General features: G+C 35.7%; 2 protein-coding genes and 1 pseudogene across 4 annotated transcripts; 1 reads left to right on the top strand and 2 right to left on the bottom strand.

Annotated features, from left to right (window-relative positions):
* Positions 1 to 13,802: 13,802 nt before the first annotated feature.
* On the top strand, positions 13,803 to 53,022 carry LOC138307464 (asparagine-rich protein-like). 3 transcript variants are annotated; one of them, XM_069248227.1, is made up of 8 exons: positions 13,803 to 13,942; positions 19,721 to 19,846; positions 46,078 to 46,761; positions 47,180 to 47,583; positions 49,791 to 49,881; positions 50,581 to 50,660; positions 51,389 to 51,792; positions 51,828 to 53,022. In XM_069248227.1, exons 1-7 carry the CDS (start codon positions 13,879 to 13,881, stop codon positions 51,449 to 51,451), a joined length of 1,512 nt encoding a protein of 503 aa, XP_069104328.1. In that variant the 5' UTR covers positions 13,803 to 13,878; the 3' UTR covers positions 51,452 to 51,792; positions 51,828 to 53,022. The 3 variants fall into 3 exon arrangements, with proteins under 3 accessions (XP_069104328.1, XP_069104332.1, XP_069104331.1); XM_069248231.1 differs by lacking the exon at positions 13,803 to 13,942 and adding an exon at positions 18,104 to 18,612; XM_069248230.1 differs by lacking the exons at positions 13,803 to 13,942; positions 19,721 to 19,846 and adding an exon at positions 38,125 to 38,277.
* LOC138308017 (uncharacterized) lies at positions 43,271 to 45,642 on the bottom strand (annotated as a pseudogene).
* Positions 53,023 to 56,203: 3,181 nt separating the features above from the next.
* LOC138307551 (uncharacterized) lies at positions 56,204 to 94,314 on the bottom strand. The gene is made up of 3 exons (XM_069248352.1): positions 94,192 to 94,314; positions 59,818 to 59,913; positions 56,204 to 58,044 (listed from the first exon to the last, which is right to left on the bottom strand). The coding sequence occupies exons 2-3, from the start codon at positions 59,907 to 59,909 to the stop codon at positions 57,222 to 57,224; spliced, it is 915 nt and encodes a 304-aa protein (XP_069104453.1). The 5' UTR covers positions 59,910 to 59,913; positions 94,192 to 94,314; the 3' UTR covers positions 56,204 to 57,221.
* Between the last annotated feature and the right edge of the window lie 28,648 nt (positions 94,315 to 122,962).

Raw genomic sequence — 122,962 nt, 5'->3', positions numbered from 1 at the left:
GAGCGACCCCATCAGATGTCTCGCATATGAGAATGACGTAGATATGCTGTAATAAATATGCCTGTGTGGCTCGACACTGTCTTTAAAAAGCGACATATTTAGTGATGATTTTTCATAACAAAAGTAAAATTATAAATCCACAGCATGGTTCGCATATGACAAAGGTGTACTGATAACTGGCGATAGATATTGTTTTTATTAATATTTTAGCGGTATTTCAGTTGTCATATCGAGTATATATCTAGCTGCTTGGTTATCATTATTATGAAACCTAAAACCAATACTGCCTCTCCTACATCGTGAGTAGAGCGCATGATCTGTCTCTATATAGTCTGTCTGGATGTTTTGATCGCTGACATTTCAGTTTCAGACTAGCATAGTTTTTTTTCTAATAAAACCATGCTATTGCTGACACATCAGTGTTATATGTTGAATGTCTCTTATAAATATGATATCATACTTTTTAGCAATGTATTCTTATTGTCCATTGATCGTGTTGTTTACTTGTTTATTTTTGTATGTTTTCCCAAAGTAAACCCATTAGTATGTAATCAAATTTAATCAATTTCAAAATACGTATACTATGATACATTATCTAGGAGTTCAATAATTTATGACCAATCTCAATTTTGTATCTTAGTCTCGTACGGATATTGTCCCTTACCCAATGTTTACTAAATTAACACGAGTTGTTTCTCTTTAAACTAGGGACACCTACATTAGTAACATTCGTTCCGTTACTATTTCTACATTGTTTAGCCCTGCAGGTAGGACATAAGAATTGTACCAACTGCCCCTATTGCATGAACCTAAAAGGCGACTTAATTTAGAATATTGTCTTTTCTCTTCTTCCCGAGTTTATCTTTCCTAATGCCCCCCTTGGTACCGCCTCCCTTGAGATGAACGTTCGCCCCAGCGAGAAAGACTCTGTTCCCTGGCCGAGACACACCTAAGTCTATAAAAGTGGTAGTTTCTGCTCCTGCTTAGCTTTCAGCCTACAGGGAGAGTGGACGACTGGTTCGCCCGTTGTCAGTACAATGTGACCGGGTGGGGTGTGTTGCTTGGTGTCTTCGGCGGCATGTTTCAGTGATATAGCACTATAAACGGCAACAGATCCACTACACAAGACACAACATGAATATACCTTAGTCTCCCAAAACACGTACCTCGCACAAAATACACGCAACACACCGCATACATGGGAGGTCGTCCTTACATGACCCTAGCTCTTAATAGGACGTTAATTAAATCCAACAAACAAAACAAACATTGTTTGTGACAATGACTTTTGCGTGGTTTCTAAGAAAACCACAATCATGACCTAAATCAGGAGACGAATGTTTAATTAATTAACGTCCTGTTAACAGCTATGGTCATGTAAGGACGAAAATTCCCTTTGCTATAGAGGTATAATCAATGTTGTTAAAATTAGGTTGTGATCAAACCTACATCAGGAATACAACTAAACAAGTAAAGAATAAATGTACAATCTATTGGCAGTATTTTCACGAACTTAATATTAATATTTGCAAAGAGGTAAAATTTTGAATACATAATCCAATGGTGAAATGGTTGTTATGTATTGAACATTCTTATGTAACATGACACTGAAATTTCATACCCTTAATATCTCTTCCAGTAATATATAATATACCAATATTATTTGATCAAGGAGAACAATTTTGTTTTTATTATATTCTTAAAGCATCTTCAAAAATGTTATACAACATTGTAAACGTGTTATTAAACATCAATTTGTATGGTGTACGAAATGTTATATAAACATTTACCAGTAATCCATTACCAAAACACACCGTCTTCATGTGTGTTTGATTATTTTAACGTCCTATTAACAGCCAGGGTCATGTAAGGACGGCCTCCTATGTAGCATGTGTGAAGTGTGAGGTGCATGTTTTTGGAGACTGCGGTATGTCTTCTTGTATAGTGGAGCTGTTGCCCTTTTTAAAGTGGTATATCGCCGAAGACACTAAGCAACACACCCCACACGGTCACATTATACTTACAACGGGCGAACCAGTCGTCCCACTCCCTGTATGCTGAGCGCCAAGCAGGATCAGAAAATACCACTTTTATAGACTTTGGTACAGAACCTAATCATAACACGGTAATGCACGTTATTCAATTAAACATTAAACTATCTTCCTATGGCATTAATGTTATATATAGATGCCAGACAATCTTCATAATGCGCACTAGCAAATAACATAGAACAATTGGGGTATTTCATTCGATTAGCGTGCAAGTATGCAAAAAAAATATATAGACCATATATTCCATAGAAAGACAGTACAATGCTTCCATAAATCATTTTAATTTAATTTTTAAAATTAAATAGAGATAAACATCGATGAAAATGATAATGTTTACTTTTAAATAAAAAAGGCTGACAAAACAGATCCATCAGGTAAATGGGAGTTGAAGTCTGCTGAAAAGACAAAGAGGATATTGCAACATCTGGAAATAGGAATCAACAAAAACCTGCAAAAAGAAACTGGAGTAAAGACGCATAGAAACCCTTTCTGGCAATACATTGACCCTCATAAGTGAGGTAGAATACACTTTCAATCACGCAATCTGCTTGTGACTTCACCCGTAATATTTTTGTATGTGTCAATATAGATGTTACTTTTCCTGCAACTGCCCCACATACTGACGGATATGAATGTTATAATGGTTGCATGATATAGAGAATACATGTACATGATTAGTATCTTACATAACAAGGTTTATTTTGTCAGCTTTCCTATTATTCATTGTGATGTCAGTATTTGAGTACATTGTAACAAAATTGAGTTGGGATCATGTAATTATTTTATGCTGAAATTCTTGAACATTTAGGTTGTTATAGTTATCTGATAAAATTATCTCATCTCAAAAGTTTTAATTTGATTTGTTTTTTCTTTGAATTTTGTAGTGCCAAAATTAAACATGTTACCATTCTGATAATTGATAATTGAAATTTCTTTGCTTACAGACATGCACCAATTGAAATACTGCATTCCTTCTTTCTTGGACTAGCAAAACATTTAATAACGGTAAAAGGATTAAAATAGAGCGAAATATGAGGTTGAAACCATCTTTGGTTGGGAACCCAAATAGGTAGTATACAGTTACTATAGTTGAATCAGGGATGTAATAAAATATTTTGAATACACCAATTTAATCACTAAATAACAGTTTTGAAAATTTGATGGATTTGGGGTCAAGAAAGGGCCCAAACCATACATAGACTTTTGGTTTTCTTGTAGATATTCAGGATAAAGTTTCTACATATACTGCATACATTTTAATGTTATGTCAGTTTTGAAACGTCTCGCTAAGTGACCAGAAGAAGGACAAACTAGAAGTCTACTTAGACAGCATGAACTAGGATGAGTTTTCGTATAGGATAAAATCAACGTCCAAGTTGGAGTACATGGAGAGCAGACAAGGAAAAGATTTCAAACATTATGTAAGAACAAAGTTGTTAAGAAAATAAAAATGTATCAATGGAGGGCAAGTTTGAGCCTTAATATATTGTCCAATGGAACACAATTTCCATACAATAAAACAAATTCAGTTGTGGCACAGCGATATCTTATCCAATAATTCAGTTTTGCTAGCGCATTATGAAATGGTTGTCTGCAAAGCTCTGATATCTTTTTAAACAGGATACCACAGGAAGATAGTTTAATGCTTATATTTACATTATCAACTCATTTTAGGGTGGGAGTGGGACGACTGGTTCGCCCGTTGTCAGTATAATGTGACCGGGTTTGTTATGTCGCTTGGTGTCTTCGGCGGCATGCTCCAGTGATATAGCACTATAAAAAGGGCAACAGTTCCACTATACAAGAAGACACAACACGAATATACCAGTCTCCCAAAACGCGCACCTCGCACACATACACGCAATACACCGCATACATGTGATGCCGTCCTTACATGACCCTGGCTGTTAATAGGACGTTAATTAATCAAACAAACAAAAATCTATGCATTAACATTGTTAAAGCTAGACCAGGAAAACCGTTTATCAACGACGATTTCATCCACAAGATAGAACAGCCATTTTGACGGTGATCAGTTGACGTCATCACATCAACATTAGTGACATCATAATTGTTACGTTTTGGGTGTCAGTTATACTTCATACACTAAACTTTGCCTCAGTTAAGGAGTGTCAAGTAAATGTAAATATTGGAAAACAACACACGTTGGGCTTAGTAGCAACATATAGGTACTGTGCAGTGGTAATGTAAATACAAAAAAATATATCACCAATGTACCAACAAGGAAACCATTATTTGAAACTTAAATTTATACATAATATATCAATACCTTATAGCTGCAACTTTTTACAATAAATGTTTAATTTATTGCATTTTATCAACTCATATGTATTTTCTAGCTTCTGATTAGCGCTCAGCATACGGTGAGTGGGACGACTGGATCTCCCGGGTGGGGTGTGTTTCTTGGTGTCTTCGGTGGCATGCTTCAGTGATATAGCACTTTGAAAAGGGCAACAGTTCATATACAAGAGGAAAACATGAATAACCGCAGTATCCTCGCACAAAATTTGCATTTTACATACCCTCAACTCATAAGTGTAACTTGAGTCTGCATTTAACATCTCTATATAATTAAAACAGAGCAAGCTCTGTTTACTCATATTGGCAGAGAATGGAGCTCATCCTCATCTTTGGAATGGCCCGAATATTTGTTCAAAATTATTTCAAAGATTATTTTAACACTTAACTTTCTGTTGACTTTAATATGTTCTGCATGACGAAGGAACATTGTTTCATATTTGTTGGTGTGCCAGTTATCAATCAACAAACAATACCAACGGAAAGCAGTAAATAATTGTCTAACGTGACCCTTCCCCATTTGGTACACGACCCCTTTTGGTACAAAACTCGGGTTTTCCCCTCTAAAATCCTAGTTACTGTGATTTGTTATTTATACTTTTGTGATGTGAAAATACAAGTACAAAATGACAATTTAAGCTCAGATTTGACTTCGATCGTCGATTTATATTCGTATACGCCAACATTTTAATGGACGAAAGGGCCGTAAATGTTAGCAGTGGGTGTCGTAGAACCATGCAGATACGCCACTTTTCTATGTATAAGACCGCAATTCAAACATCCTGCTTCTCCATTTTTGTTTTTACTGTACGAATGCGCATGCCTCAACGCTGCTGACTAAAACGATCTGCCAGGCCAGGTGCCCGGTTGTGGTTTAATGATCCGGATTTATAGCAAGGATATATATATCTATATAATTTATGTGTGTCAATATTACTTTTTCGTTAATTAATCACTAAGATTGTAAGATTATATGACTCTTTCTCGGCAAGCCTCGGTTCTGACCCAAAATTCTGTACCCTCGTGTGGAATAGTTCTATCCTACATAATTTACATATGAAAGAGTTATTTTCTCACATTGCTTGTCGAGTTACTTGCACGAAAGGTGAGGCAGCCATTTTGTGACAAAATTATAACTTTCTGAATAATTGATCTATTTTGAAAATAAGAACGCCATTCGAAAGAGCTCATCAAAGTTTGGTTTATATTAAAAATATAAACAAGAAATCTTAGGTAAAATGGTTTGAAATGCAAATTAAACAAATGAAATGGTAAATAAATCCGACAAATCAATCGAAATAGAAGAAAAATGACGCCAACTTTGGCTGATAAGGCGTCGTCTCATTGTTTTGCAATTGTGACGTCACAGCTATGTAAGATAGATTTATCTTACATAGGTGTCTTTCATGGGACAACTCTATCTTACATGGCTAGCTATGTGAGAAAACCTTGTCCTTTTGTCTTTAATAAAATGAGAAAATCAAACAACAAACCAGTGGCATTTCCCCCAGACAATGACATATCTAAGCCTAGGAATTACAGGTAATAAGTTAAAGATGCTCCATCGCCGACAGAGCATAAATGATATTAATCACTTGAACAACAATTGGTGTTTAATCGTGTATATATATGTCTAATTAACACAAAAAATGTTATAAAATATTTTATTATGCCTTTGGTGCATGCGCAATCAGTACCTAATTCAATATAGGATATAGTGCCACGGAATTTTTTCGGGAACTCAGTACAGATACATGTAAGCAGCAACTCAGTAATATTTTTAAAGTGGTTCCTCAAAATTATATAATGACTAAGATATCCAGATTTGTAGGCAAATACTATTTCATAGTTAATTGAGTCCATGACCCAAAAACAGCAATAAACTGGATCAGTGTTGAGAATCACCATGGGGAAAAATAGTTAATGCCACATGCAGTCATGGAAACAAGAGGCCCAGAGGGCCTGTATCGCTCACCTGGTTTGTAATGCCAAGTAATGTTCTGAATACAGGTTCATTGTTTCTTTTCTGAAGGAATTTTAATATTAACCTCTAAATCCCCTATTGGGCCCCACCCCTCCTGCCCCCGGGGGGTCAGAGCCAAAATTAATACAAGTTCTGTTCCCCTTCCACCAAGGATGTTTGTGGCCAAATTTGGTTAAATTCCATTCAGAACTCTATGACAAGTAGCGATTTAAAGGATTTACCTCTATTTCACCTATTGGGCCCCGCCCCTTCTGCCCCTGGGGGATCAGAGCCAAAATTTATACAAGTTCGGTCCCCCTTCCCATAAGGATGTTTGTGGCCAAATTTGGTTACAATCCATGCAGAACTCTAGGACAAGTAGTGGTTTATAGGATTTACCTCTATTTCCCCTATTGGGCCCCGCCCCTCCTGCCCCCGGGGGGTCAGAGCCAAAATTTATACAAGTTCTGTTCCCCTTCCCCAAAGGAAGTTTCTGGCCAAATTTGGTTACAATCCATGCAGAACTCTATGACTAGTAGCAATTTATAGGATTTACCTCTATTTCCCCTATTGGGCCCCGCCCCTCCTGCCCCCAGGGAACCAGAGCCAAAATTCATACAAACTCAGTTCTTATTCTCCCAAGGATATTTCTGGCCAAATTTGGTTACATTCCATGCAGAACTCTAGCTATATAGGACAAATAGTGATTTAAAGGATTTACCTCTATTTCCCCTTTTGGGCCCCACCCCTCCTGCCCCCAGGGAACCAGAGCCAAAATTCATACAAATTCAGTTCTTATTCTCCATGATATTTCTGTCCAAATTTTGTTACAATCCATGCAGAACTCTATGACTAGTAGCTATTTAAAGGATTTACCTCTATTTCCCCTATTGGGCCCCATCCCTCCAGCCCCCGGGGGCCAGAGCCAAAATTTATACAAGTTCTGTTCCCCTTCCCCCAAGGATGTTTGTGGCCAAATTTGGTTACAATCCATGTAGAACTCTATGACTAGTAGCGATTTAAAGGATTTACCTCTATTTCCCCTATTGGGCCCAGCCCCTCCTGCCCCCGGGGTGTCAGAGCCAAAATTTATACAAGTCCTGTTCCCCTTCTCCCAAGGATGTTTGTGGCCAAATTTGGTTACAATCCATGCAGAACTCTATGACTAGTAGCTATTTAAAGGATTTACCTCTATTTCCCCTATTGGGCCCCATCCCTCCAGCCCCCGGGGGCCAGAGCCAAAATTTATACAAGTTCTGTTCCCCTTCCCCCAAGGATGTTTGTGGCCAAATTTGGTTACAATCCATGTAGAACTCTATGACTAGTAGCGATTTAAAGGATTTACCTCTATTTCCCCTATTGGGCCCCGCCCCTCCTGCCCCCGGGGTGTCAGAGCCAAAATTTATACAAGTCCTGTTCCCCTTCTCCATAAGGATGTTTGTGGCCAAATTTGGTTACAATCCATGTAGAACTCTATGACTAGTAGCGATTTAAAGGATTTACCTCTATTTCCCCTATTGGGCCCCGCCCCTCCTGCCTCCGGGGTGTCAGAGCCAAAATTTATACAAGTTCTGTCCCCCTTCCCCCCATGGATGTTTCTGGCCAAATTTTGTTACAATCCATGCAGAACTCTAGGACAAGTAGTGATTTAAAGGATTTACATCTATTTCCCCTATTGGGCCCCACCCCTCCTGCCCCTAGGGGACCAGAGCCAAAATTCATACAAATTCAGTTCTTATTCTTCCAAGGATATTTCTGGCCAAATTTGGTTACATTCCATGCAGAACTCTATGACTAGTAGCTATTTAAAGGATTTACCTCTATTTCCCCTATTGGGCCCCATCCCTCCAGCCCCCGAGGGCCAGAGCCAAAATTTATACAAGTTCTGTTCCCCTTCCCCCAAGGATGTTTGTGGCCAAATTTGGTTACAATCCATGTAGAACTCCATGACTAGTAGCGATGTTGACGGACGGACGGACGGACGACGGACGACGGACGCCGCGCCATGACATAAGCTCACCGGCCCTTCGGGCCAGGTGAGCTAAAAATATATATACTTCAATGTACATCCTAGATTTTTCATTTCATTGCTCACAAATATTTCATTTATTCTCTCTCTCCATCTTTTCTAATGGCAATTCAAATTATAAACTTAAGTTTTTTTTCATCAAAACTATACTAAATGTTACAATAAAACCATTTTCTGAGACATTCACGTCTTCATATAGGTTTGTATATGACAAATGTTCCAAAATTATTGTACTAAATGCTGAATGCTGCAATTTTCAAATGAACAAAAGAAATTTTGTAGCAGATGATGAACTCAGGAAATAGATAGAGATATTATGATTTTCATGCATTTACTGTCTTGGTTTTTACATACAGAAAAATATGTGTAACCTAAAGAAATTCTTCCTATATTCTTGGGTTTCCCACGCCTGCAACATAAGCAAAATAGAAAATTAGACATGAAAAATTATACCAGGTACAGAGCTAATGATCTGAACAATATCCAATCATGGCTGAATTATAGGGTTTCTTTGTTGTATAGGGAACAAAAATCACTATGTACAGGTAAAAATACAATATTATTGCATTGACATGGCCAATATGAAGACTTTTCTTAACCTCTTAATTGTGGTCATTCAGTAAACATGGTCAGGATATATCATTCTCAATTTTACCATTTTACAGACAAACTTCTAGGTAAAAATGATTTACATGTAGCTAAGGAATTACATGTAATAAGTTAAAGATTCTCCATCGCCGACAGAGCATAAATGATATTAATAACTTGAACAACAATTGGTGTTTAATCGTGTATATATATGTCTAATTAACACAAAAAATGTTATAAAATATTTTATTTTGCCTTTGGTGCATGCGCAATCAGTACCTAATTCAATATAGGATATAGTGCCACGGAATTTTTTCGGGATGCAATTAATTGTTTTTTGTAACTTTGACTTGAAGTGAAATTAGAAGCTCAAACTTTCAATGTTGTTAATGGTGTAAAGTAAGTAACTTTTGTAACTGAAGAAATATAGTAAATCGTCTGCTCGTGTTTTTGATAGTGAAAAAATGTCATTTGTCAGCGGTGGAGCATCTTTAACAGAAGGAAGGATATTTAGTCATTGGTGATTTATATACCAAACCCAGTAATTGAATAAAGTGGTATTTGTTTTATTATGCAAATATCTATAAGGTATGCTTTAAAATGATTGTACACGAATCACATGTGTTTGAATCCTCTTAATAAATGGATATGGGAAAATTTAAATATTTAATGTTTTGTAATGCAAACCTTTTAAAATCAATATTGGAATATTATAACAAACATTGACAGAGTTGTACAATATTAAAACAGAAAAGGATATAAATACATGTTGTAATGTAATTTATAAAATTATCATTAAATATGATGCATACATAATACATAAAACACACATTTTTAATAACCCAATAAACCAAGATCTATGATTTTGTTTAATTTTTCATATAAATACCATTTATAAACAAGACCTCAACCTCAAAATACAGTTGCATTTCAATATTTCAGCAGGTATGTACAATCATACATTAACTGTGTATTGAGGGCTAAATGAAATCTTATCAAATTATATACATGCACATTATAGGGTTATATACCTTGTAACATACAAGCGGAAACAAGCTCCTTTTCACAATATGAAATGTACACTTCATAGAACACTCAATAGAATGATCTATAAATCAAGATACTATATCTTATAATTATGTCCTATTTGCATAATTTCTAATGCTTCATTTGGAAAAAAGATACTGGATAGATCAATAATATAGACCCAGGGGTCGAAATAATCGCAAGCCCGAGCTAGTCCGTCGATCTTGTTGATATTTGAACCCAAACACTGCCCTAACAAATTAAAAAATAAACCTTAACTAACTTAACCTATCGTTAAGAGATGTTTCATTCGTTTGTTTGGTCTCCGCGTATGACTAAACATTGGGTATTACGGGCAGTATATTGATATTTTACTGCAAAAATATTTTTACGGCATCATAATCTTCTTATCAAAAACTATACATGTAAATATAATGTATGTTTTCAATTGAAAGGTTTGTGATACCTATTTTTACTGAATGCTCCGGCTCGATATATGTAAATGGAATTTCGTTAAATTCCTTAGTCGCTGCCATCGGTTATATTTCGTTTTAATTTTTATTAAAAAAAAACAAGAGGCCCATGGGCCTTAACGGTCACCTGATATCAGATACAGAATGAAACAAAGACATGCATATAAACACTATATATTTGCCCATCAGGCCCTTGAAGTCAGTCAGTAATTTTATAAATTTGATTTTTTAATCTATGAAGATTATTTGGTTACATCAAATCTGTGAATTCAGAGGTAAGATTTTTGAAATGTTATCCATTTTGACCCTTTTTGGCCCCAACCCTCTGGCCCCTGGGGGTCGGCCTGGACCAATTTGGATATGATGTTAAAATGCTATCTCAGGCTAATAATCCTAACCCAGATTGACTAATTTCCTATGAAAACTATGCAAATAATGTTCCTAAATGTGATTTTCCTATATAAACTATAGTAAATTTGACCCCCTCCCCAGTGGAAAATCTGAGATCCCAGGGCCATGATATTCACAAATTTTTGTAAAGGGCCTTAAGACATTCCAATCTATCAAGAGTATCTGGTTCCATCAAATCTGTGAATTCAAAAAGAAGATTTTTGAAATTACTATTTTGACCCCGTTTGGCTCCGCCCCTCTGGCCCCTGGGGGTCGGCCATGACCAATATGGATATGATGTTAAAATGCTATTTCAGACTAATAATTCTCACCCAGTTTGACTAATTTCCTTTGAAAAATAGGCAAATAATATTCATAAATGTGTTTTTCCTATGTAAATAAAGTAAACTTGACCCCCTCCCCAGAAGGGAAACATGAGATCCCAGGGTAATATTATTCACAATTTTTGTAAAGGACTTTAAGACCTTTCCATCTATGCAGAGTATTTGATTCTACCAGTTCCAGAATTTCATAAGAAGATTTTTGAAGTTTTAGCCTATTTGACCCGTTTTGGCCCCGCCCCTAAGGCCCCTGGGGATCAGTCATGGAAAATTTGGTAATAAGATTCAATGGCCTTCACATAGGGATAATTCTGACTACAATTGACTAATTTCCTATTATAATGACTAATAATGCTCAAAAATGTGTTTTCCCAATATCAACTACAGTAAACTTAACCCCCTCTCCAGGGGGAAACCTGAGACCCAAGGGTCATATAATTCACAATTTTCATAAAACACCTTAAGACCTGTCCATCTATGAAGAGTATTTGATACCACCATTTCCAGTATTTAAGAAGAAGATTTTTAAAGTTTTAGCCTATTTGTCCCTTTTGGCCCCGCCCCTCTGCCCCGAGGGGGTTGACCAGGACCAATATAGATATAATATTAAAATGTTATCTCAGGCCAATCATTCTAAACAAGTTTGACTCATTTCCTATGAAAATTGAGCAAAAAATGCTCATAAATGTGTTTTCTCTATATAAGCTATATATAGTAAACTTGACCCCTTCCCAAAGGGGAGACTTGAGACCCAAGGGTCATATAATTCACAATTTTCATAAAACACCTTAAGACCTGTCCATCTATGAAGAGTATTTGATTCTACCATTTCCAGTATTTAAGAAGAAGATTTTTAAAGTTTTAGCCTATTTGCCCCCGCCCCTCTGCCCTGAGGGTGTTGACCAGGACCAATATAGATATAATATTAAAATGTTATCTCAGGCTAATAATTCTAAACAAGTTTGACTCATTTCCTATGAAAATTGAGCAAAAAATGCTCATAAATGTGTTTTCCCTATATAAACTATAAGTAAACTGGACCCCCTCCCCAAGTGGAAACGTGAGATCCCAGGGTCATATAATTCACAATTTTAATAAAACACCTCAAGACCTTTCCATCTATGAAGAGTATGTGATTCTATCATTTCCAGAATTTCAGAAGATGTTTGAAGTTATAGCCTATTTGACCCCTTTTGAGCCGCCCCTAAGGCCCCTGGGGGTCAGTCATGGAAAATTGGTTAATAGGATTCAATGACCATCTCATACTGATAATTCTGACTCATTTTCTATTACAAATGATCAAATAATACTCAAAAATGTGTTTTCCTATATAAACTATAGTAAACATAACCCCCTCCCCAGGGGGAAACCTGAGACCCCAGGGTCATATAATTCACATTTTTTGTAAAGGACCTTAGGACCTTTCTATCTATGAAGAGTATTTAATTCCATCACATCTGTGAGTGGAGAAGAAGATTTTTGAAATTTTAGTCAATTTTACCCCTTTTGGCCCCTCCCATAGCTCCCTGGGGGGGTGGGGACCATATAATTCACAATTTTTATTGGCCTTATGCCTTAGAAGGTTTGTGCAAAATTTCATTGAAATTGCTTCAGCGGTTTTGGAGAAGAAGTCGAAAATGTAAATTGTTTACGCACATACTACGCAGGACGACGACGGACAAAATGCGATTAGAATAGGTCACTTGAGACTTCGTCTCAGGTGACCTAAAAAACAAGTTAAGTTCTCCTGACGAAGGTAATTTGCTGTCCATGTTATCAGAAAATAGACATTTTATAAAAATCTGTATATTTTGCCATGGGTTGTATCAATTATGACCTTTTTATGTGCCTTTTTTGACCAACATAATACGTCATTTTGTTTAAATTTGTTATTAAGGTTGAAATTCAAATATCGAGTGCAAATCCCTTGATGCAATTAATACAACGGTTGTATAGCATTTTGGCTGTAGTTTTGGTAACCATTTTAAATATGCATGAATTATATAAAATCAGAAACTGGTTTTGTCAATTATAAATGTAGGCATCTAAAATAAATGTAGCCGTTCCGGGATATCGCCATTCTACCGCCCTACCTGCAGGGCAAAATTTCATGTGACAATTCACGTGAGAGGGCCTTCACGTGAAGAAATATTGCCTGTGTATCTGTCTGTGTGAGAGTTAATACGTATTTCACTCTTACTTCTGCTAAACTATATACAGTAAAGTAAAATTACCTAGATATATACAGGTTTTAGATACTATAATAATATTAATAAATATGCCGGGACCACAAAGTTCTATCGATATATTTTATGTACATTTTTATCGATGTTGCATAAAAACAAGAAACGCAATAAAATAGTTATAAATATAATACAGGAAACCTATGTTCATAACTTCAACAACCTAGTGACATGTAACGTATTAAACCTGCTTGTTATGATGTTAGCTCGGTGGAGACACATGGTACGCTACAGCGTCTTGTGCTGATGTCGTTGTGTCCAAACAGAAACTTTCAAATGATTAAGTGCTTTTATTTCGTCTCTCGTTTTCCCTAAAACTGTTATAGCCATGTATTCTAGTCACGTTCCGTGTCCATTTCACACAGGTATATATAACAGATATACGAGACTAAATTTTGCTATTAACTGTAATGTATATTTAGTAAAACTGGTGGAGAATTTTAAAATAACTGACCATGTTCGGAATAGTGGTGATTGTGATTTTCTCGAAATGCGTTTTATCTCAAAGAGTACCCACAGGTAAGTATGTTCACTATGGATATGTAAAGTTTATATACGAAAGTCAATTTACAGTTTAATATTTCGAATCAAGCGGCAATCATGGTTCACAAGATTTAGTAATATAAACCACTGTTGCATACTAGTCATTTCCAATAATATCACAGGGTTGAAATAGTGCTATTATCTCCTAGCAGACTTCTCACTTTTGTTTACGGTAATTATGCATGTATCAATTGTGTCGTCAATCAATACTTATTTGGTTTTATTATTTCAACGTCCTATTAATAGCCATGGTCATGTAAGGACGTGTCAGGTTTGTTGATGGAAAAAAAACCCGGAGTACCCAGAGAAAAACCACCGGTCAGTACCTGGCGACTGCCCAACATGGGATTCAAACCCACATCCCCGAGGTGGAGGGCTTGTGGTAGTATGTCGGAACATCTTAACCACTCGGCAACCGCGGCCCCAGTTTGATTTGTTGTTTTCTTTTTATTCCCAATGAACAGCTTAGGACTTAGCAGCCTGGCACACAATGTGTGGATATCTGTATACTGTATTTTGGAAAGTTACTCTATGTTAGTGTTGTGTCTCTGTATTTCAATAGTGGAAACTCTTGCTAATTGTATAGTGCTATCTCTCTGAAGCAATCGACAAAAACACCGGGTCTCGGCACCATAAAACTTTCTCAGACATATGTTTTACTAAAGTCTATGTAAAATCATATACTTTGGTAAAAGAAAAATAGTCTGAGAATAGTTTTATGGTGCCGGACCCGGACAGCATACCAGACCGATTTCATTAAACTGACAACGGACTAACCAGTAGGATCTAGCACATTTTAAATGGTTGGATTTAGAACATCTTTGAATAATCAATCCTGTACTTCACAACACAATATTCCGAACAATAACCTTTCAGGTTGGGCGTAGGAACTATTGTATTTAGATTCCCTGGCCCTGCAGGTAGGGCGTTAGAATTGTACCTGCTGCCCCTATTGCAGGATCGTATAAGGCGACTAAATAAAGGATCTTATCTTTTCTCTTCTTCCTAGCTGACTTTATCTTTCCTAATGCCTCCCTTGGCACCGCCTCACTTTTGGCCTTGAGTTGAGCGTTCGCCCCTGTGAGGAAGGCTCTGAGTTCTGTCCCCTGGCCGAGACACACCAAAGTCTATAAAAGTGGTAGTTTCTGCTCCTGCTTATCGTTCAGTATACAGGGAGTGGGACGACTGGTTCGCCCGTTGTCAGTATAATGTGACCGGGTGGTGTGTGTTGCTTGGTGTCTTCGGCGGCATGCTTCAGTGATATAGCACTATAAACAGGGCAACAGTTCCACTATACAAGAAGACACAACACGAACATACCGCAGTCTCCCAGTACACTCACCTCGCTCAACATACACGCAACACTCCGCATACATGAGAGGCCGTCCTTACATGACCATAGCTGTTATTAGGACGTTAATTAAATCAAACAAACAAACAAACAAAAAAGTATTTAGATTCCCATCATTCAACGATAAAGGCGACTAAATTGGAGCATTATTTTTTCTTAATTGACCACAGGTTTACGACGCGCGAAAAAAAAAATACTGAAATGTTGTTTACATAGCCCTGTATCCCATTTCCTAAAAAAAATGGGGTAATTATCTTTAAAATGCTATGAACACCACACAAAACATCCGATCTTGATATGTTTTAACTTACATTAAAGACAATTCATTACTGGTCACTATGGTATATGATATGATGTTATAGGCGAATTTTATTTCTTATCGAAAGTTGAATTACCAGGATTCGTGTAAAAATCGTAATTCGGAAAAGTACACGCTATATGCCCGAGTCACGAGTACCCAATAGACATGATCGTAGACGTACTACATACACGTACGCGTATACGACAGTTGTCAGGGGGCGTCTCAAAAATTAAGCACAACATTATGTTATAGTGACCATGTGAAGTTTATATATGTATTTGACCATGTTTAGGGGTCTAGAAATCGGGAACATCTCACTCTTGATATATAGGTTTATAACTGTTTTATTCATATACATTCTGTATATGTTATAAATTGTAACAAGTTGATTTTTCATTCATGTAAAGCAATTTCCTGACGTATTAACAAAAAGAAAAATTTCACCTGCTCAAATCATTTAACACCAATCATCATTCTTTATTCCTCAAAAGTTGAGAGTGCGAGAATTTGGGGAAAAAATAAAAAAAATATATATACGTTGTATATATATTAGAGCAGACTTATTTACATTGAAAATTCAGATCAAATTGCAGTTAGCGATAACATCGTGCGACTACATACACATCACTCTACATGCCAGTCAATAAAGCCCATGTCATAGCATCATGAAAGTAGATTTCTGCTGACTTTTTGAGGAGATACGCGCGATTCTTGGTAAATCCATCCTTAATATGCAAATCTATTATAATGATATATAAGGGCGTTATATATTTACTCTGACAGATATTGTGATACGTGACTGCTTTATCAAATGAAAAATGCATGTTGCATTTCCAATTAATAGTATCAGCTTATTTTATCATTAGAAAAACGACTACATTTCGTTATGTACTTGTATTTTAACTTTTGATACGACCCCGAATACGCGTCCGTCTACGTGTACGAGTACGTCTACGCTCAGAACTGGAGATGTCTAATAAGCACAGACCGAGTAAAATCGCCATCCATTCACCGGATGCATCCCTGAAGGGCAGATCTTCCTGGGAGGAGGCTCTGAGTTCTGTCCCATGGCCAAGACACATAACATACACGGGAAGCTTAAATGACACCGACTGGTCATAGAACGTACCATTAATAAACATAATAAACGTAATAAACCAGATTGTTTTCTGTCTTTAACAGTATCAATGAGATCAACTAAATGCGATATTTCAGACGTAGAAGCTTCATTTTAAATGTTGTTTCCCAAGTTAAGATATTTAAGTAGTACTGATACATGATATATGAAGTGTTATGATTTTTATTTTTTTATGTCTAGTTTATCTGATGTTACCAAATGAAGTGTTTTATTTAAGTACTCCTACATGTCGATTGACAAGGAAGCAAATCAATGTATTTCCATTTTCGAGAAATTCTTTAAAAAAAACTTTTTTTGTGTGTAAATATTACTTTTGTGATTTATTTATAAGATCTAGGGTAATGATTGTTCTGCGGATGTTCTGACCTCACAGAGTGACTGCTGGTGTAAATGAGATTACTATAATATGATATTTCTTAAGTGTGATACCAAATGTTTTACACACCTTTATACAACAGCTGTTTCCAAAAACATAGGTTATATCCGAGATAAAGATGATGTAGAGTACGATTGCCAACAGCTAATGCTGATGGGTTTAAAACCAGAGAATAGTCATTAACACGATAGAAAGGAAATTTGTGGTCACATAGATCTGATGTCAGGTGTTCGTTATTGTCAGTGTCTATGGGAACATGTGGTATTTGTGGTCAGGACGTGTGATTAGAGCGTCTCCTTACCTCCGATCTGGATGGGGAAGATTACAGATAAATTTACTTAGGATGTTTCTGTTCCTGGCCCTTTCAAGATTGGTGGACGAACACAACCTCTATAAACCACAATTGTCGCCTGTTTTTATCCTATGTAATTCTTCAAAAGTTCTCACAAGAATTTTATCTGATCGAAATCAAAAGAGAAACAGATGTCTTTGTCCTTTAAACTTGCTGCTACACCTGTCATCGTCTTCCGACGACAATCCATGGTCTGCTTACATCATTCATGGTCTACTGATTACGAGTCATGCAATAGAAAGAATAATATTTTGTAATGGTGTAATGAAATAAAAACATTAATGTCCACACACACATGTGTATATTTACCAGTTACTTTCCTGTATAGTTGAGTAATTTAAGTTTTATCTATTGTACATCAGAAACGAAGAGTTTATTTTTATACTTGATAAGGTTTAACACCCTGTTAACAGATTTTAATGTTCACACACACATGTGTGTATTTACCAGTTACGTCCCTGTATAGTTGAGTAATTTTAAGTTTTATCTATTGTACATCAGAAACGACGAGTTTATTTTTATACTAGATAAGGTTTAACATCCTATTAACAATCATCCTAGGCATATAAGGACGGTGTATGCTATGTGTGTAATGATGTTGTAGCGTAAGGAGGGTGCGGTATATTTGTGTTGTTTCTCCGTGTAATTATGCCCTATGTACCATCTCACTAAAGCCCGACAATATAGAATTTAGAGATGTTGGTTTGCTTTGTTTATAATGATATTAAGACGTAGCGTTCTGTTAAGGCTTGTCTCCTCTGAATGCGTTGTGTATGTTTGTGCTGTAACTCATTGATTTAAGATTTGTGAATGCATGGCTATAAAAGATCGGGATGTTATACAGGAACAGGGATGTTATACAGGAACATGGATGTTATACAGGAACAGGGATGTTATACAGGAACAGGGATGTTATACAGGAACAGGGATGTTATACAGGAACAGGGATGTTATACAGGAACAGGGATGTTATACAGGAACAGGGATGTTATACAGGAACAGGGATGTTATACAGGAACAGGATGTTATACAGGAACAGGGATGTTATACAGAAACAGGGATGTTATACAGGAACATGGATGTTATACAGGAACAGGGATGTTATACAGGAACAGGGATGTCATTGATGTAATAACACACACATGACAGTTATTTAATACAGCATCGAATGTATTACAGGAGATTTTTTTAATCAAATAAACGTCCTATTAACCCATGTCTGCGGTATGAAGTGCTAGGGAGAACAACCAACTAAATAATTTTATATAGACCACAGTGTTAAACGTTGTTAAAGTTTTGTTATGTAGTATTAAAAACAAAGGAATATTAGTTAACTGTTTAATATAATTTTATATAACTTTATAATTAAAGTCTAGGTTCTCATATAACATTAGATAGAAAAAAGTTTGGGTCCTTCTGCTCAAACTTCAACTAGGGTAGCTATATTGAAATCTAGCGCATTTTGCACTAAAAAATCCTGAAATTCTAATGTTTTTACCTATTCATTATCAAAATAGATATTTTGAACCTAAATCTCAATATGAATTTCCAAATTCATATCATGGTTATCTAGGAATAATTACCTGTCAGAAAACATTTCTACTTTTGAAATTCATAATTAGCCAGCCAATCAGCGGCCGAGTTAAAATTTAATCCTTGGCTCAATATTATATACACAGAAGCCATTTCGAAGGTCTTTTTTCATTTAGTTGGTTGTTCCCTAGGTGAGGGTTTTGGGAGACTGCGGTATATTGGTGTAGTCTTCTTTTTTAGTGGAATTGTTCCCGTTTTTATATTGCTATATCACTGAAGCATGTTGTCGAATACACCAAACAACACACATTATACTCGCAACGGTCGAACAAGTCGCCATTCTCCCTGTATGCCGAGAACTAAACAGTAGCAGAAACTTTGGTGTGTCTTTGGAAGAACAAAAGATAAAATCCCAAATTTAGTCGCCTTTGACGACCATGCAATAGGGACAGCAGGTGATTCTCACTCCATACACAAAGGGCCTTATTATGAAGGTATTTCCTTAAGGACCTTACAAAGCCCGTGTATGTAATGATTCCGTGGATATGCTTCTCGGTATGTTCTAGGAGACAGGTATGTTCGCATTGTGTCTCCGTGTGATATTGAAGCTTATCAATACGCCTTATACCAATAATTGTAATTGTATTGCAGATATCAAAATCAATGTAACATATATTGAAATTCATACATACCTGGGTTTCAGATTTGGATTTTCTGTGTTCTCTGTCATCTCCGTGTAAAAATGGCGCTACCTGTAGGGTTAAGTACGGTCAGATCTCCTGCCATTGTCCTCCAAAGTTCACTGGAACAGTGTGTGAGCACAAAGAAGGTAGGTAGTCTTCTTCCGATATAAAGATTGTTGATAGAGAATATTTTGCTAAATAGTCTTCTATTACTTCTGCATTCGATGTAGTTGGCCTATTTTAGCCAGTTTTATTATGAAATTATACAGGGTATATGATTAAAGTTGTATGGTCTATAACTTTGGCTCTTTTTGTCATAGTGAAAACTGTTTAAGTGTAATACATATTTTTCTCCGTCTGTTTTAAACTTTCTAATTATATAAAGTTGCAACATTGGAAGTATCTTTGATTATAAAAGTAAAAGATCTTTTGAACGTGTACGCGTGAAAAATAGGCTCGATAGATTAATTCGGAACTCTTCCGAATATCGTCGCGACAATCTCGAAGTAACACGAGAGATGTGAAACCAAGAGAATATGTCAACAATTTTCATAAACAAAACATGTGATCGACCTCAGCAGACTGGATCTACAAAGAAAATAGTACTCACACATATCATAATTTGATACAAGCAATAGTTTTACGGCAATGTGTGAATTGCAATGTAACATATATTGAAATTCATACATACCTGGGTTTCAGATTTGGATTTTCTGTGTTCTCTGTCATCTCCGTGTAAAAATGGCGCTACCTGTAGGGTTAAGTACGGTCAGATCTCCTGCCATTGTCCTCCAAAGTTCACTGGAACAGTGTGTGAGCATAAAGAAGGTAGGTAGTCTTCTTCCGATATAAAGATTGTTGATAGAGAATATTTTGCTAAATAGTCTTCTTTTACTTCTGCATTCGATGTAGTTGGCCTATTTTAGCCAGTTTTATTATGAAATTATACAGGGTATATGATTAAAGTTGTATGGTCTATAACTTTGGCTCTTTTTGTCATAGTGAAAACTGTTTAAGTGTAATACATATTTTTCTCCGTCTGTTTTAAACTTTCTAATTATATAAAGTTGCAACATTGGAAGTATCTTTGATTATAAAAGTAAAAGATCTTTTGAACGTGTACGCGTGAAAAATAGGCTCGATAGATTAATTCGGAACTCTTCCGAATATCGTCGCGACAATCTCGAAGTAACACGAGAGATGTGAAACCAAGAGAATATGTCAACAATTTTCATAAACAAAACATGTGATCGACCTCAGCAGACTGGATCTACAAAGAAAATAGTACTCACACATATCATAATTTGATACAAGCAATAGTTTACGGCAATGTGTGAATTGGATGTTTCAAATACTCATTCTGTGGACATATACCAGCATGATTTGCTCATATAAGCCAGAAGGAAAACGTAAACAAACACGTGTGCGCTTACGCTAGTCACCTGGCTCACCACGTGCAGGTAATGTCGAACGTCAGCCACGTGATACGATTAGGAATCCGACAAAACCCGAAGTCACTGAACATGTCAGGTTGTCTATTCATTGTTGACACAGGCATACATTTTTGTGTCATCAGCAAGTAATTTGACAGCGCTTCCTACTACTTCAGGGAGATCGTTGATATAAATAAGGAATAGAGTTGGCCAAATTACACTTCCTTGCAGTATTCCACTAGTTACCTCAGACCAATCGTTGCATACTATTTGATAATAAATCTTTAATACAATGTTTGACATTTCCAGTTATACCGTATCCCTCTAACTTAACAAGTAGTCTTTGTGGCACAGTATCGAAAGCTTTTTGAAAAGCTAGGTGTGTATGTTATTTCCTTTGTCCAATTCCATTTTACACTGATTTATTAAATCGATTAATTGTGTCACACAGGAACGGCCCTTCCTAAAACCATGTTGATGTTTTGTAAACAGATGGTTGGATTCCATACGCTTTATTATGTAGTCTCTAAAAATCTCAAACATTTTGCATGTTATTGATGTTAAGCTTATTGGTCGATAGTTCTGGGCTTGTTGTTTTGATCCTTTCTTATGTATTGCAGTAATATATGCTTCTTTCCATGTCGATGGTACCCGATTTGATGTTGAGAGATAGTTGGAATATTTGAATTAGGGGCCTGGACTGAGTTTCACTAAAGGTCGTAAGTCTACACGTAGACGTAAACGTAAACGTAGACGTAAACGTAGACGTAGACGTAAGTTACGTCTAAAACGTGTTTCACTAAAGGTCATAACTTTACGTGCAGCGAAGTAACGATTAATTTTACACGTAAATCTACGTCTACTTAGAAGTACACGTATAATAAAACGTAACCCACTTCACAACAACATTACGCTAGTTTTCTGACTGAGAGAACATCGAATATGTTTCCGGTTGAGTAGAAATCGATATTTTAGATACTTAAGCCGGTCATTTACAACACTGACCGTTCAAACATGTTTAAAATCAACAGCAGCCGTCTTTGTTGATTACGGATGCAAGCACATAAAACTAAAGGAAAAACCAAGTGACGGATCTTTGATCCGGATGCATATTCATCTAACACTTAGAAAATGCGAATTAAAAAAAAAATATTAGAAATACCATGTCCTATGCAGCTGTAATAAATATTGGATTTTTCAAAAAAATAATATTGTATTGGGACCAAAAAAGGTTTAATATAAAACTATTTAGGAACAAATTCGCCTGTTATGAGTATTGTACATGTGCATATATATGTACATGTAGATGTATCGTTACCCTACCGAAGAATACATGCGGATGAACGGTTTAACAAATATAAATAAATCAAACTCTCTCGTTGAATGTTAGCCGAAAATGTGTAGTTTATCATTGCATTGCATGATGTTATAGCAATTACACATTGTACATTTTCTGAATTGAATACATTTTCTGAATTGAATATGAAACTGTTTGAAACTAAGTTAGTCTTCTCTAATAATGAGTAACGTACATGACCCAAGAATCTGTTACTTTTATCATTCCAGCATTGATAGAAGTTTATATTATAGTAATCTGTCTTAAAATTATAGTTTACATTACGTAGACACGCAGCACCTTCCGCGGCTTAATTCTTACTATAAATATCAATCACAGATTGCTTCGAAATTACATTTATTGGTGGTCAGTTGAAAAAACCTGTAAACAGCAAGATTTAATTACCATGATTTTTAATCACATAAGAGCGTATATCGATTTTATTTTTGAATGTATATCGATTTTATTTTTGAATGTATCAATTGGTATACAGGTATTATTATCTTGTTGATTTCGATTATTTGGCAACGATTTGCCGATTTGTCATAATTTAGTGTTCTAAAAGTAAAACATTAATTTCGTTATTTCATGAAATCCATAATATGCAGAAGACGCTCAAAGCAAAGATCAACAGATGACTCTAATCTCTATTAGGCCATGGGCTAGGAGGGTCCCACATGCATCCCCCAAACCTCCGAACCAATATTTTTCTTAACCCTTATGACCCACTGATCACAAATCAAAATGTTAACATTGCATACGTTTGGATGAACTTCCGGTTATGACGTCATCAAGATGGCCGCCATCTCGAATTTTACTAAAAAATGAAAAATAGTCATAACATTGCCATTTTTCAACAGAAGTAGACAAATGAGGTATCAAAATGACCACAATAGAACAACAAAATACATATCAGGACCAAATAATCCAATTTATGTAGTGATTTTTTTACGCAGGAAATGAAAAAGTTTGATTTTAAGCTCAAAAATGGTGATTTTTCAGCAAATTTTTCATATTTTGCTTGACGCAGCAAAAATGTTTTCCAACAGCAAACTATTATTGCTAAACAGTTTTTTTTCCAGTTATAAATCAGTTTAAACAACAACAGCAAAAAAACCCCAATGTTAACATTGTATAAGTTCCGGTTATGACGTCATCAAAATGGCCGCCATATCGAATTTAACTAAAAAATGAAAAATAGTCATAACATTGCCATTTTTCAACTGAAGTAGACAAATGAGGTATCAAAATGATCACCATAGAACAAAAATACATATCAGGACCAAATAGTCCAAATACATTTAGCGATTTGTCTATATCTTGACGACAATATTAACAAAAGTTTAATAATATAACTTTTTCTGTAAAGGGTTAAATTTGGCAAAAATGGCTGAAATTTGTAGCTCAAAATTAAGAGGTATTGATAGCATATGTTGTTATTCTGAGAAAAAATAGTCTTATGAATCAAAACTGGTATATTTTTAAAGAAGAATACTGGAAAATGAATACCACAAACAACCATACATATCACACACCTCATTAGGAAATTATGACTTTAATCTCTTGTGTATATGATCAAAAACGGCAAAATTCCCATAAAATCCAATATATTTTGTCAACTAGGTATCTTTGAGTGACAATAGCTTCAAAACCGAGCACATGGATATATGTTTTTTTCTCCATTTTTCTTTTATGGGATGAACTCCTATTTCCAAAAATCTATATGAGAAAAAAAGTTTAATACAATAGAATTGTCGAAATATTGGAATATTCCGATAAATTGTCGATACGTAATTATATGTCCTGTTAAATATGGTGATAAAATGGTCAGAATTATATATCCGTTATGTGTGGGGATATTCCGATAAATCTCTATCTTGACGGCAATACGAATAAAGTATACATAATGTACATGTAATTTCATAAGTTTCCTCTTTTTTTAATAATAATAAACGATTTTTAATACATGTTAACACACATATGTAAATTCAGTCCTGCAAAAATAATTTTCAAATTCACTCCTGACAATTTGTAATATGGGGAACGCATCGATTTTTATACAAATATGTTTTCATGTCAAATCTATGGCATGTTTTGTTTTTATACGCGACAAAATATAAGAATATTTATCAAATAGACAACAAGCCGGAATATATAAACACCCGCCAAAATCGTGTACCAAGTCGCATCAGCCAATCAGACGTGATGTTACAAATAGATTTTCAGACGTAAGTTACGCAAAATCCTACGTCTACGTTTACACGTACGTGCAGAGTTACGCCCTTTAGTGAAACACATCTTACGCACACGTAAGTTCGGACGTAAGGTCTACGTCTACGTCTACGTGTAGACTTACGACCTTTAGTGAAACTCAATTGTACCTGCTGCCCCTATTGCATGATCTTCCCAAATGCCTCCCTTGGCACCGCCTCACTTTTGGCCTTTAGTTGAGCGTTCGCCCCTGTGAGGTAGGCTCTGGGTTCTGTCCCCTGGCCGAGACACACCAAAGTCTATAAAAGATGTAGTAGTTTCTGCTCCTGCTTAGCGCTCAGCAAAAAGGGAGTGGGACGACTGGTTCGCCCGTTGTCAGTATAATGTGACCGGGTGGGGTGTGTTGCTTGGTGTCTTCGGCGGCATGCTCCAGTGATATAGCACTATAAAAAGGGCAACAGTTCCACTATACAAGAAGACACAACACGAACATACCGCAGTCTCCCAGTACATTCACCTCGCACAACATACACGCAACACACGGCATACATGGGAGGCCGTCCTTACATGACCATAGCTTTTAATAGGTCGTTAATAAATCAAACAAACAAACAAAACAAAAGCAATAACTGTAACAAATGTAAACCGATTTTCTTCAAACTTAGCGACAAGATTAAATGTCTTAAGGGCTCGGCTAAGTTCGATCGCGACTGTTTATGAAGCTTATTTAACGGAGTTATGGCCCTTTGAATTACTTAAAATCGATCAAGACTTTCAACGGACCTTATTTAGCGGAGAAATGGCCCTTTGATTAAAATTAAGAAAATAAAGTCATTTTCTGCAGTTTCTGTGTAATAACTAACAGATGTTAAAACTGATATTGTTAAAACTTGGTAACAAAGTTAAATGGCTTAAGGGCTTTGTTCGAAACTTTTGGTAGATCTAAATTAGCAGAGTCATGACCCTTTGAATTAGTAAAAAAAGTCATTTTCTGCCATTTCCCAGCAATAACTCTAATAAATATGAACCGATTTTCTTCAAAAGTTGGTAACAAGGTCAAATGCCTTAAGGGCTTGACCACGTTTGATCGCCACTTTTGGCCGACATTATGTAGTGGAGTAATGGCCCTTTGATGTACTAAAAACTTTGTAACAAAATGTAACAAATGTAAACGTCTTAAGAGCTCAGTCAAGTTTAAAAGTCACTTTCACCGGAAATTATTTCACACATCTTACTTCCGAATTAGACCTCAGTTTATGTTTTCATGTTTCAATCAAGGTTAAACCTAACCTCAATAATGTTTACCTACAATATGTCCTGAAAGCGGGGGATAGAAATTCCACGAATTTGCTTGTCATGTCCTCAGATTTCTTTTTCTCGCCGCTTTTCCTTGATGATTCTGATTGATTAAATACTATAACTTTTTGTGCTCTATTTTTTGGTCATCAATTTCGCTCACTTCAGCACTTACGTCCAGAAACAGGGACTTATTTATATCTGTTGTAATATCCTCTTTGAAAGATGCTTTGAGGTCATGGACTTCCGTTTTAACTTTGCTGACTATTGTATTTGTCGATATTGTCTATCTTTTCCTCCAAAGATTTCAGCCTTGTTTCGCTTTTTGTGTCCATTATTGTAAGCGTTGCCTTCAGGTTGTTCATAGATGGAAAATTTATTTTGCATTCTGTTCATGTCCACATAAAATTTGAGGCACTTTCCTTTGTCATGACTTTGTATATTTCTGGAGATATTTTTGCACATTGTAGACAGAATTGCAGCTCACAGATAGAGCATTGTATAGAGCTCGAGTCTTCTTCAAATATATCTTCACATATTGGACACCGGTTACTTACAAGACGAGATCTCCTGTTTGCATTTGATCTTGTAATAGGTGTTGATGTAGCTATGGGATCCATAATTGTTGTATAGAGTGATAGTTATAATGTACACTTAAATTACAGGACAATCCCTATAGTATTTAAGTTACTGTTCATGTATTCTACTAACTGATTGCTTGATCCTTAGAGTCCAAAGTCGGGCAAATTTTGTTTCCGGATGTACTCAATTGAAATATAGGTTAAAGTTCTTTTCATATCGAGTGTTGGTGGGCTTTGCGTTTTTCTACTCTGTATTACGTCATGAGAAAGTTTCGGGCTTGGCAAGTCGCTGTTAGCGTCTTTTAGTCCTTTATTTATATCGTCTATTGTTAGATGTAGTAGCGTGTCTACCTCACTAAATGTATCGGGCTTAGATGATCCTTTATTCTATTCCATTCTTTGATGGTGAAGTATGGTATATCCAGGAATACAACAGTTGCTGCACTTTTTACAGAGTGAATTTTAGACTTGAGTTCACGGTACTCCTCTAGTAACTTTAAACTAAATGTGTTCAAATTTTGTTTTGGTAGTATATATTTTCTCCTTTCCTAAGTAATAAATTCACATGTTCCAAACCATATTAGGATTATAGGGTCGGGACCGGATGCGATGACTTTTTTGAGAAATTGTTCCATGAGATGATCATCAACATGAGCCTCCTTTAAAGACAAAGTTTATTGACGCAAAATCAGTTATCAGTAGTTGATCGCTGATATATCTACATTTGACGAGATTGCCACTAAAACACATATCTGTAGATTAATTAGTATTGCATATGATTTACACATTCATAGTCGACATGTCCCGTATGTACAAGTCAATGAAAGCACGATACTCCATTGTAATTCATAATGTATTATTCTTGTATAATAGTACAGTCTTCATTAAGACGTTTGTATATATTTGGATATTTATTTGAGCTTGTAACACTCACGATTGTTCCATGATGACAGATCTAAAGAGCACGGGAGTTTTTTTTCGTGAATTCAGTGACATGACGCCATCTTTGTTTTCTTTTTTTATGATGAAAACGTGTGTTTCTGTATCTTCATATTGATGGTTACAATCCCGTTTGGCTTTTCACAACGAAGTATCTCTATGTATTGGAATTGAAGGATAACCAATATCCCGAAATAGTTCGCGATTTTACTGTATTTTCATAGGGAGAATGAGGCTCACTCTTTTGCCACTGTTTTCTTTCCTGTTTTTAGACGAAAATTTTATTTACGAAAAAGTTATTTCATTATTTAACACTGATGTTTCCAGATATACTTTGATTCCACATGAGCTCTTCGAAAAAGCGTCCATTTTGGTCAAGCGGAACCGGAACTCTTTAAAATACTTTATAGTAGCATTGTCATTAAGTCTTATGTTTTGAATTAAACTTTTTATACATAGAAGATATACGGACAGTGTCTTGAAATATAAGTAGTATTCGACGAGGTTTAAAGTTGCACCGTCGCCGACAGAGCATAAACAATATTATCTTATGGAAAAACATGATGTTCAATCTTATATGTGTGTAATTAACACAAATATACATATATACTTTGTTTTGGTTTTGTTGTCTGCGAATCAGTACCTCATTCAATGTTATAAGGCATAGTGCCTGTGCTTTTTAAAGTCAAATAAATACAATTTGTTGGGATACAAATACTTAATAATTAGTCTGCTCCTGTAAATAAAATTACCATTCGTCGGCGCCGTAGCAACTTTGAAAAAGGCAAAAGTGGCGAGCCTATTTGATGTTATATTGCTGTGCATAGTAAAATCTAATTAAATTCGAATTAAATACCTTAATAAATATAAAACATTACTTTCGAATAAAAGTTTTTGAAATAAGATTTCACTGTAGTTCTTGGTATTGATCGTCCCATACCCGAGTTGCTGCCCTTTATACACCATACGCGGCGATAGAAATAGTGTATAACATAGACAGACTGCTGATACAATTTTGCTTATTATTGCAACAATGCCGATAGGAGAACCGATTCTACTGAATGTGGCTAGTTACTTGTGTTAAGTACATGTATGTTTGGAAGACTACGGTAGGTCCAAACCCTACTCTAACTTTGACAATAGTACATCTCGACCAGGGATAGATCACATAACCAGCTTGAAAGTGTTTCAATATAAAAAATTTAAAAATTCCACCATTAATCATAAATTTTATTTATTGAGAACACATTTATGTTATTCCATAGGCTTATCTACCACATGGTCCTCCTGTTAGTAAATGTTAGTGTTAGTTAGGTTTAAGACCCTGTCCTAATTTTTTAAACCACTGTTGATTCGTAGATTGTTGTGTTAATTGTACTTTTTAGTAAAATATGTAAAAAAATTGTAATTACAATTTTTTTTACATATTTTACTAAATATTAGCCAGAAGGAAATCGTAAACAAACACATGTGCGCTTACGCTAGTTACCTTGCTCACACCACGTACAGGTCGTGTCGAACGTCAGTCACGTGATACGATTCGGAATCAGACAAAACCCGAAGTCACTGAACATGGCGGTGATTGAAGGCACTTTATTCAAAATAAGGAATATATGATCCCTATATTTTGGCTCTCTTATAGGCCGACATATGCTTTTGGGGAAATAAATCATCAAGTTACACGTCAATGTTTAAATATCAAATGTTTAAGTTACATATCGCTACAGTGAAATTAGCAGCAATGTAACTTTAACCTCAAATATGTTTGTCAACTTATAGATATTGATAAGGAAGCCATGGCATGGCCATCTATTTAAATCGTATTTGATAAAACATAGTTGTCATTTACTAGCCAACTGTCTTTTGTTCATGACATAGTAACATACAGTGCAGATCTAATAGGTCTACATACAAAGTTTTATTGAGGCTGCATAATCATGTTCACAAGGTTCAATAGTTAGTATCGCAAAGATGAATTAACTGCGTAATGTGTTGCGTGTGTAAAGTACGTGTGTTAGTGTGTTGCGTGTGTGATATACATGTATTGGTGTGTTGCGTGTGTGAAGTACGTGTATTGGTGTGTTGCGTGTGTGATGCATGTGTATTGGTGTGTTGCGTGTTTGAAGTACGTGTTTTGGTGTGTGATGTACGTGTATTGGTGAGTTGCGTGTGTGATGTACGTGTATTGGTGAGTTGCGTGTGTGAAGTACGTGTATTGTTGTGTTGCGTGTTTGTAGTACGTGTATTGGTGTGTTGCGTGTTTGAAGTACGTGTATTGGTGTGTTGCGGGTTTGAAGTATGTGTATTGATGTTTCGTTTGTGATGTATGCATAATGTTGTGTTAAGTACGTATATAGTTGTGTTGCGTGTTTGAAATACGTGTATTAGTGTGTTGCGTGCTAAGTACGTGTATTGGTGTGTTGCGTGTGTGATGTACGTGTAAAAGTGTGTTTTGTGTGTGAAATACGTGTGTAGGTGTATTGCGTGTGTGATATACGTGTATTTGTGTGTTGCGTGTGTGATGTACGTGAATTGGTGTGTTGCGTGTGAAGTACGCGAATTGATGTGTTGCGTCTGTTAAATACCTTGTATTGGTGTGTTGCATGTTTTAAATACGTGTATTGTTTTGTTGCGTGTTTGAAGTACTTGTATTGGTGTGTAGCAAGTTTGAAGTACGTATAATGACGTGTTTGAAGTACGTGTATTGGTGTGTTAAGTGTAAAGTACGTGTATTGGTGTGTTGTGTCGATGAAGTACCCGTATTGGTGTGTTGCGTGTTTTAGGTACGCGTATTTGTGTGTTGCGTGGTTTAGGTACGTGTATTGGTGTGTTGCCTATTTGAGGTACGTGTATTGTTGTGTTGCGTGTTTGAGGTACGTGTATTGGAATGTTGCGTGTGGGAAGTACGTGTATTGGTGTGTTGCGTGTGTGATATACGTGTCTTGGAATGTTTTGTGTGTTAAGTACGTGTATTGGTGTGGTACGTGTTTGAAGTAAGTGTATTGGTGTGTTGCGTGTTTGAAATACGTGTATTGGTGTGTTGAGTGTGTGATGTACGTGAATTTGTGTGCATGTGAAGTACATGTATTGGTGTGTTGTGTGGATGAAGTACCCGTATTGGTGTGTTAAATGTTTTAGGTACGTGTATTTGTGTGTTGCGTGGTTTACGTACGTGTATTGGTGTGTTGCGTGTTTGAAGTACGTGTATTTGTGTGTGATGTAAGTGTATTGGTGTGTTACGTGTGAAGTACGAGTATTGTTTTGCATGTGTAATACGTGTATAGGTTTGTTGAGTGTGTGATGTACGTGAATTGTTGTGTTGCGTGTGAAATACGAGTATTGGTGTGTTGCGTCTATTAAGTACCTTGTATTGGTGTGTTGCATGTTTAAAATACGTGTATTGGTTTGTTGCGTGTTTGAAGTACTTGTATTGGGGTGTTGCAAGTTTGAAGTAAGTATAATGGCGTGTTTGAAGTACGTGTATTGGTGTGTTATGTGTAAAGTACGTGTATTGATGTGCCTGTGGATAACGTGTATTGGTGTGTTGTGTGGATGAAGTACCCGTATTGGTGTGTTGCGTGTTTTAGTTACGTGTATTTGTGTGTTGCGCGGTTTAGGTACGTGTAATGGTGTGTTGCGAGTTTGAGGTACGTGTATTGGTGTGTTGCGTGTTTGAGGTACGTGTATTTGTGTGTGATGTAAGTGTATTGGTGTGTTACGTGTGAAGTACGAGTATTGTTTTGCATGTGTAATACGTGTATAGGTTTGTTGAGTGTGTGATGTACGTGAATTGTTGTGTTGCGTGTGAAATACGAGTATTGGTGTGTTGCGTCTATTAAGTACCTTGTATTGGTGTGTTGCATGTTTAAAATACGTGTATTGGTTTGTTGCGTGTTTGAAGTACTTGTATTGGTGTGTTGCAAGTTTGAAGTAAGTATAATGGCGTGTTTGAAGTACGTGTATTGGTGTGTTATGTGTAAAGTACGTGTATTGGTGTGCCTGTGGATAACGTGTATTGGTGTGTTGTGTGGATGAAGTACCCGTATTGGTGTGTTGCGTGTTTTAGTTACGTGTATTTGTGTGTTGCGCGGTTTAGGTACGTGTAATGGTGTGTTGCGAGTTTGAGGTACGTGTATTGGTGTGTTGCGTGTTTGAGGTACGTGTATTTGTGTGTGATGTAAGTGTATTGGTGTGTTACGTGTGAAGTACGAGTATTGTTTTGCATGTGTAATACGTGTATAGGTTTTTTGAGTGTGTGATGTACGTGAATTGTTGTGTTGCGTGTGAAATACGAGTATTGGTGTGTTGCGTCTATTAAGTACCTTGTATTGGTGTGTTGCATGTTTAAAATACGTGTATTGGTTTGTTGCGTGTTTGAAGTACTTGTATCGGTGTGTTGCAAGTTTGAAGTAAGTGTAATGGCGTGTTTGAAGTACGTGTATTGGTGTGTTATGTGTAAAGTACGTGTATTGGTGTGCCTGTGGATAACGTGTATTGGTGTGTTGTGTGGATGAAGTACCCGTATTGGTGTGTTGCGTGTTTTAGTTACGTGTATTTGTGTGTTGCGCGGTTTAGGTACGTGTAATGGTGTGTTGCGAGTTTGAGGTACGTGTATTGGTGTGTTGCGTGTTTGAGGTACGTGTATTGGTGTGTTTGAAGTATGTGTATTGTTGTGTTGTGTGTGAAGTACGTGTATTGTAGGGTTGCGTGTGAAGTACGTGTATTGTAGGGTTGCGTGTGAAGTACGTGTATTGGTGTGTTGCTTGTTTGAAATATATGTATAGTTGTGTTGCATGTTTGAAGTACGTGTATTGGTGTGTGTTAAGTACGTGTATTGGCGGGTTGCGTTTGAAGTACGTGTATTGGTGTGATGTACGTGTATTTGTGTGTCTCGTGTGTGATATACGTGTATTGGTGAGTGGTGTACGTGTATTAGTGTGTAATGTTTTTTGTGTGATGTACGTGTATTGGTTTGTTTCGTGTGTAATATACGTGTATTGGTGTGTTGCTTCTGTGATATACGTGTATTGGTGTGTTGCGTGTGTGATATACGTATATTGGATTGTTGTGTGTGCGAAGTACGTGTATTGGTATGTTGCGTGTGTGATATACGTGTATTGGAATGTTGCGTGTGTGAAGTACGTGTATTGGTGTGTTATATGTTTGAAGTATGTTTATGTTTGAAATACGTGTATTGGTGTGTTGAGTGTGTGATGTACGTGAATTGGTGTGTTGCGTGTTTGAAGTACGTGTATTGGTGTGTGATGTACATGTATTGGTGTGTTGCGTGTGAAGTACGTGTATGATGTGTTGCGTGTGTTAAGTACATGTATTGATGTGTTGCGTGTTTGAGCTACGTGTATTGGTGTGTTGCGTGTTTGAGCTACGTGTATTGGTGTGTTATGTGTTAAGTACGTGTATTGGTGTGCGTGTGAAGTATGTGTTTTGGTCTGTTGTGTGGATGAAGTACCTGTGTTGCGTGTGAAGTACGAGTATTGGTGTGTTGCATGTGTTTAGTTCGTGTATTTATGTGTTGCGTGTTTGAACTACGTTTTTTGGTGTGTTGCGTGTTTCAGGTACGTGTATTGATGTGTTTGAAGTATCTGTATTGGTGTGTTTCGTGTCTAGTACGTGTATTGGTGGGTTGCGTGTGTAATACGTGTATTGGTTTGTTGAGTGTGTGATGTACGTGAATTGGTGTGTTGCGTGTGAAGCACGTGTATTTGTGTGTTGCGACTGTTAAGTACCTTGTATTGGTGTGTTGCATGTTTGCAATACGTGTATTGGTTTGGTGCGTGTTTGAAGTACGTGTATTGGTGTGTTGCAAGTTTGAAGTACGTATAATGGCGTGTTTGAAGAACGTGTATTGGTGTGTTATGTGTAAACTACGTGTATTGGTGTGCGTGTGAAGTGCGTTTATTGGTGTGTTGTGTGGATGAAGTATCCGTATTGGTGTGTTGCGTGATTTGGGTACGTGTATTTGTGTTGCGTGGTTAAGGTACGTGTATTGGTGTGTTGCGTGTTTGAGGTACGTACATTGGTCTGTTGCGTGTTTGAGGTACGTGTATTGGTGTGTTTGAAGTATGTGTATTATTGTGTTGCGTGTGAAGTACGTGTATTGGTGTGTTGCGTGTTTGAAATATGTGTATTGGTGTGTTGCGTGTTTGAAGTACTTGTATTGGTGTGTTGCGTATGTGATGTACGTCTATTGGTGTGTTGCGTATGTGATGTACGTGTATTGGTGTGTTGCGAGTGTGATGTACGTGTATTGGTGTGTTGCATGTTTGAGGTACGTGTATTGATGTGTTTGAATTATCTGTATTGGTGTGTTTCGTGTCTAGTACGTGTATTGGTGGGTTGCGTGTGTAATACGTGTATAGGTTTATTGAGTGTGTGATGTACGTGAATTGGTGTGTTGCGTGTTTGAACTACGTGTATTGATGTGTTTGAAGTATGTGTGTTATTGTGTTGCGTGTGATGTACGTGAATTGGTGTGTTGCGTGTGAAGCACATGTATTGGTGTGTTGCGACTGTTAAGTACCTTGTATTGGTGTGTTGCATGTTTGCAATACGTGTATTGGTTTGTTGCGTGTTTGAAGTACGTGTATTGGTGTGCGTGTGAAGTACGTTTATTTGTGTGTTATGTGGATGAAGTACCCTTATGGGTGTGTTGCGTGTTTTAGGTACGTGTATTTGTGTGTTGTGTGGTTTAGGTATGTGTATTGGTGTGTTGCGTGTTTGAGGTACGTGTATTGGTGTGTTTGAAGTATTGTATTATTGTGTTGCGTGTGAAGTACATGTATTGGTGTGTTGCGTGTTTGAAATATGTGCATTGGTGTGTTGCGTGTTTGAAGTACTTGTATTGGTGTGTTGCATGTTTGAAGTACGTGTATTGGTGTGTTTGAAGTACGTGTATTCGTGTGGTTGAAGTACGTGTATTGCGTTTGAAGTACGTGTATTGGTGTGATGTACGTGTATTGGTGTGTTTCATGTGTGATGTACGTGTATTAGTGTGATTAGTATGTGTAATGTTTTTTGAGTGATGTTCGTGTATTGGTGTGTTTCGTGTGTGATATACGTGTATTGGTGTGTTGCGTATGTGATGTACGTGTATTGGTGTGTTGCGTATGTGATGTACGTGTATTGATGTGTTGCGTGTGTGATATACGTGCGTATACTTGGGGTTCCAGTATGCCAGTGTATTGTCTATATTTGACATTGGTATCTCACAAAAACTTGATGCCAGAGATACACAACAAACACGTCCTACCAGTTTACATTGTGTTGACAAAAGGCAAACCAGTCGTTTCACTCCGTATATGCTGACCGCTAAGCAGGAGCAGGGGTATCTCGGCCAGAGGGCATAACCCAGAGCCTTCCTCACAGAGCCGAACGCTCAACTCATGGCTTGAATTTAGATGGTGCCAAAGGGGGACGTTAGCATTAAGAGCAATATATGATCCTAAATTTAGTACCCTTGTACGATGACGCAATACGGCAACAGATACCATTCTGACGCCCTACACGAAAGGCATGATTTTATTTTCACAACCAAATAGAAATATATATACAGGTCGTGTTTGTTTTCGTAGACAACCCAAGTAGTCACAATTCCATGATGTTGTAATTAACACTTCGTGTCTGTATAACCGTTCAATCACCTTCTTGAATCTAAAATGACATTTCTCACATCATCATCATGATAAAATTACAAAACAACTTGACCTTTCTGTTATTGCGACGTATTGATTCAGATTGGCATTAAGTTGTATTAGTATTGGTATCTTATGTAATCAACTGCCAGCCTTATCATAGGTCATAACAATAACACCGTATTATGTCGTAAATTCAACATAGTAACGTATTAAAAGCTACCCCTTCGTTGGAATACCTCCATAAACAAAGACATTTTGTATACTGTTATGGTGTCTATGTATCAAATTATGTACATCATAGCATCACCTTATCTTGGTCAAAGCGGTCCTGCATGCCATCATGTAATAAAAACACGTCTGTGTACTCGTCGACATTAACACATGTCCCGTCATCATAGACACTTATCTGTTCATTGTCCACTGGGTTATAATTAACAGTTAGAAATTCCATTCACGTATCTATGGATGTTTACTATGACGTTTAAGTCTATATGTCTCGCTTCATTAAAGCATTGATTGTCATATTTTGATATGCATTGGTGTGTAACATACGCTGAGTGTTCTAGCATATTCAGTGGTGCGCGTTAGCATCTTCATAGAGAAAACAATCAGTCGATGGAACAGCCTATGATTTGGCGAGAAATACTGGGTGACACTGGCTTCCGGTCTGTTGTCATGGATAACAGACTAAACAATAGCCGTAGATGAAATAGTCCAGATATACATATCCATTTCTAATATTTTAGTTAGCATATATTTTCAGATTGGTCAATTTTAACAGTTTTTCATGGAAACCTCACACTGACTTAAACCCAATGTTTAACTCTGATTTTGGTATTAGTGCGCCAGAGCTTTATTAACTGCGAAAAAAAAATAGAAAATTGCATCGGTGTGAATCGAAGATGTAAGATGTACCATTTTGCTTAACTTTTACGTGCGTTTGTTTGATTAATTAAACCGGTGTCGGGTAGGGCAATATATCACAAAACATCAAACAGACTGAAACAATGAAAGTGACCACAGCAATTATGGTACAGTGTACATACTCTAGAATAATAAATATCATAAATCATATATCATATACGGCGAGTGACCTATATTCCGTAAGTACATCACGTGACAGAATACTGGATTCTGATTGGCTTCACACATGGGTACTATTTGCAATAGTGCCCGGGCAAACGGGCACTATTGAAGTGGTGCGAAATTGAAGGTGAATGTATTGTGACGTCACCATTACATGACGTAATTATAACGTTGCGCTTCGACCAAGACGTCAAGATGGCGGACCGACTGTTGTGTGCGGGGATGGAAACAAAAAATTGATGCTTTTCTACAAAGACAGATCACTCGTTGATCTACTTTTAATCTTCATGAAGCTGAATCCCGGTTTATAGAAACAGGTTTATACGATAATTCATATGTTATATACCTTTAATGTAACATTGTGGCGTTGAAATGAAGATAACGTTGCGAAGTGTCGCTTGAAGTGCTTTTGATACAATGACATTAGAACGGGTCTCATGTGAGGGTGATGTACTAAACCAATTATGGCCTGGTTAAGAGGGCACTATTGCCTCATGGTATTGTCTCGTGATGGGATAGTGACCTCGCCTTCGGCTCGGGCATTATTCCATCCCTCAACAACACTATGATGCAATAGTGCCCTCGCAAACAGGCCATAATAGATAAATATTACCAACAACAGGCTCTGTATCATTACACTAGCTATGACATCTCCTGCTTGAAAGGGTATTTCGAAATCTATTTTAGTTTGGTGCTGGAATTATCCTAGTAATAATAATTTTCTATACTGGAAGCATGTAATCTACAACAGGTAGGCCTTTAGAATTGTATATGTTGTCTTCATTTCATATTCGTTACAATCGGTAAAATTTGCTATCCTGTCTTTCCTATTGCACCTTCGTGCCATTCTTCTTTTTCCTGATCACCGCAACATTTTAATACAAACATCAGGCTTCCTCTAATGTGATTCTGCCCTTTGCCTTGTCCAAAAACTGCCAGTTGTAGTTACTGGCCCTGATTATTCAGTAAACGGTGCGAGGGGTAAATGTTTGTGGGGTGTGTTGCTTGGTGTCTTCAGCGGCATGCCTCAGTGATATAGCACTATAAAAACGTCAACTGTTCCACTATACAAGAAGACAACACGAATATACCGCAGTCTCTCAAAACACGCACCTCGCACACATACACACAACACACCGCATACATGGGAGGCCGTCCTTACATAAATATGGCTGTTGATATGACGTGAATTAATCAAACAAACAAATTGCGTGTTAAATAAACAATAAATAGTGAAGATCAGTAGATGACAGTTATGTTGACACAATAATGTGTAGTAAATAGCCCAACGTAAAGTTAAAGATATGGTTTACAAACAGCAATACCGGACATCGATAAAGGTACTTACATTTTTTGTAATTTACCTGTTAGAAAAGGCAATAATAATTAACGAATGGGCGTTAACACATTGTAATTAACATTTGCGTAAGGGCGAACGTGTCTTTTTCATAATCACAAAAAGGTTTTATATTGAATATCACAGTATCATTAAGCAATTTACTTGTGTTTTTTTGTTTTATTTTCGATAGATGACACGTTGGATTGTACATATCCAAAACATCATTTGATATAATTTCAAATCAGTTATTTGATATACCAGGAATACTAGCGCATTGACATCAGACGCAATCCTGAATGAGGTAAATAATTATCATATGAAAAATATGACGCCTGTCAAGTGACGTCGTGAATTGCAATGTTGGTTATGCAAATTAATTCTTGTGAAATGAACCGCGTGACATCGGCACAGAAAAGCCTTACATAGACACGTACTTGTTAGCATATTATTTCTTAAAACGTGGTTAGTAATTGAAGTGTTTCTCTTTGATTGATGTAAATACGTTTCTAATTAAAATTACGTCAAATTATGAATCAAAGGAGCTACTTTCTGAGCGGATGTATACATTATCATAGCCTTTGTAATCAGGCACATCAGTGTGTAAAATAGTGTTCGTATTCTATTCCTGTACCGTCATTTCGACAAGATGGGGACATACTCAGTGATCACTTGCCTATTAATATGTGCAATTGTTCAACCGGGTAAGTTTTCATATCAGTGTTTTTTGCATATAATATTTCTTATTCTTATGTTATTTTCATCCTATGACAATTCATCGTTTTATTTCATTATAATATTCCTTTTTTCATGAGCAAAAAAAAAGTGGGAAAAAACCTTTCTGTTTAATATTGTATCTTTCTTTACGGTGTTTTAGTTTGTGCTATTAAGATCAGCTGCATTCGTATTTGTATTTGGTTGTTTCTGTGTGTTATATCGGAAATCATTTGATAAACCTACTTGTGAACGGACATTCCCGGGTATATTAATTTCAATCTGGTTGTCTGGTGTTATATCGGGTATAAATAGGAAAGTGTAGTTACGTAATGTGAGGAATAATGGAAAATATGTCTTGATTGTACCTACTGATGTCAGTCACCCAGATATACACAACTTTTCTTTTAGAGCATAATCCCAGGTAATAGTTCGTTTAAAGCCTAGAAATTACGAACACGGGAGGAGTTAAATAATGATATACGAATTAATAATAAAATGAAATTATAATTCTCGACAAGCATATTCGCAACATCTTCCTGTAAAACGCTTAATTTTCAGGTATATGTTCGTTATTTTCGATATATTTGGAAATACTTAAATTCGCGTGATCAAGGGCTTTTTCTGATATTAGCGCTTTAATTTAGAATTTTTTGTGTAACATTCGAAATATCGTTCAAGTTTCTCGCGAAAATTTATATCTCACAGAAGGAGTGGTATGTTTATTACAATATGTTAGTGAGGACTTAAGATGTAAATTGAAAGAGTTGTTGCATATTTTGTTCTTAAAAAATTGTAATTGTAAAATAAACATGTTTAACAAGAACATGTGATGAATACATTCTAAGTCAAGAGAGGTATTCCTTGAGAAATATTTAACTCAAGTGATGATTATTATATGTACATACATAACAAGTCAATCTATTGAACATTTAAAAAATATAATATAGTGTGGACTGTTTAAATGATAGGGTATTATATGAAAAAATTAAAACATATTCACAGTTTTGAATATAAAAAATAATAGAAGATCTTATTTAATTTCCACTGCAGCATGTTAGCTGAGTGTTCACTGTTACGTGTCTGAAGTGACAGGTCTGGTCACGATTCCGACATGGGCCAATGACCTATGTCCAAACCCTTTATCGTGCCACACTCGTGATGTCACATGTAAGGAACCTTTTGTTATAAAACGCCTGGTACTAATTCATTTGTCTTAACTTATTGTATCTCATCATGCTCCCTAATTGGGCTTTGTAACTTATTAAAAACACAATTTGGATGAAATGGTAATGAAATAAAATGCAAATATCCTATACACAATATAGTTGCTATTCAGAATAAAAAACGCCGCGAGTTTTTTTTATAATGAATTATCTATGTTTACTTTTTTCCAAAGCTTAGAAATATTCATTTTAACTGATAAACATTAATTCAATAATTGAAATATATTGTTTTCTAATATTTGCTGAGATACGTATTTAATATTGGAAATACATTATGTATTAAAATAAAATTTGTGGTGTGAGGTCTAAGGGGTTGACAAGGATTTGACAACTATATTATGTATGTATTTATATTAATGGTTTCCCTAAAGCATTACTTACTCGGATAACCCAATTTCGTTTGCGATATGACACCTGTGCGCCCCTGAAGATTTTGTTTCATATTGTTGGGAGTAATTAAGAACTCGTTATGGTAAAATACAAAATAAGACAAAAAGGAAGGATGGAGTCTTTAGGCCGGAGTTATTTCTAAATTAATTGACGTAATATGGCGTCAGAAATGTAATAACAAGCAAATTCGTGGAATTTCTATCCTCCGCTTTCAGGACATATTGTAGGTAAACATTATTGAGGTTAGGTTTAACCTTGGTTGAAACATGAAAAAATAAACTTAAGTCTTATTCGGAAGTAAGACATTTAACTTTGTTACGAATTTTGAAGAAAATCGGTTAATATTTATTAGTTTTTTTATTAAATTAAAAGACCATATTTCTGCTAAATAAAATCTGCCAAAAGTGGCGATCGAACTTTGCTAAGCCCTTAAGGCATTTAAGTTTGTTACCAAGTTTTAACAATATTAGTTTTAACATTTGTTAGTTATCATACAGAAACTGCAGAAAAATGACATTTGTAGTAAATTAAAGGGCCATTACTCTGATGAATAACATCCGCTGAATTGTTGATTGAACTTGGCCAGGCACTTTTTACCAGGTTTGAAGAAATTGGTTAATATTTATTACAGTTATTGTACGGAAGTGGCAGGAACTGACTTTTTTATTTAAGCAATGGGCAATAACTCCGCTATATAAGGTCGTTGAAAATCGCGATCGAACTTGGCCGAGCTCTTAAGGCATTTAAACTTGTCACTAAGTTTGAAGAAAATCGGTTTGCATTTGTTACAGTTATTGCATGGAAACGAAGCGTTACAGACAAACGGACAAACCTAAATGAATACCCCCGTTTCGGAGAAAGCGGGGGATAAAAATGAAAACGCATAGTTATTCAATATAACATAACATGTCTTTCAACTACCAAGGGGATTCAATATTAATCATTCGCGAGTACATTAATCATTATAACTTATATATACTTATACCCATGTACGTTCAAATCCTAAACGTTGCTTTAATAGTCCATTAGGCAGCTAATTTCAGGACGGCCTCCCCTGTATGCAATGTGTTGCCTGTATAATTAACTGTAGGTTTTTGGAAGCTGTAACCTAATCGATTTGTGTCTCTTGGAAATAAAGGAATGCCGTAATATAAGCCAAACAACACACCCACCTAGTCACATCATACATCTTCATAGTTTTATTCATATAATCATCAAAACATCAATAAGTATACATTTTCCATACAGAAAATAAAGCAAATACGAAAATGCTTAAGTTGCATACCCACCTGTATCTGTCTATCGGCTATTAAACTTGTTTTTAATTATTTCTTGTTTGAACACAATCTCTTGATGGTTTAGATGATTTATCTGTATGTCAGATATTTGATTTATAGCATTTCGCTTCTATAAAAGGATCAGGTATACTGACTCAAACACACCTTTTATCAATTTATTAATATTTTATTTGACATTGAAGACATATGGGCGTCAAAAGTCTCTCGACATGAAATTTGAAATTTAATTTTAAAATTTATTGACAAAGCTATCAATCTTTAACATAAAAATGTATGAAGTGTTACAGTGCAATTAATATTTCAACATTAGAAAGGTGACGCATTTATGTTAATACGACACATGTGTACACTGTAAAGCATTAAATGGAATTATTTTAATAGTCGTGACATTGTAAATGAAAAAAATCAATGGCTTGATGACATTGTCGGCTATATTCGACTGTACGGGACATGACGGTCATTGATAACGCTCCATCGATTTGTGAATAAAAGTTTTTATGGCTATCACCCAAACATGACCTCTTTTCATAAGGTATTAGTTCCAAACATTTGAATAGTGATACTTATGTTATTCTGAAATAATAGATTTGCATTTGGTTCGTTATCATCTTTTGTTTTATTTGAACAACTTGATCCGAAATCAACACCTTTTTAATATCAGTCACTGTATTGATTTCTTCGCTTTAACTATAATGAAACTAAACGTAGTTTTATTAATCTGTTAAAATTAATTAAGAACTAATAAGTTCAATTCACCCATTAATATTCAATTCAAGTTAGACAATATATACAATTCAAAAAAATATTAAATGGTACACACATTGTATTCACATATCTTGTCACAATAGATAATTTATCGTAATTCGACAGAAAAAGCAGTGTGTGGAAATAAGTGATGTCGTCTGTGCAGACTGTGATAAAATCATTTGGGTGCTAATATTGTATAGACAAGTTGGTTAGTAGGATAGGATGTGGCTGACTTGGACTGACCGGGTCAAGCGGCACAAACTTTTATTCTTCTTCCTTACTGACTTTATCTTTCCTAATGCCTCCCTTGGCACCGCCTCAATTTTGGCCTTGAGTTGAGCGTTCGCCCCTGTGCGGAAGGCTTTGGATTCTGTTCCTTGGCCGAGACACACAATAGTCTATAAAACAGGTGGTTTCTGCTCCTCCTTGGCGCTCAGAATACAGGGAGTGGGACGACTGGTTCGCCCGTTGTCAGTATAATGTGACCGGATGAGGTGTGTTGCTTGGTGTCTTCGGCGGCCTGCTTCATGATATAGCACTATAAAAAGGGCAACAGTTACGCTATACAAGAAGACACAACACGAACATTCTACAGTCTCCCAAAACACGCACCTCGCACTTCACACAAGCTAAACACTGCATGCATGAGAGGCCGCCCTTACATGACTGTTAATAGGACGTTAAAATAATCAACCAAACAAACAAACAATCAAGGCATAAACCTCACTATCATGTCCTCTAATATTCATGTCGATTGTGTCAGTGTAGTAATTATTTTATCTTCTTGTATCATACACGTCACCGTTGCATGGAATGGGATACCAGAGACTTAGTTTGAAACAAATAGAATGCGACATTTAAAAGTAAGATGACAGAGATAAATTGAATAATCGGTGTTTGTTGCCACACTTCATCTTTATGTATGTATTCACCGACAATAAACAAAGTTTTCTTTGTTTTCGTGTCCACTGATTAATTAACAAAGGCTGTATATGACACGCTCTGCAACTTCACTCATTGATATGACAAGACATTCACTGATTAATTGTTTGCCGCGATGACCCTCTTATGTCGATTTCATTTAAATTCCGCTGGAATGCATGATTTATTTTTATTAGTATAGGAACAGTGAATGTGAATTTAGTGTACTTACTAGGCATGAAGCTGACGTTGAAAATCTGATCAATTGAATTATCATCGTCTAGCGGTGTACAGAGTTCATATATCAAATATTGTTTTATCGTTTCCTTTATGATTCAGCGTTTAAGACTTAATATTTAAAAAAAATATGTTTATCTAAAATAAGCATCGTGCGCAGCCTATTGTGTATTTTGACATGCGTTGGTGTGTGCCATACATTTGATGACCTACATATATAATGGTTTATAAAAAGTTTGTTGACTTGCTCTAAACCCACTTGATTTTTCGTTTCACTTTGCTGACATAAGTTATTTTTTCACTTGTCTGTCCAGTTTAAGTTTTCAGTGATTTTTCAGACTTGTGTCCTGATACAGACATGATATCCCTGCTTGGAAGCCTTCGAAATTTTCTTCATCATGTTCCCTAAAAGGTTGTGACCCATCACTACATTGTCGAAATAATGATATGCCTGCTAAGAAACTGTGCAACATCTAGAACATGAACAGTTGTAGCCCTTTGTGAATGGTTAGTGGACTCCCTCGAAAAGCCTGCAGCTTACGAAAATTTCTTCATCATGTTCCCTAAAAGGTTGTGACCCATCATTACATTGTCGTAATAAATTCCATTTTTCTCTGCGATTCCGGGGTTCTGGAATAAGGCCCAGCACTTCGGGTTGAGACATTTTAAATAACTAACAAAACTTCTCACTGAATATCTGTCACTTTCTGTAAAAAAATAAAAGAGAAAGGAGAGGAAAATAAAAACACATTATCTTCAAATCTTATTTTGCATTGCTACTGATTTAGACTCAGTATAAAGACTATTCTCAGGTCAAAATCATATGGAAATATTGTGTCTTTTAAGTAACCAGAGAATATGAAATCATTTGTGATTGGATTGGATTCACTTAATCTCCACTTTCTTAATAGTGACGAATCAATAAATACCCTTTATTTCATACATACGGCCATCAGTCTTGGTATCATCATCAGCCTAATGGTTTTGTTTTTTTGTGTTAATTCATCACGGGTTTTGTTAACATAAAGAGCCTTCTCGGTCCCGTATCACCGCAGTCATCTCTACGCAAGTTTCTCAAATTCTCTCTCCCTCGACGACCAAAGTCAATCATTATATCTACAAATACCTTCAAAGTTAAATATAAATAATATAATTTTTGGCAAAGCCTATGTGAGAGCGCAGCAGTTAATCCATGCTTTCTTTGTTGTTTTATACTGTGATACTTAATACACAAGGTAGGTAATGGATTTCCAACGACGAAAGAGTAATCTCCCCTGACCTATCAGTCTTATCAATGACATGTGTTATGTTTTTATTGCTTATTGTGTGCGCTTACTAACTGTTCTGATAGAAACCTTTTATAGAATTATTAAATATTATAATCATAGCTTTGCTGAATTACTGACATTGTGTAAATAATAAGAAAAACGATATTGAACACTACTTTATTTTTCTACAAAAATACGTGACTGCGGCTACAAAGTATATCTCAACGTCATTCTCCGTTGCAAAGCGGAAATGCCGAAGCAACTGCAAACGTACAACGGCTTTTAAGTTTGAGATTCAGGTTCAGGTAAGAATAAATTGGGAGGTTTTTCTTTCACTGATGCTTTCATTTTGAAATTTCCGAAGTATGAATTGTTTGTAATCACGCGAGAGTGTGACTTTGGATACTGTCTTGCGCAATATGCTGGAACTTGTTTTGACTTCCGGTTTCTGGTTTACGAGAAAGTTTTCCAATTCTACATATATTGGATGATTTACATAGAATAACGTTACCGAGACAACTCTGTCACAAGAGTTCGCTGCGCTCTCTATTACATACATACTGTATGTAAGTCTAGTATGTTTTTGTTTTGTTTTCTTAAAACTGATTTTGTAATCCTTGTAACATATCACACAATCAAATCAAATTTCAGTTGAAATATTAACAGCTAACATTTACATGTATGTTATACTATACATTGTCACATAATAACTTACTGTAAGGTACTAGTTCACATTTTACGCATAAGTACTAGCTAGTGATATGTGTAAAAATGAATGTACACTCTGGCAAACTCGGTGATGTTCTTACCTTTTGTAGTGAAATTACAGCAGAGTCTGAAGTACGCCATTTATCTCAATATTTGTACAACACATCCAAGTCCGCATCAGAAATGGGGGATGGTGTTCTACAGCCCCGAGTCCGTGTTTCTTCATTTTTCTAACGATTCCCTTACATACTCTAGCGGACGTATTGAAACCATCTTCTTTCACAATGTTGATCGTATCATCTCTAACAGACGAGAGATGCCGTTGGAGCCCTTGTCGATACGCACATAATATAGACTTCTTTTACTAGTGCTTAGTCCAACTGTTCCTGTTCAAATTCTTCGAAATCTGTATCTATTTCCTTAGTCAGCAAATAATCTCTGAACATTGTCACTGGCAGCTGAGTTAGTTTTTTAGTATTAACACTGATTGAATTCTCTGCTAACTCTTTCATTTCCGCTTCAGACATCTCCACAATCTGTCGCTTCGAATTCGCCGCCATTGTTGTTGACAGACGACAGCCGGGTCGATTCTAAACAGTAAACCAAAGGACGATAGACACGGTCCGGATTTATTTTTAGAAACACCGAGTCAATATTCCCGCATGCACGATAAAAAGAGAAACACCGAGTCAATATTCCAGCATGCACGATAAAAAGAGAAATACCGAGTCAATATGCTTTTTATTACTGAACACGTGATGTTTGAACCAATCGGAATTTAGAAAATCATTCCATATGTGATATATATTGGTAGCATTGATTGTTAACTCCAAACTGTTGTTTTTGTATATCATATTATGTTATTTTCCAAAACGGACTGTCTATCAGCTCTTTCAGAATGGGGAAAATCCGATTGACTAATTTAACATATAACACATGGGGTATGTACGTAATTCTACCTGGTGAAATGACTGTTTAACTTCTTCATTTTTCAGGTATACAGCAGCTTAACCAAGGTAATCCTGGAAATACGTTCGGAGATTCAACAAACCGAAGAGGTCTCAGTAACAATCCAGTTGTTGATGGCTCGACCAACCATGGAATGGGTATAGGGGGGTCAGTTTTCCGGCTTACAGCTACCGAGCTTAATCCCAATCCAGAAGCAAGTTTTTCAGGGGTTGCGCCTAGCAACGTTATTCAGAAGGATCTCAAAGACGCTCACATTGTTCACACTTTCTTGGATGGAGGTCTTCAGCGAATGTTAATGGGTTCCCAAAGTCAAACGCGGCCAGTTGTGAATCAGGTAGACCAGATCACAAAAATGATCAACTCACCAAAAACAATCAATGATGCCTTTCCGGATCAGGAACTTGTGGACGGCAATGCCGTAGCGGTTGGTTCGGAAGGAACAGCTGTTGGTGCCTCCTTTAAGGATCCTTCATCACAAGTTAATAATCTACCTTCCGCCTTTACTCCGCCTAAGAACAGGCCTAACATTAGATCCCCACGAATGGACTTTTCTAACCATTTGTGTAAGGGCACAAACAAAGAGAACATCCTGAACAGCAAGCTTTATTGGGTTGTCATCGGGGAACAAATTAACCGGATGCAATGTCCACTGGGTACTCGATTCAGCACTTCCACGTGTGGGTGCGAGCATGATATATTTAAAGAAAAAGGTGAATGAATAGTTTCATATAAACCTATTGTCTACATGATTTATAGTTAAAATATCCTTTTCGTCTGTCTACGTTTTAGAAATGTTCAAAGGATGTCTGAAGTATGTATACAAATTAGTGATATACACTGCGCATCAGGCAACACATAATAAAGGGAAAAACAAATATGGGATTAAAACTTATAATAAAAATCAGTAATTTCCAGTAGCTTTCTTGATAAAACATCAGATATCAAAGTGAAAGATTTCATGATATCATTAGTCATTTAAGCAAAAAACTATTTTATGGAATATAGCGCGCTAGTGCAAACCTTTTATTGAATGTATTAAAGAATAACCTGCAAAGCGTTTACCAATTCCACAATCTCTGATCAGTATATTAAATTTAACCGCCCTTTTCATTTTTTTTTTCATTTTAGCTACAATTTGCCAACCTGATTTAATCAACACTTTTGATTATGGTATGGAGGAAACATCTGGAAAAATGTTGGCACATTTTGCCAGCCCAGACCTCAAGCCGAATATGACCTCGGGAGTGTTGTGTTTTAACGGATCACAGAAATTAGGCTACCCAAGGTACAATGGCTATGACTTCCGGTCTACAGTATACATAGTGTTGCGGTTCAAAACCTCCGTAGAATATAGGGATGATGTGTATCCTTTGTTAACCAACAGTGAAATTGATCATATGAAAAGAGAGGTGAAAGGACCTTCACTCGGAATAATATTAAACACAACAAATGAACTGGAAGTAGTCATGGAAACGAAAGCGGGATTAAATAAAGATGAAGTTAAGTCTCGTATTTCCTTCCCAGTTACAAAGGTGAGTCTTCATTTTACTTCAGCCTCTTATTTTAGAAATAGTAAGCTATATTTCCTTCCGCATTGCCCCTATTGCATGATCGTACAAGGCGACTAAATTTAGGATCTTATCTTTTCTCTTCTTCCTAACTGACTTTATCTTTCCTAATGCCTCCCTTGGCACCGCCTCACTTTTGGCCTTGAGTTGAGCGTTCGCCCCTGTGAGGAAGGCTCTGGGTTCTGTCCCCTGGCCGAGACACACCAAAGTCTATAAAAGTGGTAGTTTCTGCTCCTGCTTAGCGCTCAGCATACAGGGAGTGGGACGGCTGGTTCGCCCGTTGTCAGTATAATGTGACCGGGTGGGGTGTGTTGCTTGGTGTCTTCGGCGGCATGCTTCAGTGATATAGCACTATAAAAAGGGCAACAGTTCCACTATACAAGAAGACACAACACGAACATACCGCAGTCTCCCAGTACACTCACCTCGCACAACATACACGCAACACACCGCATACATGGGAGGCCGTCCTTACATGACTATAGCTGTTAATAGGACGTTAATAAATCAAACAAACAAAAGCATTACATATTAAAGTCTTAATTTGACTCAAATCCCGTATGATATTTATATAAATATCAAGGTTGAATATTTAATAAATTTGCATTTTTCTTTTGCATTTAATATATTCTATTGTTATTTGTTTTTATTTATGTTTTTTTAATGTTCTATACGGCTTTTGCGGTCAATAGTCAAACTATACAAGAAGACACAACACGAACATACAGCAGTCTCCCAAAACACGAACCTCCCACTACATACACGCTTCACAGTGCATACACTGGAGACCGTCCTTACTTGACCCTGGCTATTAATAGGACCTTAATTAATCAAGCAAACAAATGACACGATTGATACGTTAGTTGAAGGGATTCACATGTGTATCACCTGGAATAAGTTAGGAAATATGTCACCTAATACTGGTATGACTCCATAAGGGTGAAGCCCGTACATAGTTAAAGAGGTTACCTTATCTGCGGTTTCGCATGCATTTTACACTACAAGTAGTAATATATTTTGTAAATATACAAAAGACACGATATACAACGGATGTATTTTCTAACTAAATGAGTGTCACATAAAGACCATGTCCAACAAGCATGTGCCGTGTGACCCCTTTCGTCAATGTTTTATTAGCTGTAAGTTACGGTAACAGTTCTCTGACATTTTACGTCCATTACGACACTTACACTTTTTGAAGTCTTTCTTAAGATATTCAAACAAACTATTTTCATAATGTTTGTGGTATGGTAACATCCACAATAAATATAAAGATTGTATGGCTCCCCTTAACACATAATATTATTATTAACATACTTTTGGTACTATTGTGAGCTGGTGTTATTAAAGAGTAGACAATAAGTACCCCTAGCGTTGCTAGTTAATGTATGACATTTTAAAGGGTACATTGCAAAGTAGTCTAGATAAGAATTTTTAGCAATCACATGTTCGGCAGGTAATTCGTCCCCAGTGGTAAACCAATCCATGTAACCAACACTCAACATGTTCCAATATAGTGTATCATCGCAGTGTCTGCCCAGTTATCCATCCCCAGTTCAAATGAAATAAGTTTTTTTGATAACATTACAAAAAAAAATAATAATAATTTTAACGAAATTGCTATAGTCACATTAGAGTGACTTGGATTCCTTTGCAGCCAAGACCATGGTGTATACAAATAGGGTCATATAAACCTATTGGTGCTGCAGATCAAATCAAGTCATTTAGTTCTTATAGAGCAAGATTTGTTACAGAAGAATGAAAGGAATGTACTTGGTATGAAGCACCTTTGGGTAGATTAGGAAGCAATTCTGTATTTTCTGCGCGTTTGTCCTTCTATTGTACGACAAAACAAATCAGGAGAAATATGAAATAATATTTCCTTTCCCTGTTGATCACCACTGAATGGTTGTTAATGTTAGGCTGGCTAGTGGTATTGTCCCACCTCGATAACGTTTTTCTCCGGATAATATCAAAGACAGAGAAATTTGCAGCCACTATAGAATGTTATATACTATCCCATACACATATAGTATCGTTAAGTCTAAAGGGATAAACAAGAGATATATACCAATTGTTCCTGATTTTATCAGACCAGTTAAGTTATAACGCACTCTGAACCTGTGATTTCTATCTTTGTAAAAGTATAAATATGAATTTCATGTTTGCAGCCGAACATATGGAATACAGTGACACTTTACTATGATGACAAATTTTTCATTGCATCGCTCAATGGCATATCAAAGACATTACCCGTAACAGGTAAAGCCAGTACAATATATATATAAATATGTGGTAATAGTTTAATTTCGATGAGATTCTGTTGTAATCTAGATGTATATGTATATACCTTTATCAATTTTGGACATTTAATGAGGTCAATTATGGTGATTATTGTGTATACCTTCCTTGCAGAATAAATAATGACTGTGGGCGTAGCCAGATGTCATTATTTGATATTCTACTATGACAGTTTAAAACCATATAGACCGATTCAAATGGCCTTATGTTTTATATCAGATATGTAGTTTGTTTGGCAAAGACATCTCATGTGTATGTTAATTACAAGAAGAACGATGGTCATTGGAAGCCACCATGAAGATCTGAAAATCGCAAGCGCAATATCAACTCAATTGTGACTTCACAAAAGGAGTATTGACTTGGTGGTTTTTTAAACGGAAGGATTCGGTGTTCGTAAAACATCGAGTCTACATGCTATATATCGCACCCAATGTGACCATGCATTAGCCAATGAGAATAGTGGAAAAGTAGAGAACATCTAATATGAAAATATAATCAATATATAGATTAGTATTAAAAGTCTAATATACATATATTATAGATATGATATGGATTATGTTTATTTACTTACAAATTATCATATAAACCAGTTATTACAAGGATAGTTTTATTATTATTATTTTTTTATTATTTATTTGATGTGCGTCTGATTGCTTTCAGGAAAGATCGTGATCAGAAATGCTCCGCTGATGATAGGTTTCTCAGAACAATATGGATACTTCGATGGCTGTATCGACGATGTAAGACTTGTTGGCATAATATTTTAATTGTTTCTTTCATGTCCATTTCTGTCTCTTCACGGATTTAACTTGAATAGATGTTTTGATGTTATGGAGCTATAACACAAAAATATGAGAGTACTTTAAAAAATCGTGAAGCGGTTTATGATGAAAGTACACTGAAGAGTTTTGTGTTATAGCTCCATAACATAAAACAATATTCAAATGATACTTATAACTCAGTTTACTAATGATAATATCTTTATTCTTCAAAAGTCCTTTTGGGACCCTTTTGTCTTTGAAATCATTACGCCGTTATCTAGACTGATAAAATAAAATTTCAAGCCAATGAAAATGATCGTAACAAGTAAATTTGAATTATTTATATATATATGATTAAAAAGTGTTGAAGCTAAGGAGAAGCCCACGACAATAAAAGCACGTCTTTATAAAATATGATGTGAAGTAAACACTCATTGACGTTCCTATATATATATATATATATATGTTTTTTATTTTGAGTTAGATATAACGCTATTGTTCTGTCTGTAGGTACTGGTCTCTATTGGGCCCCGTCGAGTCTGTAAAAGTTTTTATGAGTAATATAGCTAGCACCAGCATATATGTCCCTTTGTAATTGTCACACCGATTTCGAATTTAAAGGGCTTGGTGGTACTGTTTAGGTAATTGTCTTTATATTCAAATTTGTATATAATAAACCATTAATAACGTTTTTAATTTCTTTTCAGATTTTCATATTTCACTGTATTCCTAATGAACGATTCATGCAAGAAGTAAAACACATCGTCTGAAATGTCAGCAGTGACAGGCGGAGTGACATCTTATACTAAATTATATCTGACCTGTGACGTATAAATGTCAAAGGGAAGGGATGAGGCATTTGGTGAGGAAAGGTTATCAAGCTGGTGTCCGGCGAAGTTTTGGAATGACTTATAGTGAGAATGTGGATATTATACATATGTACATAGACATTGTCTTCAAATAATAAGTACTGTACGTATTATCTAAGCAGGGTGATATATTTAAATGCACAATGCAATGTCGCGTACCATTTGGTTGCTAAGTAATGTAATTGTGTGATTTTTATGATACATTTTATTAAACAATGTTCAAAATAATACATCCATATAAGGTTAAACAATGTTCAAAATAATACATCCATATAAGGTTATATAGTGATGCATCTGCTTTGGCTAACACGAGTACCAGCATATGGTTTGGCTATTGTTTTCTAATGTTAACGTTGATGAATACATTAGTATTCTGTTTTGCTAAATACCTCATCATATACTCATGAATGTCGCATATTCGCAGTCAGAGTTTCTACAACATATCTTAATCATTTAAAACACACTTGGTATTTAATGTAGCCAACCGCAGCAGTCTCCCTTACAAATACTGACATGAGCACAAAAACAGCATTTAATCAAAACAGTGAAATGGGCATGTGTCCAATTTCGATGTGTCCGAATTCTCCAATGTCTACCTGCCCTTCCGTCACCTGTTCGTTTCAGCTCTCTAAAACCGTGCATGATGACCGATTTCAACGAAATTCGGTGAGAAGATGATACTTGAGGCCAGGTATATCTTTGCTTAATTATACATAATACTTAAGGATCTTCAGATTTTTTTGTCCAATTTATTTATGCAATGTGGTGGGTAGAAGTGTAATCGAATACTTGAGTTCACTTACTAGCACACTTGACCTACAGTACCCAATGGCACATTCATCCCACATTCTAACATATACACAATAAAAAATCAATAGAATTGTTATTCAAACATTTAAGATCAACAATGGAATAGTGCCTGCAAATTGTAATAGAAAAAAATGTATACGTGTTGTGATATTGTTATCTATGCCTTTTTAATATTCGCAAGTAGGTTTTAATGATTGTTAAACATTTGCATGAGGAGACGATTTTCCCTCAATCCATATTGAACATTAACTTCTGTTATTGTTACACTTATAATACTTAAAATACAAGATACCAAATGAATATAAATAAAATTATTTATATGTAATATGTTAGTGGAAGAGAATACTGACACGATATACAAGTACTTCTTGGTTATGACGTGTGTCGAGATTAACTCTTTCGTCTTAAAAAGAAGTAATATAGATTATTTTCCCTGTTTGATTGTTTCTGCTAATGGGATGTGCGTAGATTGACACAGGCATACAAGAAGACGGGGAGTTGATTCTGCAAATGTTTGTTACATGTAACAGGTTCTAAAAATCAAAGGATATTGTCAGTTTTTACATGACTTTTTATCCCAGTTTGAATGCCATGGCGTCAAAATTAGTACATATTTTTCACTAATTTCTTGTATGTAATGAATAAAATGGCGTTTCCTCTTACCTTCAACTTTTACTTTTTCTGTCATAGTTCACATCCAAATTTAATGTTCCTATGCAAATTCCGTCTTATGATGTGTATTGTGCTCTGACATATGCTTTCCAATTGACATTAACATTTGCATACACTTTTCCATAATGCGATGATAGATCACGATATGTATAGTACATGTACAATGAAATAATCAAGGCGTCATATATAGAATATGTATGACTTATCTTTTTTGCGTTGAAGGTGCAAGCCCGCGGGCATTGTCAATAGCTAGCGTTTGATCAACATGGTGGTCATATTTAGTTCTTTTGTGACATAAAAAACCGCATGTCTTGTTGATTTGTCGGACACGGTTTTTCCTTTCAAATTTTGACTTAATTAGCAGTCGACACAGGTTTTGGGTTGCAGTTAAATATGATATAGTATGCGGAACAGTTACAGTAGTGTGACAGAACTTCCCTCTGGAAACGTCATTTCGTATAATTCTAAATTGTATTTGCTGTTATAAGTCGTTTTCGATATGTAAATGTTAACATAATGAGAATTAACAATTGGTCTTCATCATGCATACTATTTCATTTAGTTGTCTGAAATGAGTAAATAAATAATTGAACAATAGTCTATCAACATCATTTTGCATTGTTGTACTATTTTGGGTTTCAGGATGCACATGTATGATAATTGTGTCATGCTTTATATAGAATATAGATAATCAGGTACCAGCTTGTTTAAACTAGTTTTGATCATGTTTGGGGTGTTGTGGCGGTATTTGGCGGGCGGGATGTGTTAGTGATATAAGAATATTTTAGGACTATAAAAAAGGTAATTTAAGGACGGCATCTTCTGTATGGAATGTGTTGCATGCGAGAAGATCTGTTTTGGACAAACGCGGTGTATTCGAGCTGTGCCGGTTTATAATAGTTGATACTTGCCATGTTCTAGTGGTATCACATAAAACATGCTGACGAAACGATGATTGGTCCCCAAATCCGTCATATTGTCAAACCTAAGGCTGCCAAATTTTAAAACTTTAAAACTTTAATTTCAATTGAAAGTAATAAAGGATGTTATGAATATTAGAAATACAATTTCTTTATTCCTTAACACTTATTTTACAAAATGGATGAATGTGGGGCCAAAAAGGACACAGACCATACACTTTCACACAGGAGACTACACTAGGTCATTGTTCGTGATTTCACGTTATTGGAATGCTTGTATTTACATCAAAACACTCTGTGTCAACTTTTAGCGTATACTTCCATTTTGATTCACGAAGATGGCAAATTTATTTTACGGTTCGTACAAGCATACCATTTCACAATTCTATTCAATCAAGATCGTTCAGAGCGCTCTAGAACTTAACATAACTTGATAGAAGAATGTAGAATATGCAAATGAGGACCTGATGCATATGGTAGTGGTTATGCTAAAGACATATTTCAGTTTTCTAGGCAATGATTAGGTACTGCAATGGGGAGCCAAGTGTCAACACTTGTGACAAATTGTACGTGAAACACCTAGAATATGAAGCAACATTTACAACACTCCTTAAATGTGAGCTGAGATTATGAAAACAAGTTAGTGCAATACCGGAGATTACTGATAATCAAGAAAAGATCACAGAAGCAGGAAACGACCCACGTTCATAACACCATCAATGCTAGTAACATCAGATTCACCGATGTAGAAGAAAGTAATGGTACTAAAGATTTCCTCGACTCAATTAGTAATGAAAACTAGCTCTACTGTCAATGTATAGGAATATAGTCAATGAAGGTCAATATCATCAGAAACAAGACGTAGTACGCATATTGATCAATTGAACGAAGACCATAGTCACAAAACTGCAGGACAAGAGCAGAGCTACGCCATCAAAACCAAAACATTCGGTATATCAAAGGTATACTATGCCATGAAACCCCGCAAGACAATCAGCGACGTAATACATCGACAAGAAGTCATAACATGAATATACCGCAGTCTCCGAAAACACATACCACACACTTCATACACGCATTACACCGCATACATGAGAGGCCGTCCTTACATGACCCTGACTGTAAGTAGGACATTCATTAAACAACCAATCAAACAAACAAACAAAAACAAGTAATGACGCAATGTGTCTACAAAAGCGAATATGAAAACTGGGAGTCCATTATAAACTGTTGACTAACGTAAAAGTACATCTTTTATGAAATATGAACCTTATGAAATATCAAATACATATGTTATACATATGAACTATATAACTTAAATCCGCTGAGGTGAATAGGCCTAATGTCACTAAAGAGACATAGAATCAAGTCATTATTAATATGGGAAGCATGGAATTTTTAGGAGTTACAATAAATAATATAATGAAAATATCTTTCTTCACTAGGGAGTTACCTCCCCGTACCTTCATAAACCGCACCATGTATATTTGTGTCACAATAAGATAGAATATGCCTAATGTCCAATTCAAATGACATGTTAACATCCGTATGTGAATAAAATGTTTTTAAATTGAAGTAAAATGTCCCAAAAAATGCAATAATTATCACATTGAAGCAATTTGAAAATGAAAATATTATTTTGCTTAAAAATCTTATTAATCTGTGACCATATACTGGGAATATGTTTAAATGAAAGCTGTTTAATGAAAAAAAGTTGACATGACAAATATCAAATAAACATTCAGTTAAGGCATATTTACTTGCAAAAATTGTTTATAATTTGATATCCCCTCCTTGCATTGAAGTCATGGCCCTGCAGGTAGGGCGAAAGAATTGTACCTGCTGTACCTGTATTGCATGATCGTAAGAGGCGACTAAATTTAGGATATTATCTTTTCTCCTTCTTCCTAACTGACTTTATCTTTCCTAATGCCATCCTTGGTACCGCCTCACTTTTGGCTTTGAGTTGAGCGTTTGCCCCTGTGAGGAAGGCTCTGGGTTCTGTCCCCTGGCCGAGACACACCAAAGTCTATAAAAGTGGTAGGTTCTGCTCCTGCCTAGCGCTCAGCATACAGGGAGTGGGACGACTGGTTCGCCTGTTGCCAGTATAATGTGACCGGGTGGAGTGTGTTGCTTGGTGTCTTCGGCGGCATGCTTCAGTGTTATATGTACTACAAAAAGGGCAACAGTTCCACTATACAAGAAGACACAACATGAATAGACCACATAACCATCAAATAAACAAATCAAATCCAGCGTTTCATCGTATTTTAATCAGTAGGTAAGAAGTTTACAATCGCTTATCGTTGTTAATGCCACATTTTATGTATGCAATTATTGAAATCGCACCTTACATATAAAACAACATGTGTTGGGATAAAGTTTAGTCCTGAAATCAAATATGCATTTATAAATGAGCATACGCACGTATAACATTACTTCGAATATCATTCTTATAATGTTTCACGTCAACGTCTTTTGTCAACCAAAATCGTCGTTATAAACATTCTGTTTATTTAAAACTCGAATTTACAATGATTACTGCGTTTTTCGATATAGATATTCTTTTTATTTTTTATATCTATTTGGAAAACAAACTTATATTGTCTTTTTTTCCAAATCATTTACTAATTATATTCGTATGGGAAACATTTATTTATATATTTTTATTACAATATATTTTCTCTATATCCATTTCATATCATACAATTAACGTTGTACAAAGCAGATGTATTTCTTTTTTTCTCGTTCACAAATACAAAATATATAATATATGATAATTTGAAATTTACTTTCATGAAAATATGATATCTGACAATAGAAATTACATTAAAAAACTATAACAATTTTTACTCACTCATCTTGGCTGATGGCATCATTATTTTTTTAAAGTTTTTGTCAATCAAGTTAGAGAAGAGCACAACTCCTTCCATTCGAGTGAACATTGCACTCGTGTCATAATATATGATGATTTCGATAATTCCGCGCGAAGGAATTTCCAAAGTTAACTTTGTATATAAGTTTAGCTTTGGCATGTACATTAACTCCCTTTTACTAGTTTTGAATGTTGTCCTGTGTTCCATATTTTTATTTGCCGTTGGCGTTGAATGTAACCTATCAATCTTATGATTGTGGAATGTAAGATTTCACATGAAATATTTCATAAACAGTTCCTAAAACAGAGTCTGCATTAGCCAAGACATTGAATACTTATGATACGTTACGTAACACTTAAGATGACATTTGTGAGAACACAGTGTGTCTATGATTTATTTTTCGGGACCTCGTTTTCCAATCAAGCCGTTTGCGATTGGTCCAAATGGCCGTTTAGCTAACAAAGCTTGCAGATTTCTACGCCGGTATGCTCGTTTTCCAAAGAGATTGCTTGTGAAATCATTGATGTATCGCTTCTCAACAGTAGGCCCGTCATCGTCATAGCTATCTTCTGAGTCAGATCTTTTACCGATAATGCCACTTGCCAAAGTATCGATGTATCTCTTTTCCACATGCGATTCTCCATCTTCTTCGCGTTTTCCGATCAAATCACTGGCAATATCGTCGACATAGCGTTTTCCGATTAAACCATTTGCAATTCCACTTAGGTAACGCTTTCCTATCAAGCCATTAGCTATACCACCTATGTAACGTTTCCCTATCAAGCCATTCGCTATACCACCGATGTAACGTTTACCGATCAAGCCGTTTGCAATACCACCGATGTAACGTTTTCCTATCAGGCCATTTGCAATTCCACCAATGTATCGTTTCCCTATCAAGCCATTCGCTATACCACCGATGTAACGTTTTCCGATCAAGCCGTTCGCAATACTACCAAAATACCTTTTCCCGATCAGTCCGTTGGCAATATCACCAATGTACCTCTTGTCGATCGGACTATCTGCTAAGTCATCAACTAAGCGTTTCCCAAGGAGGCCACTTGCAACAGAATCCATGTAACGTTTCCCGACAAGTCCGTCGGCTAAAGGATCCATCATTCGTTTGGATTGCAATCTTTCATTTTCTAGAGAATCAAGAGGCGCCTTCTCCATAAGACTGTTCGCTATTTTTTCAAGGTTTTGCTGATCCGAGCCACTGCAATAAATAGAGAAATGTCGGCATTACAACAATGCATTAAATGCTATGTTATATCTTGAATTCAAAATCAGTTTTAAGTATAGATTATTTTAAACCAAACTTTAAGGAATCTGCATCACAACATGCTGCTATCAAGAACAATGTTTCATTAAATCAAACTCTGGGTTTGATTTCCATTAGAAGAGTTTGATTTCCATTAGTGTCCAAGTGCAATACGCTGTCTTAAATTTACCACTGGACATTAGTGTGTCTCGTAGTCCCGCATCATACCAAATAATGCCTCTAGCTGTGCGCCAATGTTAAAACAGGAATGGCGAATGACTGGGTCCGAACACAGGAACTCCGAACATTAGCCGGAGGATCTACCGAGTGAGCTACTTAAGTACCGATTATCGGCCCAGTTATGCACACATAAATCAATTATTGTTACCCAATATCTAATATCAAACACATTATATGTGTTCTTGTTTGATTTGATGACTAATTATATTATCAATTAAACGCGTTGAAACATTGTTTTTTGGTTGATTATGATTTCCGCCATAACATGTAACGGGAAAAAATTAAGGGTTAATTGTCAATTCTGTGTTTTTTTATAAAGAAAATAAATGTCGTACAAATGAAATGAACTGCGAGTACTGTGCAGCAAGTGCATATATGATGAAATTTAAGCCATTCATTCTTGTAAATTGAAATAATTCTAAATCGCCGATTTTAATCGTGACAACATCATTTGAATGAAGCTAATTTCTTAACTATATTTTGTGTTTCTTTGGCGACTAGACTAACGGCTGTTCCGTAGATGTATCTACATATACGATAACTTGAACAATGTTGCAAATTTGTATAATTATCAATAATTTTATACCGAATACATATCTTTTTTTCGATGGTTTTTCAATACGTGAAGAACGAAAAGATATCGATTGATTATCAATTTTGTTGCTTGCATTGATGAAGACAGTTAATCTTGTGCAAATGGTACATGAACTGCTTCGGCAATGCAAGCAACAAAATTTACACTCAATCCTGTAACAAATCATGTGCAAATGATGTTCTCATCGTGGATGAGACGGAGCACACTGCGTCACATTGTATCTTAAGGATAATATATTGTACTAATCGTAAGTACATATTTTCGTCGTTCAGAAAATTGTTTAAGGCAGAAAATGAAAAAAGATGTGTATGTATATATCGTGTTTAAATGATATTTTAGTTTTTATTTTAAACGTAACTTTATCCTTTGTTTTTTTTCCATGTTAATCGAGCATATGTATTAAATACTTGTTTCGTTCATTGGATGCAACTTTTTCACACATTTCAAACATTCTTCAAGATAACCTTATTACCAAACACCGATAGTCAAACAAATTAATCCAATCTAATTTGAGTATTATATATCAGCGATGATTTGATATCTCGGAAGTAGACAGTAAATAGAAACGCCAAAATAAGGTAAGAGAATTAACAATTAAGTGTGGTAATTATTGTTTTTATCTAAATATAAGCTATTATAACTTAATATTGTATTGAATTGTAGAACAAAGGTCGTATCATATATGAAGATGTAAACAGTTACTGTAAAATACGTCAGAATAAAAACACAAACGCATGTATCTTTTAATATATATTATCGCAGACACCAACAGATGTATCAGTTAATTATTATAATAATAAAAGGTTGATGATCATCATAAAGTTTATCTGTTCATAAGTACCACCAATTTGATCAGTTGATTTTATAATTATTGATAAAAGAAAATTACTTACCTTGATCCATGAGTTATATATAGCATCACCAACATCCATTTTCCGAAGATAGAAAACATTGAAACCATTGTCGGTTTTAGGTATGAAGTCATTTACCTGGAAACCAAAGTGATGAAAGGAATGTAAATTTCTACTTATATATTTCATAAATGTACTGTTGATCAACAGTAGGATAAAGACTACCGTTAGAATAGAAACCTTTTCATTGGTTGAAAAATGTCGGAGTTGCTAACCAGTGGTACTTACACAGCAACAGTCTGTTATGTAAATGTGAATGTTTGCACCCAAGTGTTAATTGCCCAGACATCATTGTGCGCATGTGTAAGCAGCTATTCCATACGAAGCTGACCTGTTAAATCTTCATTTTTTTTAAACGATGAACAAGATATATAATGAATTATGTTCATGGAATCATGGACATATGACAAAAGACCTGCTTGACACGTACCTCAAAGTACATTTTATTAAAAAACTGTTGTAATATTCGGATTAGGCAACGAAACAAATGGCTACGTCCACGTTTAGCGATATATCATACAAGTATATATTATTTTTCTAACGAAATATCTCGGCTCTATTGTAGCGTTCTTTTGAACATGATGGTTAAACCTAACTAGCTTTTATTCTGTCCTCCGCTGCGATTTATAACATTTGTTCTCTTTGGTTTTTTTTTTATATTTTTTACTGTTAATTATATATCATGCGACTGTGTTTGTTTGTGTGCCTTGATAAAGGGCATGACTACCTTCGAAATTCGACAATATATTTTATCTACACACGTGGATTTACTTCCCTACCCAATACTATAACGGAGATTATTTACAAAACATCGATACTTTCTACATGTTTGCACGTCAAATTTTTTTTTTATTCGATGTATTAATATTTTTTTTATATTTCTCACTTTTCCCCCTTGTTTACAGTGGTTTAAACGTATCATTCTGCTATAAGGGGAATGTGTAACGATCCATTCCACAGGCAGTATAGCCAATTTGTCCGTCTCACACGATCTGATTGTCGACTGGTAGAGAGCCATGCTGACCGCCTTACTGGCATTGTGAAGTGATGGATGTCGGATCAGCCTTCAGACGCATTACATGTATGATTTACACAGAATAGAGACTTTCTCGAGAGTCGTTATATTGACATAGATTCCTGTTAGGTTCTCAATCATGCCAGCGTTACAACTTACTGTTTTCAGAGTCAATAGGTTTATACTTGGGCGGGGATATCCGACACAATTGAGTTATACTAGTATTAGAACACAGGCACTTAATCTGGTCTCATATTGACGATCAGTCATACACATAATTAATACGCCCTCATACCATATTTGAAACAATTTATTTTTGCCTGATAATGAATCCTTTTATTCATAACTTATTCTCTTCTACGTCTTACTCTAACTTATGAAGATTGTTCACTCTTCTATTAAAATTCATATGTATTCTTGGTAACTCGAACATACGGTTTATGCGTAATATTCCCCCTGTTGAAACTATACCACAAACTAAACTGAACTTCTCTGTATTACCAATCTTATATACATAATCCTGTTTTGTGTGAAATGTTTTGATAATGCTATAGATATGATCTATGCAGTAAAAGAATAGTCACCGTTTCATCAATCGGATTGGTCATATTTAATTAGATATCAGTATATCCAATCAGTTTTCGGGGATGTTTAATACACAGCCCTAAACCATTTGGCAAACCTAACACCCCCAGAAACAAATGAATTCCTGAAGTACACTGGTATTTGCCATCGCCTGGGTATTCAAAACAGATTCGTTATACAACATAATTGAATGCTTTACACATAACATTCTCCCACGATGGAATTCTAGTCAAATTGGAGATGAAAGCAAAAGCAGACGACAAATCCCCTGCTTTGTAAAATATAATTAAAAGTCCGGATTTCGTTACATTTTCATGATAAAATGATGAGAAAGAATGTATAATCCTTTGAAATATCTGGAATCGCAAATTGAACCACGCGCTCACGTGCTGTGAATGGGTGAAGTTCGTAACCGAAACTGGATAGATACTTTCACACGAGACATGGAAGGACTCCCAAAGCTCTTGTAGTATTACTTTACGCACATCTACCAAACACAAAACTCACTGTCTCAATAATGCTTCACATGTTTGCCGACAGAAATACTAGTTCTACTAGAGCAGACATAAGGGATTAGGGCTGCACATTTAAACAATTCTGTGATTGCAATTATTTTCCAACTAACGACCAAATTCACCAGAAAGCTTAAGCTCTTTCAATATATACAATGTCATAAGTGGGGTCTGTATCTTCGATACAATATGCGTATAATATTAATATACTTATTTTTGTTGTACCTTTTTGTTAAGATGCTCCACCGCTAACAGAGTATTCATTTGAACAATGACTTATGTTTAATCGTTTATGTATGTCTCTAATCAACACAAAATACATATAAAATTAATTCTGCTTTTGGTACGTACACAATCAGTACTTCATTCCATATAGGGCATAGTGCCGAGGAGTTTTTTCAGGACACAATTATTGTTTTTAACTGTCCAATGAAGTAATGGGGTAAAGTAACTTTTGTAAATGATTAAAAATACCTATTCGTCTGTTCCTGTTTCTGATAGAAAAAACATATCATTCGTCAGCGGTGTAGCATCTTTAAGCGGTCACTAACAGATAAGCACAATGATAAATATGAGAATAATATACCGAAAATAAGTATAAGGATAAACCACGTGAGTAATAGGCCAGAGAAAACACACCAACAGAGGGCCATTCTATACCAACGAGTGGTTTATTCAACTTCAAAAATCCCCACCCCTTTTGAACCCAATCAAACATTGTAACAATTCAACTATCCAACTGCTGCATAGTTGGCTAGAACTTAATTGGTTACACTGGTAAATCATGTTTATTCTACGGTCTAATGGACACATACAGGTACACTGTAATGTATATTTATAGGTACACGTGCATTCCGTTTGCCTTATCACAGTTACATGGTCATCGAATCAGAATGGATTTAACATGTAGTGATAAGTAGTCATTAGTTACACACAACGATCCCAATTTTTTTCGTGAGTTTCTTATGGATATCAAACTAAGATTTTAACATCGAAATACCATATTTTAGTGCAATTTATGATGAGGAAATTATAAATTCCAAAGGAGAAAAGGTGTTCTTGGAATCAAATTCATGATTGGGAACGAAGCACACCTTGAAAGAAGATAACTCTAAAATTGGATAAAATTCAACACCTTTATAACCCATCTATGCCAGGGGTGAGGTGTCATGCAGACACGAAGGAAATTGTGTAAGGATACTACCTGGATTAGTCTAAATGGAAATCGAAAGTGACTACATTATGAAATCATTGATACTCCAAACAAAAACCATTTTGGATTTGTACTAAGTGATCACTGTGTTTGAAGAATCATTTAGAACTTATGTACGGGACGAAGGGATATTTATGAATTAATTTTTTTGCAAAAGTTAATCTTTTTTTTCAAACACAATATCTTTACGTACATGTAAAAGTATAGTATATTTTACTTTCATGTCTACCACAGTAAAATGAACCTTTCTTTCATAGTCTTTTATTGTTCTCAATGCTTGAAAACATACATATTTATCACAAGTTTCATACTTTTGGATACTATCGTACTGACCATCATTTGATGGTGAAACTAAACATCTATTGTACACAATGAATGATGTCACATAATTTTGTTTAAAATCACCACAGCCATATTTTAATGTAGCTTTTCTCGAACAAAAAACATTGAAATATGTATATATACAGTTTATACAATGTGTGTAAACTTATCTATCATTTGTATTTCTTGTACTCATATTTAAATATAGTCAATGTAATGTAAAGTATTTAGGACTAAAACTAAGGTTTTATTTCATGTTAGGGAATACAGAATGCATTGAGTGTTAATTTATTTGTTGTAGAACTGCCTTCGCACCGCGGAGCCTTTTTTTGCGAAGCATTGTTCTGTGACTATTGTGAAGTGATGTGAGTTTGGTTTCCTAGATGAGATAGTGATATACTAGTCGTCATGGACATGGCGCTAACCATCCCGAGATGGTGTTAAATCGGTGGCGTCAAAATTGGTGGTTTATTTAACAATCCTTATTGTCACATGTAGGTGGGATTAACTCTCAGTTGATAATACCACTTAAGAATATATAATATAAACATTACACAAAGTGTGGTTGTAGGATATGGAATTTATTTCACACGAGTGTCTTTCGTAACTTAAAAAAAATAACTGTGAAATAAAGTGTGAACTGAAGTCGATATCCAATAACAGCGAGTTGTTTGACCTGTTTCTAACACAATGAACTCATCTCCAAGGCGGCCAGAATAAGATAAACGTTATTTACCGACATATGCAAATAATGTATAGTGATATTTTATACAGCAAATAGGCACTCATTAACTAATTTCAATTAAGAACTATTCAACGCATTCCTACTTACACAACGTTTTTGATCTAGATTTATATAGATGCTTGGACAATAAACAACTAGCTAGCGAACTACATGCGGACATGTTAACGGCAAAATGACATCTTCTTCCCGCCAAATACTTATCAAATCCTTGTAACATAGTTAAACTTCGGCCTAGGTGCGTAAATTCTACCAAAACCACTAAAACGGCACTCCTCGTAAGGCGATATATCATACTTACCAAAATATTATATAGTAGATGTTTCATGCTACTAATGGGAAATAAAGCATGAACGCCGTCACACATCTGGCTTCATCAACGGTATGTTATGCAAGTAGCGATCGGAGTACAACAGTATGACGCCATTAGACTATTGATGATGTTAACTATTCGTGACGTGACAATGAGACAAACGTAGTTCGAGTCAAAGTTTAAATTCGACCAATCAAAAGTCCGGATAATCATATTCCATAGTGAAATATCAAAATATTTATCCAACACCCAGCATATTTATACAATTGATTGAGAGTGGAATAACACGACATATTGTGGTAAAAATATATTTCGATTACAAACGGTTGGTGTTTGTCAAATCTCTGGGTATCAAACAAATATTGTAGTTGTTAATTATCAATTTGTTCATACCACACGTGATATAAAGTATATACGCATTCTGATTGGTTGACATTCTGATTAGTCTCGCATTCCCCAGACAGAAACGGTCTTGATTGATTACTATGATTCTGTGATTATTTGACAGGAAGTATATGGCATAGTGCTGTGCGCTTGTTTTATATAGTCCGACACTAAGCTTTATATTGTTGAAGCATTTATGAAAATTTAACTCCATAAGACGTTAAATGAGTAATATTTCACCTTAAATGTTTTCTCAATTAGGAATATTTGATATATTATTTACATTTTATTAATATTATGATTGATTCTTTATCGAAATATGATTCTTTGATAGTCATAAGTGTATTTTTGATGATGAAATATCACTACACCTTATTTCGGCGTTACCTTATCCTTACCGTATTTCTATAGGCTAAAAGTGGAAATAAATGTGGTAGAATCAGGTCACATGACTCGTGGTTATTGAAAATGGAATTTGGAAATGGAATTTATTCCACACTCGTCAGATTTTTTTTTAATTACAAAAGACGCAAGCTTGAGCTTCAACTCTTTACAGGCTCTTTGACATTTGACAAAACAATATATAAATGGATACCCGTTCAAATTTGTCTGAGGTCTTCTTATCCTACCATTGATGTTATATAAGCTCAGGTATATGTTTAAAGTACCGATCATTTTCTAATAAGGTATTACTTTATTCTCTCAAACGTATAGTATTACCTATGTACTGATTATTCAATATCAGAACTCGGCTTTTCGCGGCTACTAAACGTCGCGATTTCCGTTTCAAAACATTATCACGGAGATCAGGTTTCGCGGATTAAAAATTGAAAAGTAATACCTTTCAATTTATTTGTGCAAGAATTGTTGAAGATATGTTTCCCGAAGGTAAACATTCCCGGATTTTCCTTGATTAATCGGACGCGAAAGTCAGGAGTACTATTTGTAAAGATTATATCATGTATATATAACTTTCACATTTAAATTATTACTACAACCGGACAGAATATTAAAGTTATTGATTTAGATTGTTTCCCCTCATGCTAGAACCCACACAGCAGTGATTGGCCTCTCTAGATGCATTGTCTATTACTGTCAATCACTGCATATTTTTTATTCTGATCTCACTTCAAAACACAATACAAACCACTGGCGTGTTCGGTGCAATTTCAGCCAGTATTATGTTTAAAGTTTGTGTTTGAGACAGCACAACATATTGCTGTTGTTAATTCAACCTGTCAGTCTGCCAGAGAAAACACGCGAGGAAGTACTGGGCATGCCAATAATAAAACAAACATTTCCATAACATAATGTTACTGTACAATAAAACTTCAGCTATCATATATAATCTTACGTTTTACAATGTACACATGTCTATCATGTTCATCGTACGTTAGCTAGTCTAAAACATTCCTGGTCTTAAAATAGTTAATAACTTAAACCAAACACGCATTAAACAAAGGCTCGGTTTCCGTCTACGGGCGGACATAAATAAAATATAAATTTGGTGACAACATTTGAATCTCCCACGCAAATATCAATTATATACATCCTTCGGGAACGGCCTTTTATTGTATAGGGTTCATATATGGATATTTACGGAAAGTCATGCAATAAACAGAATGTATACTTCAGATTACAAACTGAAATTTCAACAATCTGCCTACTTTCACTTAAAACGAATATACATTTCCGCCCTACTATGTTTTTCGACGGACGACACCATTATTTGTCTGGAAGTCGGGGGAGCAAAAATATTGCAGCGAAACTTTTTTGTGTCATAATATAGCGAAATGCTTTTGATTCTTTGTTACATTGAGTTAATAGTTTCTTTGTTATTGTGATACTTCTATTGTGTTGTGTTGATATACGGGTACTAACATCTAAGCATTTTTTGTTGTTGCTAGGTTTTAAGAATAACATCACGTTAAGTAGCCAGCAAAAGGTTATTAATATAAGATGTTTGAAGGTTTTGTAATGACGAAGGAATTCTACAACAGATTTCATTATCCCCCGAGAAACATTTTTGCGTGGGATATTACATTGGGCTCCGTCCATCCATCTGAAATTCTTTTCCGGGCTATAACTCCAAAACCGTTTAACGCAGCTCTATCAAACTATCTGTATACATCAGACAAGTGCCCTAGTTGTGCCTTTTGCTATTTCGAACCTTCATTTTTTGAATATTTTCCATTACCGTGAAAACTTAGTCAAATATACTATATTACTCTTTCCTTTTTACCGGACATTAACTCCACAACCGTTTAAAGCAGTTCCATGAAACTTTCTGTATATACCAGACAAGTGCCCTAGTTGTGCCTTTTGCTGTTGGGGACCTTCAGTTTTTGGAATTTTGTCTGTTACCATGGAAACTCAGTCAAAAATACCAAATGACAGTTTCTTTTTGTTACCTGATGTTATCATTTTTAAAATACTCGCGTACATTTAATGTGATACTTGAATAATTGTTACTTTGACCTTTATGCATTTGGGTTTTTATACCAACTGCGGGGCGCTTTGCGGCGGCTCCTTGTATTAATTTTACAATTCACATCGTACACATTCGTATTATTGTTGTAGAGGATGACTACACACGTTTAAAACAAATTATTGTGTTTTCTCCAAATGAAATAAATTTCATTTAATTATTATTAAAACTCTTTATGATGATTAACGTACATGACCAAACATAATAAGAAACTTGAAGGTGTTCCTATGTCAAATAAACAAATCCCCTGTTATATCAGCCCTGGTAAAGCCGTAAGTGTCTTTCCGCGCTAAAGACGGGGATGTTGAGGTAGGCAATAATTGATCAATGAAAGGTTAAAATAAAAAATCATCTTATACTTGCATTTAACTTTGAGAATCTCCGCTTTCCTCGTTAATATTAAAACGTAGTGTTACATGGTATTGATCTGCAAACAGCAGATAGTTTATAACTTAGCGTAATCTTAAACTGAAAAATCTGATTATATATACATTTCAGTTTGAAAATTACTACTGCTTTCTACAGAAGAGACCATAACATGCAAGGTTTGGATTCCATCGTGAACAAAGGCACGCGCATGATATTTATATACTTTGCATATATACATGAATATGTTTAGGAATTAATGTAACAAACACATATCTCTAATAGAGCATGACTATATTAGAAATGTTTGTCAGTTATCGCTACCTCCTCCCCGCCTTCTAAATAAAAACGGAAAGGGACGTGACAGACATTGTATAATTATGTAGGCGGAGGAATTCATCAATTGTAAATTTATATTATTTTTTAAAAAATCAGGTCGCTTATGTTAAGGCGATACATTGCCGCATCAATGTTTTTTTTCTCCATTAAATACGTCAATTTATTGCGGGATCCAAGATTGTTTTCTCTTCTTCAAATTCTAAATTCGTCATGCCATGCGTGAGCATTAACACAAGAGCAAGGTATATTTGGTGAGGAGTTTGTGCTTTAACAGTAGGGATGAACAGCGTCTGATATAACAGAAACATGTTATAAAACACACATCCTGTGGTATAACTTGTTTGTTTGTTTGTTTGTTTGATTAATCAAAGGCCTATGAACAGCTATGTTCATGTAAAGACGGTATTTCATGTATGTTTGTGTTGCGTGTATGTTGTGCGAGGTGCGTGTTTTGAGAGACTGCGGTATAGTCATGTTGTGTCTTCTTGTATAGTGGAACTGTTGTCCTTTTTATAGTGCTATATCACTGAAGCATGCCGCCGAAGACACCAAGCAACACATCCAACCCGGTCACATTATACTGACAACGGGTAAACCAGTCGTCCCACTCCCTTTATGCTGAGCGCTAAGCAGGAGCCGAAACTACCACTTTTATAAAAGTACGGAGATAACACATGTCAAAGTATTTATAACGTAAATGAAATAAGAAAAAAAAGCGTCAACAACATCAACGCATGCATAACAACATGAACATCGAATAGGTAGTAGGAAAATGCTATACTTGATTACAATCATCTTCAACTGAATAGAAATTGGTTACATGAACATATCCACGGTTTCGTTTTTCGTAAAGAAATGAGGTCGACAAGTCGGGAGGAGTATATGGATGAGTCAAGTGATATAAGAGGAAAACCGGAGTACCAGGAGAAATACCCAATGACCAGCGGGCACCTATCCCACGTGGAATCAAACTAGAACATAGAAGTTGTGGACCTGTGGTACTGAGTAGGGTCATCTTAACTCTCGCCAAGCTAAATATTTCTGTTATTTTGTAATGTTACAATATAATATATCAATACAAGGGGATGTTCTTTACTATGAAGATAACAGTACATTTTTATCTTTGTTCATTAAACAAGGACAAAAACATTTTAAGTCGATTGATGTCGTCATTACGTCATGAGTTGGAAAATAATGTAAAGGAAAATTAGAAGTATATTTAGTATTTATTGATTTGTTTCAGGAAATCATTTTTATCTTTGGAGTGCTGCATCATTACTGGACAGTTTTTATTTGAAATTTGAGTAATAAGCTCTTATATTTATCTTGTTACGTTATAATACGTTAGATGTCTTAAGAGTCCAAGGGAAATTTGATTTTTATTCATCATTAGCTGAACAGAATTGTAATAATAAATCACCTATCTTTAAAGCTTTCAAGATTATATTTTGACCGTGATAATAGTATTCAAAGCTTTTAAGGTAAGATTGAACAATCGGATATTTAATTTTCGTTTTCTGTTTTGGCAGTTATTGATTATTTATGCTATAATTAGAAACAAGGAAATAGTAATACAGAGATAAGACACATTGTATGATTGTGGACAATAAGGTGATTATTTATAGTCGGAAGCAGTAAAATGTTATGGATTAATTGATTTTTTTTTAAATCAAACAAGTAATTACAAGATTCTTTATCTTTTACGGGCTTTTTGATTTGACATATAATGCATGACATTTACTATACATCGATATCACCGGTCAAGAAATACTTAAATAAAAAAAAATATGTTAACAACGGTAGTTTTTACTGCTGTAAAGCGCTCAGCAAAAGGAAGCGAGTGACTGGTTCGCCATCAGAGTGTGACAAGCTTTATGATTTATTGAGGTAGGATTATTGAACAGGAAAACTATCAACTGTACACCAAGGAGACTAGCAGGACACATGAATTATCACCGCTTACAATGGACACTATCAAGACGGTTACAAAAGCATTATAAGTTAGAACGAATCATCACATGAATAAACTTCATTATTATTTCATTAAATGTGTTGTCACTTCTCATTGGTCAAAAATACGTCACGTGTTCACCGATCAAAAACTATATCGCCCGATGATTCCGAAAGTAGTATATAGAAAAAGTATATTGCGTGGTTATTTTTAGATAACGTTATCGTCTATGTTACTAAAGCGCTTCTTGTTTCATACACTTTAAAACAACGCTTTGATGACCCAAGTTCGAAGCGTAATCACAAATTATGAGACGACGTCTACGGTTTAAATTGCTGTCAAAAATGACGATGACTTCCAGCAGAAGACTACTGTTTAAACTTTGAAAGTTTCAACGTAAACACGGTAGGGGAGTAAGAGAAATAGAATACCATTCATCAAGTTTCTGGAGCAATTGGGTAATTAATACGTGTAAATTTTATAATTCTGACGTCACTATTTACACTGACAGTATGTGTACGAAAAGGATTTTTTTTACATAACCAAGTAGTAAGCAAAAGGGAATAAATCTTTAGGTGAATCCGTTAATATATTTTTGGTATCGAAATATATTGTTTCATCGGAGAAGGAACTATACATTTGACCGTGTCCTCAACATGGGAGCTACACGTGTAATCTGGTAATGGTCACAGTACATGTACATGTAGATGTAGATGCATGCATTTGGATATTGGTGCATAAAATATACGGATGCATATAATAAATTGTTAAGTGTACAAATTGTGTTTTCATCTCTTTTTTTATCAAACAGGTTAAACATCATGAAGCAGAATTTATAATGTGATTCTCATTTAAATTCACTCATTTTCAAATCTAAAATATCCAGAAAAATGAAAAAAGGAATTAAAGCATTTTAATTTCTGTCAATACATGGTTATATAGACCACAGAGAAATTTCGTTTCGTCGGTCGATATAATCATGTACATGTATCAACCTTACCAAAATGTTATACTTGTATAATGTAAGTACATAATGCAACCAACACTAAAATAAATTATAAGATCACCAGTATATTTTCTATCTTTTGATTATATCAGGAACATTACTTTATGTCATTCACACAGGTCGAGATGGGCAATATACAAATGTATATATGGATTTATATGTATATTGCTAAATGTACATATAAATCTGGTTTGGGGAAAGAAGGGTGCTGATTGGAGTCAAATGACTATTGTAAATACGCGTTTATTATTGTTTATAAAAAACGTTGATATGTCATATCATAATATGACGCCAAATTCGATTCTGTAGGGATATTATTAAGAGTTCTTAGGGCGTAAAGTGGATAGTAAAATACTTTTCCTCAAATAAATCAATTTAACGAGAATTTTGTTATGATTTGGTTCTTTAATCTTAACGTCCCATTAACAACTAAGGTCATTTAAGTGTGAATGTGTCTATGTCTTGAAAGGCTGCGGGATATTCGTGTTTTGTCTTTTTGTAATAACAAGTGTATAGTCCTATTCTACTGCAGCATGTTGACAAAGAAACAAAGGAAAGTGTTCATGATATTGTTGCACTACATCATTTATAGATAATACAATAGAATGAAAACAATAATCCAGAGTAAAGAAACTAGGTAAGGTTTTAATATTGTACAGTAATGGTTACAACATAGTATATGAATGTAAGACCAATTATTTTGTTTGTTTGATTTATTAACGTCCTATTAACAGCTATGGTCATGTAAGGACGCCCTCCCATGTATGCGGTGTGTTGCGTGTATGTTGTGCGAGGTGAGTGTACTGGGAGACTGCGGTATGTTTGTGTTGTGTCTTCTTGTATAGTGGAACTGTTGCCCTTTTTATAGTGCTATATCACTGAAGCATGCCGCCGAAGACACCAAGCACCACACCCCACCCGGTCACATTATACTGACAACGGGCGAACCAGTCGTCCCACTCCCTGTATGCTGAACGCTAAGCAGGAGCAGAAACTACCACTTTTATAGACTTTGGTGTGTCTCGGCCAGGGGACAGAACCCAGAGCCTTCCTCACAGGGGCGAACGCTCAACTCAAGGCCAAAAGTGAGGCGTTGCCAAGGGAGGCATTAGGAAAGATAAAGTCAGTTAGGAAGAAGAGAAAAGATAAGATCCTAAATTTAGTCGCCTTTTACGATCATGCAATAGGGGCAGCAGGTACAATTCTAACGCCCTACCTGCAGGGCCAAAGACCAATTAAAGGGCAGAATATGCACTATAATAAATTTCATATATGTGACGTAATATTATTAAAGGAGGCTTTATTTCATCCAACTGGAGACAACAATGTATATGAATGTCACTTTAGCCTCGATAAACTATGATATGTCCCATCGACACATTGTCTCATCCCGAATTCAATTAATATTCTGATGGAAAGGACTCATTACCTCTGTATGATTTCCCATGTTGATGTACTTGTGATATAACGCTGCTGTTAACTACATTTCGTATTCAATGATTTAGTAAATATACATTCTCCAAGCTCTATAATTTCTTTCCTTTATTGAATTATGTAGAATTTTAACTTTTCTATAAACCCCTTGTGTAAAGCAACAATCGCACTAAGGTCAATGTCGTTATTGTAGCTCAAGTTTTGCTTGAGTTTTAATTAACGGTTTTAATCAAATTGCAATGGAACCAGCGAGTTTTGAAATGTTCCTTAAGACTATAAACCGAACATATGGTTAAATGTTATTGTAGGTGTTGCAATTCATCTGGCTGTTTCCTGGTTTTCTCAGTACTTTTTAACACTTTATCTACGAATTTGTGATCAGACCCTTGGAAAGAAGGACAACTGAAGGAGCCAGAAATGTCTCCTTTGTGAGCCGTTTAGGCATTATATTGAAGAAAACTAAAACTCCTTGAAATATACTTGATTTCGTAAATCAATTATTTGACGTGATGTTAAATCAATGCCACGATGCCATGGTTAAATGTCTTCATAGAACCATATACGGGATAACATGATGTACATTGAAGTTTAAGTGAGGGACTGTTATTTAACAAAACGTGCCTTACAGTCTATAGAAATAACAAATATCGACAAAACCAAGGGCAAAATACAACAAAATGCCGATTAAAAATTCTTCATAAGGGTGCTTGCAGGTGTTCTTGTAAAGTAATAAATGGATAATCACGCATTACATCAATACGGCCGTCATTTGCTTATATAATAATTGTCAATAAAAAGTACAAGTGTTACATACACAATTTGCCTAGTTGCCCATTTCGGTCATGCCGTGAAGCATTGTGTAAACTTTTAGTATTGAATATTTTTATCTAAAACTCTAAGTTTGTTAAGTATGTAACGAAACTTCAGACTTTTGATAAATGTTTTACTTTATGAAATATTAAATATTTTCCACGTCCGCTTATACCTCAGGATCATTCAGTATGCTTTCTTATCGAGAATTATTCTAACAGAATCGCTTGTAGTTGGTCGAGAATTCCAATGATCGACTAATATAGACATGGCTATTTGCTATCTCAACTGTTTCTTTGATAGTTTCGACGATTATTTGTAAAGATATAGCCTGTATTTGGTAAGCAAACCATACGATGTAAAGTTTAGGTAACGAGTTTATGGGTTGATAACGTATGATGCATGGAAGGAAATAAAGAAACTTGTGGCTTTTTATTGATTTCTGTTTGTTTGTTTGATTAATTAACGTCATAGCGTCAGCTATGGCCTTTAATTGAAAAGAAAATGTCGGCGTGCTACGTTTTAGTCCTTTTTATTCCTTAAGTGAAGATATATGCTCGGTAACAATCAATCATGTTGCAGTAAAGCTTGCAAGACAGGTCTGGAACTGAATACTACAATATAGTCGAGCTGTTTAAAGATTACACATACTAAATGGCACCAAAAATAAGTACTCTGTTATGTGTTTAAATTTACAAATATGATGGGTGAAGAAAAAAAGAAAACGCGGTCGGTCAAGCGGAATAGAATATAGTCACACTTCATTTTATCATGATTATGTGAAAGGTAAAAATAATAGCCTATGTTTATAAAAACAATGTTCCTAATATTGCAAAATAAGCTACTGCTTCACTTAATTTTATCATAAACGCATTTTGATGCCTCCAAAAACAGACATTCAGATACACAAAATTCTAAATATCTATAAGTTATTTATAGGATGTTTTCCCTGATAAAGCAAATCGAACCAGCAAGATTATTTCTGCGCTGTTTTGCACGGGATGAGTACGTGTTAATTATTTAGAGATAGGGGCAGTAATAGTGAAACACGTTTCCAGTGTTATCTCATTGAAGTAAAACACACTGAGCCTCAGACCATGCCTGGTCGCATTATAGCAGACGATGACCAACCCTTATCGTTTATCACATAAGTTACGTTAGTATGAGAGTGTTTGGAATGTCATGCTGGGACCGCTTATATAGCGTCTAAAAACAAATCATAACGATGACGTTAGCGATGGTCACACTCAGACTAGAGCCTTAAATAATATGTCATTCTCGTAAATTGTATGGAAGTGCTAACTAGTGAGTAGGTAAAACAGAGAAAATCCAAGCCCAGTGTGATAAATATCCTCTCACTAATTAAGATAACTTAAATTATTACGTTTTATATGCGTCATGAATACTTTTTGAAATTTGTTCTAAAATTGTATTATCATATAACATAAAAGATGTCGCTGTAGTTTTCGTAGAAAAATAAATTGTAGGTTATTCCAATATTGTAAAGTAACGAGAAACGTATTGGCGGCCAACTGAACCCTTTCCGAGATGTGAGTCGAAATATGTTTACAAACATACCTAAGACATAAAGGTAGCTAAAAAGTTAATCAGTTTATTTTAGAAATGTGAGAAATTGTTGAATTTAGTTTCAGTTATGTTGTTATATAAATGTCAGTCTCCGGATTTAATTTGGCGGAATACGTATTTCAACTCGTGCTTAGAGAAAACCCTACCACTGTACATACAATGGTGACCGTAATATATATTACGGTCATCAAAAATGGATGCCGGCGAAAGTCGCTTCGCCTCAGCTTTTGGTGATTTTGATATTTTATAATGACTATGAGGATTTACATTGGTACATTGGCATTCATTTGTACCTACTGCATCTATCCATCATTTCGGATATGAGTGAAAGCAGCCAATTTAAACACAGGAAGCGATGGAAAGATATCCTCAAGATGACCGTAATATCAAAATACGATGACGGTAATATCAAAATACAATGACAATAATGTAGAAGTTTGATGACAAATAGGATGACTGTAATACCCCACAGCGGCCCATACCGCTGTTCATGTATATGTAATCATTCAATACGACAGAGACAACGGAACATGGTAATTGCGCCAAGAATTGTCCATTTGTCCTCTTATCCGTTAAAACAATCATTTGTTATGATGGTTAGAAAAAAACCGTGCCACTTCCAAGCATGTTATCAAAAAGAATATTTACAAATTCAACAACGTTATTTATTACAGTATATTTTAATTGATATTCCAAATAATATTTCCATGCGTTTAAGTTAATTAAAATATTACATACAAAGTAAACATGTATATTGCATGTATGTACGCGACAACTAACCCAAACCAGTGTCACGCAAATTAAACAAATGAATTTCATTTATAGCCACTGTTGAGTTGATAGAATCGTTTTTTAAACACGATTATGCACCTATCAAGGTAAACACACTACTATAGCATCAGTAGCTTCAGACAAAATGTATAACAGATATTATCAACTAAGTTATGTTCAAATACACCAAATAAGTGATAACTTGCAAACAAATATCACTTACTAAAAGATGCTCTACCGCTGACAAATGGTAATTTTCTCTGTCAAAAACAGGAGCAGACGATTAAGTATTTTTCTTCAGTTACAAAAAATACTTCACACAATTTTCACCATTAAAAAGTTTGAGCTTCCAATTTTACTTCAATATAAAATACTACTGAACAATTAATTAATTGCATCCCAAAGACATTCCGTGGCACAATGTCCTATATGCAATAATATTGCGTTCACACGCAATACTTTTGTGTTTTCACGCAATACTATTGCGTCCACACGCAATGATTTTATTTATTTTATGTCTGCTCCCAGCCACCGTATATATGGAATGCAGTACTGATTGCGCATGCACCGAAAGCAAAATAAATTATTTTAAATTGTTTTTATTGTTAACTTAGTCATATATATACGATCAAACACCAATTATTGTTAAAATGATTGGTGTCATTTATACCCTGTCGACGGTGGAACATCTTTAAACAGGGTCTAATATCGACCTTAAGTACACATGAAATTTTGGCAAGTCCCTGTGCTACTACGTGTACAAAGTAGAACCAGGTAATATGCGCGGAATTCTTAACATTTCAACTCACTGTGAAGGCCAGTGTGAAAATGCATATTAATTTCACGTAAATAATTTACTGTATCTACTAATGTAAAGTTTCTTTGTGAAATAAAAGCTATATAATAGTATAACACATGAAATGCGCAGAGATAATGTACATGTGCAATCTGGAAGCCAGTATATATATGTTGAACATACACGTATTTCTTTGACCATACATGATTTTGTTTGTATCATGTTTGATTGTTGTAAAATGATTTGCATATACATAAATATTCCCTGAATCGTTAATTGCACGATTGGTAATTAAACGAAATATCTCAGCCGTTCCCTGAGTAACAAATTTAGCTTGATTAAAATATGTCTAATGCTTTACTAAATCTACTGTTATTTCTTTATACTGTAAAGTATACGAGTATAAACAATGTCATTACATGGAATTTTCTTGATGCTAATGTTTGCTGGAATATTCAAGGGAACAGATGGTGATTTATTTTAAAATTCTATTCTGGCTATTGGTTTTAGATGATAATGATAACTAAGTAAATTATGTTATCCCGATGAGGCCATATTCTCTGTGTTAATGAAAATTAATTCTACTCATATGTTCCATATGAGTAGAATAATTAGAGGTTATTATATGTCAATTTTGATATCGCACCCTTTATCAGCTCGTGACCGCCATATCAGCCCAAGGGCCGCAGGCCCGAGGGCTGATATCAGGTCAAGGGCTGATAAAGGGTGCGATATCAAAATTGACATATCATAACCTTTTTATCACACATTTTGAAAAAAAGGAGAAAGAAATTTTAACAATTTAAAAACATGTATAAAAACGTATTGATCAATGACCGATATTCCACTGGTCATATTGTAGGCCAATTTAATGTTGAAACAGTGGAAAAACTTCATTACATGTACATGTACACAGTATAGGTTTTTTTACAAATACATAATCCCCGGTTCAATGGACGAGCTGAAACATACATTTTAAGGAAAATTAACAAGATCCTAGTGAATGTTAACTATCACTTTAAAATGATAATGTTCAACAAATTCCAGCAAAGCGGGTTCATTTCAGAATGATCGGTTTTACGACGGACAAGAAATAGGAATTATGAATTCGACGGGAAAACTGCACGTACATGTATTAAACTGTTTAATTTATTCCTGTGTCTCTTCTTGTTGACGAACGCATGTCGTTGATTTATTTATACCGAATACATTCTTTTTGTGTTATAATTATGTGAATTGCGATGCTTTGTTTCCGGCACTGTGGACAAAACTCATTTCAACCTGATCTTAGTTAAGACATTTATCTCCAGTAAAATCATCACGAAACAGACTATTTCTGATTTCTGATATCTTTCTCAATACGTTTACCCGAGAGCTATTTTGATATTGAAAATTGTATCCGTTATTCAACTTATCGTCTGTAGGAAACTGAATCGAAGCGGCAACTCTAAAATCCGGACTGAAAACTCCGGATGACGTGATATCAGCCCGGGCCGATAACTGATATCAGCCCGGGCCGATAACTGATATCAGCCCGGGCTGATAACTGATATCAGCCCGGGCTGATATCAAATTATGACGTCATAATGTGATATCAGCCCGGGCGCTGATATGACGGCGCGGACAGCACCAGTATCGCATGGGCAAAACGTTCATTATCAAAGACAAAAGTGTGATAAAATAATAGTAATCAACAATAGTAATCACATACATATACATCTGTTATGTATATTCAGATCTACATGCATCAAAATAAGGCAATATCAAGGTAAAGTTTGAATATATCGCTTTAATAAGATAAAATTAACCGTGCGTTATTGAGCCTTACGTTACTGTTTAGGTGAACTTGGATAAGTTTTCTTGTTTCAGCAAAACTTTCGTCTTATATTACAGTCATCCATGAAATATATTACGGTCAGCCGGTTTTCAAAAGACGTTTGATATTACGGTCATATCCGCAATATTTTCTAGCGCTTCGTGTGTTAAAATTAGATGCTTTCATAAATATCCGAAATGATATCCAGATACAGCAGGTACAGATGATTCTCTTGGTACCAGTGGAATCCCTTCATACTTATCATAAAATAGCGAAATCAGCTAAAGCTGAAGCAAAGCGATTATCTTTGGATTCTATTTTTGATAGCCGTAATATATATCACGGTCACCAGTATCACAGTGCGTACGGCTAACGTACGACTTTACTGAATAATGCAGCTACAACTGCTATCATAGCAATCAAAGATTCATTTCTTCCATATCTGTTGCAGAAATGTGGATACGTTTAAATTTAGGTACTATGGAAAAGACTATTGTGATTTAGAGACTTATATAGGGGTGTGTGTTTGATAATAACGATTTAAAGATGTGGCAGCGTTGTATGTTGTTGCTATTTTTGTACCATACCTGGATGGTAGTTATTATTATCGGTCGCTTTGCCTGATATATTGTTGAAATTCCAAATGGTTATAATTAACCTGTTCACTTTGATTGGTCAAGTGTGTTGATTGGTTACTTGTTGTTGAAGATGTCGTATGTGTAAGGGGTACCGATGGGAAAATTATTGCAAGCAAATTAACATTAGATAAACCCAGAGAAGCCCGAATTCTTTTTATGGTTGTCGGACATTATTCTGAAAAATCACGCAAGGCGGTACATGTACAGAATAGAACATAATGGAAAGTCTATAGAGATGTTTCAAATGTTCGGCGCCGAGTTTTTTCATCAACATAAAGCCTAACTGTTAGCCCTACTGTAGTAACTGTCCACTGAAACAAAATGTGTGCTTTAGTTAGTGGATATTAGTGGAACTATATGCACTAAAGTAAAGTGCAATTTTAACCGAAATTTTACGTTTGTAAATCTGTTTTTATGGGTATGTATAACATCAACTTGTCTAAGTACATCCATACTTCGTACATAGTATATTTGACGAAAAACTTGTTAGCACGAGGAAAAGGCCCACTGCACCTTCTAAACAACTTGATTTTCATCACGCAGGTCGTATTATATTTCCCGACGTCGTCCGAATTACAACGTTTGATGTTGTAACCTCATCTTTGGTCATCGTTATCAATTTGATTGTGTAATTGTTTTAAAGAAACTTTTAATTTTTGTTTTGGAAAGATAGCATAGCCTAGTGGCCCTTTTAAGAATACCATGAAGTTGATTATCATTTATATTGAATGTGAAAGCATATGAAGAGATGAAATGATGAGAATAATTCGTCAAGCTTTCCAATCATTGCTTCCTAATAAAAATTGCTGTATGGTAGCCTTCTAGCTTTTTGGGAAGCTAATACTTGTCTGAATTTACTCTCTCGTGAAAGCTATTTTGTACTTCGTATCGTAGCCACGCCCATGGAGCTATCCCAATCAATCATAACCGAGTTTACATATATATATACTTCAATTGTCTAATTCCTGTATTGGCTTGCTCAACAAGCTACGGTAGCTACTGAGCCGTGATATCAGTTGATAGAAATAGATAGATACCAACACTTGTTTATTTTGTCAGTTATACGGCCTGATGCCTTTCTTCAAAGTGGGAATTGTATATGTTAAATTAAGAAAAAATCAAGAAAACCAAAGTTTCGCAATCTTGTTTATATGAATACACTGTATATGGTAATAATATCGTCAATATCATCCCGACAAAATAAAGGGCCTATATCGGTAGGACTGGGTGTCTGTCAAGGAGAAAACGATAGCATTATCATAGGAATATACCAGAACTGGTTATTTTCGGATTCATCAATCATTTAAGGACCTGAATTATGTGCAGGGAAGACGAAAATTTAAAGTATGGATAAGAAAGCAGAAAAAAACATTTACAGGAAAGAGGAATCAGTTTTGTTAAAGAGTCCTTAATACATCGACGCTTAAACAATTATCATTGAAGCTCTTATCTGTGTCATGTCTGCTCAAGATCCTGTTTATCCCATACCAATGAATGATTGATAATAAAAAAAATCACGGAATAATATAATAGTCACTTGCTTGTTGGGGAACCTTTATATCATTCGTACTTCGCTAGTTTATTCAGGTATTTTCGTTGTAAGATTTTTTAGTCATAGTGATTATCGTAGATGTATTGATTACGAAGAGTATAGTCAATGTGAAACAACACTGTATTGACCATTTCAAGTAGTAATCAGGACATTTTTCCGTGTGTCATAGCTTTTCTGTACTGATATCCGTGCCTCCCTATCTGGCCACATGCATAGATCAATATTTATGTTAAAGTAACGCCGCGCTCTCTACTGATAGAAGAATCGATATTAGTACCACAGACAATATCTCCTTGATTAACGGTAGTTCTTCAAGAGAATTTACGATGACAAGTCGGCAGAGACATGTACAAAAACTTGCTCCAGATGGGGAATCTGCAGGCAAAAGTGTCGCAGGTCACTAACAATAGGGTGATAAAATTGGCGCTGATTTCCCACAGCTAAATTTAAAGCTATTTAGGTTCCTTTTACTACGTGACTTATTTCTTAAACATTCTGCTATAAAGAAAACAAAAATGGAATTTAAAGTATTGAAAATAGCTAAACTGGAAAATTTCTAGTTAAAGACAAAGCAAATTGACGACCAGTACATCAGTTGGATAAGTCTGATTCAGAGCCCTGTGTTTTTCCGTAACGGTTTGTTATTGATATCAACATTAAAACATGTTTTGTACATCTATAAGACCCCCATCTCTGTTGTGGTGAATCGTGTGAAATCCTTGTAATGAAAATATTAGTATATTCACACCAAACCTCACAATAAGTCAAGATTAACGGCTAGATTAAATGGACGAACCTAAAGATCAGAGAAATATGTACTGGCTCATCATATCTCTACACTGATTTATATATATGAATATATCCATTTATGATGAAGATGGTACTATAAGGATTGTTATTTTTTAAAAAATTGAGGACCACGAACAGTAAACACAAGTGGAGATCATATTATTCTATAAAAAAAGTTAGTCTCTGCTGCATTGCGTTCAGCATAAAGGGAGTGGTACGACTGATTTGCCCGTTGACAGTATAATGTGACCGGGGTAGGGTGTGATATCTGGTGTGTCTGGCTGTATGCTTCATTGAAATAGCACTATATATTGTTTGAAAGTTTCCACTATTGCAAAGAGACACAACATAAAGATACCACAGCCTCCCAAAATATACACATTTCACACAAACACATTGCGGACAAAGGATATCGTCCTTAAATCACCTTAGGGTGTTAATTAGTTAAACCTAATAAAAACAAGAGGCCCAAGGGCCTTAACGGCCATCTGACTTCCATGGCAATAATCGTATAGGAAATTAATTAGATATAGTGTCATGGTAGCCATCTTTTGTGATCACCCAGAGATGTAACAACACTTTTACGGGAACATGCCAGGATAATTTCATGCACGTTTCAGCTGAATAGAAGTTAAGAAGAAGTTCAAAATCTAATCCGATCGACCCGAAAAATAACAACAATTTGTCGGGACCATGTCAGGATCATTTCATGCAGGTTTCAGCAAAATTACATTGGTAGAACTTAAGAAATTTAAAATATGTTTTCAAGATGGCGGCTGTGGCAGCCATCTTGGATTTCGGATCGACCAGGAAAATAACAACCCTTTGAAACAATACTTTGTCGGGACCATGTCAGGATCATTTTATGCAAGCTTTAGCCAAATCTCAACGGTAGAACTTGAGAAGAAGTTCAAAGCGTGTTTTTAGGATGGCGGCTGTGGCAACCATTTTGGAATTCGGATCGAACCGAAAAATAAAAACACTTTGTCGGGACCATGTCAGGATCATTTCATGCAAGTTTAAGTCAATTTGCATTGGTAGAATTTGAGAAGTTCAAAATGTGTTTTCAATATGGCGGCTGTTGCAGCCACCTTGGTGTTCGGATCGACCCGAAAAATTTCATATACAAAACTTGGTTGGGACCATGTCAGGATCATTTTATGCAAATGGTCAGATGACCTAAAAGGCCGCATGTTTCCTAGCTATTAATTTAATTCGCTCTCTTCAACAATGCTCATTATGTTTCAAGTAAACAATTCAGCTTAAACGTTTGAAAATAAGTATTTATCATTGAAAAAAACCCACCGAATCCACAGTCATCTGATAGTTCCTTCGATTCAATAAAGAGCAATCAGAACAGACTTGTGAATCGATTGTGCTTCTGAACATTAAATAAATACGAACCATTTTTATGTACACATCGTGTTTAAAACAAAGATTGGAATAGGGAATAACTTCTGTTCAATGCTGTGGTTTAATCATTTTTAAAAGTTATATTTAGTATTTTGATTCAACCTGGTGTCACGTCAGAATGCAAAATATTTCTAGACTGGGACTGAAATTAGTTTTATCATCAGTAACTGAGATTCGCAGACGATCAGATTGAAACTTATTTTATCTTAAAAGCATGCTTATATTAACCCTTAATTTTGATATAATTTTTATATTTGTATGAAATGTATGAACATCAATTAAAGTAATTGTATGTGGTATTTTCGCTAACAACAGTGCTGAATTAAAAAAAAGTACACTTTGATTGATCACAGGAGCCTATTTTCCCGATTTGTAGGAACATTGCTATGATAGCAAAAATTGCTCCGTGAACAATTGAAAACTGTTTGAATAATATTTACCCTTAAATCCATATCGCGAAAATTTAAAATCTCTAACATAGGATTTTTTCGTTTTAAGATCAAATAGCGAAGATTTTGGTCCACAAAATAACAGGCAATACGGTATATGGTAAAATTGCTTGTGTCAGACCGATTATTTTCACAATTTAGACCCTGTTGTATCAAAAGATAACAATGTTATAGTAATCCACTTAAGGTAGCCATAGATACGTGTCTTGAAGATATTGTCTCAAAACCAGGAATGACAAAGTGATACATAATTAACAGTACGAACAAGGTATTTCTGTTCTTGCACTCGCTGTAAAAAATGGTAAAATGTTGTAAATCATGCGATAATGATTCGAAAACTTTTGATAAAATATCAAATAGATATTGAACATCGCTAGGTGGGTCCCATTTAGTCAAGCAAGCCGAAGTTAGCCGACGTTGTAACGTCGTTGCCGAGAACGTCATGTGAATATTGTAACTACGTTACGTCTGTCCGAACTCTTTCGAGAACGGGTGATGAGCTTTCCGACTTCCGTTAAACTAATAATCGTAACTTCTATAGTGACCAGTTGAAAGTGAAGGCATGTTTACAATGATCGACTTTCAACAACAAATCATTGAGAAATCATTGTAAATTTTCACTAATATAACTTAATTTCAACTAAATCTACAAATACTGAATATCTTGGTCGAATCTAACTTGACTTTTTGATGATAGTAACGTGCGACTTTCAACAACAAATTATTGAGAAATCATTGTAAATTTTCACTAATATAACTTAATTTCAACTAAATCTACAAATACTGAATATCTTGGTCGAATCTAACTTGACTTTTTGATGATAGTAACGTATAGTGTGACTTAAAATAAGCGTCCTCTAACAAAGGAAATACCTTGTCTACAAGGAGTGAGAATTACTACGTAAGTGCATACGAAGGAAATGGTAAACCATCAGACTGCCTCCTTTCTCTATAAAGAACAGTTAATTTGTTAATCGAATTTTTGTTTGTTTGTTTTTATAAAATTTTACGGCACATCAACAGCTTAGGTCATTTAGGGCCAAACTATAATGCAGCCATTAATATCAGGATATCAAAAAGACTATTTAAAAGATCAGGATACGAAAATGCAAGTACGAACTAAAAATATTGTAGAGAAACATAAATGCATTTATTTTGGTAATGTTGCCATTCACAGTCAATATGGTTATCCTTATGATTTTGCTTAAGAAAAATTATGATACAGAGTTAAATAGAGACCCCCCTATAATGGTCTTTGGCATTGTAGACAATTATTTTGAACACCGATTGAATTTTTTAATTTTATCATTGAAATATTATATATATATCATTGTAAATTGAAATAAAAATTCCTTCAGTTGAAGATTGGAAAACATACCTATTTTTCTGTAAAAAAAAATTGAAGATTTCGACCAATAAAGAAAAGAGAGAAAAATAAGCCAAAAATGGAATTTTCTATCTAAATTTATTGATGGTATTTGATTATATTGACAATTTGGAAAAGACCTCGTAAATGTTGATATGTACAAACTATATTAATAGAAATTGATTTTTGGATGTAGTGTATTTGTACAATGACTGCTTATATATTAATGAAAATATCATGACCACATGTTGACGAATGTAAGAACAAAAAAAGTATTGAATTAAAAAGTACGAACTAAAACACAAATTTTAATGTTGATTTGATGAAACAGAGCTGCATGGGATATAATAGTTTTGGCTAAAACACATGAAAAAACTCGTACACAATGTTGATGAAAAGATGAAGTGTTGAGTTGATACGATGATAAGATAAGATACGTCGTAATACTCATCTCGCATGTGTTAAAAATCAATACAGAACAATAAAACATGTTCCACTTAGAGAGGAGAATCAAATATATGTAGGAGGATCCTCCCCTTTCAATACATAGGAATGTGTAAAATATGTTTTTCAAATTCGGAGCCGAGAGAGAACTTCCTCTCTGCGATCGAATTTTAATCAGATCTTTCCCTAATGAGTAATTGTCTGGTAAGTAATACATAAAACATTGGGTTAACACCCTAGGGCTATAGTAATTGATCTCTACATGTCGACATCTGTAGATCCTGTGTTCAAACTGAAGTGTACTTGTGTTCTATAATAGAAGCAAGGGTACATTAATTAAGGAACAAACAGATACCTGGGTTGGTATGTATATTATAATGGAATCAGGTATGCTGTTATATAGATCCTGTATTTATTGATATGTGAACTATAAATAGCGATTAATTTTTTTTATGTCATCCAGTACTTGAATGTTATCAGTCAGAACCTAATTTGGTTCGTACGACATATTATTTTAACCAGTAAATGACGTCATAGTCAGTACCTAATTTCTTGCTTATCCACTGTTTAAATTGTCTAAGGAAAGTTTGACCTCGAGATGCTTTCAATGTGATAAACGAAGTGGTTCTGTTTCGAAACTATTCTAATATTTAGAAATACAATTACTGCAATCAATAAATGGTACTATATACATGTATGGTGTAACCTACTAAAATAAATACTTTGAATATAAAGTTTTTTCTTAAACTGTTCGCTTGGCAAGTTCGTATGTTGATGTTGGGTGGTTGCGTTATCCAATGTCTCTATTGGTATGCTTCAGATGACTCTGGAAATATTTTTCACTATTGCAACGAAGCCCAATTCGAATATACCACATCTTTCCAAAACATACAGACATTCCCAAATGCACAGCACTGCTGCATTGCATGCAGAAATCTTATTTAAATGAGCATGACTGTTAATAGGCCGTCGCGCACAACCAACAAACTAACAGTGCTGTCTATGAATACATCTTTGCTTATTGATATCTGATAAAACTGCCCAAATCAAAACGTGCATAAGACAGGAAACGGGGAAAAGGGATATGAATACATACAAAGGAGTTGAAAACGTCATAAATAAAAACTAAAATTTATACTAATCTGTAGATTACCTACATACATTACCTTTAAAGAAGTATTAGCATGTTAGCATAGTATATTATTAGCAGTTTCTACACTGATTCGTAAAAAGTCTATACTTACTTCAGCATTACACATTTTGATATCCTCTACCTTATGTGATATTTGACCTGAATTATCAGTCCGTGTTACGCGACCCTTGGTTAATGCCATCAATTACGTCCAGTCAACTTGCTCGTTTTATCACATGTTCGACACGGCGTTTTCGTAACGTCATCAATAATCATATGACGTCATATATTTTTGCGCCCATATCGGCATATGATGTTCAGAATGTTGTGGAAGCTAAACCTGTTAGGCCATAGTATTTTTTCACATTTTTCTTATAACACCTTTTGTACATCCCTTGGTATATACACATGTCCTATGAGACTTCTTGGCTAATTGGATGTTACCATTTGTATTTGTTTATTTGTCGCGTATCTTTTATTCTCTCTTCACAACGAGTAATATCGTGGTAGTAGCAATTACCACTTTCATCTTTAATTGCAATTATTTCCGTAAAACTCTTGGCAAGGCTTAAAACTGTTAAATTTGAACGGTATAGTCATTGAAAAATGCTGCAAAGCATAACATCAAAGGAAATGGCAATAGATCGCAAATAATATTATTTTTCATCAGAACTCTTGATGAGGTAATTTGATACCATTTGCTTTGTAATGATCTGCACTTGAATGAATCAATCATAAAAATCAAGATTAAATAACATCAATGTTTATTTGCGAGAGCAGGTAATCTCTAAAAAGAATCCTTTACTGGGATACCGTTCCATAACTGAAAAGCTGCCTTCAAGGACATATCCGCATGCTTACGCCAATTTGTGTTATAAAATCGCATTCGTCTGACTGTAATCATCTCTTTTTATATCCCTGGCGTGCGATCTCACTCTTAATATGAGGCTAATCAGGAAGCAAATATTACTGAGTTTGAAAGTTTTCTTTACTATTATTACTTTTAAGGTTTTTGGTATCGGATAACAAAATACTTTCTGTGCGTGTAAATAAGTACCTGGTTTGGTGTATTAGATTTAGCGTTATATTAAGAGTCAGAGTATGTATGCATGTCGCGCTGTGTCGACTAGGGCTGGTAGTATTCAGAGCAAGCATTTAAATATCTAATTTGTGTCTTCAAAACGGATGATCGAGATTTCGTGATACCGACAATTATTCGCACAAAATTAGCTGAAAATGACCAATCTTATACATGTAGCACAGATTACAATGCAGGTAGGAAGTTGAATTGTACATGGTGTAATTTTTGCATGTCGTAAAAGGCGACTTAATTTAGGATTTTATCTATACTATTTTTGTTCTTCATAACGTCTCTCTTGACACCGCCTAACGTTTTGTCTTCTGGTTGGGCCATATAATGTTCAGTGCGGGATTTATTTCAGATCATCGTCTATAGTGTCTTTCTTTCCTCTTCAATAACATTACAAATGATCCGAAATAGGGCTTATTTCACTTTTTTCCAGACAATTGAAAGTTAATTGCATTTTCTGTATCTAATGCTCATATATTCCGTATTTAACTCTTGACTGGCGTTATGCTTTGATCAATGGACGAAAAAGGTGCAGATGTAATGTGTTATGAAACCTTTTCTATATGCAGAGTTGTAGGTGACGTGTGATATTAACAGATTTCAATGTCAATTGCAGATTTATTTAATATTCCTTTCATCTTTTGTTAGAACTGACTGCCACATTTTATCCTTTCATATTACCATTGCAATTCCGGTTCCTGTCTTCCCATATAGAAAGAGCAGCCAGACAGTGCGTTCTGGCGACTACATTGTGCCCTTGATGGCGTTCCGACCGTCTGGATAGGAACTTTTACTTTGTTCTCTATCTTGCTACTCAACGCATGCCGATATATACTCTGCAACACCATATTCATATATTCTAACCGACGGACTCTGAATTGTCTTCAAATAGTCCCAATGGGAATATCTACTCAGTAAAATATAGCGCAAGCGTATATTTAAGATTATAGAACTAAAAGGTGTTTATTGTTAGGCATATGCAGATAACTAGATTACAACTTGTTCGTCTTACGAGAACTTCGTATTCAGCAAAAGATTGCATGTTACTATTGTTTGAATAAAAATCTTACAAGGAAACTGTAATTTCTGATAATACATAACAGAGGGATTCTGTACGTATTGTGTCGTTGAAACGTCTTATACAAACGACCGACTTTGTTTACTATGAATAAATTGTTCATTTTTTCAGATATTTAGATTATTTGACGAATACAAACAAGAGTACATAACCTAACTAAACTTTTTATGATAATTACCATACCATCATTATATAAGAAAACTAGAAAAAAAATGGAACCCAATTTTTTTTTAGTCACTAAAAATAATTTTGGACCCCAGTTTCCCGATTTTATAACAAACCATGATATCTAACAAGTGGTTAACAGTTCCCATATTTCTACGGACACGTGGGCAGTCAGATGATAAAAGCAGATGTTTGTATGTACGAGACCGACGAATGGCGTGTATGAAATTAGATTGATAATGATTTGTTGTCCAGTAACTCTACCGTCATTTAGGATAAAGTTATGTCTTTAGAAATACAGGGAGAAAATGTTTTTTTTTCTACATAAAATATTTAAAACAAAATTTAAACCATTGAAATAACAGCATGTAGGCTAACTAAGATATATGTGAAATGTTTCATTCACGTCAAAATCTGTGATATGTTCGTAAAGATTGAATTAATACGAAATGACAAAAAAAAAAAAAAAAAAAACGATGTAAATATTTTAAATTTATTTATAGTAAATAAAGATAACTTAAGTATGATTAAGAATTAGTTTGCGGAGCTTGAATTTTCGCAGTTAGGCAACTGGAACTAAATAAAGACATGTATGACGACAAAATGTTTTTACAATAGGTGAAAAGCATTAATTTAGTATGTCGCTATACCAACTCACTATTATAACTTCAATTTTGCTGCTACTTCGTAACATCGACCGGAAGTCAAAATGCCAAACATGCCCTGATAAAACATCGATGATACCGCTATGATAAAGACAAATCAACGAAAGTTTATCTGTTTGGCTACAAAGAAGTAATTTCCAAAGCGTTCCCACACTCGCGGTGTTCCCACAATAACTGTCGTTATCCAATGACAGCGGAAAGGAATTACGCGAATGATATACACAGAGGGACGTTTCGCACTCCAAATATAAAGGTAAAGACGTTTTACCAAGACTGATTTATACAATTACGTAATGCGTCTAAAACGTTTTTTTTTGTGATCGTAAATCTTAGATTAGATGGTTTTTGTTCAGTTTTTTTTATACCCGTGGTATATGGGATTAAATAAACACTCCCAAGGAAGCGTATTGGGCCTAACGTACGGTTAACAACGCTCCCGCCCACCACGTTATGAGATAGAGGAATGCCTGAAAGCGGGGTCACAAGTTGCTCTTTCTGCTGAATATAGAAAACTTGTAAGACTCGAAAAAACGACCCAGACGTGGGGATATCTCTGTCCGGGAGACATTATGGCCCATGGAAACAGTAGGCGCATGGTTAGTTGATTAGATGATATTGTCCTTTTTAATAGTCAGACTCATTTAAAGACCAACTTCTGTATATGCATTGTGTTGCGTGTGTGAAGTGCGTATGTGAAGTGGTTTACCAGCTGTTGTCATTACCATATGGACTGCATAGGTAGAGTGTGCTTGTAATGTGTATCTGGTAACATGGTTCAGTTTGTTTGTTTGATTAATTAACGTCCTATTAACAGCTATGATCATGTAAGGACGGCCTCCCATGCATGCGGTGTATTGCATGTATGTTGTGTGAGGTGTGTGTTTTGGGAGACTGCGGTATTTTCATGTTGTGTCTTCTTGTATAGTGGAACTGTTGCCCTTTTTATAGTGCTCCATCACTGAAGCATGCCGCCGAAGACACCAAGCACAAACCCCACCCGGTCACAGTATACTGACAACGGGCGAACCAGTCGTCCCACTCCCTGTATGCTGAGCACTAGGCAGGAGCAGAAACTACCACTTTTATAGACTTTGGTGTGTCTCCTCTATTGGTGCCCGCCCCTCCTGCTCCCAGGGTTCAGAGACAAAATATATACAAACTTTGTTCCCCTTCCCACAAGGATGTTTCTGGCCATATTTGGTTAGAATCCATTCAGAAGTGTATGACTAGTAGCGTTTTAAAGGAAATGTTGACAGACGGACGAACGCCGGGCCATGACATAAGCTCATCAGCCCTTCGGGCCAGGTGAGCAAAAAAAGTTTTTTGTTTGTTTTTTTTTTAATTCAGTCTGAACTTATATTTCGAGAAACCGTCGCCACGAATCGTATCTAATGAGAATTACAAATACATTTTCCCCAGAACTGTTTTTCTGTTTAGGTCACCTTAGTGCACTGCATTGATTTTTACACATACGAGGTAAGTATTATGGTATCTCTAGCATCTACACTTCATTCATTGTCGTGAGACATAATCGTATCTTCTTTAAGAAATGGGCATTTAAAATAAAATATGAACGTTCTCATCCTATCATCGTCTCAACTCAACATTTCATCCTTTCATCAACATTGTGCATGAGTTTTCTCACGTGTTTTAGCCACAACTATTTTATCACATGCAACCCTTTTATAAAATCAACATTTACAATCTGTGTTTTGGTTCTTACTTGCATTTTTCTTATCCTTATCTTTTAGATGCCGTATTTGTTTGTGTCCTGATATTAATGCCTGACCTGTAGTTTGTCCCTAATTGTCGTATAGGTTGTATAACTCCAACAAACAAACAAACCATACGTAATGGTGAGCTATTGCGATATTCTTTTGTCCGTCGTCGTGCGACTTCCTTGTTGAACACGATAACTTGAGTAAGTATCAGCTTAATGAAACTTTTCATGTAGACTAACATTTGATATATATGAAAATCGGCTTGATTTAACGGTTACTTAGGAATTATTGTTCTTTTTAGTATTAATTATCATTGGACTTTGTGAACACGATAACTTCAGTAAGTACATGTATGCACTCAGCATAATGAAACTGCATTAATATAAACAATGGACAGATATCGCAGGGTTTTGAAAATCATCTTGATTTGACTATAATTCAATTTTGCTTGTTACGAGCATTTGCATTGGCTTAAAAATTTACTTTATCAGCCCATAAAGGAAAAAATGGCGTCGCCATTTGTAACGTCGCTTCTGATTGGCTGAGATGACGGCGTAATAATTTCATAGACAAAAGAGTCCCAAAATGAATTTTAAATGTTGAAGAGAATATCTTTAGTAAATTGAATTATAAGGATTAATTTGAATAGATTTTTTTATGTTATGGAGATATAACACAAAAATCTGAGTGTACTCTCATCATAAACCGCTTCGCGGTTTATTTAGAGTACAATCAGATTTTTGTGTTATATCTCCATAACATAAAAAATCTATTCAAGTTAATCCTTAAATAACCTAAGGAGTTAATACCCTTTACACAAATAATTTATATTGGATCTTCGTTGTGAACTGGATAACGTGTGTAAAGATTTACCAAAATTAGTGAAACATTGTATGCAGACTAACATTAGAAATCATCAGATTAACATTTTTCTCCTGCCGCAACTGATGATATTATTTCCCCTTGCAATAAGAATTATAATTGGAACATATTAACTTGAGTAAATATTCATCGAACGTGAAGAAATTTTGTATGCAGACTACAAAACGAAACATCTTGGGCTAGTTTGAAAATTGGTTTGCAGTGACTGTTATTGTTTGCTGTTTGCAATAATAATTATTATTGGAACTTAAAAATAGCAATAATAATTATTATTGGAACTTAAAAATAGCATCCAAGTAATAAAAAAGTAATTGTATTTTAATATTCTTGATTAATGTTAAATATTTTGACGTTCACAAAAAAAATGTTCTTTAGTTCGTGATTTTTTTTCCAAATGGAACAAAAAACAACAGTTGGCATGTAAGTGTGACATAAAACTAATTTGTATCTTGTCAGGTGACCGTTAAGGCCCAGGGGCCTCTTCTTAAAATAATCAGAACCATGAGTTGTATCAGCAAAAGGCTCATAGCACGTGTTAATGTGGCAAAACTACAAATATAAACATATTTCTATTTGAACCAAACATGCGCTTTATCCTAAGACATTATGGCATTCTAGCTCTACACAATATTTGATGAAATGCGATTAATTTTATTAATCGAATTCAATTAAGGCTTTTTACAAGACGCTTCAAGCAACATTACACTTGAGGAAAAAATACTTCAAATTTTCAGGTATTTGCATAACTGCTTGACTATCAATATCGCAGCAAGAGGCAGCATACTGAGATTGTTCAATATTTATTTAGGATTCCGAATCATCGTTTCCGAGATGTAATCCAGGAGCTTTGCCTTCATTTTTAATGAATTACAAACACAAAATTAATAAAACAGTCCAGCGTCGCAAATACTGACTATCACTGCATCTGACTATTGTATTCATATTTAAAATGAAAACATTTAGTTATAGTGAACTTTCGCGTCTTAGAATGCGAGATTGTGTTGTTTCCATGTAAACTTATTCAATTTTATCGCATCCAGTCACTACATAAAGTACCACAAGTACACACAGCAGCTGACCGCTCTTTGTTAGTAGAAATAACAAATGTTATTACTAGTATACCTTTTGATAAATCGATTTGAATAAATACTAACCTGGGCAGCACTGCCAACAAAAAGCGGTTTTAATGTCGCTTGATTAACAGTGTCATGGAGATTCTAGTAAGATTTAGTGGGACCTTAATAATATACAATCGAGCGGTCATCTGTCCATTGTATGCAGGATATTTGTTAAAATTTGAGCATTTTCATCACCGATAATTTCTTTATTAACTGTGCAAAATCTACTACTCAAACTCTATAGACAAAATGAATTTTCAAGGCAGTCTGCCCCTTTATCGAGACACACATAAAACGAATGCGGTCACATGATACCTATAGATTAAACATTAAAAAAGATAACAAATATTATAATAGAGGAAAACGCAAGCGTGATATACGTTTAACGTATTCGCATTCATGGGATTGATGTCTTTTTCGGTAATTTCAACGTAATGATGATGTGCTAAAAGAATGTTATTAGAAGATGATGTAAAATATAAATCACGGTGTTATTGGGTATATATGATCGTTTGTTGTATATATAGCGTCTTACCAATACTAAGGTTATTTTTGGGTAGTCCCATGTTTATGTCTCGTAAATGTGAATGCGCGTGTGTGTGGGTGTGAGTGAATTGGTATTTAGTTACTTGTAATACACACATTCTACAGATATTCTTTATTAAGTTGTGTAATTTCTTCATACAAACATTTTGTTTTTATTTTAGTGGAATGGTAGCTTATTAGGTTTAGAACGTGCACATATAATGATTTTATACACAGGAGAATATAAAATATTACTGTCGAAAAAGATTTGCTACATAAATCCTTCAATTTAAAAGAATGAATTTAGATTTGATACGTGTATAGTAAATATAACGTACTATATAATGTATTGCAGTGTATTAAGATTCTTATCTTGTAATATGCAAATATGTTTAGGAACAGTTTTTATAGTGTATCATCTCTTTTCGTAAAATGCAATATGATTTATAACGCTATAGAATAACTTTAGCGCCATGTTTCATGCTAGTTTTCTTTGTTCTCAATCAATAGCGAAATAACCTAAGCTATATCTCCTCTTGTATTCTTAAAACGAATATGAAAATCCCTTTTTATATGAAAATATGAATAAACGAATATGAAGAATTCTTCACTATTTAATGAGATTTGGATAAAGCATATACATGAAAACGAAATAATTACATTTAGTCAGTAAAGTTAAGTTTAGTTAAATACTAGTATGCTATATGAATCAGAGATGAAAATCCTCAGCCGATTGGCTGATTTCAGCCTTTTTGACTTTCAGAAATTAACAACGTGGTACATGTAATTCCATAGTTTCTCTAAAAAATAACTTTAAACCTTTGATAAGATTTTCCATTTTCATCTCTGAGAACTACACGAAGAGCTGATGAGCACTTACCTTAAATGTGGCGGTATCGTGCTGCCTTATTCCTATAGAGACTTGACCACGAGATGTTTCGTACACGATGGCACCGCTTACAATACTACTCCACCTCTAACGCCTTATATATACCCCGCCAGGTCTGCGGGGGTAACACGGGTTACCTAAGAAAAAGCATGAATTAAAAATATAAAAAATGTTACGACCAGCTTTTCCACGAGGATACGATAAATGTTATGTCGTCAGCACTTTCTGTGTATGATTGCCAATATCACTTTAAAGGCGTCAGATTTATGCGCGGCATATCATACATTGGTCAGCGTGTGGCTACTATTGGACAGTCTATTAAGGCCGTACAATATGAACGCTTTGGTTAATTGACCGTCTCTCCACACAAAAGTCTTTACGTTTCTGACGTTAGTTACATACATATTTCATACTGGCTTTTTGTTCTCGTGTGTTAGCGGAATGGTATAAGCTACCTGTCTGGAAATAAACTGCCTTTCAGTATTTCGCTTCTGTTCATCTATACAGTGCTCAGTAAACGTATATCAAAAGTATTTAGAATACGTGTTTCTTTTACGAGACATACCATAGATTATCTATATTACTTAATTAGTTTCCATATACATCTACTGTTATCTAAAGTTACGTTTACCCCGAAATGTAACTAGATATGAGATGATGTAATTGTCTTGAAAAATGCAGATATGAAATCAGGGAACGTATTTTAGGATTTTTTCTTTTCTATTTGTCTTTTATTTGATGTGTTTTGTGTCTCTTAAGATATGAAAACCTCATCAAACTGACCTACATCGGAATTTAATATGATATAACAGATTAATCCAGGATAATTTAAGGACAGCCTTCCATAATTGCAATGTATTGTGTGTGGATCTCTGTATGTTGTAGAAGGATGAATATATTTGTGCTGTGTCTCCTTGTAATAGAATAACTCAGAAAATACGGGAAGCTGATGTTAAATAGGTATATTCCATATACGCTGAACTAGCTTAAGAATTAGCCAAAAATGGTTATATCGGTTTTCGGCAGGAAAGGATAAGAGGCCCCAAACCCTCTCATTCTATAATCATAAATAATGATAAGGGTACGAAGTGCGAACCACTTCTAAGGTAACACATACACGAAAAAGTAAGAAAAAAACAATCCTCAAAATTCAATCTTACACACTGACAGCTTCAGTTTGCGGCCGTCATTTTTAATACATATGGGGTGGCTAATCACTATGGATATGGAGCTTTGAAGTAAGCTCATTACAGTGTATTTAATTGTGCGGTTCAAACGCTCTTATGATCTAACAAACGTAATCTTCATCCGACAGAAGATTAGTTGCTTTCGTTCTTTATTTGCAAACGTTCAAGTGATTTAGACCACATTCAAGTATAACCGACTGGACAAATGGAATATCTGTTACAGAAATAAAATTACTTCATTCTATAAATACGGGTTTTGGGACAAGAATAGAGTGTGAATATAAGAATAAAAAATAAACAGAAAATTTGGCGCCGTTATTTCCGTAAATTGCTCTTTTTAACATTGTACAATTAATGATTACTGAAACATCTGGCTGCGCCCTTTAAGGCCTTGCCTTCAGTCATATTATATAAGCATGGGAGATATGATGGTTTAGAAAATGTCTTATCACTCAATCATAACGCCAGAAACAAATGAAACAGTTAAAGATAGATTTTTATAGCTGTTGGGTTTAGCAATGTCTTTGGCTGTAAAACCAAAGGGAAATATCCAGTTGCGTTCAAGTAATGCTTAACTATTATAATAACAAACAGTTTTTAAGATACTTTCTAACTTATAACTACAAATGAATAAAACTTGTCTGTAAATTAATTTTAATATTTTAATTCAATTAACAAATGGCTGTTTTAGAGCAATTTACCCCGATGTTTTACTTTAAAGTAATCTAAAATATTATTATTCACGTATTGTCCATTCAATATTTCTCTTTTCAACATTGGAATACGCTTTATACAGACAAAAAAGAGAACTTGTGCTAGAAGAAGCGATGATTTTACAGCTAGTCTTTATTTTTTAAGGATATTCCCTGTGGATTATTTAATTAACATGTAAACTGATCAAACCCACTCTCTATATATCCATTGCTCAACATTATAAGTATGGAATGATATTGATAATGGGGTTTACGTTTCTGTATAATCTAACGTAAGAAGACCCGCATACCAACTCAGAAGTCTTATTCTGAAAATAGCTGATACATCCGACATTCTGTTTAATTACAGAGCCGTCTGTGTCCGCAGTGTTTCTTCCACAAAGTGGTGAGACGAATACCTGGCAATATTTTTTCAGACACATTTTAGTATGATCATCTGACGCCACCTTTACCATAAGAATGTTTTCTTGTCCGAACTAGTAATTTTCATTTATTTCTACAAGTACTTTGGGTGACTGATTGCTATAAGGCCATAGTCCCCTGTGATCTCATTACCACCAAGAACGTGGTCAATTCGCCGCCACTGGACACAAAGCCATTTAATGGTTAGCTGTAACGAGTACTTCTGCACTAAGAAAACCGTAAAGATGTGATATTTACATCATCTCAAAATGATTACGTCACGATGTCCAGATAATAAAAGTCGGTCATCTAATTGCAACTACTACCAACGATATCACACAGACGAATACTTATCAGATCTGCAAACGAGATCGTGAATACATCACAATTTCCTTTAACAGTGAAACTTCATCATTAACGTATATGAATCAAAGTGATCGTTTGATGAAATAAATAATCTTCATAGATTAAAAAGTGAAATTCATAAAATCATTGACTGACTTCTAGTTTGGTTTTGTTGTTTAAAGTTGGCAAAGCAAATTGGAATTTTAAGTATAAGGTTTTGTAACATAATACACTTACTATCAAAATGAAAAAAAACAAACAACAGATAAAAGTTCTAATACGAAAGTTCAAGTGTAAACTTTATTCTAATTCGTAAATACTTTTTACAGATTTGAACCAACTTTGCAATGCTCTTTCTGTATCAGCACTCAGGTAACCGTCAAGGCCTCTTGGGCCTCTTGTAAAAATATAACTCTAAAACCTGTGAATTCAGAAGAAGATTTTTGAAATTTTAGCCATTTTATCCATTTGACCCCATCCCTCCCTAGGACTAATATGGATACGGTGTTAAAATGCTATTGTAGGCTAATAATTCTAACCCAGTTTGACTCATAAATTTGTTTTTTCTTTATAAACTATAGTAAATTTGACTCCCCTAGGGGAAAATCCGAGATCCCAGGGCCATGAAATTGGCGCATTTTTTAAAGCGCCTTAAGACCTTCAATCTATGCAGAGTATTTGGTTCCATCGAATCTGTCAATTCAGAAGAAAGATTTTTTTGAAAGTTAGCTAATTTGACCTCTTTTGGCCCGCCCCTCTGGCTCCTGGGGGTCAGCCAGGACCAATATGGATATGATATTAAAATACTTTCTCAGGCTAATAATTCTAACCCAGTTTGACTAATTTCCTACGAAAACAAAGCAAATAATGTTCATGAATTAGTTTTTCCTATATAAACTAATGTAAACTTGACCCCCTTTGGCCCCTCCCACAGCCCATGGTGGGGGTTATATTATTCACAATTTTGATTGGCCTTATGCCTTAGAAGGCAAAATTTCATTGAAATTGCTTCATGGGTTTTTGAGAAGTCGAAAATGTGAATTGTTTACGAACACACGACGGACGACTACGGACAAAAGGCGATTAGAATAGGTAATTTGAGACTTTGTCTCAGGTGACCTAAAAATGTGTTGCTGTGGTGTATTAATGATGTGTCCCCTTTTAACAGTCATCCTTGATACTCTAGGGTTACTAGGACCAGAATCATTTTATGCTGCAATAGTCCCACATATTGACCGATATCTTCTGCCGGATAAAGTGGTGCTTAATCCGTCAATACAACAAGAGGCACATGGGCCTTAACGGTCATCTGACTATTAGCACAATACAATGTAGTCGTTTAAAGATTTTGGCATATTTGACCTCGAATGAAGATCAAGGTCATTCATTTGAACAAACATGGTAGCCCTTCATGTCACAGGCCCAATATCAGGTCTCTAGGCCTCCTAGTTATTCTCAATTTTTGTTTGTTTGTTTGATTAATTAACGTCCTATTAACAGCTATGGTCATATAAGGACGGACTCCCATGTATGTGGTGTGCTGCGTGTATGTTGTGCGAGGTGCGTGTTTTGGGAGACTGCGGTATATTCATGTCGTGTCTTCCTGTATAGTGGAACTGTTGACCTTTTTATAGTGCTATATCACTGAAGCATGCCGCCGAAGACACCAAGCAACACACCCAACCCGGTCACATTATACTGACAACGAGCGAACCAGTCGTCCACTCCCTGTATGCTGAGCGCTAAGCAGGAGCAGAAACTACCACTTTTATAGACTTTGGTGTGTCTTGGTTAGGTAACAGAACCCAGAGCCTTCCTCACAGGGGTGAACGCTCAACTCAAGGCCAAACGTGAGGCGGTGCCAAGGGAGGCATTAGGAAAGATAAATGCAGTTAGGAAGAAGAGAAAAGATAAGATCCTAAATTTAGTCGCCTCTTACGATCATGCAATAGGGGCAGCAGGTACAATTCTAACGCCCTACCTGCAGGGCTCAAGAAGTCTTTTAAAGATTTTAACCTTTTTGACCCCTGTGACCTTGAATGAAGGTCAAGGTCATTCATTTGAACAAACTTGGTAGCCCTTCATCCCAGCGTGCTGCAGGCCCAATATGTATCCTGGGCCAGAAGTTGTTTAAAGATTTAAGCCTATTTGACCCCTGTGACCTTCAATGAAGATCAAGGTCATTCATTTGAACAAACTTGATAGCCCTTCATTCAAGCATGTCAAAGGACCAATATCAGGTCTCTAGACCTCCTACTTATTCTAAATAAGTCGTTTAAAATATTTTAGGAAATTTGACCCCTGTGACCTTGAATGAAGGTCAAGGTTATTCATTTGAACAAACGTGGTAGCCCTTCATCCAAGCATGCTGCAGGCCCAATATGAGTATTCTGAGCCTTATGGTTCTTGAGAAGTCGTTTAAAGATTTCAGCCTTTTGACCCCTGTGACCTTGAATGAAGATGATAGCCCTTCATCCTAGCATGTCACAGGCCCAATATTAGGTCTCTTGGCCTATTAGTTATTCACAAGAAGTTGTTTAAAGGATTTTTAGCCTATTTGACCCTGTGAGCTTGAATGAAGGTCAAGGTCATTTATTTTAACAAACTTGGTAGCACTTTATCCCAGCATGCTGCAGGCCTAATATGAATATCCTGGGCCTTTCCGTTCTTGAGGAGAGGTCGTTTAAAGATTTCAGCCTTTTTGACCCATGTGACCATGAATGAAAATCAAGGTCATTAGTACCCTGGGCATACTGGTTCTTGAGAAGAAATTATTTAAAGCTTTTCGCCTTTTTGACCCCTGTGACCTTGAATGAAGGTCAAGGTCATTCATTTGAACAAACTTGGTAGCCCTTTGTCCCAGCATGCTACAGGCCAAATATCAGTACCCTTGGCCTTTCGGTTATTGAGAAGAAGTTGTTTGAATGAAAAGTTTACGCACGGTGCACGACGACGGACGGTGCATGATAAAATAGGTCATCCTGACCCTTCGGGTCAGATGACCTAAAAAGCTTTATCCGTAGATACGATAACGTGAATTTGTTCCACATCTGAAGGAACTTTTTCTAATTTGATATCCTCCGGCTTTGTCTTATTCTTGGCGAAGGTATGTATTGTAGAGTAATTTTTGTTTTTTTTAGTATTTCCATACTTGGTCAGTTATCTTACACGTGGAATAGAATTACTGGTACTGTTGGAAAATGCGCTAATATATTTCCCACGGTAGTAAAATGAGTACATTCTCATTCCGTTTAATGAATGAATATTTTCCTCTGCATCAAAGAAGCGTCTCGCTTTGCGCGAAACCAAGTAAACAACTGGCATTTTGCTTTCGTCTTGAATGTCATAATGGTTGCAGGATAAACATAATACATGGTTAGTATCATACAATACAAGGTTTATTTTGGTGCTCGACACGGAAAGTCGAGATAACTCGGTAAAGCCTCGTCATCTCGGATTTCCTAAGTCTCGATCCAAAATGGTAAGATACTTAACCATATTCACTATATCTCCACCCTTGATTAAGCCATAGCAAAACTGACGGTTCTTTGTGCGAAAGCAAACGAGACAGATAGTTTGGTCCTTTGTTGTATATCGAAATACTCGAATAATGGTACACTGGTTGGCTGTATGGCTCTGTTGTTGGACTTCGCATTCTATATAATCTTCAAAGGAAACCTTTGTTGGCCTGTGATTGGTCATTATTAGGGTCTCCGGAAATGCCTTAGTAATCGCATTGTCTAAGGGTGGATTTTACGACAGTTACGATAGTAGCCCCCCTGGAATATCGAGTATTTGTAATTGAAGCATTCTTGCCTTTGAAAGATCAGATATTAATACATCTGGAAATTGACATGTTAGTATGGACTTTTTTTCAATATTTCATATTTGATGTATTGTAGGTGATGTGGGCACTAAAACTCATAGTTTGGTTTTAAATTCACATAATGGATAAGGACTGCCTTTAAAGATTGATCAATAGATTAAAGCATACTGCCAAACATAACTCTAGAATGGTTTGGGGAATTTTTAAAACACCACCTACATTTTAAAATTTTCACATTTTTTTCGTTCGTGACTTTAAACACTTATGCTATTACTAAGATATTGATTCAACGATGACACCACCTAGTCAATGCAGGAGACGTATAACACCCCCCCCCCTCCCCTCCACACACACACACACTCGTGAGCGTTGTTTTAATCAAAGACAGTTTTATGCTAAATTCCATAGTGCTGTCATAATCAACATAAATTGTTTTTTATCGATAAAGAATATGTCGTGTTCTTCAAATTATAAGGCATTGGTTCACCAATGTTTTATTTTTTGAGAAAAAACGACACGACAATGATAATTCTACCAAGTTACAACGGTACCGTTATAATTATGAATTCCACGTCTCCCTTGACATCGCCTCACTTTAGGTCGTGATTTGAATGACAGTTTGCTTCTGGGGTATGAAAAATAAGTAAAACTGGTCATTTTGTCATTTGGATTTCGTGTTTGTTTATATCCTGGTTACAGATTTTGCAAGGATTAATAAGTTCGAAAACTGCGGAAAAAAGCCTGTGTGTTTCTAACTCGTAACACAAAGGTAAAGGGTTGCTGGCTGTTTGTTGGATCACCTATGCTGCACGATCCTTTCCTATACTGGGTCGCGTTCGTGTATGCGCCTATGCATCTATGTGATGTGTATGATGTTTACTGTCATGCAAACGTCCAACTATTTACTAGTATGCAAAATTTTACCTCCGTAAGACTGAAAATCTATTTTTTTTGCTCACAACTGTAATTTCCACGGACTGGCGAAGCAGTACATAAAAAGCCATCTGAAGTATACTCTAAGGACTGTTATACTACTGCGCATAGAAAAATACACGTTTTCATGTGTTGATCTGGTAATATTGGATATAGAAATTCCACAGGGGAAGACTATACACAGCAATGTTATTCACTATAAAAAATAACAACAGATTGCCAGATTTACTGGACTTCGTTTTTTAGCCTATTGGGAAACAATGCCCTTATCAAAACTCGTCTTCCGTTAGATTTAGTGGTCATTAGCTGTAAATTACGATCTAATGGTAGGCACTGGACAAGTGAGGTGCGATTGTCTATATGATAATGTCTGGTCTCTGGCCATCATTTAGACATGATCATGTATCTCTGGCAGGCCACGATTACATGTCAATTGAGTTTCGGATGCCCGTATCCTGATCAACACTTCTCTGATTAAAGGACTCGGCGGAAATCGTTAGAGTTTACGTTGATATCACATTTACTTCTGTTACTTCTATATATTTGTGAAACACTGGGTACGTACAGTATAAACTTATCGAAATGTTGAAATATTACAAATATAACAACGTATTTCTGTCAAACTTAGAATTGTCAATTAAAGTTAGAGTAACAGAAACGAAAACAAAATTAAAGTATATTTAAAAAGATCATTTACAGTTATATGTATCATGAATGATTTATAGCGTTCATTTAGGTGATTGGGTTCTCCTGTTTATGTCTTCTTTCATAAACTACACATACAGTTAAATTCCTATCACTTGCCTGCCGATATGGAATTACAACAAGTAGTGAAACCTACATATAAAACAAGAGGCCCAAGAGGCCCAAGAGGCCTTGACGGTCACCTGAGTGCTGCTACAGAAAGAGCATTGCAAAGTTGGTTAAAATCTATCAACATTATTTACGAATTAAAATAAACCTTGAAATTGAACGTACGTATTAGAATTTTTATTTTGTTTTTCATTTTGATAGTTAGTGTATTATGTTACCAAACCTTATGCTTAAAATTCCAATTTGCTTTGCTAACGTTAAACAACAAAACCACACTAGAAGTCAGTCTGTGTCAGTGATTTTATAAATTTCACTTTTTAATCTATGGAGATTATTTTGTTCCATCAAACCTGTGAATTCAGAGGAAGATTTTTGAAATTTTAGCCATTTTGACCCATTTTGGCAACGCCCCTCTGGTACCTGGGGGTCAGCCATGACCAATATGGATATGGTGTTAAAATGCTAATTCATGCTAATAATTCTAACCCAGTTTGACTCATTTCTTATTAAAACTAAGCAAATAATGTTCATAAATGTGTTTATCCTATATGGACTATAGTAAATTTGACCCCCTCCCAAGGGGAAAATCTGAGTTTTTGGTTCCATCAAATCTGTGAATTCAGAAGAAGATTTTTGAAGTTTTAGTATATTTGACCCTTTTTGGCCTCGCCCCTAAGGCCCCTGGGGGTCGGCAAGGACCAATATGGATATGATGATAAAATGCTATCTCAGGCTAAACATTCTAACCCAGTTTGACTAATTTCCTATGAAAAATAAGCAAAAAACATTCATATATGTGTTTTTCCTATATAAACTATAGTTAACTGGACCCCTCCCCAGGGGGAAACATGAGACCCCAGGGTCATATAATTCACAATTTTTGTAAAGAACCTTAAGACCTTTCCATCTATGAAGAGTATTTGATTCTACCAGTTCCAGAATTTCAGAAGAAGATTTTTGAAGTTTTAGCCTATTTGGCCCCGCCCCTAAGAGTCAGTCATGGAAAATTTGTTTATAGAATTCAATGGCCATTTCATAGGGATAATTCTGACAACATTTGACTAATTTTCTATTATAAATGACCAAATAATGCTCCAAAATGTGTTTTCATTATATAAACTATAGTAAACTTAACTCCCTCCCCAGGGGGAAACCTGAGACCCCAGGGTCATATAATTTCACAATTTTTGTGGAGGGCCTTGAGACCTTTCTATCTATGAAGAGTATTTGATTAATCTTTATTTCTTTTACATCAATTACGAAACAAGTTATACAACTTATGCAAATCACTCTCGATGTCCTAGATGTAAACGTGAGAGGGGCGTTAATGTGGGAGGAAACCGGAGTGGCCGGAGAAAATCCACATGATCGTGCAGGTGTTCCATAACCTTTTCACGTCCGTGCCGGGGATCGAACCCCGACCGGCTCGGTGAAAGGCGTGTGGCTTAACCACTACACCACCCGATCACCCTATACAATATAATTCCAATTTACAAGACAGGAACCTCGCACTACACACACGCTATACACCGCATACATGGGAGACCGTCCTCACATGACGAAAGTCATATAATGTGTTCCAATTAAATGTCATGCCTGTAAAATTAATTCAAGTATCTATCATTTCAATAGTTAATCCCATGCCTTAATTAAGACCACAAAATACAATGATGGAAAGGAAAAGATTTCTTTGTCCAAAACCATTATAAATACTGTGGAAAATTATGAGAAGAAATATAAGCTAATTACGCAAAGTGCGTGCGATAGTGAAAATTTCTGCTCGTGCGTAATATTTTGTAACACGCTTAACTAAACTCCAGGAAAAATAATTCTTCATAGACAGATTAGTAATACCTTTCCATTTATTCAGTTTATCAATCAAACTCTTAAATGTGCTCCACCGCCGACAGAGCAAAAATGATATTCATCATTTGCACAATAATTTGTGTTAAATCGTGTATATCTATCTCTTATTAATACAAAAAATAATATAAAATAAATTATTTCGCAGTTGGTGCATGCGTAACCAGTACTATTAAACATGTTTGTAATCAAGACTTTATACGGGCCGATATACGATAATTTTAAGACATACAAACAAGAATGAAATAATAACAGATTGCTGAAAACGTATACAGACAAACAAAACACTGGTGATTATATACCTTCCTAGCTAAGCGTAGATCTTAAAATTAAATCATAAGAAACAACAAATAAACGGCGGTAAGAGAAGGATGTAATAAAATTACAGTAATGAATTACTGGTGCTGATTGTAGATTACATTTTTGTTCAAATGTTAAACATATAAAATCACAATTATATAAATTTCATATCTGACATCCAGGTATGCATTGTTTGCATCGTCTGGTTGTGGTTGCATATAAATTGTGTATATAGGTCATTAACTTGGGAGGGTTTCTGCCTTGCTATTCACAGCCGATACTATAAAACTAGTTGATGCTGTCTCACAATTAAATTACACTTCAATTTTATTATGGAAACATTATACAAATACGAAAATGGCCTTGAATGTTCTTCATTAAACGTTCCTTTATCATATTCTGAATTCGCTACGCTGTGATCAGAAACAACTTAAATTCTAAAATTAAAACCGTCTGAACAAAAATGTTATTTCCGTTAGCCTCAACGATATATTTGTAGAAAGTGATCGGACTGTCCTTGATCAGAATTAAGCAGGACAGCTCTGGTTGATGAAAGGAGTCTGTCTCGCTAAAATACACGACCTTCCAGTCCATCACGATTCAATACACTGCTCTGTTAGTTCCCAGCAATTGAACCGGGTTTTCTTCCACAGCCAAACATATTATTTGATCAAATTCATAGTAATTGGTTTAATAATGTGTCGGCAAATTAAAACCTCACGATAAAGTACAACGAATATCAGAGTATTTCTAAAAATTTGTTTGAAATGTTAAACAGTTTGTTAGAAGCCATTTTTTCTTCTTAGCGGGGAAAATAAGGGTCTCGTTAACTGATTTTTATTGCGTGTCCATGAGTTAATTCATATATGCTACCCAACATAATTACATATACAAAAGAGTTATTGAGTAGATGACTATACCAATGTCCTTTTAACAGCCTTGGATTATGAAAGTACAGTTTACCTTTTATGCGGCGTGCTTAGTGTTTGAGATGTATATGTGTTAAGTCTATCAAGGCATTTATTTCTATCACTTTTGAATTGATTGTGGTTTTTTTTATCGGCTCTTGTTTTTCGCATTTGCCGCCACTAAACGGTGTCGACCACTTATGATACTGACATATACCCATGTTCTTGGTGACGGTTGTGGAGAGTCTTCTCTGATAGCGCCAATATGATACCCTTTACCAGTGATAGTAACTACAGTTTTAGTACTTATATATACTTATTTGTCGCATGGCACTCGTAATAGACATTACCGAATTTTACATAGGCGAATCGCTCTCAAATGACGTATTCAAAAAGTTCCAACATGTGTAAACGTCAATTTTGTTACTACACAGATGTGAACATTTAGCAGTTTGCTGGTGTAAAAATTCTAACCATTATAAAAAAATCGTATAACTATTCACTTCCATGTTCCCTTGTGACTCTCCATCGCTAACATGCTTTGCATATTAACTTCCATTTCTCCTACACTATAAACTCATTCCTGACAGCAATTACATAAACCGACTGCTATTATTGTCACTCTCTTCCCTTTGATCTAAAGTCTCAGTTACAGATTCCATCCCCTTTTCTTATAAACATTCATACTTTTAATATATACATCAATACATGCTTCCGTGCTTATATTTCACAATGCACAATTTGCATCCAATGTATGTCTTGTATGAAGTGCGTGGTGTATGTTTAGGGAGACTGCAATATATTTGCGTTGTCTTCTTGTGACGTGGAGCTCTTACTCTTTTTAGTGCTGAATCACTGAAGCATGTCGCCGAAAACACCAACCAAGATACCTGTCATCCCACCCGGTCTCATTATAATGACAACGGGCTAACCAGTCGTCCTCACTCTCGGAATGCTGCGCGCTAAGAGGGAGCAGAAACTACCACTATTATAGACTTTGGTGTGTCTCGACCAGGGGACAGAACCCAGAGCCTTCCTCACAGGGGCGACGGCTAATATCGTAATTAGAGTATAAGAAATACCAGAAATTCCAATAACAGTACTATAATAACCAGAGTAGTTTTCATGGGACACTATGGGACAGTTACTTTGGTACAGTAGCGTCTTCTGACAAAGTAGAGTTGGCTTACTTTTCTGTGTGACATCCAACTCTCCAAACCTGCCACATAATTCTTAGTATACATAAACTGTGTTGGGTGACAGTAGTTCAGCTCATTTGCATATAATTGAAATGTATCATCAAACGTATACCTAACGTTTTCTGGAAGGCATGTAACTCGAACAAAGAATGCTACTAAATTCAAATAGGGGTTGTGTGACTTAACATCAATTAAATACCGACCAAGTAGACATTTGTATATATGAACTGGAAATCAAAGTTTTCCTTCAAGTTATCGAATGTGTCTCAACGATCTGCTACCAAATACAGACTTAAGTCCATTTAGCAAAATCAAATATTTTAAACGTTCTTTTAACTACGGTTGTTCTGCATTATAAAACAGTCTTATGTATTGTTATTTTACAGTCAAGCAGAGGTGTCCAGGGGCGTAGGAAGCGAAATATTGAGGACCTTTGCCCCCCCTCCCATTACGTTTCATCTTCCTACGCCGCTGGTGTCATATTATTTCTAAAGTAAATACCAAATTATTATTTATTTATTAGGCCTCCAAAGCTTTTCCAAATAGATTTGTTTTCCATACTTTGTCCTAATCACAATTTTTCTGTTTTAGTCTACATAATTTTCCAAACTGTTAAACTTTCTTAATTGCCTTAGCTGCATCATTTACCTTAACAAGTTTTGTGTCGTACGCACTTTGGACACTTTTTAAAGGTATAGATCTTTTTAATTTTTATAGTAAGAGGTCAAATTAGATTAACATTATTTTTTATGTAGGCAACGCAGGTGAAATAGCAGCCTGAAAGAAATCACACATTATTTTGCGTTCCCCTCATAACTATTGACGCAATCGGCTATATAGTAAAACAGAATGTCATGTTATATCAGAAACATACATATTCATGGATATGGTTGGTATTGTTCATGTCATTGGGATTGTTCTACACTTTCAAGCTAGCAAAGCTTTTCTAGCATTGTGACTTTTGAGAGATAGCGACAGCTGGTGGAACTGCTTCCCATAGTTTCCCCACTTAGGACTTCTTATATACACTGTATTCTTAGACTAGATATTGTAGAATCAAACTCATTTAACATTGGGATATAAAATCGACCTTACGACATCACACGAATTCGACCTAAATACATCACATAATTTCAACTTGTAGCATCACCTCAATTCGACATTGGGACATCACCAAATCTTGATCTTTGGACAGCACCTACATTCGATCTTACTTTGTGTTTATCATCTGCCTGTTATAGAGAATTGATTGTCGTTTTGAAATACTTGTTAACAAACATGGTAACTCAGCTACAGGTTTTGTGATGTCAAATATCGATTTTCATAATGAGTCCAAAAAATGGAGAAGTCTAATTAAAATTTACGATATAAGGATGTACTTCAAGTGAAGATTTTAATCCGTTTGATCGACCAAACTATTGAATGTTCTGCAAGTGTTATGGAATGTCACAGAGGGTGGTATAACAAGCATACTCACTTTTCTGATTTCAGCATTTTATCCCCATTTAATGCAATCACAGTTTAACATATTTGGAGCATTTATCGTAGTTTAACTAGTTTGATACGATGATTACTAAGCTGATTGCACTCCTATAAAATGGAGAAATCTGACTAATATGTGTACTTTTCACAGAACAATAGCTACATAACTCAAGACATTGTTTTCGCTGATGAAGATATTCCAAGTTGGACTCTGCATCACAATTAACCAAGGAATGTGCTAAAGGATAAACAAGAGGCCTAGGGGGCCTGTATCGCTCACCTGGTTTGTAATGCCAAGTTATGTTCTGAATACAGGTTCATTGTTTATTTTCTGAAGGAATTTTAATATTTATCTGTATTTCAACTATCTAGAGCCAAAGTTTGCGATGTTATTTAAAATAAAAGATGGAATTGAACCATGTCTTCGTTTTATATGTATCACTCGCAAGCGTATATCCCACTGTATGGTGACGGGATCCGGACTCATTTGTGTGGTATCTACGTCAAGAAATATCGTACCCGAAAAAAAGTGAAAGGGATAACTACTAAATCGCTTCAAAACCCTCGTTATCATTACATATGTTTATCAAAACCTATCAAAATGAAACAATGAGAGCTTGAAATTGGAATATGTCTAGCAGTTGTATATGAAAATGAGAATAAAGTTTCCCTTTTTTGTACGCAGCTATGTAAACTGGTTCGTCTTTTCGTTCCAAAATGAGAAAATGCATGGAATATGAAAATACCTCAAGATATCGAGTGCATTTCATTAAGATACTTTTTGAAGGAAAATCAAGGATAGACAAAAACTACCTACCACTTCAAATGTTCGTGAATACATCCTTGTGACATATAAGATGATATTTTGTGAACATGCTATGACTACAGTGTACGTGTTTGGTACGAACAAATTGAATATGGACCCATAGAGCGTGGAAAATGAACCGGCTTATTTAAAAAATAACTTGAATTAAACCCAAAGAACGGCAAGCTTGGCTATAGGACCCATAACTTATACCTGAAGACCTAGACAAAATTATAACACAATAGAGGTTCAGTTGATGAGCCAGGTAGTCTCGCTATTTGCTATAAAAGCAAAGGCTCCTAGTGATGGTGAAAGAAATGACGTTGATCAAAGTCCATAATATAAAAGTTTAGAAAAATTAATTTCAAAGAAAACGATGTTCCACCAAAGGAACAACATAATCACAGAATGCACACCTCTCATGAAGTCGTACTTCAATGGTCCTTGGAAAGTTGCTTTGTTTGTTTGTTTGATTAATTAACGTCCTATTAACAGCTATGGTCATGTAAGGACGGCCTCCCATGTATGCGGTGTGTTGCGTGTATGTTGTGCAAGGTGCGTGTTTTGGGAGACTGCGGTATATTCATGTTGTGTCTTCTTGTATAGTGGAACTGTTGCCCTTTTTATAGTGCTATATCACTGAAGCATGCCGCCGAAGACACCAAGCAACACACTCCACCCAGTCACATTATACTGACAACGGGCGAACCAGTCGTCCCACACCCTGTATGCTGAACGCCAAGCAGGAGCAGAAACTACCACTTTTATAGACTTTGGTGTGTCTCGGCCAAGGGACAGAACCCAGAGCCTTCCTTACAGGGGCGAACGCTCAACTCAAGACCAAAAGTGAGGCGGTGCCAAGGGAGGCATCAGAAAAGATAGCCAGTAAAGATAAGATCCTTTGTTTGTTTGTTTGATTTATTAACGTCCTATTAACAGCTATGGTCATGTAAGGACGGCCTCCCATGTATGCGGTGTGTTGCGTGTATGTTGTGCGAGGTGAGTGTACTGGGAGACTGCGGTATGTTCGTGTTGTGTCTTCTTGTATAGTGGAACTGTTGCCCTTTTTATAGTGCTATATCACTGAAGCATGCCGCCGAAGACACCAAGCAACACACCCCACCCGGTCACATTATACTGAGAACGGGCGAACCAGTCGTCCCACTCCCAGTATGCTGAACGCTAAGCAGGAGCAGAAACTACCACTTTTATAGACTTTGGTGTGTCTCGGCCAGGGGACAGAACCCAGAGCCTTCCTCACAGGGGCGAACGCTCAACTCAAGGCCAAAAGTGAGGCGGTGCCAAGGGAGGCATTAGGAAAGATAAAGTCAGTTAGGAAGATGAGAAAAGATAAGATCCTAAATTTAGTCGCCTTTTACGATCATGCAATAGGGGCAGCAGGCACAATTCTAACGCCCTACCTGCAGGGCCAAGATAGCCAGTAAAGATAAGATCCTAAATTTAGTCGCCTTTTACGATCATGCAATAGGGGCAGCAGGCACAATTCTAACGCCCTACCTGCAGGGCCAATAGCCAGTAAAGAGATAAGATCCTAAATGTAGTCGCCTTTCACGATCATCTAACGCCCTACCTGTAAGGCCATTTGATTATCAACAGCAAGGGTCATGAGAGGACGGCCTTCCATGTATGCAGTGTTCGTGTTGTGTATCCTTGTAAAGTGGAACTTTTGTCATTTTTTATAGTTCTACATCACTGTTTCATGTTCGTTTAGTTTAAATACCGGCCTCCCATGTATTCGGTGTGTCGTGTATATGAAGGCTACGGCGTTTTGTTGTTGTCTCCTTGTATAGTTGAACGGTTGTCCTTTTTATAGTAGCCACTGAAGACGCGGTCGCTGGAAATCTTTTATAGTTATAAGTATATTCACTGCTTTTAAGCTTGTCTAATTATTTGGTTTTTGTACGTATGGCTTATCTTTAGCTTATGTTGCAGATGCCAAATCAACCATATGGATTGTCGGTTCTTCAATTATGAGATTAGCATTTTGTCAGGACAGGGCGTCCAGGGATACCTCCACCTTGGATATGGGAAGACGTGATTAAAATATTGGTAATGGCATGGTAAAGGGAGGTTGCGTTAGAGACATTTGTTAGGTGCTTGGACAGTTACTACATCATGACTCAAATGAAAGGAAATTTAGCTCAAGAGAGTATAATATAAAGTTTGCGGATCCCTACCAAAAATTACAAAGGCCAATACAACGTCTTTCGTTTCGGAGCAAACAACACCGGGAATCTTAACTAATCTTCTGGGAATTAAAGCATGAAATATACCGCAGTCTCCCAAGAACACGCACCTCACACTTCACACTGCATACATGGGAGGCCGTCCTTACATGATCCTGGCTGTTAATAGGATGTTAAAATAATCAAACAGCTAACAAACAAACAGTAAGCTTTGCCCTAATTGCGTGTTTGTAAAATGGCCCTGCAGGTGGGGCGTTAGATATCTACTACCTGCCCCTATAAAAAGCGACTAAATTTAGGATGTAATCTTTTCTCTCCTTCCTAACCGACTTTATCTTTCCTAATGCTTCCCTTGGTATCGCCTCACTTTTGGCCATGAGTTGAGCGTTCGTCCCTGTGATGAAGGCTCTGGGGTCTGTTCCAAGGCCGTAACACACCAAAGTCCATAAAAGTGGTTTCTGCTCCTGCCTAGCGCTCCGCGTACCAGGAGTGGGACAACTGGTTCACGTCTTGTCAGTTTAATGAGGGGTGTGTTGCTTGGTGTCTTCAGTGGCATGCTTCAGTGATATAGCACTATTAAAAGGCCAACCGTTCCTCTATACAAGAAGACAACACAAATATACGTCTCCCAAAACACGCACCCCGCAATTACACGGAGTACGCCGCATACATTTGAGGCCGTCCTTACATGACCCTGGCTGTTAATAGGACGTTAATTAATCAAACAAACAAAAATTGTTGCATACTGCGCAAGTGAGCAGAATATTTCACCAGTTCTTCATGTCATGGACAGACATGCACAGGGCCAGTGGTACACATCATGTGGACAAATCTACACGGGAATTACATTCCTGAAGCACAATGGCCACCTAACCATTTTGTCCCGTTGTCGGCAATGATTGGTTCAGAAATTCAAAATACAGTTCTGATGAGTACATGGATACCTTGGACATTCCAACACTTCTTGCAAATATTGAAGAGGTATTACACATATATATAAGCAAAATATATACATGTTTGTGAAAGTTCTTAAATGGATAAAGCCTAATATGGGTATGATATGGTGATATATATGACTCATTAGGCACACAAATGGTTCATTATTTGATATTTGATCCACTATTAGCGCATTAATTAATGTCTCAAGTTAATTCAACACAACTCTTTACCTAATAAACCCCTAAGGTCAATGTCCTTACCAAAACATACCTAAAAGTTAAGAACCATTCAGCTGTCTGTGCCTCTAGCGATGCTTTCTTTATTTTGTCCGTCGTCGTCCTGCGTAGTATGTCAGTTTGTTTGATTTATTAACGTCCTATTAACAGCTATGTATGTCCGTAAACATTTACATTTTCGACTTCTTCACCAAAACCGCTGAAGCCATTTCAATGAAATTTTGCACAAGCCTTCTAAGGCAGAAGGCCAATCCAAATTTTGATTTATATGGTCCCCATCCCAGGGAGCTGTACGATGGGCCAAAAGGGTAAAAATTGACTAAAATTTCAAAAATCTTCTCCACTCACAGATGTGGTGGAATCAAATACTGTTCATAGATGAATGGCTCTTTAGGTCCTTTCAAAAATTGTGAATTATATGACCCTGAGGTCTCTCGTTTCCTCCTGGGGAGGGGGTTAAGTTTACTTAGTTTAAATATGAAAAACACATTTATGAACATTATTTGCATAATTTGCAATTTCCATAGGAAAGGAGTCAAACTGGATTAGAATTATTAGCCTGAGATATAGTATTATATCAGATAACATCCATATCAGACCAGAGGGGCGGGCCAAACAGGGCCAGAATGACTTTAAATTTCACAGGTTTGATGGAAGCAAATACTCTTCATAGTTTAAAAGGAAGCAAATACTCTTCATAGTTTAAAAACAAATTATAAAGTCACTAACCGACTTCAAAGGCCAGTATATTAGTGTTAATATGTCTCTGTTTCATTCTAAACAAACTCAGGTGACCGTTAAGGCCCATGGGCCTCTTATGACAATAGCATCATGTCACCTACTGACGATAGCAACATGGTGGTCTGTCACATACTGACAATAGCAATATGGTTGTCTGTCACACACAGACAATAGCAACATAGGATTCCGTCAATAATCGGACAATAGCACAACTTTTTTTCTTATTGAAACTAATGAAACTACATTAATTTACGTTCCACGTTGTTCCATCTTCGATATTTTTTTGTAAAATTTCATCTTGGACTTACCTAGACTTAAACCTTATGAATTTTCCATGTTGCTATTGTCATGAAATTCTGTCAAACATCTGCCAAAATTTGACAATTTGTTTGTTTGTTAGATTATTTAACGTCCTATTAACATCCATGGTCATGTAAGGGCGGCCTCCCATGTATGATATGTTGTGCGAGGTGCGTGTTTTGGGAGACTGCGGTATATTAATGTTGTGTCTTCTTGTATAGTGGAACTCTTGCCCTTTTTATAGTGCTATATCACTGAAGCATGCCGCCGAAGACACCAAGCAACACACCCCACCCGGTCACATTATACTGACAACGTGCGAACCAGTCGTCCCACTCCCTGAATGCTGAGCGCTAAGCAGGAGCAGAAACTACCACTTTTATAGACTTTGGTGTGTCTCGGCCAGGGGACAGAACCCAGAGCTTTCCTCACAGGGGCGAACGCTCAACTCAAGGCCAAAAGTGAGGCGGTGCCAAGGGAGGCATTAGGAAAGATAAAGTCAGTTAGGAAGAAGAGAAAAGATAATATCCTAAATTAAGTCGCCTTTTACGATCATGCAATAGGGGCAGCAGGTACAATTCTAACGCCCTTCCTGCACAAAAGCAACACCTAATTTCAAAACACTTTATATTTGTTTTCTATACTCGAAATTTAATGTAAATATATGTTATCGCAATGTAATATATCGATTAGACTACATGAAAGGATACTACTGTCCCCAATATATCCAGATCATAGATATAAGACATGAATTCAGGAATAAAAATGCAAAAACTATGTATATGGCAGGATGTGCATATACCTAAATCATAAATAATTGCTTTAGTATTGTTGAATACGCACGATGTTCATTAAAGATGCTAACAATTTGTATTTTCTCAATAAAAAAGAGCAAGCAAGTTAGTATTACATAACATATTTTACACTGCTTGAGCGGTATATTTTAAACAAATTTAAAAGGTGATCGTTTATGAATGCTTTTTTTCCCGATAAAAACAAGAGGGCCCAGAGGGCCTGTATCGCTCACCTGTTTTTTTTTTAGTAATCATCAAAAAGACTCTGAATTTGTTCAATTTTGAATCCTAACCATATAGGGATGCTATAGATACCATACAAATATGCTATCCAATTATCCAATACATAGTTTCAGAGAGGAAGTAATTTATATGAAAATAGTAATTTAGTTGACCTTTTTGACCCCGCGCCTAAGGCCTCGGGGGGTCAGCCCCATCATTTGTACAATTTTAAATTTCCAACCCTATAAGGATGCTATCTTTGCAATATGAGTGCTATCCCATGCTTAGTTTCAGAGAAGTCATTTAAATTGGATATAGCAAAAATTCCCCTTTTGACCCCGGCTCCTCAGCCCAATCATGTGCACAATTTTGAATCCCCACCCTATATGGATGCTTCCATTGCATTATGAGAGCTATCTCATGCTTAGTTGCAGATAAGAAGTAGTTTCTATGGAAATAGTCAAATTGACCCCTTATGACCGCGCCCCTCAGGTCCAGGGGGGCCATCCCCATCATTTGTACAATTTTAAATCCCCATCTTATAAGGATGATACCATTGCATTATAGGTGCTATCCCATACTTAGTTTCAGAGAAGAAGTCGTTTATATGGAAATTGCCAAATTGACCCGCCCCTCAGGCCCCTGGGGGGTTAGCCCCATCATTTGTACAATTTTGAATCCCCACCCTATAAGGATGCTAACATTGTATTATTAGTGCTAGCCCACGCTTAGTTTCAGAGAAGAAGTCATTTATATGAAAATAGTCAAATATTGGCCCCTTTTGACCCCGCCTCATTTGTACAATTTTGAATTATAAGTGCTATCCACTGCTTAGTTTCAGAGAAGTCGTTTTATGGAAATAGCCAGGGGGGGGGGGGGGGGTCAGCTCCCTAATATGTACAATTTTGAATCCCACCTATAAGGATGCTACCATTGCATTATTGGTGTTATCTCATGCTTAGTTTCAGAGAAGAAGTTGTTAATATGGAAATAGCCAAATTAACTAAAATATCAATTAAATATTACAGTAAATGAATAATTAATTTACAAATATTTGCGCTATTGAATCTGTTGGGAATGGCCAATATCATATTAAAGTAGTTTTCAAATTTCAGTGTGTGTTCATGCTTTTAGTTGAGTTTTTCTGTCTACACGAATAAGATTAATGTATTCCCAATGAAACAACATGGATTACATTTGTTGCGGTAACATTCCAATCTTTAAATCAGCGTTCGTATAACAACCCAGCACGGAGAACTATGAAGGGAAGAGTACAAAAAGGCCATTTCTGGCACAACATAAATATGTATAATATGTGCAGATGAAACAAACTGGGAAAAAAACATACCACTGTTTATCTTTCCAATTGCATGCAATAATGAGATATGTAATTAAATAACGCCATATCACTTTTCAGCAAATCTGCAGATTGAAACGTAGTTATGAAAAGATAAATTAATCTAGTCAAATGTAACATTAAAAATGCATTTCATCAGTTTATGTCTGGTTGTGTTAATCAACGTTCGGGGCTATACTAGGAAATGGCTTTGTTTTTAATGCCTTAGTTCATGTAATTACTGAATCCAAAATTACTTTTTTCAGAAATGACATGTCTGGCAACAGACTTTAATGGGTTATGATCTAAATAACGTGACTACATCGCACCGTGTCTGTGCCGCGTGTGTCCTTTCCACTACGCAAAGAGTATTTGTTTTCCTATCGAGGTTAAATGTGATATTTACTTTTTACACTTCATGACATGACTAAAAACGAAAATAGAGATCCTAAAATGTACAATTACATCCCTTTGATATAACCTGTAATCTAGCTATAGCAATACTTTTGAGCGCCGGAAGTTATTTTGACCCTATTAATTGTTGGTTATAGTGTTAATATACATTCTTTATGACCATGTGCTGTCGACATACACCATTTCTTCGACTTCTTAACCGAATAATGTATCTCTGCAAAAATCGCACCCCGAATTGGAAGGGGAAGAGTATTTTGATCAGAACACAGTCCGCATCACTTTCTTAGCATTCTATGGAACCATCATTAGGTAATTTTAAGTCTCCAACTACCATCAGTTGGCAATTATAGGAGGATGAATGCCAACTGGACAACGTCATGGATTTGTAACGTATGATTTGATAGTAAAAGCCGGAGAGAATGTTTTAATTACATTTATGATTAACAAATGCAAAACACATGCAATTTAAAAATGACATTGGTATTCATCAACTTTGAATTCAGAAAAAACCAGATTCAATATATAAGGACAGTCCTATTATCACATTGTTATCGTGAAAACTGAGAAAAACAGTGTCTATAAAGCTTTGGTATTCAATAAATTCAGATATCCACTGAAAGTCTTATTTCTCGCTCATAAAATAATTCATAAGTGTTCAGAACGTTTCAACAAACACAATATATGCATGCCGACCCTCGGGAATCTGTACAAGGTCATGACAACTCCATGCATGCCCAACTAGGCTTTGCCATTTTATCTCGATAAGTAGAATGTTTGATAATACATATAATAATTTGTTTTGTTTTATTATATTGACGTCCCCGATATGTTCGTATTGTGTCTTCTTGTATAGTGGAACTCCTGTCCCTGTCATAGTGTTATATAACTGAAGGATGCCACCGAAGACACTAAGCAACACTTGACCTACCCTACATTTTTGTTTGATTAATAAACGTCCTATTAACAACTATGGTAATGTAAGGACGGCCTCCCATGTATGCGTGTGTTGCGTGTATATTTTGCGAGGTGCATGTTTTGGGAGACTGGTAAGTAGTGTTTTGTTTTGTCTTCATGTATAGTGAAACTGTTGCTCTATTTTATAGCAACACACCGCATACATGGGAGGCCGTCCTTACATGACCATAGCTGTTTATTTGGACGTTAATTAATCAAACAAACAAACAAAATCTTATTTATAGTGCTATATCACTGAAGCATGCCGCGGAAACACCAAGCAACGCATCCCAACCGGTCCCATTATACTGACAACGGGCGAACCAGTCGCCCCAATCCCGGTATGCTGAGCGCTAAGCAGATGCAGAAACTACCACTTTTATAGATTTTGGTGTGTCTCGGCCAGGGGACAGAACCCCAGAGTCTTCCTCAAAAGGGAGAACGCTCAACTCGCGGCTATGGGAAAATGATATTGTATTTGTATTGTATCTTCATCTGTGTCTTTGATACGTTTATACATATCCAAATATATCGATACTTAATATCGCTTTCGATCTTTTATACTGACCGTTGGTAGTAATGTTGTTTGTTAAGCTATCTCTCCATGAAGCTCACTTTTCTTCACATGTAAGAGAAATCTATATATATTTATAGCTGGTGCTAAAATGGCAGTCACTTCAATATTGAAGTGGCTGGTGCTAAAGTGGCAGTCACTTCAGTATCAAGATATGCCGATCGACCGTCGGGAATCCGTACCAAGGCCATGACATGAACATGTCACTATTGTCTATGATTATGTGAATTAAATGGCGATTTTACTGCCTCTATCATGATAGCCTGCCCGTCTTTAGTTACTGCACTAATTAGACTAGCACTGCTGGTTGTCAGTGAGGCATTGTAAACCTAGCTATCCACAACGTTACGATGATGAGACTTATTTCTCCGGAGCGTCTTTCTCCTTAAATGCAGTCACTAATCCACTTATGGATACATATTTTACTAATCTTGCGTATATGAATATAAACGTTTGCGCTTTTTTAGAGGATGAGGTTCAGTGAGATAGGAACACATTCTACATTGTATTATTTTTGAACGTTTAATCAACAGCCAGGCCAAATATTACGGATACGATACAAGACAGACTAAAGTATCAGGAATGATGGATGACTTTGCTCCATCAACATCAATGTCGAGTACAAGACATTAGAAAAAATATATATATATCAGTAAGTTAGTAGTTGATTGTGATAACTTTCAGCCAGATTTGATCGTCAAAGCTAAAATCCAACGTTATAATCATATCTACTATAAAGATGTATCGACCAGCTGAAACCAAATAATTTAAGGCAAATTGTCCAAAGATAAACTTAAACAAAGCCACTATAATATTCATATTATTTATATTCACAGCAATACGCTTAAACATCAAAACCAACAACGGAAGTCTAAAACTATGGATAGCTAACCACTACATGTCACTACATAGTGTATTGAGAATGATAGCTTGGAACACATTGTAGCGCTGTACTTGAATTATAGACTGGCTACCAGTCTCTAGAATATTAAACAAATCACTAAAAATTGGCTTGATTATTTTTGTCACTACTACATGCCTGATTCTAAGTTTTAAACTAGGGTGGAGATACTCTAGTAAAGAACTCTGAGAAAGTCTTATCAGCAACTTAGGGTCTGGTGGCCAGTCTACTTGAATTAGCGCAACAACGTTAACGCAAAAGACGGTACAAGTGGGCTACGCTGAAGCTTAACCCTTTGATTGGGCGGAATATGGAAATTAAACAATGATATAATGATATTGCTTTGCAATTTTAATGGTTCTGTTGAAAGCCATTTTATAATTTGTGAACTTGGGTTAGTGCAAGGTAGCCAGGTCTAGTGCAGACGAACAGTTTTAGTAATACTTTTGCTACCAACAAAATAAAAAAACGGTTTTATGCAGAGATTGCTAAGCTCATAGAAAAGGCAAAGAAAATGTTGAACCTAACCTCATGTGTTTCTGTTTTTCTTTGTTCCGTTTTCAGTGATATAGCACTATAAAAAGGGCAACATTTCCAATATACAAGAAGACACAACATGAATATACCGCAGTCTCCTAAAACACGCACCTCGCACAACATACTCGCAACACACCGCACATATGGGAGACCGTCCATACATGACCATAGCTGTTAATGGAACGTGAATTAATCAAAACAAACAAACAAAAAATTGTTCCGTTTTCAGTATGTAGATCAACTGTCATTTCGCATTTTGGTATGTTCCGTGTCCCGTTAATTAGCATCTACGCATTGTCCGATTATCATTTTTACACGATAGTGATCTAAATTAAATAAGAAATTTAAATGCAATGTCTCGAACATTTTATACTTCTAAAGATATAGTTGTTCATTCTGTAAATGGAACCAGTTTCATTCAAAATGCCCGATTAATTTCTAGAAAATCTTTATTCAGAATACTTTTACCTCGAATGGATGTTCTACAATGAAACCTGAACGGATACAAGCACAGTATGACGATGCTTTATCAGGAAGATGGCGTCCGATTAAAGTCTGTTTCCGTAATTCGTTTTAATATTACTTAAAAAAAGGCGATGCTTATTCAAGCGTTCTAGCTATACGACTATCCTGAAAGATGGTGTGAATTGCTTATGAAAACTAAATGTATTTATTGCCGCAGTATATTTATTATGAGATTTTCATTGGAAATTATTAAATGACCGATAACTTGCTGGGAAATCCGCCAGACTTGAACAGTCATTCGGTTTTTTCAGAATATATATACCATGGATGCTTGTTCAACACTAAAATCTCGATCGATGCAAACCCTGTGTGACCATGATTTATCAGGAAGATGGCGCCCAAACCCCGGACATATTCAGGTATGTTTTTTTCGTCATTCATTTTAATATTACTTCAACTGGCAATGCTTGTAACACACTGAACATCCGTCTGATTCAAGCGTTCTTGTTACATGGCTACCCTGCAAGATGGCATGATTTGCATACGATTCTAACTGGTACGCCTCAAGCGGCGTAACAAAAATGAGAACACGTACTGTCAAAAATGTAAACCAATGAAGTGAATAATTCGTAGCCGTTGAAGGTTAACAACCTACGTGCAAACATCCACAGAGTGATGTTAAAAAGGTTGCATGACATTGGGATATTATATTGAATTCTTAGGGGAGACAATCAAGAAAACCTGGCGACAAAATCAGGCCGCCATTATTCCCTTGATAATAATGACAGACAACAACAGCTCGTCGCATGTCTTGTATTCGGTTATAAATTACAAATAGGTCAGTATCGTGTCTGTTTTGCTAGGTCAGTATCGTGTCTGTTTTAGCAAAACCATTTCTCTATAGTTTTTAAATCCACTAGCGAACGTTTTAATAAATGCGCCATCGGTAAGGGGGTAATTAACATATGAATATAATATGTTAGTCAGCTGTGATAAACAGGTTATATATATGATTGTTTCGTTAGAAGACATTGCTAGAATGAATTGTTTTTGTCAATTTCTCTTATTTGTCGACCTTGATTTTTTTCACCTTTTTTCATGATTATCGAATTTTATGAAGTTATATTTGTGCACGCATTCAGTGTAAGTAACTGTATCCTACCTAATCTCGTAAGAATCTCGCCAAGTGTATAATATGATGACTAAGATGTAAAGTATCACTCAATGATTATGACGCAATCCCTGAGTGATGCCTTTTTCGAAAAGTTAATTCAAAAACATTTGCTCAGATCAATGTGCCAAACACTACCATGGGAAGCCGTTATGATCTTAACCCAGATATTTGTTACGCACTTAAAAATGTCAATCAACCTCCTATCCAGTAGCACCCGGAACAGGCTGATTAATGAGGACAGATGACAGTTGGTCTTAAATTCATGCTCTCCTGAAAACTACACCACACCGTGTGTAAACGCCGGGGCTCACCATGGTATGCTGGTTCCTTTGATTTTTTTTCTTCAATTTGATTTTTTCTTCAATCAATTGTGTCATTATGGATTTAAATGAAGATAATACTGTTGATTGGTTTGTTTGGTTTATTAGAGCTAACGTACTTTCAACAGCATCCATTCTGTGCAATGTATCCCGGTGTGTGAATGTATGTTTTTGGAGGTTGTGGTAGGTTCGTGTAATACTAGAACTCTTTTTCATTCCAAAATATATTTTTGCCGATATTATACCGCTCGGTCCCGGAGCTCCGTTATATTTGAATATAGAATGGAACTCTTGTCCTTTTGTATAGTTTTATAGCCTAGGCTTAAAGTCCTTGCAAACGTTAGGAGTATTTAGCTACTTTTAACTATCTCAAAGAAATCAGCATTTTTAACAATATTTGAACGTTTTCTCATCTTATATTCATATCAACGCAACACTCATCGTTTCGTCAACATTGTGCATGAGTTTTAGCCAAAACTATTTTATCCTATGCAACCCCTTTTATTGAATCAACATGTACAATTTTGTTTTAGATTTTACTTGCCTTTTTCTTATCCTTTTCGATTCAGTCCTTGTTTATATCCTAATACTAATGCCTGCCTTGTAGTTTGGCCCTAAATGACCTTAGTTGTCGATGGGCCGTAAAACTCAAACAAACAAACAAAAACTAACCGCTAGGGGCATTAAGCACGATATGCCTTGCATGTAATATATTGCGTATATGCTGGTCGGAACACACAATGGTCTATAAAAGTGGTGGCTGATTCTCCTTACGGTAGTGGGGTGAAAGGTCTCTCCGTTGTCAAATATAACAGGACGGGGTGTGTTCTTTGGTGTATTCGGCATTCTTCAATGATATAGTACTATAAAAAGGTCATCAGTTACTCAATAACATGAAGAGACTACACCGCAGTCTCACATAACATGTATCATGTACTTCACACACACAGCATACATAGAAGGCTATGCAGTGTATGGTTCTATGAAAAATAAAATCTGACCTCACCCACCCTTAACAAATGTTGCAAATATATTACAGAAAATGAAAAAAAGTACAAGTATATCTAAACATTCAAGTTCCAGCCCCTCAATAGCATATGGTATGTTGCAAAATATTAAAGCAAATTGAGAAATCCTTTAAATCCCTTAGAAAGTCTTCAACAGGGGAATCTCTTCGGGATCCCCAACGATACAAAAACAGAATATGTAATTAGCTTAATTTTGATTCGCATTAATCATTCGATTTTATCGGCCAAATGCTGCATCAACCCACAGAATAACAAATAGGTCCTACGGCTCATTAGGTAGTGCTAGGGACTACTGGAATTAGTGACGCTGTTGATTGAGGAAGATAAACCGTGATTACTTGTTATTCTTTGTCACAAATGATCCCTTCCGGAATCATGTCAAACAAAAGACGTTAATCTGATAAAAACAATGTACTTACTTAGGCATCATCCCATTCTTTGATGTACTGGTTATGATACAGGCATTATACACCTTAAATCAACCCCGCAATCCGTCAAATTACATTCTCATTTAGTCCTTCGTCAGTTATATACTGTTACAGTGGCAACATTAGAAAATAATTTGTCTTGCTAATTTCCTGAGATGATTTTAAGTTACATGTTACGTTACTAGGGCTATATAGAGTTAATGGCATAATTTCCTGAAGATAGATGTATTAACGATCGAAACATCAATAATTGTATAAAAAAAACGATCGTTACAGTATGGGACCTAATAATATCGGTCTAAAATATCAAGTTTTGTTCTACCCATCAATAGGTTAAAGGCGATCTCCTCCTTTTGTACCGTACATATATGTGGTCGTCGATAAGCTTGGTTAATATGGCTGGGATTGCATGAAAG

Source organism: Argopecten irradians, chromosome 14 (assembly GCF_041381155.1).
Source record: "Argopecten irradians isolate NY chromosome 14, Ai_NY, whole genome shotgun sequence".
NCBI lineage: Eukaryota > Metazoa > Mollusca > Bivalvia > Pectinida > Pectinidae > Argopecten > Argopecten irradians.
Note: the sequence above shows the minus strand (reverse complement) of the source record. Positions and strands in the feature narration are given on the sequence as shown.

Excerpts from the sequence above, each read along its gene's own strand:
- LOC138307464 (XM_069248227.1), top strand. The coding sequence starts at position 13,879 with ATGTTCGGAATAGTGGTGATTGTGATTTTCTCGAAATGCGTTTTATCT. Across the intron at positions 13,943-19,720 it reads ATCTCAAAGAGTACCCACAG|ATTTGGATTTTCTGTGTTCT; the intron begins GTAAGTATGTTC and ends CCTGGGTTTCAG. Across the intron at positions 49,882-50,580 it reads AAAGACATTACCCGTAACAG|GAAAGATCGTGATCAGAAAT; the intron begins GTAAAGCCAGTA and ends GATTGCTTTCAG.
- LOC138307551 (XM_069248352.1), bottom strand. The coding sequence starts at position 59,909 with ATGACTTCATACCTAAAACCGACAATGGTTTCAATGTTTTCTATCTTC. Across the intron at positions 58,045-59,817 it reads TATATAACTCATGGATCAAG|TGGCTCGGATCAGCAAAACC; the intron begins GTAAGTAATTTT and ends TATTTATTGCAG.